The sequence below is a fragment of the Lynx canadensis genome, chromosome B2 (assembly GCF_007474595.2).
Source record: "Lynx canadensis isolate LIC74 chromosome B2, mLynCan4.pri.v2, whole genome shotgun sequence".
Taxonomy (NCBI): domain Eukaryota; kingdom Metazoa; phylum Chordata; class Mammalia; order Carnivora; family Felidae; genus Lynx; species Lynx canadensis.
Window position 1 is genome coordinate 69,044,315 of NC_044307.1, and position 144,179 is coordinate 69,188,493.

The 144,179-nt window shown below is 38.2% G+C and overlaps 1 protein-coding gene and 1 pseudogene across 1 annotated transcript; one reads left to right on the forward strand and one right to left on the reverse strand.

The window, feature by feature from the left end:
* Positions 1-8,098: 8,098 nt before the first annotated feature.
* LOC115513347 lies at positions 8,099-9,981 on the reverse strand (annotated as a pseudogene).
* Positions 9,982-32,079: 22,098 nt separating this feature from the next.
* On the forward strand, positions 32,080-80,626 carry LOC115514128. Its single transcript, XM_030315876.2, is given in 3 exon segments — positions 32,080-32,117; positions 76,275-76,370; positions 77,860-80,626. Coding segments are annotated over 3 exon segments (2,493 nt in total). The 3' UTR covers positions 80,219-80,626.
* The last annotated feature ends 63,553 nt before the right edge of the window (positions 80,627-144,179 follow it).

The window sequence follows — 144,179 nt, forward strand, 5'->3', positions numbered from 1 at the left end:
ACCCAGGCACCCTTGAGATTTCTATTTTGTACTATTCCAATTCTATTTTATCTCTTTTTAAAAAATAGTTTATACCTCTGTGCTAATAATGATGTCTTTCATCTCACTGAATATTGCAAAAATAGACTGATAATTCCAAATTCTGCAACTCTGGGGGTTGCTTCTGTCTTTTTCTGTTTTCCTTTCTTCTTTTTTTAATGTTTAATCATTTTTGAGACAGAGAGCATGAACAGGAGAGGGGCAGAGAAACAGCGGTGGGGCAGAGGATCTGAAGTGGGCTCTGTGCTGACAGTAGCAAGCTTGATGTGGGTTTGGTTTCATGAACCATGAGATTGTGACCTGAGCTGAAGTTAGACACTCAATTGACTGAACCACCCAGTAGCCATTCTCTGCTTTCTTAGTCATATTGCTTTACCTCCTCATCTAAGTTGTTATTTTTTCTTACTGTATGCCACACATTTTTATTTATTTATTTATTTTGAAAAGGCAATTCAGTGGATAAAGGATTATCTTTTCAACAAATGGTGCCATAAACAAAAAGCCAAACTAAACCAAACGAAACAAAAAACCCCTGAAACCCATGGAAAACAAGTAAACCGAAAATGGACCTAGACACAGACATTTCATCTTACCCAGAAATGAACTAAAAGCATCTTACACATTAATTTAAAATGCATGTAAATCTTCTAGAAGAAAATATAGGAGCAAATCACATGACCTTAGTCTTGATGAGATTTTAGATACAACACAAGAGCATGATCCACGAAAGAAAAAAAATCATAAGTTGGATTTTATTAAAATGAGAAATGTCTGTTCTGCTAAAGATACTGTAAAACAAAATTAAAAGATAAGCCACAAACTGGAGACAAAATATCTGCATAACACATTTCTGATAACGGACTTGCATCCAAAATGTGTAAAGAAAACCTAAAGCTCAACAACAAGAAAACCTAACAACTCAGTTAAAAATGAGCCAAAGATCGGAACAACACTTCACCAAAGAAGATATACAGATGGCAAGTAAGCATATAAAAAGATGCTCGACATCATTTCTCATTAGGAAAATGCAAATTGCAACATCAATGAGGTACCGCCACACCCCTATTAGAATGACTAGGAACCAAAAACAAAATCCTGACACTACCAGTTGCTGGTAAGGATACAGAGCAACAGCAACTCTCAGTCATTACTGGTGGTGGTGCACATTGGTACAGGCACTTTGGAAGATGGTTTGGCAGTTGTTTTGTTTTGTTTTGTTTTTACAAAGCTAAATATATTCTTACTATACAATTCAGCAAACTCCTAGGTATTTACCCAATTGATTTGAAAATGTATGTTCCACATAAAAGCGTACATTTGAGGGACACCTGGGTGGCTCACTTGGTTGAGCTCAATGTGACTTTTCATTTCAGAGTCATGATCCCAGGGTCATGGGATTAAGCCCTGCGTTGGGCTCCATGCTGAATGTGGAGTCTGCTTAAGATTCTCTCTCTTTCCCTCTGCCCCTCTACCCTGCTCGTGTGCATGCTCTCTCTCTCTCGCAAAGAAAAATGGGAACAAACAAACCCTGCATTTAAATGTTTACAGTAGCTTTATTAACAATTTCCAAAACTTAGAGCAACCAAGATGTTCTTTAGTAGGTGAATTAATAAACAAACTGTGTACATCTATACAGTGGAAGTCTATTAGCAATAAGAAGGTCTGAGCTATCAAGCCATTCAGAGACATGGATGAATTTTGAATGCATATTGCCAGGTAAAAGAAGCCAGTCTGAAAAGGTGACATGCTGCATTATTCCATTTATATGACATCCCCAAAAGACAAACAGGTAAAACAGATTAGTGGTTGAAGGAGTTTTAGAGTGCATATGTGCTTTGAATAGGTGAAGCATATGGTGTTAGGGCAGTGAAACTATTTTGTGTAATACTGTAATGTATACCACTACGTTTTTCAAAACCCATAAAACTTTAAAGCGCAAGAGTGAGTCTTAAGGCATGTAAATTTAAGAAATTGTTAGGTAGACTCTATGCTACGTGACAGTTCACATTGTGACAAAAGAACCTAACTACACTAAAAATGTATGAAACAATCTCATTGAAAGGGGTGGGGGAAATAGTTGACCTAAAAAACTTTAGAAATGAGTGGAGTCTGTAAGACTAGAGACAAAAGGAACTGAATAGAAGTAGTATACTCTGGTTGAAAAAAATTGTCTTCAACAAGCATATGAGTTAACGATTCTAAAACAACTATAACATGTATACTGGAATTGAACAGTTAAATAAATAGATGGTAGATAGTGGGAGACAGTTTTCTTACTACTGGAGTGGAAGTTTATAGGTAAGCAAGGGGAAGAAGAGGAAAGAATAATCCATATGGTAAAGGAGTACAGTTAGAGACATGAGTATAAACTCCTGTTTAGTTTAACATATATGGATATGCAATATAAATCGATACTTTATAAATAAGTATAAATATTCTGGTTAGGATATACATGTTTCCTTTCTCCATCAGCTGTGAGAGTCTAGAAGCAATGACACAGCAGTAGCAATGAGCACACTTAACACTCAGATCTTGACTTATAATGCCATTCTTCAGTAAAATCAACCAGGACTCCTTGGAGAAATGGCTGATTCTCAAACTGGAGCAGGACACATACAAGATGAACCCAGAATGTCTTGTAGTGCCAGAAAGTAAGGAAGTGCTCAAACTAAACCAAACCAAACTAAACAAAAAAACCCAAAAAACAAACAAAGCCCCCCATAAAACAGCAACTCCACAACGATGGCAGGATATGAAAAGGACACAGGAATCAGCCAAAAGGGCTCCCAATGTCCAAAGCTGGAGAAATTATAGGAATAAAATGAAGTAGTCTTAGATTATAACACAAAGTATAAAATAAATATCCATGAGTCTATAGTGATAAACTATTGAAAAACTCAATAAATGGGAGGGAATAGACAAATGTCCCATGCAGAAGAATTCCTAATAATTTATATAGATAATTTATGTCCTCAAGGAGCATAACTCCTATTCTTTAAGTATGACCCGTGTACAGTGATTTCCTTCTAAAGAGTACAATATGGAAAGGGGCATAAGGTTTAATTTTATACTAGAGAGTCCTGACGAACATAACTTGGATCAAGGTCAACATCAACAGTGAAGTCATTTTGATAGTATACTTCCTTCATATGGGATGATGAAAATGGCACTTAAGCTCTGTGGTCTTTCTCCAAAAAAACCTCATAGCCCAGTATAATCATGGGAAAAACATTAGGCCAATATCAATTGAGGGACATTCTACAAAATATCTGACTGGTATGCTTCAAAATTCTCAAGGTCATTATTAACAAGAAGAAGTCTGAGAAACTATCACTGCCAAGAGGAACCTATGGAGACATGATGACTAAATGTAATGTGGTGTCCTGGATGGTATCTTGGAACAGAAAAAGGGCATTTGGTTAAAAGAAAAAAAAAACAACTAAGAAAATCTGCTTCACGTGTGGGCTTCAGTTGATGATCTATCAATATTGGTTCATTAAATGCAACAAATGTACCACAATAATGAAAAATGTTAATACTAGGGAAAACTATGTGTGGGGCATATGGGAACTCTCTACTATCTTCACAATTTTTCTCAGTCTCAATCTATTCTAAAATAAAAAGTTTACCAAACATATAAAAAGTAAGTTTATAAAAAGAGTTTGAAGTTTGGGTATCTCCTTTTAGGTAGGATCTTCCTTGCTTCTTCCATCCACTGAGAATTAGTAGCAATCTGAGGTCAATTCAATAAAATTTCTGAGTTGGAGATTTTCTAGACTACACAGATAATTCAGAGTTGGGCTTTACACCTTTGGCTGAGGCACGGTTCCTTTGTGTTCACCTGTGTTCCTAGGACGCAGCCCTATGGGTTACTAGGGCTTTGCCATCTCCTAGACTCCCAACTTTTTCCCTTCCTGTGAAGAGATTTTAAAAAGCACTTCAGCCTCTGCCTTTCTTACAGATCTGCAAATGTTCTGGTGGGCAGAAGTAGCCCCCAAAGCTAGGTTCACTTGTCTTGATGCTGATCTATAGATCTTCATTCTGGTAATGCTTCATTATTTTGTTAGTTCTCTACTCCCTTCAATAAGATGATTTTAGATTTCACCCAGCTTGTCTACATTTCCTCAGCAGGAGAACTGGTTCAAATGACCTAATGGCTTTACCTGCTGCAGAAATTCTAAAATTTTATTACTGTTTTCTCCTTTCTCATTCTGTTTACTGTTATGGCTTCCTATTTAAAAAATAATCCTTTATTATTATTTCCCGGGGGTATCTGGCAGTAATGGGTTTTTAGCTTTCTTCTTTAACTACAGATTATTTTGGTGATATTAAAGAAAATTAGAATCATCAAATTGGTGTAGTGTCTTACTTAGAGTAGCATATATGAAAATGAGAAATGAGGTAGGTGAAAAATGACTTTTAAATAACCACATCTAATAAAAAGTATATGAGGACTTAGAATAGATACAGACATATATAAATACACATAAATATTTATATATATTATATATATATATATATATATATATATATATATATATATATATTCATATGGGCTGGAAAGCTGGTGGCTGCTAACAAAATATTTTCTCTCTGTTTGCTGTATCCTGTGCTGTATTTATGTTTCTAACTCTATTGTGAAACATAAGTACTTTTTCTTTAAGAGAGAAAGCAACAATTTTAGGTTGTAAAAACAATTTCCACTTCATAGTCTCCTTAATAAAACATGTTGTTTAAAGGAAAATGTGGTATAGATAACTTTGTGTTCTTAAAAATATCCTATGTCATTTACATGATTATAGAGATACTGGATTTATATTATGACAAATATTTAAAAGTTTCTCTTGACAGCAGTACCTTATTAATTTTTTCCATTTTTAATTAAAAAATCTGGGTAGCTAATGTTGATAACTGCCACTTAGGAAGCAAATAAAAATGATAAACACTCATTACTCCTGAAACAATTCTTTCTGGGACCATCAGGTCTTTTTCTAAGTACTGTTATATTTAATTATGGGTCACTGTTAATCAATCCAGAAGTGCTTCTTCAAGCTGGTGACTGTCAACAATCATTATATATTCTTAAAGAGGTAAGCATTCTCCTTTATTTTCTGTCAGAATTTCAGTGGTGCATTTAAAATGTACAAGGTAGGGTAGAGAGGGCAGTATGTTTTTGCAGATGTATTCTTTCATCTGAATTCAGTAAAAATGAGAAATGGTTACCAAAATGAATCAGTTAATATCATAAAGAAATTATTCCATTTGTAAATCAAAATAGATATAATTTTTTTGTATTCCTAGTAAATGCCAAGATCTCAATTAGGTACTTTATATGCATAGATGACATCTTCCTAGCACCTCTATGAGGTTAAGTACTATTTTTATTTTGCTTTACAGATGAGGAAATTGAGGCTAAGAGTTGGTAAGTATATTTCCCAAATATGCCACCAGTAAAGGGGAAGCAGGGTTTTCAACCTAGATCTTTCTGATTCCCAAAGCCTATGTTCTCCTTATTCTCCTCATTACATTCCTTTCACAGGGAAAACAGATGCTAAGAAAGTAACTGACACTCTTCAGACGAATTAACAACTAGTGGGTCCTGGTCACCAATTCCTGTGTGTGCGTGTGTGGGGGGGTGTCTCCTTCATACAAACAATTCTCAGCAACCAGCAGCTGAGTGCCCTGCAATTCAATTCAATTCTGACGCTGTCTCCCTGCATATAGCATCAAGTCCCACAGGTGGAGGGCTCAGTTCTACAAGACCATGCCCCTCCTCACTTCAGAGGCCAGCTGCAAGTCCAGGTTGTCACCTGGGCTTCTGACCGACTGGCTATAGATTGAAAGTTCCAATAACCCCTCTTTGTGTGCAATTAATTTGTTAGAATGGCTCACAGAACTCACAGAAGCATTTTACTTACTAGATTACCCATTTATTATGAAAGAATATAACTCAGGAACAGACATGCAAGAGATGCATAGGGCAAAGTATGGGGAAAGGGCACGGAATTCCACGCCTGTTCCACGTATGCTGCTCTCCTCAGATCTCCATGTGATCACCAACCTGGAAGCTCTCCAAGCCTTGTTTTTGGGTTTGAACAACCAAATGGAGGCTTCATTACATAGGCACAATTGATTAAATCATTAGTGATTGAACTCAATCGCTAGCCCATCTTCCCTACCTGGAGGTCAAGGGGGTAGGACTGAAATTTCCAACCCTCTAATCACATGGTTGGCTCCCCTGGCAACCAGCCCCCATTCAGAGGTGGGGGTCCTGAGACACTCATTAACATATCAAAAAGCACCTTTCTGGCTCTCCTCACTTAGGAGATTCCAAAGGGTATTAAGAGTTCTGTGTTGGAAATGGGCAACAAAGACCAAATATTTATTTCTTAATATAAATCACAGTATCACAACAACATTGAATAAAAAGAGAAGCTAATGAAAAGGCTCACATCCAAAGTTTAGCGTTTGCATTGGTCTTTTCCTTTACATTTCATCTACTGATTTGGACATCATGGGTAAAGTGGCTACATAGGAATCTGGTAAGTTTCCATCTCTGGAATCTTTTCTTTGGTAGATAGGCAACAGTCTGCTTAGCATTCTAGGGATTGTCCCCGCAGTTCAGATAGGCAAAGGGGAGTCTTGAGGTATTTCATCACCATCAAAATGTGTGACTCATGAAGAGTGGATGAACCACTTCTAGAAGAAATGAATCCTAGGAGGGGCAGGTAGGCAGTGCTACGAGTCTTAAAGCCTTGATCTGGGGAGAATTGGTTCTATTATCTCTGACAAAAACCCAGTGTCCTCTTCTGTACTTCTGGGTGTCTTTCTTGTTAATACAAGATTCACACCACATAGCTCTGAAAGTTTCCCCTATGTTATTGCCCATATCTTAGGAAGGAGGGATAAAACACACAGAAGGAAACACAAGGGTAACATCACTTACAGTTTCATTTAAGGTGGGCTCCTGGGGCGCCTGGGTGGCGCCGTCGGTTAAGCGTCCGACTTCAGCCAGGTCACGATCTCGCAGTCCGTGAGTTCGAGCCCCGCGTCAGGCTCTGGGCTGATGGCTCAGAGCCTGGAGCCTGTTTCCGATTCTGTGTCTCCCTCTCTCTCTGCCCCTCCCCCGTTCATGCTCTGTCTCTCTCTGTCTCAAAAATAAATAAACATTAAGGTGGGCTCCTGTCTTCTGCATTTACCCTCCTGATCATCTCATTTTGGCAGTCAGCTAAAGACCACAGGATTAAACGAAAATGGTTGCCTAGGCCACAATGAGGGGAGGAACAAAAGATGGAATCTGACAAAAGAGGCAAACATGGAGGCAGGCAATAGTAGGGACATGGGATGACAGTTTTAATGAGGGACAAAGGCCCTGCATCCTCATCCACCTTCATTATTTTCTCAGAGACTTTTTTGATGAATCCTGATGTGGGAGGACTTGAATGGTCTCTTCCTCTTCTAGAGACAAAGCAGGCCAGCCTTTCTCCCAAGACTCTTAGCACAGAGCTCTTTTCTCTCTCCTTCTTGCCCTACTCCAAATACTTGGTAATAAATATGGTAATGGATAATAAACTGAACTAGTCCCTCCTTGGGAAAAATAATTATAAGCTGGACACTATAAAAGCAAGTATTTTTTTTTTAATTTTAAAAGTGTTGATCTATATGCATTCTATTTATTTTTTCACAGTCTATGCAGCTTTTATTTCAATCAGAAAGTAATCATATATATATACACATATATGTGTATGTGTGTGTGTGTATATATATATATATAGTCTAAAGATAGTATAAAAGGTGAATAAAAAGGCCCACAAGTCTAGTTGGGGTGGGGACAGAAGGGTGGGCTCGTCCAGTATTCTGGCACCTCAGGAGGAGGAACAAGGACAGAATCAAACAGAGAAAGGCTTGAAGGGCATAGGGCAGGCAGGAAACTGCCTGGCAGGCTGAGCCTGCTCACCACAAGGCAGGAAGAGACCCTGAGACCACTCATATGGCCAGCCTGGTGTGGACAGGCCTAATGCAGGCCAAGAAGAAGCCAAGACCCAGCCTGGATTTTCTTTTAGCATGTTCAAACTTCCACAGTGCTGTCCACAACCCCTGAGAAGAGCTGGTCCTTGGCACATGGCCAGCCCTGTCACACTGCATTGATGATGCAGCAGGGTCTGCGTGCAGATCATGTCATTCATCTCAGACCCCAAGAGACCTGTCATAGGATGTGCTGGAGACTTTGGTCTGGTCTGGCATCAAGATGACTTTCAGGGCACACGTGGTGCCAATGAGGCTTGTTAGGATCGGCACCTGCTACCTAGACTTGATGTCTCATACGTGGATGAGGTTCTCTTAGATGCCACTGACAATGTGGCCATCCATTGTGCCAATACAGTAGATGCTGCTACCTACATCTACAGGATGTGGGTGCAGTTGAGGGTCCAGATGTCCCAGATCTTGATTATCTGGTTAGAAGCCACTGTGCATGTAGCTCTGGATGGTGACCAGGGCCTGCACCCAGGAGTTGAGGCCTATGAGCATCTACTTTAACTTCAGTTCAATGCCCATGATGTCCCACACCTAGATGTCCTTCAGGGAGCTGAAGAGGATGTTGTATGAGGATACCAGTGTGTATACCAATTGTCTGGGCTTGGATCATGTTCACCATCTGCAGGTTCTGGATGTCCCACATGATGTACAGTCTGCTGAGCTACCATAAAGCCTGCGCCTCTGGAGGCAGAGCATCAGCACAATGCTGTCATGGCCCTCCAGCATCCTCTGGCACTTGTAGGTGGCACAGGTGTCCCACAGGTCACCCATGGAGCAGATGTAGAGACACCAGACAGGGCCTTGTTGGCCCACGCAGGTTCTTTTGCACTTGAAGATCTATTGAGGGTCATAGGATCCTAGGATGCCCACGTTTAGCCAGATATTGATGTAGGATAGCTTGTCACGGACATATTCCTCCAGAACTCCATAAGGTCCTCTCCGAGTCTGGTCTTAATCCAGGACATCAAACTTGAGTTTACGCTCTTCTCTAGCTGGTCAATCTTCTGTGAAAGCTTGTCCAGCATGGAGTGCAGAAAATGATCTCCTGGCCCTTTTGGGTCAGCACCACATGTATCTTGTGGAAGCCATCAGCCTTTTGCTGCAGGAACTCCTTCAAGTCCATCTCATACATGTCCTGATTTCTCACGAACATGCATCTGTACTTAGAGTGGGGCTACTTGACATACCTGTATTCCTTGAGGGGTCCTCTAGGTTCATCTGGACAAGGGGCTGGCAGCTAGGGCCATTGGAGCACCACACAGACCTGCAGTCACAGTAGCTCTTGTGATCCTTCCAGGCACTGAGCTTGGTGGCAAAGAGGCCCCCACAGGAGGTCTACCTCAAAGAGGGTGGGCTTCCTGCCAGTCACCCCTGGAGAGCTATGTCTGCAGAGAATGAAGAGCTCCTGGATCTATGCTCCAGTGCAGTTTTGTTCACTACCGCCATCAGCTTGGTGTTGTCCACAGGACACTTCTCTGACTTAAGATGAATCTTCGATAAAACATGTGCCTCTATGTGCTGATCACAGGGTCCCTGAACACACCGCAGCAGAGCTGGCTACAGAGCTTCACTGAGGGCTGCTCAGCAAACACTAGCGGCTCCAGCTCCTCCTTATACTCTGGGAGCAAGAAGGTGGAGCACAGGGACAGGCTGGACTCAGAGCGCAGGCAGCTGGAAGAGATGGCAGCGCACGATTTGGATTCAGACTGCGGGGTGGTGATGGGGGCACGCTGTCTTCCTTATCCCGAGGGAAGCAGGTGTGGGTGCTGGAGGAAGAGGGCACCATGTGGTGCTGTCTGTGCACGCAGGTCTCATTGGCTTTTGCAATGGTAGTGACAGCTGAAAAGGTGGGTCCCAAAATCTTCTCCATTCTGGTCGTCCAGTGAGGTCTGAGGTGGAAGGGTTGGTAGGCTCCACAGAGAAGCAGGGACTTTTGCCTGACCTCATGCTCATGAGCAGTATCTCACTCACGTAATGTCTCACACCAGTGGCCACCAGGGAGGGACAATGCCACTGTCCAGCTTTATCAGGCCCCCTTGGCTTCCTCCCTAGAAAGGGATCTGTGTGCATTTTACAATACAGCATTTTCAAAATGTTTATTAGCCACATCTACTAAGAGAATCAACAAATTAAATTTGGTATCAGCAAGTTACATATATTCTCTTGTATATAATGTCATGATAAATGTTGCACATTGTAAGAGCACAGGCACTTTCATCAATGACTTGAATTTTACAGACACTACACTCAGTTTAAATGACGGTGTTGAAAGATCTTTGAGGTCTGAATTTCTCCAGTGCTCACTGCCAGACTACTGAGACGCACAGCAAGGGAGAGTGAATAGTCAGCAGGGTCAAGGGCTGCAAAAAGAATGAAGAAGATGAGCACGGAGGAAACGCAGTTGGATCTATAATAGGGAGGAATCCATGACCTTTGGGAGAGCATTTCAGTAGCATAGTGGAGAAGGAAGTCGGCTTGCAGTGCATTACAGAGTAATTGGGTAGTGGAAAAGAGTGCATGAGACTTCTCTTTATATAGTGTAACAGTGAAAGATGACACGGAATGAGTTTGACAAGCTAGCTGGGCCAAAATACATTTAAAAAAAATATTGTTAATAGGCAGAGCAGGAGGCATGGGTGAGATGTGCATCTGTGGCAGAGTTCGGGGGTGTGGAGAGAGAGAGAGAGAGAGAGAGAGAGAGAGAGAGAAAGAGAGAGAGAGCGAGGCACTAGCACAAAATTCCCACTAGCAGATGCTCTATCTAATAAGCACTTACCCTTAAAGGAAGTTTCCAAAATTGCCTCATTTTTGTAGGACTCAAAAGAGTTTTAGAGCATGAAACACAGACATTTGCCCTGGAGGGGCTTGTCATTTAAAAGCAATACAGTGTACACAGAGACAATGAAATGGAGTTATCAGTTAAGCACCTTTCAAAAGATGTTAGCCAATACAGTCTAACCATAATAAAAAACACTGAATGACTTTGTTCAATTTATTCACATATTATCCACGTTAGGTAGGTATTATTATCATTTTGCACATGAGGAAAATGAAGCTTAGGCAGGCTACAGGCTAAGGAAGTTCTTAATGTCTCACGGTTAACCAATGATTTAAGACTAGTCTCTCATTACAAGCTAGGATCCCAAGCTGGTAACGATCAATAGAAATACTGAGTGAAACTTGCAACTGGAAATATCAAATGAGAATTGAACAACATATCTTACGATGTCTGCATCTTATTTCAAAATACTTTGGGATAGGCGCACATGTCTGCACATGTATTCATGTGTGTGTCTCCCTGTGTGAGTCTGAGTTACGTGTTAGGTATCACCAGTTGCCTGGTTGCAATGCATACTCTAGGAGAAAGGAGGGGATAATCAACATTTACTAAAACAGGCTGTAATCCAGAGACAGCTGTTATAATCTTTAATAATCTAATTCCAAATAACACCAGATTTCAAGATATTAGCATAATGAAGGACAGAGATGGATACTCATTGGTGAAATTAGTGGCTTGTTAATTAGCTAATGGATGTTAGAAGCAGGCATCCATTAGTGAGATTAGTAACAGTTGAAGACTGTGAACTGACTGAAATACTCTAGAAATACTCCCTGCCTCGCCATGAGTCTAGCAAGTCACCCTTTATTGTTAGAAGTTGGAAGCTTGATCCTTGACAGTCCAGATCCAGCCAGATCCAGTCCAGATCCTTTTTGTCCAGCCATCTCTTTGGAGTGTTGTGGTTGACTGCTAATGCTCACAAGGCTAACTGAATTCTTCTAGAATTTTCTCCCATCTGTTGCAAAGAGATTTCACTGGGCTTACAGAAAAGGCTATATGATTTATTGGAAGGTCTGCTAACTAATAAATGTTAATTTAATTATGGTCTGTATGTATGAAAAATTTTTGTTGAATTCTTTTACTAAAACCTGGAAATAAGATTGTATGGAAATAGTAAACTGTCACCCACTTTCAACTCCTGGTGTCCACTATTATCTATTAAAATTAACTTCTTTGTTTTTAACCAAATTGGCTTAGGTCAGTTAGACATTTATTTCTGTGAATTTCCTTTATAAATTCCCTTTCCAACTTTTAGAAAAAGCATTCCTCATGTTCTTATTTTTTTTTTTAATTTTAATGTTTTTTTATTTTTGAAAAAGAGAGGGTAGGGGCAGAGAGAGAGGAAGACAGGATCTGAGCAGGCTCTGCACTGTCAGCACAGTCCAATGTGGCGCTTGAACTCATGAACTGTGAGATCGTGGCCTGAGCTGAAGTCGGATGCTTAACCAACTGAGCCACCCAGGTGCCTCCATCACGTTCTTAGTATCTCTACCCTGATGACCTTGTCCCCAGACTCTACCTGTCTGCCCTCCAGTTTTACTGAGAATACAGATGCAGTCAGATGGACAGTCCTTCTGTTCCCCTTATCTTCCATCATCAAATCCTCCAACCTGCCTGTATCTGCCTTTACCTTTCGTCTTTCTTCTTATAACAAGGGAGAGAGTGTAGCTTCGCTTGTGAAAGGTGAGCCTTTCCATTTAAACTTAGTATCCTGTCTTGCTTTGCTGCTTAAGGACTTCATTTCTGTGGTTTATTCACTCTCTTGTGAACCAATTTCTCCCTTTCTGTTAGATTACTCACACTAGCATACAAAATGCTCTAGCATCTTCTACCCTAGACAAAACAAAACAAAACAAAAAAAACTTATCTTGATCCTTTTAAGCAATCACTTTATTTTTATATCCCTATACAGTAAAAATACATCTTTACTGTTTTCACTTTTTATTCTTTTTAAATTATTAAATAATTCAAACAGAGAAAATTTAGGGAATAATATAATACATGCCTATGAATGTACACAACTTATGTCCATCTTCATAAAATTTTAATGGTTTTCTATATTTGCTTTACTTTTAAAGAAAAATGTTACATCAGGGTGTCAGGTGGTTCAGTTGGTTGAGTGACCGACTCTTGATTTCAGCTCAGGTCATAAGTTCACGGTTCATGAGATCAAGCCCTGCATTTGGCTCTGCTCTGACAGCACGGAGCCTGCTTGGGATTCTTTCTCCCCTTGTCTCTCTGCCCCTTTCTTGTGCACACACACATTACATCTCTCTCTCAAAATAAATATTTTTTAAAAAGGGAGAAATGTTATAGATATAATTGAAATCCTTCTCAAATGCATTTTCTCCCATTTGCAATGGTAAACATTAACCAGAATTTTGTGCTCATAATGCCTATACATGTTTTTGTATATTACTACTGCACAAATATATATCCACAACTGAGAGTTACACTTTATTCTCTACTGATGGATGTTATACCAATTTTCACCCCACCAACAGTAAATGAGAGATTTACTGTTTATTCTGTTATATACTGTTCATACTGTTATTACTTTATATTCATGACAACACTTGAATCAGCCTTTTTTTATTTTTTTTATTTTTATTTTTTTTTCAACGTTTATTTATTTTTGGGACAGAGAGAGACAGAGCATGAATGGGGGAGGGGCAGAGAGAGAGGGAGACACAGAATTGGAAACAGGCTCCAGGCTCCGAGCCATCAGCCCAGAGCCTGACGCGGGGCTGGAACTCCCGGACCGCGAGATCGTGACCTGGCTGAAGTCGGACACTTAACCGACTGCGCCACCCAGGCGCCCCTAATCAGCCTTTTTTTAAAATGTTCATTTATTTTTGAGAGATAGAGACAGAGTGTGACTGGGGGAGGGGCAGAGAAAGAGGGAGACACAGAATCCGAAGCAGGCTCCAGGCTTTGAGCTGTCAGCACAGAGCCTGACGTGGGGCTTGAACCCAGGAGCCGTGAGATCATGACCTCAGCCAAAGTCAGATGCTTAACTGACTGAGCCACCCAGAACCCCCTGAATCAGCCTTTTTAATTTTGTCAAACTGGTGAGTTTGAACTGTTATTTCACTATGATTTTAATTTGCATTTACCTGACATCTAGTAAATTAGGGCATCTTTTTATTTTTTTTTTTGGCCATTTTTTAATTGCCTATTCATCTTTTGCCTACTTGTCTTAACATCTTGAATGAATAGATGATCATTTCTCCCTGCTTTATAATGCCACCTCTATCATATACTATTTCTTGGATCTCTAAGTTGTTTCAGTGGTTCAGTGTTTTATTTGTAGAATTCCGCATCAAGAGCACAAGACCCTGGAGCACCTGGTGGCTCAGTTGGTTGAGCATCCGACTCTTGATTTTGGCTCAGGTCATGATCTCACAGTTGTGAGTTGGAGCCCCACATTGGGCTCTGTGCTGACAGCGCAGATCCTGCTTGGGATTCTCTCTCTCTCTCTCTCTCTCTCTCTCTCTCTCAAAATAAATAAATAAACTTAAAAAAAAAGAGCACAAGATCCTACTTTAGCTTCATAAGAACGCTTAATCTCTGGTAGAGCATCTCCTCCAGTACGTTCTTCAAAATATGTGAAGACATTTTTACTTCTTTGTGCTTTCATATGAATTTTAGGGATTTTATGTCAAGATTATGAAACCCTGGGAGATTTTCATTGGAATTTATTTGGCTGTAGAGACAAAATTGGGCAGAAGAGAAATATTTATCTTGAGTCTTATCCCTAAACATGGTATATATCTCACTTCTCTGTCCTTAAACATGGTATATATCTCACTTCTCTCTAGTGCAGTCTTATCAGGCTTCTTTCTCCACCACTCCATTGACTCTGGTTTGGTTTTCAAGATCATGAACAACTTGCAACTTGCCAAATCTAATGGTCACTTATTTGTCCTTTTCTTACTTGACTCTTTGGTGGCCTTCAGGCCTTTGTAGCAGCTTAGCTTTCCTTTAGTCCCAGTTTAGAGGTCACTTCCTCAGAAAGTTCTTTCCTCATTATTCAGTTTAAAAAGCCACACAGTGACATAATTCATATTGCTTTATTTTGATTCTCTGCAGAGTCCTTATCTCTATTTTATATTGGCCTTTACCAACCTCCTTGACTTACACCATTTCCCCTTGTTAATTATGCTTTCTTTGATTCCTTAAACACATCAAGCTATTTTTACACGGAGGCCTCATACTGCCTTTTCCCTTCTCTCTAGAGCTCTCTTAAAGATATTTGCTCGACTTTCTTTTCCTCATCATTTAAATCTCTATTCAACTGTCTATGAACTCCCATTCATCATCACACCAACCCAGTATATTATCTTAAATGTTTGGCTTCTGATTGACAATTATTTTATTAAAGTGTTTGCTTGTTTACAGTTAATATCTCTGTAGTCCCCTACCTCCATATGTGCTACACTAGAGCAGTAACCATGTTAATTTATACACATTAATACCAGAACACCACCTGGTACCAATTTGGTGAATAAAATAAGTCACTCTATAGCCTAAGATATAAAATTCACAATTGTGTATGAAATTAAAGCACCATACCTATGAACTGGCATTAAAAAAGGATATAGGTATTAGATCTAGCAAAATAAATTATTATAGTTGACATATGGCTTTGGTAAGTTAACAAATAATTCTTTAAAAATATCATTTGGGGGCACCTAGGTGACTCAGTCGGTTGAGCTTCCAATTCTTGAATTCAGCTCAAGACATGATCCCAGGGTCATGGGATTGAGCCCTGCATCCAGCTCCACACTGAGTATGGAGCCTGCTTGATTCTCTCTCACTCTGCCCCTCCCTTCCATTTCACATAGGCATGCACACTCTCTCTCTCTTAAAAAGATATTATTTGGATGGATTAAATACAAATTGTTATATACAGATGTTAAATAATTTCTAAATAAAATATAATGTGAAATATCATAAATATAATATTTATAATATAGATATTATATAATATATAAATATATAACATAATATATTATATAAACATAATATATTTATATTAAATATAAATATATTTATATATTACATAAATATAAACATATAAATATATAATAAATATTATATAATATTTATATTATAAATATTGTGAATATAATATATTATAAATATAATATTTATAAAACAATAAAATGTACACAAGTATTATATCTGCTATTTCTAAAAATAATCAAGGAGATTAGAGAAACAAAATTAAGGTAAGAGATTAACCTGCAATGAAATGATTATCTAAACTTCACATAAAATGGTTGAAAAACTTATTTCTAAACATTCTAACAGCCACTCTAAAGAAAAACTTTAATCAGTTACATGATTCATGCTGTCCACAAGATAAAACAGGACAGTACATTAGGGTGCCTGGATGGCTCAGTCAGTTAAGTGTTTGACTCTCGATTTCTGCTCAGGTCATGATCTCCAGTTAGTGAGTTCAAGCCCCGCATCTGGCTCCTCGCTGACAGTGCAGAGCCTGCTTAGGATTCTCTCTGCCCCTCCCCTGCTAGCTCTCAATCTCTCTCTCTCTCTCAAAATAAATAAACTTTTTTTCTTTTAAAGGACAGTACATTAGAAGAGGCCTGAATATTCTCGTAGCTAAGCCTGGAGAGACTTCTCCCATGAGTTGTTATAAAATATTCTTCATCAGTAATATTTGTACAGCTAATAAAATGAGGTGTGCCATTGAACTCTTCCTTATAATGTTCTTCAATATATGCTAAAGACATATAGGTGGTGGTAGAGAGCTTGCTAATTGTTTTCCTATTACTAATGCTGGAAGAAATACCAGCATTTTAAGCCATGCAGTCCAAAGTGTACACTGACGTTCATATTTGGCTCTAATGCAGGGCACAAGTCCCTACAGAGCAGTGTCTTTGCTTGCACCCAACAGGGTGTGAGAGTATCCTGCAGAGGCAAGTTGCAGAGTGTGGCAGAAGACACTGTCGAAAGTAGAAAGAATTAGCAAAAATAGTTATAACTTGAGCAATAACCATGTGGCAGACGCCGTTCTGTGTTTCTTGTGTCGTTTAATACCGCGTTCTTCAATGGGGGTGTTATCGCCCCCTGGGGGCATTGTGGAAATTCGCAGAATTGTTTTTGTAGTTAATAGTGATTTGTGACAGGGCCAGGGATGGTAGACTTCCTGCAAGGCAAGGGATTGTCCCACATAATAAAGAACTGACTTCACTCAATTTTCACAGAAGTGTCTCTAATGTCCCATGGCTATTTCTATTTTTATAATTTTATAAAATTTTAAGCCTAGACCCTACTATTGTTTTTGCATTTAAACAGAAAGTAATTTGAATTTAAGCAGTTCTAAGATACAGACATTTCCAAGACCGTATCTATCATATAAATTAGGAGAAGATCAGAAGATTGTACTTTGTTTTATTTGGAACCTTATCGACAGTCTTTTACTATTTTGGACATTATGTCTCTGCCTGCAGTATGTGGCTTATGGTTATTATAGCTGCTGCATTAATGGTAATTCTGTGTTTATGTGCAGGAATGGGGCAATTTATTATATCTTCTAGAATAATCACATGGGAGCATTTGCTTATTGACAGATGTTATTATATTGCAAATTACCTTTTTTAAAATTTCTTCTTTATATTACAATTAAGGCATTACATTAATTTAAAAAAGAATACCCTGGTAGATAGCATTATCTATGAAGTTCATTTCAGGATTTTTAAGAGGATGTTACTAAATATTTGTAATACAGTGTGCTGCATTGAAAACTACCGATTTATCCTCATGACAGCCCCATGAGGCAGGGGACTACAGTTTCCTCCATTTTCAAATAAAAAAAATAGGCACAGATTATTTAAATAACTAGCCTTGGTCACAGAGCTGGTAAGTCAGGGGCCAGAATTTGAACCCAACACTCCGGATCCCAGAGCTATACACTCTTAAGCACTATTTTTCTGTTTCTTATCACAGGAAGCTAATAGAAATATCAGGCAAAAGAGGGCAGAATTCTGGACAGGTCTTGAGAGGCAGGGAGTGTGTGCTTCTTAAAATGCAGATGAGTGCACAGTCTCCATGCAGAGTGAGGGGCTTGTAGCAGGCCTGGTAAAAGTTACTGAGAGACCTGCTGGCTAGTCTCAGGGGTTTCAAGAAAAGGCAAAATTGGCCTGCTGATGCCCATTCTAAGTGACAGGAGTAGAGCTGGGTGGATTATTGTGAATTCCAAGGTTCCTGCTATGGATGACCACGGATCCATGATCTCTGCATCCCACCAGGAAAAAAAAAAAAAAAAGGTGGACAATCCACTGATAGTTTTGAACTCATGACAGTGAACTCATGACATGTGCCTACTGGAATCAATATTATTCTCTGGCATATTCAATATTCAACTTTTAGCAAGCATGTAGTAAGCATGTAGCAAAGTAAGTCTTTGCTAGACTCCAGAAAAGTTAAAGAAAAACTTCATTCAAGTTCCCTTACACTTTCTTATGCACGTATTTAAAAATCAGACCAGCAAACAACCTTGATTTTTTTCTCAGTCTGAGTTTATCCACATATTTTTTTTTCCATACGCTAATACCAATGGGCTGAATTCCTTCTTGGTTGGTTGAGAATTTCTCTTTGATTTAAAATTGACAGGGGTGCCTGGGTGGCTCAGTGGTTAAGTGTCCGACTTCAGCTCAGGTCATGATCTCACGATCTGTGAGTTTGAGCCCCATGTTGGGCTCTGTACTGACAGCTCAGAGTCTGGAGCCTGCTTTGGATTCTGTGTCTCTCTCTCTCTCTCTACCCCTCCTCCACTTACTCTCTGTCTCTCTCAAAAATAAAGCATTAAAAACAAATTAAAATTGATTACTGAATCTTGGAAATCAAAGAAAGTTTTCATGTGTAAACACAATTCTTTTTTTTTTTTAAAGTGGGTCAAAAATGCTCGGTGTGGCCTTACTAGATCAGGAATGGTATGTCAGAATTCTGCCTGTCTGGATTTATTTCATGCAGGCCTCAACTGCCCTGCTTAAGTTTTCAGTTTTCCAGAAACTTCTTAAGATGGTGATGAGGAGGGTTCTAATGAGCTGAAACCTTCTTCCTCAGCTACAGTTTTGACAGGTTGTCTCTAGCTGGAAGAGACTCTTATTGAGGTTAAACAGAAGAGATGCAGCATGCAGAGAAATCTGTAGATTAGTGTATTAAAATGTATCTGCCTCTTCTATTTTCAAATAACTGTTCATGGCAGTTCTTGACCTATTTGTTGACAAATCACTCCAGACTAATTAGATAAGAAGCAGCTGTATGCACACTTTAATTGGCTGCTCTTGCCCCAAAAACTTGACCAAAACTTTTCCTTGACTCACTACTGTGAGCCTAATATTGCTATAAATCTCTTAATGTATTTGAACTTTGTGGGCCTTTTAAAAGCCATGAAATAGATATATATGCTAAGTGAAAACATCTTTATGTATCTGTAGGATAGGATTAAAAGAGGGAGAAATAGATAGCAGTAGATCTCAGATTGAGGTACTGTGCCAGTGCTAAGTTTATCTGAGGCATTTTTGCCTATGTAAAGAATACTAACAAGGCATTAAGATTACTTGTTTATAATATGTTCGGTCAGATGTTGTGCCCTGGCACCAGTACAGGGGCTGGCAAAGATTATTAACTTTTAGGAATGAGTGATAAACATTTATCTTACTTTAGAATGTGAAGAACTGAAACCCTTTTAAAAATCTGTTCCCAACTTAGAGATGGCTTGTACTTTCTTGGATAATTTTATTTATTTATTTACTTACTTACTTACTTATTTATTTATTTATTTATAATATTTATTTATTTAGAGAGACAGAGGGAGAGCGTGCAGGGGAGGGGCAGAGAAAGATTGGGAGAGAGAATCCCAAGCAGGCTCCATGCTGTCACTACAGAGCCTATTGTGAGGCTCGAACTCACAAACCTTGAGATCATGACCTGAGCTGCAACCAAGAGTCAGATGCTTAACCCACTGAGCCACCCAGTGTGCCTCTCTTTTGATAATTCTTAAATTAGCTATTTGGAACTTGGAAACCAGTTGTTTATAATACTGTGTGATTTTTTTAAAGTGTTTTTTGTTTTTTTGGTTTTCTTTGAGAGAGAGTGAACATGCATGCCTACACAGGAGTGAGGGAAGGGCAGAGAGGGAGGCAGAGAGAGAGAGAATCCCAAGCAGGTTTCACACTTTCAGCACAGAGAGCCCCATGAGGGGCTCAAACTCACGAATTGTGAGATCATGACTTGAGCCAAAATCGAGAGTCAGACGCTTAACTGACTGAAACACCCAGGCATCCCTGTGTGATTTCTCTTTCTTATAGTCTAACACCAGAGGTCCAGGAACTTTTTCTCTTAAGGGCCAGACAGTAAATAATTTAGGCTTCAGGGCATCACAGTGTCCCTATGATAATGACTCAGGTAGTAGTGCAAAAGCAGCCATAGACAGTACCTAATACATGGGCATGGCTGTGTTCCAAAACATATTCTTTAGGGACACTGAAATTGAAATTTCATATGATTTTCATGTTACAAAATACTATTTTTCTTTTAATTTTTCCATTTATTTATAATTGTAAAAGCCATTATTAGCTCACTAGTTGTACAACAACAGGTGGCAGGCCATGTCTGACCCCTGAGCAGCAGTTTGCAGACCCACGATAAGCACAGAAGCGGGCTGTACTTACAACACTAAACAACGTAACCAAATATATGTTAAAATACTTGAGACACTTGACGTTTGTACAGAAAAAAAAACATTTTAAGTCTAATCAGAAATGTCAAGGACACACCTGTTACAAAATGATCTAAATCAAGTTGGCTCTGCATTATCAATGGATATATTTTTACTGGTATATGGGACAGAGGTTATTATTTATTATTTGTTGTAGGTGAGGGAGGGCTATCCATCTCCCACTTCCATATCCAATAGGCAGGTTACAGGGAAAGCATATCTTACATCAGATTCTGCATATATATATAAACACCACTTAGTGGCACAAATTTAGTTATCACCCTGTCCTTGCAATCTCAATGCAATGCTATTCTCAGGCACCTAATACCCTTCATGAAATGTACACTGCAAAGAGAAATTCCTAAATTCCTAGATAACCATTAGAACAGAATTCTGTTAATGGCAAAATGCAGGACATAAGAGAACACTCGTCCAAGAATGTCACTTTAAGGGTGAGCTATGGAGTGATCATATTTATACCCTAGTGATTGCCGAGGTACACATGGTATTTCTAGGGAACCTATGTCTTGAATACCTCTCGTTTCACCATGGAAAAGTCATTTCTAATATCTCTTTTAATTAACAAACCCTCTAATGCTGATAGGAATAGTTAAAAATACTCGTAGTGGCTGCCTCTGTAATACGGGCTCGTGATTAGCACCACTCAAATACTAACCATCCACCCATGCAGTGAGCGTGAACAGGGGCCATTAAATACAAGTTAACATTCAGTTACAGATTAAAACTAACATACGTACACACCACAATTTCTATGCTCAAGTATTTAAATAGTGATTTTAATTAGTAAATTTAAATAGTAAATTACAGACAATACAATATTCTTTTAGGGGACTACCACGGCAAAATCAGTGATTCCTTTTCCCCTTAGCAGTCTATCCTCTGAAAACTGAGAATAGGGACTCTTTCCAAACATGGTCTGTATGGCTGTCCATTGGAAGGGGCAAGGAAAATTCTGGGTAGGAGCGAGGACAGAAGTTTTAAGGAACTGGAACTGCAAAATCTTTGAGCACGAGGACTTCTGGAAGCAGAAACCTACGCGACTTCCGGGTCAGACGGCCATACGAGAGGATCGTGCACTGCTCTCCTCTCAGGAACACCCCAGTGTACAGATACATACAGAACAACTTCCTCTGAAAAAACCCTAAAAACTGGCTGAGCAACTGCTATGCATTGGGTGAGAGACCGCCACAACAAAGCAGGTAGGAGAAGCTGGGACGCAATCTCGCTGTAAACCTCACCCCACCCCTGGAGGCCCCGAGTTGGGAATGTAAATCCTAGAGCTTTTCTCTGAGGAGCAAAGGGTCTGAACCCTACATTGTAAATCTCCAACTTTTAAAACCTGCACTTGAAAGAACCCCCCTCCCTCCCAAACATCTAGCTTTAAAAATCAGCGGGGCTCCCTCCGTCCAACAGACCCACAAACTAAGATGAACTGAGACAGGGCTCTTAAATGGCCTGCGCGCTCAGACTCACCCGCTCCTGGGCCCAGCGCGGAAGCCGATGGAAGGGTGCGGGCCTTGCGCGGCAGAGGCTTGTCGTGGGTGTCCCTGGCACCAGGCATCTGATTTGACACGTACTTGGGGACCTGCTGGGGTGCTCTCCAGGACGGAGACTAGTAGGTGCCGACTTCACGCTGGCCCCCATGCCCTGCTCCAGCAGGCAGATGCGTCTTTTTTGTTCTTTCCGGCTGGGTGCCATCCTCCTGCCCTCCCTCTGCTGTACTCAGCGCCAAGTATCTCCCAGAGGCGAGTGTTCCCCCGCGGCTGGTGTCCCGGTTTTACGTCTAGTGCTTCGGCTTTACGTTCGACCCCTTAGGTTTTTGCGGCTGCCGCCATGGGGTGCCTCTACGTGGCCTGACTGTGGTGACCAGCAGGGCTTACTCCTGGGTCTCCCACGACTGTAACCAATGGACAAAATATCAGGAGGACTAACCTTCTCTCTGTTCTCTCTGTAGGGGTTTTGCTTTCTGTCTCTCAAGGGAATAGAACACAGTTTTACACCTTTTTTTTCAGACCCTGAAACGCTAGCGAGGTTTGTAAAAAAAAAAAAAAAAAAAAAAAAAAAAAAAACCAAGACGAAAGCTTTGTAAAGTGGAAAAGAGACAGTGGATGAAAATAACAAACAAAAGTATTCTTGCTGAATCCTGTCACGGTACACTGGATTCTGATGGAATTGTGGGTGATTTTTTTTTTTTTAATTTCTTTCTCTATTTAAAGTTTTTTTCCCCTTGCAGTATTATGGCATTAGTTAGAATGTTACCAGATCATTATCCTTGTTAGTTTATTCTTTCTCTATAACCACATTCTTACAATTTTATTTTTTAAATTATGCAATGTGTGAAACATATCCAAAAATAGAGTTGACTTCATGGGCTAATCTTTCAGCCATGTCCTCACCTCATTGCCTCCCTCCTATATTATTTTGAAGAAAATTTCGTATGTTCTTTCATCTATACATATTAGTGTTTGTATCTCTAGAAGGTAAGGACTCATTTAAAAAATAACCGTAATTCCGGGCGGCTGGGCTGCTCAGTCGGTTTGTGCCTGGGACTTCCACTCAGGTCATGATCCTGCTATTGCTGATCATGCAGCGTTGGGCTCTGTGCTGACAGCTCAGAGCCTGGAACCTGCTTCAGATTCTGTGTGTCCTTCTCTCTCTGCCCCTCCCCTGCTCACACTCTGTTTCTCTCTCTAAAAAATAAATAGACATTAAAAAGTTTTAAAAAAATTTAAAAAATAACTGTAATTCCAATGTCACACCAAAAAAAATCTAACAGCAATTCTATAGCATCAAACATGCAGTGTTTATATTTCTAATTATGTGACAAGATCCAAAAATTGTAAGTGGTTGGTATGCATTTGAGTCTTTTCTAATCTAATCTATAACCTCTCTCCTTTCTTTTCTCTCTCTTCCTTGCAACTTACTATCTGAAGAAACTTTTGTAGTTTTCCCATACTCTGGGTTTTTCCTGATTATATTTGATTTTGAGAATTTGCCTTTGTTTTTAAATATTTTTATTATATTTTGTTATGTATCCATTGTATTTCATGTTGAAGTTTATGTATTTATTTATTTTTAAATATACAGAAGTATAGAAAGAAATATTTTAATTCCTCTTCCACTCTGAGGGTAGTTCTGCCACTAGATCCCTTTCAGTTTTTGAGATAGTGCTCTTGAGGTCTCTTCTTAGGAACGAAACTATTCCAACAAATATCTTCCCTCTTTCTTCCCCTCCGTCATTCATTAAACCAGTGGTTATTAGCACGATAGTTCTGTCCCCAAGGGCTGTTCTAGAAACTTATTGGGTTTTTTTCCAATTAGTTTCGTGGTCAAATGGTTGAGGGTGTGGGGGAAGTTAATGGACACGGCAGGCAGGGTCTGAGAGGTTAGATGTCTTGCAGTATGTGGCACCATCCTTCACAGTGAAGAATTGTCCCATGTATTGCACTGCTTTTGAATGTTAACCTCAAATTCATGTAGGTGAAAAGTTGTTTATAATTCTGTGATACTGGATCTCAGTTCTGTTTTACCTGTAACCACAAAGTAAATTTTTCCATGGTTTTTATTATACATTGAATTTCCTACAAATACAGTTACTGGGTAAATTGAGGGAAGGTGGCAATCTATTTTGTTTGAATTTTTCCACTTGAGAAAACTGCTAGTAACATTAACACTTGTGGGTTTTGAACGCCAACACAACATAGCTGTATTGTGTGTTTTTTGGCTTTTGCCTCCACCAGGATACCTCTAAGTACAAATATATAATTACTTCATTATGTCTTCTCATTCAAGGCATTGCCTCCCCAACTGCAATGTGAGGATGCTATTGTAGCCTGCCCAAGCAGCTATGCTGTGAACCAGTATGATTTTATTATAATTTTGTATCTCCTACTTATTATAGTTGGGGCTTTCTATGAATTATTTTGAAATAATATACATAGGTAGGTTATGTTATCTATGGAATTTATTTTAGCATGGTATGGTGGGACTACAAAATATTTGTTATAGGGGTGTCTGGGTGGCTCAGTCGGTTAAGCGTCCAACTTCGGCTCAGGTCATGATCTCAGTCTGTGGGTTTGAGCCCCGCATCGGGCTCTGTGCTGACAGCTCAGAGCCTGGAGCCTGCTTCGGATTGTGTGTCTCCCTCTCTCTCTGCCCCTCCCCTGCTCATGCTCTGTCTCTCTCTGTCTCAAAAATAAATAAAACATTAAAACAAAAATTTTTTTTAAAGCATTTGTTACTAAAGTGGGAATTGGGCCTGATGGGATTGAACTGCACAGATTTAGACTGGTGGGGAGAGTCAAGGCCACACTGACCAGTCAGGGATCACTGAATATGCAAAACATTTTTTAAAAATGTTTATTTTGATGGGGGGAGGGGCAGAGAAAGAAAGGGAGAGAGAGAGAGAGAGAGAGAGAAAGAGAGAAAGAATCCCAAGAGGCTTCACACCCAGCATGGATCCAGCCCGATGCTGGGCTCCATCAGAGATGATGATATCACCACCACAAGATCACAACCTGAGTCAATGTCAAGAGTCTGCAACCTACCGAGCCACCCAGGTGACCTGAATATGTGAAACATTTTAACAGTGGAGTTTGCATAATAAGATGGGACATTTTAGATAGTGCTTGCTTAATATGCTGGAAACCCTTCTTTATAAATGCTTTATCTAAATCAACTTCTTCAGTGTTCATTATGGCCCCTGGAAGTAAAGGGAATCATTACTCTTCCCTTCTCATAAATGAAAAAACAAGGGACCTAGAGGTGAAGTAATTCACCCAAGGTCACGTAACTAGTAAGTGCCAGAGCTGGGATTCAAACCCTGGCAACGAGGCTACAAAGTCTGTTTTCTTAACCACTGCATTTGATTGCTTTTCTTTTGAAGCACAAGTCACTGAGCACAGAGGAAGGAAAATCAACATATTGGCAGAAAATATACAGGTGGTAGATTTAAAGGGAAAATGGATATGCAATTTCACCTTTTAGAGACTAGTTGAGCTGAGTTGGTGGTAGGGTGGGAAGTAAACCATTAAAGTGCATACTAGTTCCCTGGAGGGGCTCAAAAAATATTTGTTGAGTGAATGAAGTACTTTATAGGATTGGCTGCAGTTACCTCAGAGAAGTGGAGAAAAAAATATGGAAGCGTCTTAAAGTTAACAAAGAAAGTAAGACAAAATTTAGGCATCTATTCTACACGGACTATACCAGGTGCCTTTTGTGAAGCACAGCACCCCAGATGTGTGTCTGGTTATCTTTACCATATGTATCTTCACTGCAAGCATTTTCATGGTATAACTAATTGGCATAAGGTCATTTTACTATAAAAGATAAAATCATGAAAAAATAAGAAAGGGACATTCATTCAAAATGACATCCTACATGAAAAATAAATAACAAAATTAAAAAGGCTTTATTGAGAAATTAAAAAAATGAATACATTTACAATCGTGTAGGTTCATGGCAATGCTGTGCAAATAACTGATTTTATTTTGTGGACTGTACCAAAGCACTTGTCTTCAAGGTTTTTTGTTCATAATATTACTTTTTTTTTTTTTTTTTGTCTCCTTGTTTGGCTTTCTTTCTTTCTTTCTTTCTTTCTTTCTTTCTTTCTTTCTTTCTGAAAATTTCTTCCTTCATTAAGAGTGGTATCATTTTCCAAATACTAGGATGCATATTTGTAACTGAGCCTTGTACTGTGTTGTGAAAGCCTTCTATGCTGTTATTTGTTCTTGGCATATTGTCACATGTCCTTTGATAGATGTTCCAAAATTCTGGGTGAAATGTGGGTTCAAAACTCTGCATCAGTGTATAGACCATTAGGGCTAAGATTTATATAGTATAAAAATGAGAGTATTGCTTCAACGGAAAAAGGAAACCAAACTGTCAACCAATTGTTGAAACCAACAAACTGTCAAACCAATCTTTCATCCAGTCATTTATTTATTTTCTTATGGCAAAATTGTCTTATATCCAATTAGTTATGCAGTGAAAATGTTTGCATGAAAATCTTTCAGTGAAAATGCTTTTGGCAAAGAAGCTTACTGCAAAAGTAGCTAGAACCAATAAGAATTCCAAGTGGGAGTTGCTTAATTTGCTTACTCAGGACCACAGAATTTTAACTACAAATGTTAATTGGGATACATCTGGTGCAAATATCCATCTTGGCAATATCTGACTGGGGCTAGAATAGAAGGGAGATGTTTTTTAGCATAGATTTTTAAATAAATTGACAGAATTCACATTATATAATGAACTATATACATCATATTAAAGAGTTAACTTAAATATAACAGATTTCCTCTAATCTCTCCTGAACAAAGAGTTGGTGGAGCTACTGTGTAGAAACAGCTCCAGGAACCATCTTTGTCCTGGTCTTATTGGGAGTCCTCTCTGATTTGCCCCTTGATCATCTGCAGTGTACTTCACAAGTTTGGGTCACATGTCAGCCCTGTCTGACTGACCGTTTCCCTTTGCTTGCTTGTGTCTACACCTGGCCAATGTTTCAAAGTTCAGAGTCTAATTATACATTTTTATCAGTGGTATTGCAATAGCTCTAGCTATTGCATAGATTGACATAAAGGGGGAACTTCAGGAGGTTTATCCCCTTCATTTTCCTTGTGTTTTCTTTGCAGTGCATTCGTAGGACAGCAGATCTGCTTAATACCTCGGTCATCTTTTGTTGCAGTATGAATACAGTACAAATAGAAGATTTTGACATTTGGCCATACCATTAGGTTTCCACTTTTAAGCCATGAATAAGAAAAGAATGCTGGAAATGATTATTCTCAATTCCTCTGAAGATGATATATTAACAAATAATGTTTTACATACAAAAAAGACATTAATTTATTACATACATTAAATGGCTTAGGAGGACATTGGAGTTTAATTATCTCATGGAATTTATTGAGAGCAGCTCTAAAAGTCTGCCCTTGGCCAACAATTTTCACTGAGCTGCTCACTAAACAGCCATATTAGATGTTGCTCCATAGTTATTATGGAATTAGTTTTAGAACTGTACCATTGGGTCCATTTGAACATCACTCCATCTCTCAGTCTTATGGCTGACATGCACTTGTTCCTTAGTACTTGATTTGCCAAGTCAACTACTTTGATGTCATTTTTAGTTAACTTCCTGCTTCTGACTATTGGCTTCATTTTTTATTGCCAGGAAAACTGTTTGCCATTTGAGGTTAATAATGAGTAGTGATCTTAGTCTTTGACATGTGTCTGAACCCTCTATGACTGTGTAGTAAAACTTGTGGGGAACTCATGCCAGGTGTGTCTCTGACTTAGGGTTGGTCTTATCTAGAAGAATCTTCTCAATGCAATCAAAGGCTATATGACTCTAAGTTATTTCCTATAAAAAAAGACTCCTTAGCTTACTTTTCGAAAATTTTTCCTTTCTGGTCTTTAGGAATCCCTTTTGTTAAATGTTCCCTTTACATGCATTGTGCCCTTCATTCTCACAAAATATTGTGAAGGAGAAAATAACAACTCCTTTTTAAAGAAGAGGAAACCAAATCTTCATGGCTAAGGAGCTTTAAGTCATTTTTTTTTGTAGACCTTCAAGCTTCCTATATAATTTGTCATCTTATCCTGTCAACTCTACCTTTACAGTGATTTTCAATTTTATCCCTTCGTTTCTATTCTCCCTGCAACTGCCCTAGAATAGCACCTCATTAACTTTCTCACCTGGAGGACTTAAACAGCTCCCTAACTGGCTTCCCAGCTCTATTTCCTGTCTTCCATTCTTTTTACAGTCTCTCACTAGAGATACTTTTTTCAAGTACAGAATTTATCATGCCCCTTTACTGCTCTGACTCTTCCTACCCACCCCTCCCCCAAATTGATACTAGAACAAAGTTTTTAAAACTTTTGTGTGTGACTCATGGTCTTCACCAATCTGTCCAAACCTACCTTTCTAGTCTTCCTTGCACATCATGTCTTCAGGCATTTTCTACCACAGTAGAAGCACACTCTTACTGTTTCTAGAACAAGTCCTCTGACTTGCAGGCTTTGTGTGTCCCCGCAGTTTCTCTTGCCCTCTAGGCCTTCCCTTCTCTTTCTTACATCTCTGCCTATGCAGACCATCCCAGTCTCTCAGTATCTAGCCAATACTTTGAAAACTTTGTGGACTCTAACTGAGCTGAGCAATCTATACTTTGCCTTCATACCCTTCAGAATTTATACTTTTCATGACATTTACTGCCTTTATTGACCCTTCATTGTAGTCCTTTGTGACCTTTCCTATCCCTTCAATCCCTTCATTAGGATGCTAATAGAATCCTAACCCCATAGTTAACAACAATGTCTTCTACCTTTAAATGTCCTCTAGCACTTAAGACAGTTCTTTGTATATATCAAGTACTCAGTAAACATTGGTTGAGTTTAAAAAGCGTCCTCTTTTAAAATGCACATATGCTTGGAAATATTTAGAGAAAACCACTTGAACATTCACACTGCTGTTTAGTGGTTCTCAACTGGGGGTTCCTAGGAATCTGCGAAGATGGCAAATGTGGCTCTGAGCTACTTTCAATATTTTAATAGGCCTAATGGGAATCATACCTTTATCTATAATGAGGCTGGGAGGCTAACTAAAATATCAAATTTCTTTATTTTTGTTTGTAATTTTTTTTTTAATTTTTTTTTTTAACATTTATTTATTTTTGAGACAGAGAGAGACAGAGCATGAACGGGGGAGGGGCAGAGAGAGAGGGAGACACAGAATCCGAAGCAGGCTCCAGGCTCTGAGCCGTCAGCCCAGAGCCCGACGCGGGGCTCGAACTCATGGACCGCGAGATCATGACCTGAGCTGAAGTCGGACGCTCAACCGACTGAGCCACCCAGGCGCCCCTGTTTGTAATTTTATTAACTATGTCAGAATAGTATTAATTTCTTAGGATAGGAATATTTGGTAGCAATAGAATATACTCAAATTAGTATAAGGAAAAGGGGAACTTTAATATGATATAGGGATATTTTGTACAAGCCCACAGTAGGCAGTACAGCTAGTTCTCATAAAGGGTTGAAACCAGAGAGAGAGAAATTACTGAAAATGAAGATAGCAGTCTTAAGAATTCTTCCCCAGGGACCTCAGGTATTCCCTTTGCTTCCTGTTGACATCAGTTTCATCTTCCTCTCTGCAGACTGGGTACTTAGGTTCTACTAACACACGGCAGTTATAATGTCTAAATCTATTTTAAAACACTTCAGTGAAGATAGTATGTGTGTGTATCTATCTATAGCTGTACTTACACACACGTATATGTAGTGTATATACAACTATATATGCAGAGTTGCTATTTGCCTGAGGGGCCATTAATTGAATTTTAAGTACTCAGTCAGGCACTGCTCCCAGAGACTTGGCAACATACCTTCGTCAGCATTTGAAGGAACTTAACCAGAAATCCACACTCCAAAGACAGCTCCTACAAGTTGCACACATATTTACCTCAGCTTAGCTCTAGATAGTTCTAAAATTAGCGCAAAGGGCATGAGCAATGACTTTGAATTAGTTAAATGTGTGATGTTTAAGATACAGGGATTGGCTAGAAATATTGTGTATGTAGCCCTTCTTTGTATGATCAGGTATATTTTGGGAGGGGCATTTCTTGTCTTAGGGCTCCATTTGGCTCTGTTCTTGGGTTCTGTCGTCCAGTTGTAGTAAGAAGTTTAGTTCAATCCAATGCTAAAATATTATTGCCTCTACCTTCAGTGAAAGAACCTAATAGTCAACTTATTTTAGGCCAGTTTGCAATGAGGGCGTATCACTGTAACTCCAAAATTGATCCTGTCAAAGCCTTGTACTGAAGGCTTCTATATCGTTTCCGTTTGCACATAAGGTTTCTATATGTACAGAAACATATAGGCCCTTAGATTCCAGATAACTGGAATATCTCAATTTTCTTTCCAGTTTCTCTGGAAAGAGAATTGATTGGCTCATTTTGGGTAAGGAGCCCTGGCCCAATCAGCAGTGACCAAGGAAGTCTATGGGTTGTGTAATAGTTCAACAGTGCTAAAGAAAGCCTCTCACCAGATGCTGTGGGTGTGCACTCTCTGAAAAGAAGGTCTGGGCTGGTTTGTGGATAAAGGGTAGATTTCATAGAAAGGTGTATTGACAACATAAGTTCTTTGAGATCTCATGTTGATCAAATTCAAAGCTCTATGTCTTTGATTCAGAAAAGGATATAAAATTCAGCAGACTTAAAAAAAAAGTTTTATTTATTTTGAGAGGGAGAAAGAGAGAGAGCACAAGCCAGGGAGAGGCAGAGGGAAAGAGAATCCCAAGAGGTTCCACGGTGTCAGCATGGAACTGGACGTGGAGCTCAAACTCACGAATGTGAGGTCATGGACTGAGTCGAAATCAAGAGTTGCGCTTAAGTGACTGAGCCACCCAGGCACCCCTCAGCAGACATTTTTTATTTAAGTCGAATTTTACAAACAGCAGGGTTGACTGGTAAAATAATAGAAGGATTCTTGATAGGTAATAGTTTTTCTTTTAATAGCTTTTAATAGCTGTTAATGGGTGAATTTTCCAGTGGGATGGAGATTGCTCCTTAGAAGAAGAAGGCACTTCCTTGGAAGGTAGGGAAATCAACCACTTGCTCATGGGATGAGGGGCCCAGGTGGATAGAAAGGATAATAAAAAGCAGGACCTAGCTGGCAGACTATTTTCATATTTATATGTAAGGCCAGCTCTGTCTGCTTACAAGGCAAACAGCAAATAATACCCAATTAAGTTTTTTTTTCTTTATGGGGAAGGACTCTGACATAGAGTGTGATTGTGACAAGGCCATTCAACAGAGCAAGTGTTTGTTGTGCAAAATCTGTTTTGATTAGACTAGCAAGGCTGTTTCTATGGGCCATCTGCTGGGACATATAGTTTTGTTAGTCAGAAGCCTTATTTAACTTGCATCTTTGAAAAAGGGGGTTGCTAGGTAAATTAATGGATTAAACAAGGGAAATGTTATGCTGATTGAGAGTGAAGGCCTTCGGCTGAAACATTTGCATTCAGACAATGGATGCACTAATTATAAATAAATTATCAGTTAAAGTGCTTTCACAGCTCCCCTTCCCATGACAGTGGTTTCATTGCTTTGTCCTGGAATGTTTTGAAATGCAGTTTCTTTAAGAAAAGTTTTCTTCCTCAAAATTTCCAGTAAGTTTAATGACCTTTTTTTTCTTCCAATTATAATGAACCACAGAGGTTTTACTGTATTCAAAACCTTGAATCCAAATAATAGCAGTTTCAGGGAACCATTATGGTATTTAAAGGGGAGGGAGAAGGCAGGCTAAGGCAGGAGCATGATAGGAGAAGATAGGATTAAGTAGGCAGAGAGGGAAAGATTAGGGCCTGAGGTCCCTGGGTGGGAAAAACACCTATTTTGGAACAATGCCGGAAGTATCTGACCACAGCAAGCCCCCTCAGATGTAAGATTCCTTTTAAGAATATAAGACACCACCTACTTCCCCTCAGGTTTCCTCTCTGGAATTTGACAAAAGACCTAAGTATGGCCATAGGCCACCCCTCACATAATGGGAACAAGCCAATCAGGAATGGACAATCCAGCAGCTAGAACTGTCAAGCCAATAAAGGTAGAACCTGAGAAGGAACAAAGGGGGAAGGGGGAGGGCTGACCAGAACCTTATAAAACAAGGACCCTTGCCTATAGTCCTCCGGCATTCACTTTTCAATGTCCCTTCTCTGTAAAGAGAAGTTTCCTTCTATTCTTACTTTCTAATCTTCTACTCTAATAAACGTTTGCCTGCTGCTCATTTGTGTACACCTCTTCATTCTTCAAAGCGGCCAGACAATGAACCCTGAGTATTGTGATAAGAAATCCTGCAACAGGAAGGGATGAAAAACATTGCAAAGGGAGCTCAAAGTGGGGAAGATAGAATGGTGGAGACGAGGGAAAGGAAAATTAGAAAAAAATATGAGCGTGTAATAGAGATTCAAGGAAGAAAGAACTGTGAGATATGAAGAAGAAGGGAGAGGAAGCAAGGGTAGACCTAGAAGAAAGGGTTTGTTGAAAATGATTGGCTCTTCATATTTTTTAGCCATATGGAAATGAAGTTGAAATAGAAGTAGCAGTGACCTCGGAAGAAATATCTTTCAAACGAGGATCTCTGTTACTATGGTAGGGAGCATCAGAATGGTATTGGAAGACAGGTAACTGCATAAGAGTCCCTTTGCTCTGTCCTTCCCAGCTAACTGACCATATCTACTAATTGACCATGTCTACTCAGACTGAAGGCCTCAGCACAGATCTCTGTTAATCAGGCTTCCTGGAGGCAGTGATGTGGGAAACAAAGGCACAAGGAAATGGCAGATAAAATTAAATTTCCTTATACCCTACAGCCCATTGGCAAATACTTGAGGCAGGCAGAGTCAAAGGTTTCTCCAGGAACTCCCTACTGTCTTAATGCTAATGGTTTGCTAGAAGGAAAAACACCCTTGGCTTGACAATAGCTGGGCCTCCAGTATCCTGGGAGTCTTATTTAACACACGAAAATCTCATTGGAAACTTCCCCTGGACTTTACCTCCCCCAACTCCCAAGCATATAACCAGTCTCTCCACAGAGTCCAGGAAAGCTCTTCCTGCCCACATGTCCTGTCCCCGTGCTTTAATAAAATCACCTTTTTGCACCAAAGACATCTTCAAGAAATCTTTCTTTGTCCTCAGCTCTGGACCCCATGAATCTCCCACCAGCACCCATAAACCTCATAGGCAAGGTGACTGGTCCTGGCTGATTTAGAATGTGAAGGAAATGATATGACCTTGGATAAAGATTACACCTTTGGGATCTGTCTCTCCTTACACCATTCCTTCATTCACTCTGCTGCTTTTCTTTCTGTCTCTGACTTTCTCTATCTCTCTCTCTGTCTTTCTGTCTCTTACACACACACACACACACACACACACACACACACACACACACGACCCAGAGAGTAGAAAGTTGCCTTAAGAGAGGGATGTGCTTAATGGGAGTATGACATTTTCATAGTTCTACAGTTGATACAACATTATGAAAAAATATCTAAGACTCAAACAGGGACATTGCATATTCTTTTGTCTCTTCCATATCTTTGCACTTCTTGCTGGTTGTAACATAAATACCAGACATTATCTTCCTCTTAAGGAACTGTGGTTTGAGAGTCCATGGCAGAATTGATGCTACTTTTTTTCATTTTCTAACCTGGGTCTGTTTGGGGCAATGCCTGCCATTAAATTGAGGACCAGTCCAAAGGTGACTTCTCTTAGGCTGTTGAGATTGATTTCCTGGTTCTAAGTTTTCCAGGGAAATTTCCACTCTTGAAGAGGTCATTTGGAAGCAAGAAATTAATGAAAACCTCTCTTATATTTCCTTGGCAACTCTGAGAGTCCAGACTTTTTGGTGGATTGGGGCTACATTAGTGGCTCCTTTAAAATCTACTGTACATTCTGCACTTATCAAGTAGTACCTGGACTCTGGGACCCATTATGCTAATGGATGCTTATTTTCTCGCCTCACTTCCCTGTCAAAGATTTTCCCTGAAGCTGGTTTCATTATAATTTTAAAAATACCATCTGTCTGTCTAAGAGTCTTTCCCCTCTCTTTTGGACAGATTTGTATCTGATTTCTTTCACACAGTTCTATTGAACTTCTCCAGGTGCAGAGAATAGCCACTATACAGCTTCTGTCCAAAGTCATCTTTTTTCATACTATTGCTGTGCAACTGTTGGGGGAGTTTGTCACTATTAACCTTGGGCTTTGGTAGCAGCGTTTAAGCTCCTTTATTGGTTTATCCAGCATGACACCAGCATAATTTACATCATATCCTTGTCTATGCACAGTTCATTGCTTTCACCCCTATATCTGTAAGCATAGCTTATGAGTTTTTTTTCCTCACAGTACCTTGGAGAGATGTCCTTGTGTCCTTTGTATTTTGCACCTGCATGTTTTTCTGCCTGTGGTATTCTTTACTCATGCATTACATGCACTTCAATGACCTATGTACTATTGTGTTGGTTCTAGCCAATAGCTCACAAAGGCCCAGATGTATTGTTTAATTGCCTTTTCAGCTATTAACATTTTTGGTAGTGACATCTTGGAAATGAAACATAAGAAAAATGTGGCCGTTTTCTGGGTAACCACTTTTACGTTGGTTTTCTTTGGTTATTTCCTAGGAAGATTTCCTCTTGCCTATAGTCTTTGAAAAATACACCTTACTTCCTTCTAATGATTTCAGTTATTCCCATATCCTTCATTCTCTAATATTTCCCAGAGTTTTTAATGTGCATATAAAGTGTGTTTTTATGGGGTGTTTTGTTTTATTTTTAAAGATAAAAATCTCATATATTAGCTTTTGTTTTATCCTCTTACTTTGCCCTTTCATTATTCTGCCTTTAGGACTTAGAATATTTATATCCCAATGACTAGACAAACCCATTTCTTTTCATGCTTTAAACAAGGCAAAGTCAATGCTACTAATATTCACGGGTGGACAACTGTCCAGAGGTCATAACATAGAGTGTGAATCACTGTCATTTACTTACCAAATTATTTTAGAGTACTTTTTATATCCTTACATTTGTTGTAGAGAATAAAAGTCACAAAGTTCCTAAATAAGGCTTCTCTGATTATATGCCTGCATTGCAGGAAAGAGAGGGCTCACTAACCAGTGGCTGGGGCCCATCATATCCAGTTCCTTAACATGAAAAAATGACAGACTTTTCTTTGGTACATTTGGTAGCCAGTACCACCTCCAAGATTTGCTTTATGGTTAGCAGGAGAGAGGTTGTCTTCATGACCCTTGGGTAGGGAAGATGGTATAACAAGATGCTCATCAAAGATGGGCAAAGTGGATCTTGTAGTTCTACCTTGTTTCAAAGTCTCTTTGAAAGCATTTGATGACAAGATTGGAAAAAGTTCATAGTATTTGTCTGGTAAAATATTTAGGATCTGTAGAAAGGGTAGTGCATGTGTCAAGGGAAGTAAGACATGAAATCTCCTTGGTTGAGATCTTTTGTTTTAGAAGATATGATAAGAGGTTCTGTTTCTAGCGGGGTCAGGGGCAGGGATTGATTTCTCATCACGTGGTAGTAGAAGCTGATGTATGAAGGTGAGCACAACTTATGCTCAGGAGCTTTATGTCATGGACAAAATGTAAAATTATAAAATAAAAGTAAATTGCTGTTGTACCTTTGAAAAGTGATAATACTAATCTTGGACAGCTTTTAAATTGCTTGCTGTCAAATCTAGTGGCCTGTACTTGGTTATCTTTATCTTATTGAATGTAGTAGAAATATTTGCTATCATAGAATGTTTTAGTTTTCCCCTCTCTTGTTTCTCTTGTTTTTCTCATCCTTCTTTTTATACTTGTTTCAATAATTTCCATGGGTGCTGAATGCAAACATTGCCCAGGGCTTTGCACTAGCGCCTCTTTCCTCTTTCTGTTTTATTCTGGATTCCCCGTTGATTATCACATTTCTGGAGACTATTATTTTTTTTCTTTAAACACATCTTATTTTCTTTCTTTAATTTCAGTGCTTATTGCCGTTGTTGTAGATGATGGCAGCATTGTCCCCTTTGGCCTGTTTTACTTCATGTTTTCCCACACCCGACCAAAAGGCAATAATTTGTCAAACAAGTCTTCATAGAAAACCACCCTTGTTACTTTACTGTCTTGCTCAAGATTATGGCTAGGTTGTCTGTTACCCAGCTATTGAAGTCCTGCTTTCAAGTTCCCCCTGAATCTGCCTCTTTTGTTCAGTCCCTGTGCAACCACATTCTTGCTGCTGTCCCATTTACACCCTGCACTGTACTTGATCTTAGTACATACTATACCAACTCTGTCTCTCTTGCTTGGAAAAACCTTCTTCATTCTCCACATACACATCGTCTGTATATAAATTCCATACTCACCCATGTAAACAAAGAGGATGTCAAGTCCTAACTCTTCCTTGACATCCTCCTGATTACTCTAGACCTGCTTTTATGGAAACTCTGAGAGTTTCCTTACCAAGAGATTAAAAGCATAAGGTAAGAACAGATTAAAGGATTTATAATAGAGAAAAATTCTGCCCTGTTTGTGAGACAGATCGGATGGTTGGTTTTTCTCTTTATTTTGAATCTCTTAGGATAATTCAGTGGCTGATATTGATTTATTTGTATCTTCTATGTGATTTTATTTGAGTTCTATTTGGAAGTTTCCTGCCAATTCTGCTGAATTGCGACTCCAGTGACTATGTGGACTATGTGATCATGATCCACTCAGGCAGTACTAGCTACTTAATTTGTGGGGCCCAGTGCAAAATAAAAATGCAGTGCCCGTTGTTCAAAAATTATTAAGAATTTGAAGACAGTGATAGAGCATTAAACCGATTATAAGGCCTTGTGACTACAAGGCCGCACACCCATGGAGTTGTCTCTCTCTCCTTAATATATTTGACTAGTATATTCCTTATCAGTAGAATTTATCTTCTCATGGTTAGAGGCTCCAAACCAATGCATTTATTAAATATATTTAATATATTGCCCATAACTTTGAGATGCTGAACTGCCTTGTGATATGAAAAGTTTAAATTCCATAGGTGGTTGTGAGAGATCATGAAGTCTTAGAAGGCAGAGGTCAAATTGACTACACCTTTAAAATTCCAGGATCAAGTTCAACATTTCACATAAGGCAAAATAAATCTTCGTGGAGGGGCAATAACCTTGAGCATCTTTCTGGACTTCACACCAGTGTGCTAGGAACTTTGAAAGGAAATTAGCTGTAGATATTGAGTAGCTATTAAAGCCTTTTGACTGAAAGAAGCCATCCCAACTGAGGAATAAGTTCTGGGGAGTCTAGAGTGACAATCAGATGCATACTCCAGATGCTGTCCAGTGGGCGGAGCAGTGGCAGTATTTGGACATTATGTTGGGGACAGGGGAGGGGCAAGGAGGAACACCCAAGGCCCAAGCTGGGTAAGCATCTGGGGTGACTGCTGAGAAGTGAAGGGATTCAGGAATGGAGACTGGTAACTCACGTGAGCTATCAGCTCAAGGATTGAATGCTCTTGGAAGAACAAGATGGTTGGTTCTATAACAAGATCACACTGCCATTAGTTTTATTTATGAATGGGGAGTGAGAAGTGCAAGTAAAAAGGGCTTAAATAGGATGAGGCCACTTGCCTCAAGGAATATATATTGGAGGGTGTTTTCATTCCTGTGAACCCATCCTAGAATGCCTTGCTGTCACTGGAGACTGATAATCTTGTTTTAATCTTTACAGGTATACTATAAGAAGTGTTTCTCCTGCACCAAGGTTCAATAGAGTCACAAAAGCAGCTCAAGCCTCACCAGATTACTGGAAGTCCAGTTCTCCATTAGTACTTTCTGTTCCCAAGATGGATCATGAAAGGATACACCCACACTCTCTGGAGGTGATGTGTCTCCTTTGTTTTGCCTGCACCTCTGCTGCTTGGGCCTGGGTGCTGCTGTTGATATTTCCCCTGTGTTCATTACTACAGCTTATGCTGCTTCCACTACATTTCTAATCTTATGGCTGCCACCATTGCCATCCACGTGGTCATCACCACTAAGTCTATGCCTAGGTTCTGGGTCTTTCACCAGCTTGCCTCTGTACTGTGGCAGTTGTGCTTGACATGCTACAGATTGTTTTGTGCTCTCACCTGGGCCTGGGCCGTGGGGATGATGGCTCACTCTGTCCTAACATAGCCAGGACTATTGTTTGCTCTGTTTCATCCTCTCGGGCAGTTGGAGTTGTTAGAATCTGCGAAGCACTAGGTGTATTCTACCCTGACTTGAAAAATCCATATTATTAGGATTCCTGGTACCTCACTGGCCAGGGAGTGAGGAGGATCCTCTTCTGCCTCCCCATCTCTGGCTCTGCAGCTGGAAGTTCCCCCTGAGCCTCTGTGCTCAGCCTGTTATTTCTCAGGGGCTACCTGTCCCAGAATCCCAACATAAAAGTGAGGATGATCACGTAGATAGCAGTGGTGGTGGCAATAAAAGTGGAAATTGCAGTGGCTTCTTTGACAGATATAGATACCCCTGTCTTTTGGCTTTTTTTTCCCCCACAGAAAATTTAGGAGAGCCACTGGCCAAATTAACTCTGCAGGTGATCTGCAAGACCAACCTCAAAGATGGTTCTGAATGAATTGGGACAATGCTGTTATCTTATTTCCAAGACAATTCAGAACCTCTGTGGGCAATTTGTGCTCCAAAATCCATGGTTGCTGACTGTGGCCAATTACACTGAGTGCCCTGTATCACAGACAAAGAAGGGAATAATTATGGAACTTTACCTAGGGAGGGATCTATAATTCAGTTTCCTAGGACTGGTGCTGGAGAACATCCAGGTAGTTCTGAACGTTCCTTCAACACTTTTTTAAGAAGGTCATAATCATTGGAACCTTTTATTATGTTGACCTACTTCCAGGATAAACTTGAGCAAATTGATTTTCTTCTCTTCAGAGCATAGATTCAAAAATTTCCTCATGTTTTTACATAGTCAGCTCTCTTGCAATTATATAACATTCATACCCATTTATTTTATTATTGTTTTATCTTTCCTGGCACAATGAAAGCTTAATGAAGGCATGGAGTATATTGGTCTTTTTCACCATTGCATCCTTGGCATTTACTAGAGTCTCTGGTAAGCAGGTGCTCAATAATATTTGTTGAATTTGTTGAATGAATAAATGAATGAATGATGGTAACCCAGCAGTGCCTTGGTTTCAGACATTCAGATATGTCCATAGGACTGTAGGGACAGGCCTACCTTATTCGCTATAGGGAAGGAAAAACCTCTTTGGAGGGAATTCAGTTGAAAGAAAGGGATCATCAAGACATAAACTATGCTCTGGGTGCCTGGGTGGCTCAGTCGGTTGAGTGTCTGACTTCAGCCCAGGTCATGATCTCTCAGTTCATGAGTTCCAGCCCCGCATTGGGCTCTGTGCTGACAGCTCAAAGCCTGGAGCCTGCTTCGGATTCTGTGTCTCTCTCTTTTTATGCCTCTCCCCCACTCAAGCTCTGTCTCTCTGTCTCTCTCTCTCTTAAAGATAAACATTAAAAAATTTTTTTAACAAAAGACATAAACTATGCTCAAAGGACAGTGGAGTAGTGTCATAACGGAGGAGAGATTTTGGTAATGGCAAATGTTGTCATTCAGGTTGTACCCTGATGTGGATTCCCGGGCTGAGCTTTAGGGTAAGAGAGCTCCAATTAAAGTGGAGTGAAAACTAAAGGAATTGTAAATCAGACATCAGTTGCATTGATGCCAGTAGTTTTTACAGTGCCAGCAGAGAGCATTAGAGTCTTGGCTCGGCTGGCAGATGGCACTCCTGTGACACTGCATGGTTGGCAGGTTCACACTGTCAGCACCTGGGGTGGACAGCATCTGTTTGGGTGTCAAGGGCACTGACAGTTGTGGCACTGCCTTGGTGAGCAGAGCAGCAGTGGTGCCTCCAATAAAATGATTCTGGGACTGGCGGGATGTCTTAGGAGAAGAGAACATGGAGGATGCATGGCCAACTGAGAGGCCCCATTCTCTGCCACGAAATACCTATTTGATACTGCTAGGGTTGCCCAGAAATGTTGGTGGAGAATTTGAGAGGGAGTGAGTACTTGCAGGTCGGCTTTAGGGGAGAGGGGAGGAATTGGAATTTTGGATGGTTATCTCCCTCCAGGTTATCTCCCTGCCTGTTGCTCTCCCACCCTCCCATTTTCCCCTGGATTGAAGTGTCCTGGAAAACTTGAGTTAATAAAGAGAATCTAACTGGTTATGGCTGGAGTTATCTCCACCTGGAGTTTCAGCACAGGGGGTTTTGTACCCTAGTTGTGGCATCCATATGCCTTGAGATCCGGGAACCTAATTCACTTCATTTCAGAAAAATGAAGCTTTTATTGAAAAAAGAAATCCTTAGCTTATCACAACAGTAAAAGAAGTCCTGTGGCAAACCTCCCTTGTTTACCTGGAGAAAAATTGCACAGCCTTTTGGGTTAGGCTTGAGATACCATAGAGCAAAGTATATATATGATGTTGGGGCTCCACATTTTAGCAGGAAATCATTTCTACTAATAACCAGCCTTAACTTCTCTTCTGCTTGAATTCATTTGTGCTGTTCATTGGGGTTCTGACATGTTGAGACCCCATTCCCCCTACAACTGAGAATCTCATTTAGTTGACTTCCCTCAAACCTGCCACACTAACCATTTTTTTAAATACCTGAATGTGTTCCCTATGTAAGTTTTCATTTAATATTCCCAGAGCCCAGTGGCTAGCCCCATGCACATCCAATTTCATTCTCATCAACTCTAGTGTGCTCTCAGCCTGCAGAGCTGGCTGACTTCTCCTGGAAACCCTTTTTCTTGGGCATGCTAACTGAAAAAAATCTATAAATTTGCCCACCCCAAGAAATTGGTCAGGTGTGCTGTATTCACCAGGCTTGTCAAACGCTGTCAGAGTTAGCAAATCAGAAACTGTAGACACATTTGACTTTTAAGTTATAAAAGGCAAACAGCTGCACACTCTCTGATCCTGTCATTTCTGAATATTTCCAGAAACAACAACAAAAAAGAATTTTATCTTGAAATTTGGCAGGGCAAAGAAGTAAACAGACTGGCTCTCACCTGAAATCCTTCCCTGCCTCTCTTCCCAGGGGAGTTAACATGCTCTGCCTACAAGTGACCTAAATTTTAAAGAATAAGTTGCCTTCTGTTCAAGGTGTTAGGTTTCTCCATAATTTTTTTTTCCATCAGAAAATGAAGCCAATGACTCAAGGGGATCAGTATTATTAATTATTTGTTATACTGGATCACTGGTTGAAAGTGATTGTTTCTTCTTTAATCCCAGTATATTCCCCCTGCCTCAGTATTACCCTCTTTGCATCTGCAGCATGCAGAATTAGAATGGTGTGATAGGGAGGTTCAGGAAGCTCAGAGAGAGAGAAAGAAAACCTTTTGTTCTTGTTAACCATCATTTTACACTCCAAGGAATAGTCTACAATTTGCTATGGCTGCTTTTTGTGTGATATGTCTTCATTTTTTACCTGCCTCCAAATTATGCACGCCCTCACATCAGAAGGGGGTGTGTGTGTGTGTGTGTGTGTGTGTGTGTGTGTGTGTGAGAGATCATCAGATTTGGCTCTTGCAATTTTATAATGTGGTTCCTGGTAGAAATTATAGGAGTTTCTAATGAAGTTGCTGGCAAGGTAACAGTGTATGTTAGGTAACTAGAAAGGTTCTTCTTCATAGTTAGAGCAGAATCACATGTGTGCTGAGGTGAGGCTGAGCCAAAATGTTAAAGTGACTCTGTCACTCTGATTAGACTATCAAGGATGAGCCGAAGTAAAAAGTATAAAATAAACTGAATTTGATAAAGTGTAGAGTTGTCTGTATCAGCTGAAGGCTCTGTGTCCCTGTCATCTAGGGGGAAATGTGTAACAACTCTTCCAGCAGCTTATGCTTTCTAGATGGCAGGGTTATGGGTAAATAGCCCAGGGTTGGACTTGCGAGGAGGGATGGGAAGCCTGTGGGTCAGACAGTTCCCAAGGCTGGACTCTGATTTTTCTTCCAGTGATATATTCCTCTAGCCATGTGTATGGGTAAGTAATGCTAGCTTCTTAACAAGAAATTTCCAAATACGTAAGCTCAGACATGTTAGATGTTTATGTCTCGCTCCAAAGTGGCTGACCCTGACTGGTAGGTTGTGGTCGCCTTAGCTGTGACTCAGGATGCAGGCACTTTCTAGACATGGGACCCAGGTAATTATAGCTTATGAAGCTCCACAGATGATTCTGGTTTTCAGCCCCAGATAGCTAACAAAACCAGCAACACAGCCAGAGAAGAGCATTTTATCGGACAGCTCTTGAAACTGTTTTCTTACTATGAGTTTGAATTTTTGCAATATCAGTTATTCGAATTCACTTCTCCAATACAATCTCCACAGGGAGAATACAAAGTATAGTCTCAGTCTCTCTTCAAAAATACTGATCACCCACCTCCAACATTACATGTACGTCTGCATTCTGGACAGCTTCTCAGTTCTTTGCAGCATTTTTTCCCGAGGATGGCATTGGTTTTTGTAATTTGTCTTCTTGTCAGAGAAACAGGCAGGATTTAGGCTTTAGTGTTCTGTAATTGATCATTGCTTTAGTGCTCTGCTTTAACTGAATAGGAGTAATTATATTTTATAACTTTTATTGACTTATTGATCTTTGATTACATATACAAACATTATTTATGGATTGAATTATATGATCTCTGTACATATCAAAGATTTTCCAGATTTTACAGAGAGTTTTGATTGTGAAAATAGTTCTGGAGTCAAATCAGGCAGGAATAATCTTATGCTAGAGAAAATTCTTATTTTAAATGTAGCAGAACAGGGTTGTATCTTACTTCATCTTTTTAAGCTTGTTCCTGAATAGTTTTAAAATATTTTTTAAAATTTATTTTGAGACAGAGAATGTGGAAGTGGGGTAGGGGCAAAGTGAGAGGGGAGAGAGAACCCTAAGCAGGCTCGGCACTGTCAATGCAGAGCCCGATGGGGCTCAAACCCACAAACCTTGAGATCATGACCTGAGTCAAAACCAAGAGTCTGACACTGAACCGACTGAGCCACCCAGGCACCCCCCTGAATAATTTTAGATGAAATAGACATGTGACTTCCTGCAGATAGGATTCCAGGTTTTTCCTGTGCTCATGACAGGGACTACCTTTCACAGTGGGGTGGCATTGTGAAGAATTAACTCAGCCTTATCAGGAAGAACATCTGAATATTAATTAGTTCAGAGCCTCAAATCAACATTTTAGATAAATGCTGGAACATAAAAGTGGATTGTATAATATATTATGCAACAAGTAATATTATTTGGCTAACTAAGGGCCTGTCTGTGATTAATATCTTGTTAGACATGAATTCGACACTGTTCCAAGTTGTTTTGTTTGGCAGGTCAAAGTTCCATGGTTGTCAAGGTGGCAATTGCAATTTTCAAAATCTCTGATTCCATTGCCATTTCATTTGTATTCATGGAGTGATGTTCAATTACATACACTTGGGACATTTGACCAGCATTGGAGCTTATCTCTGAAAAAAGGCTTGAATCCCATTTGTGGGTACTCCTGTGGCATCTCACATCTGCAGCTATTCAAGGCTTTAAATCAGACCTAGCAATGGCCCTAGGAAAGCAGCATCTTTCTTATATACACTCCACACTGCAGCTGTCCAAACCAAGAGATGTTCTTTCAATCCATAGTATAGAATACCTACTCTTCAAGAATTGTTCATTTGTATAGTTCTTATCATATCAATTCTTCTCAAAAACCTTGGTGGCATAATTGATCTCTGAGAGGGATAGTAAGGGAGAACTTAAGCAGTCATCCTGTAAGCTTCTTGCAAATTTATTTATGTATCAAGACAAATCATCTTTATTTGTCTACATACCTAGAGTGTTTCACCATGCCCTGTCCTTTGTTTGAATTTCTTTTAAAAACCAACAACTTTACCTTCCATCCTCAGCTTTTACAGAGGTCTAGTACAAGGAATAACCATATGTGGAAGTTTTTTGTAATAGTTTTTGTTGAATGGCTTTTGAGAACGTGTCCATAGTACTGCTCATTGTCTCTTACATAAATATCTTTGTGACAAAGCCTGCTTGAGAGCTGATGGACAGCTATTCATTTTTCAATGAAATTATATGTCTATTAAACTAATTTTTATAAAATCTTTGCTCTGGCTTTTAGGAAGTTTGGTTTTTAGCCAATTCTTGCACCTTTTCTTAGCCAAGCTTTTCATTGTTGATATTGTTTCTTTCGTTTTTCTCCATTTCTTTATTCACTGTTTTTTGTTTTTATGTTATTTCTTAATTAATTTGAATGTTGGATTTGGTATCATTTCTGTTTTTATGTTATGTATTACTCATGAATTCAACTTTTTTTTTTTTTTTTTTTTTTTTTTTGGCTATTTTGTGGTCCTGCTATGTTGCAGGTATAGCACTAGGCTTGTGGGGATAGGGTGGGGTTAAAGAAGACATTCCTTGCATCTTAAACACTTCAAGGGTTTTCAGTCCTTACTTTTATTGTGAACTGCCTCAAAATATTTTGGAACAATTTAAATGTAAATATGTACCCCATCTCTCCCTACTGATGTGACACCAGCTTTCCACTCTCCTGCAAAAAAATCTCTCTGTTTGGATCTCGAAGCCTGCAGACTATGTGTGATTGCTTCTGGGTGTGTGCCTCTTGTCTTCTGTCATTTTCCCTCCTCAGATCTCTGTTTCATGTTGCTCTTCTGAGCCTCTTGGAGGCATCCCTCTGCTGCTGCTGCTTCCTGCTCTTGGCTGCCCCCTCTCCAAACCATCCTGCACCAAAGCCACCTTGAACAAAAATGCGCTGTCAATGTGGGTAGAATCTCTTTCCCTCTCTTCCCCTCTCCTCTACCTCAATCTGTCATGATAAACCAAAAATGTTGCGTTGCTTGCCCAGTGTTGTATAGAGACTTCTATGAGAGAACTACATCTTAAAGATTTTCTTTGCAGCTCACTCTCTGGGACTCTGACTTTTGCCCTTCTGGCTATTCCAATCCCCCAGAGTTCCTAGTCTGTCCTAGCTTTGTATTTTTACAGACATGTTCATTATAATCAACTAAATGTGTTGAATGAGTATAAGCTGATATGGGATTTCAGAACTTTTCCTCTACTATTGTCAAAAAGTCTATTACCTTTATTCCCGTTGGTCAGCACTTCAAATAATTTGGATGATGACATTTTGTATCACAGTTACATAGAGGAAAATTACACCTAATGGTTTAGTGACTCACTGAAAAGAACCCATGACAATCTTTCCAAAGCCCTTATTCTTTTTTTTTTTTTTTTTGTGCAGATTAGGAAGGCAAGCCCTGATTTTTATTGAAAAGTTGGCTTTTCCTAAACCTATGTTATTTTCTTTGGTGATTATCATGACACCACAAGAAAAGGTAGTTAATACTCTCTGACTCTAATACACAGTCAATAGGACAATTAATAACCTGCAAGCAAGTTGAGAAGACTTGTGATGTTAGTATTATAGTAGGAGGAACTCAGCATTACACCAGGGAATGGAGAAAAATTCAATATAAGCAATAAGGGAAATAAACTTTTATTGAAAAAATTTTTTTAATGTTTATTTATTTTTGAGAGAGAGACAGAGTGTGAGCAGGGGAGGGGCAGAGAGAGAGGGAGACACAGAATACTAAGCAGGCTCCAGGCTCTGAGCTGTCAACACAGAGCCTGATGCGGGCTCATACCCGTGGACCTCTAGATCATGACCTGAGCCGAAGTGAGACACTCAACCAACGGACTGAACCACCCAGGTGCCCCAATTTTTTAATAGACAGATATAATAATAAACCAAATAATCTTTTGGTTATCTTTCTGGTTAGCCACTGATACTCCCAGACCTGCCTGAAGCCTTTTGCTGAATTATTTATTAATTTAATGTCAGAGATGTAACTATACTTTGAATTTTGTAGGCAGATCAAAGTACTGTACTATACTGATGACTGGGAGGGGAACAGGCCAAGAGGTGAATAGGTCTTAAACATGTAAGAAATCATCACGAGCCATGCCTAAGAAATGATTTAGTATAGCATGTAGCAGCTCTTCCCAGGATTTTGAAAGATAACTTGTTCTTGAAAATGCCAAAAGAACTCTATGTTACCTTTATCAGTCACAGTAGTAGGGACACTTTGAGTTTCTGAGAGAAGAGATTTCTTTAGCAGAAACTAGACTGTGCCCAGTTGTTGGAGGCCCTGGGAAGTAAAGATCTGCAAGAGAGGATTGAGGAGTCACTAACCAGTCTGCCTGATAGACCAAATGACTGAACAAATGAGCTTGCAGGGAAATCTGCAGAGCAAGCACATCCACCTGCCCAAGTGGGACTGAAAATGGGCAGTCAGGGAGCGATGCCTGGGAAGTAGCTGCTGTGTCTCATTGTAGCCAAACATTAGGTGGCTGGTGGAATCAATGACTGAGAAGACAGGCTGGATGTAGAGTGGAGGAGAGTTGAGGCCCACTGGGCACTTCTTCACCTGTCCGTAACAGTATCTTACCACAAAGATTTCTGAGAGCAGTTCCTCTGCTTCACCTCTGCTTTCCAGTCTTGTGCAGATTCTTCTTTTTGGCCAACTCTAACTCAGGAACATTCAGAGTAGGAAACAATGGGAAACACAATTCACAGCTTAATCGGGTCGACACAGCAAGATCCAGCAAACTTTTGCACCCATAAAAGATGCCTCAGCTTTGTCCAGAGGATGGAATGTAGTGGGAAAGAATTCCCATGTTCATTTCCACAACACTGTGATTCGCACGGGGCCAAGGCCAGGTGATACCTAGTTCATATACCTGGTTTATACCTTGTTCATTATACCTGGCTCATAATGGCAGCCCTGGCAGCTATCATAGTGCCTGGCTTAGAGGAGTTGCATAAATACACATTGGATAAAAATAACTGATTGTAAGTCAGAAGCTCTGAGTTCAATTCTGTTTCTGCCACTGTATCAGTTGTCTGAATCTTGGCTCTCAGCTTCCTACTTGTCCTTTTATAGTCTCCTCTGTATTACACATGGCTGGAAGTTGAAAACCCATATTTCCTGGAGACTCTTGACTTAGCCAATGGAACATTGCATCATAAAGTAGAAGAAAGAGAGAAGCTGTATTTTTTCTGCTTCTGGCTTTGACAACTGCAGGAGCAATGGTAAATGACTATGGAAACTAGCAGTGAAAGCAACCAGTCTGGAAGTTTCAGCAGAACTGTTGGCTTCTGGTTTCTTGTCCAGAGGCACATGGATTCACACAGTTCTGCTCAGTAGTGTCCATTGGCTGTGGATATTATCAGTTTATTTTCTTCCAGCTCTAGTGATGGTAGTGGTTTCCTGACACTACTGATCATCTCCATTTTTGTCCTCTAGCTTTTCCAACACTTTGGTAACCAATTCCTTATATTAAATCACTTTTGATAGAAATAATGAGTATGGTTGCTGTTTTTCTAGATAGATAACATGTGATGCTACCTTCTTCTAGCCTTGGAACCTTGAGCATTTGACTCTCAATTACCTCAACTTGAAAATGAGGTAAAAATCTAATGCAATACAGTTTGTAAAGGTTCCCTAAATATTATAAACTACTTTTAATATGTAAGTTGTTACTAGATAACATAGTTTTTCTGGAGGGAAAGTAATATAGTGTTTGAATGCATGGGCTATGCATGGGTTCATAGTCACTTCAGTTACTGACCGGCTGTGAGAGGTTGAGTGAATAGTAGTATACTTCTCCAAGTGTGTTTTCCTACATATAAATGAGGTGATAATAGCACTTATCTTACCAGGTAGGAGGTATTAAGTGAGGTACGACATGTAAAGTGACTCAGTGTCTGGCACATCATAAATGCCCAATATTGTTATTATTATTCTGTGTAATTAGTGACGGTAGTGTGTAGTGTATTATGGGAGAGAGTTGTAGGATGATCCAAGAGAGAACTAGCAATCAATCTGAACAAATGATCAAAAATAGGTTAATGTAAAAACCAATTTAGTTCTGTGAGTTAATAGACAAAACAGAGTAAATAAACTTTTATGGTTTTGAGAAAAGAATGATGAAAACAACTTCTCCAAATTCCTAAATATCAAAACACTGATCTGCGCTGATTTTGAAAATATTTACAATTTATTCATTCATTGAGACTGTAGTTGTTCATTGTAGATAAGTTTAAAAATACATAAGCATAAAAAGAAAAGGATAAAATATCCTAACTCTAGTACCTGGATACAACTATGTTAATATCTTGTTATAGGACCTTCTACTCTAGACCTTGCTTTAGTGATAGATACACACACAAGACAGGTATGTATATTTCAGCAGCTCTTGTTTTGGGTACTGTATGAAATGTTTGTTTCTTTTAAAATATTTAGATAACTCAAGAAAAATGGTCTAATTACCCACTGAGGACATGGCTCTGTGTCTAACCTACTATCCTGCCTTCAGATCAGGAATCAGGAAGTCATATTTTTAACTACTTTATTCAACTAGAATTAAAAAAAGTTAACATCAGTGTTAAAATTTGAACTCTTGATTGCTACATCTCTTCTGAGTCATGGTGGTTAACTTTTTTTTTTATTTTTTAATGTTTATTATTTTTGAGAGAGACAGATGGAACACAAGTGGGGGAGGGGCAGAGAGCGAGGGAGACACAGAATCTGAAGCAGAGTCCAAGCTCTGAACTGTCAGCACAGAACCCAATGCGGGGCTTGAACAAACCTTGAGATCATGACCTGAGCGGATGTCAAATGTTCAACTGACTGAGCCACCCAGGCACACCAGTTTTTTTTTTTTTTTTTTTAAGTTAGTTTGAGCTTTAATTTTTTTTTAGAGTTTATTTTATTTTTGAGAGAGAGAGTGCAAGCAGGGGAGGGGCAGAGAAAGAGGGGAACAGAGGATGTGAAGCAGGCTCTGCACTGACAACAGTGAGCTCAATGTGGAGCTCAAACTCACGAACCGTGAGATCATGATCTGAGCCAAAGTTGGATGCTTAACAGACTGAGTGAGCCACCTAGGTGTTCCCATGATGGTTAGCTTTTTAAACAAAGATTCCTGCTTCTGGTGTTAGCACCTGCTCAGGCTTGGACTACATTTCTCAATCCCTCTTTTATCTAAGGTAGAACTGACTATATGACTGGTTCTTACCAGCAGAAGATAAGTGGAAATGACACGTGTTGCTTTTGATCTAATGCAATTGAGAAGTGAGTTTGCTTTCTCTGAGTTTTCTGTCTGGATGCTGGGGGATGGTGGAACCATAGAAGGAAGTCATGTAGGCCCTGAATCATTACGTGGAGGAAAGCTTTTGGCATACCAGTAACACATTAGACTTATATTAGTGAGAAGTAAGTTTCTGTATGTTAGTGAGAAGTAAGTTTCTGCTGGATCAAGCCACTGAAATTAGCATTATCTTAATATACATCTCAAGCCCACATTGAATGTTCTTTCTTTATCCTCTTCCTTCTCCTCAATGTCTCTCTCATATTATTGATCTTTAAATTTTCCACAGTTCTTGTACATAGCAGACAATGAATGTTAATTACACTTAGTTAATGTTAATGTTAATGGTTCCTGGGCTAGTATAAATCCTTAAAATGAGCTTGAAACAGTTTTAAGGTAGTCTCGAGAAAAATGCAATATTCTTACAATGTAGTATAGACTAAGTACAAGAAAACTTTTATTATAACTAGAAAGAGACTCATATAAAAATAAGCTCAAGTGGAAGATTTATTCTCTATTTCTAGAGGCACTTAAAATAGAAGATTGGAAAAGGTGGCATTTTTTTTCTTTCTTTCTTTCTTTTTCTTTTGTGGCAGGGCAGGTCTTAAAACTGAGATTGCTTTCTCTTCTCTTTTCATTATCTTTCTTTACTGACCCCTTTCTTTCTTGCCTTTTTATGCCTTTTTAAATAGGAGAACACCAGAAAGCTCTCTTCAATTAACCCAAGTGCACTTGACAACCATCTTCCCAAGGGCCTGTTCCTGAATTTGATAGGTAAACGAGTGGTGAGTATTTCAGACCTGGGGGAAGGCACTGTCATGCCTGGCCTGTGTGGAGATTTTTCAGCTGACGGGCCTGCTGCCATCTCTCACATCACTCTGAGGAGGCATCTCCCCTCTGAATATGCAGATATTCTACTCCCAGACATAAAAGATCCCATCTAAATCAATCATGCTTCAAATCTCTGAGTGGAGCTTCTGTCAGAATTAATCATAATTTTGAACCTGACCCTCAACAAGAGGAGAAACTGTGTGTTCTAGTTTACTTTCTTTCAATAGCTGTTAGTTCTAATATTTTGTATTTAATTTATTAATGACTTCAAATAAAATGTATTTATTTTTTGTTATGTGAAAAAATCCAAAGAGTTGCTGGATCGGACTGGTGGCATGAAGAGCATTGTTAGAAAACACAGTCGACTTTTGTGATTTCATACAGTATTTCTTTGTACAATAATCATCTAAATGGCACTTTAAAAAATTTAGACCTAGGCTCATCTCAGAGCCTTTACCTGCCTAGTCAACTTCCACAGATTCAAAGAAGCTTGGAAATAATGATCACTAGTTGTGTATTCTGTAAGAACCACAATTTTGTGTATATTTGCCTAATAGTTTTGCTAAGGTGAAGAAAAGTTCAGTGTATTACTACCAGATGTACAGCTAAATGCCTAAGACAGAAAGACAAAGCCTGGCTCCTGTGGGCAGAGAGCTCTGAGCAATTGCATAGAACCAGAAAGACAATATTTCAAGTTTTTCTATGTTTATTTATTTATTTTTTGAAAGGTGGGGGTGGGAGAGAGAGAGAGAGAGAGAGAGAATATCCCAAGCAGGCTCTGCACCAGCAGTGTGGAGCCCCATGTGGGGCTCCAGCCCATGAATGGTGAGATCATGACCTTAGCGGAAACCGAGAGCTGGATGCTTAAACTGAGCCATCCAGGCTCCCCAGGAAGACAATATTTCAAATAAGGGGTCTAATAGCTGTATGATAATTGACTTTCTAGAGGCATGACCCCATGTGTATATTTATTTTTCAGCATGTGAATTATGCCTTCTTTAATTTTCTGTCTCCAGTGTTTAGTAGCAACACTGGAAAATAGTGAGGGATCTCTGTAAATGTCTGTTAAGTGAAGTACTTAGATTCAGAAATCCTGGATTTAGGTTTCTTTGTACTGCTTATCACTTGCGTGCATTCTTTCATTTATTCATCCTTTTATTTTTCTTTTCATTCTACCACCATTTATGGAGCACCTATCCCATGTCAGATGTTGTGCAAAATGCTGGGACTATAGAGATGAATGAGAGTCATTGGTGCTCTCTCCTTATCTAAATGGAGAGGTAGGGGGGCAGACCAAGCCTAATGTCATGTGATAAAATTTGTGAAGGAGTGAGCACACCCTATCTCTGGAGGAGGTAGGGAAGGAACAATCAAAGCTAGTTTCTCTTAGGAGAAGTGATGCTTGGACTGAGTCTTAATAAATGAGTTGGAGTCTGCCAGGTGGACAGGAGTTAAACTAGAGGGGAGGTGTCTTATGAAGAAGCCACCTATGCAAGGGAAGGGAGTTAGTGTATTGGAGGGAAGGGATGTGACTCGGTGAGGGGTATGTATGGGACCATCACAGGAGTTACCCTTGGAAATTAAGGGGTAAGATCATCACACACTTTTGATCCCATGCTAAAGATGAAAGATGAAATAATTTAAAGTGTGTGTGAGTGACATGGTTGAATTTATAAGTTACTTCACCTGGTAAGGCTTCTTTTTTTCAGCCATATAATGTAGAAAGACTAGTTATCTCTGAAGGTTGCTGTGAAGATTGGGTGAGATGATAAGCTTGAGAATATTCTAGAACATGTGAGAGAAATGTTAACCAGTGTTGTTATGAATGCTAACAGCTCATATTTATTAAGGACTTATTTCTCTAAGTATTCTATGTGGAGTAAGTCATTTATGTATTTATTTAAAAAAAAATTTTTTTTTAACGTTTGTTTATTTTTGAGACAGAGAGAGAGAGAGCATGAACAGGGGAGGGTCAGAGAGAGAGGAGACACAGAATCTGAAACAGGCTCCAGGCTCTGAGCTGTCAGCACAGAGCCTGACGCGGGGCTTGAACTCACAAACCGTGAGATCATGACCTGAGCCGAAGTCGGAAGCTTACCCGACTGAGCCACCTAGGCGCCCCTGGAGTAAGTCATTTAATTCCCACAACAATACAATGAACTCTTAATGTGTGAGTGGGATCCTTGCTTTGTATTGTCTTCCCAGTAGTAATGCTGGACTTGGTTTATTCTCATTTAAAAATTTTATTGCTCTTGACAATTGTTCTAGAAGGCCTTTAAAATGATCAGAGTAACTGAAGAAGGACAAAGTGGTTTATCTTACTTTCCTCCCAAATCACCCATAGGTAGCTATCAAAATGAGCTCTCTGACTACCATTTTATTTTATTTTATTTTTTTTAACAAAGGTGGACTAAAAACCAAATTATTGGTTGGAGAGGACAAAGAAATAAGTAGTATCAATCAATGTCTTTCTCTTCTCATCCTTTCCTGTCTCAAAATAAGATATCCTCACAGTTTAAGGCTGCTTTCTGGAGATGGATGTGGCTCCTCTGGAATCATGACTGAGTTGTGAGAGGTCTCTGCCCAGGCCCTGACCATCAGTGGTTTCCAGGGTTGGGTCAGGTCTCAGGCCATTATCTGAATAGACAGGATATGTCAAATAAGACCAATCTTATTTCTGGGATCTGTGATAGCGTTTTCTGCCTATTCATCAGAAACAGATCTCCTCCTCAATCTTTTCTCTCCCCTAAGATTGATTTATTAGAAGTAGTTGATTATTTATCATCGGTTTATTAATCTTTCACTAGTTCAGAGACATGAACTCTTTTTTTTTTTTTTTTTTTTTAGACAGAGGGCACAAGTGAGCAAGGGGCAGAAGAGAGAGAGAGAGAGAAGTGGGGCTCACCAGGAGCAGGGCTCATGCTCACCTGGAGTGGGGCTCCAGCTCACCCTATGTGGGACTCGATCTCATGAACCAGTGAGATCATGACCTGGGCTGAAATCAGATGCTTAACTGACTGAACCACCCAGGCACAACCAGAGAAGTGAAGTCTAAATATTATAGGCTTAACAGCTTTACTGTGTGAAGGGAGACAAAATTTAGTAGATTAGAATCTAAAAGTAAAACATTCAAATTCAGGATATTTATTAAGACTCTCATTTTCCCTTTTATCCCAAGCTGAGATAATTATAACAGTATTCCTAGAATTTTTAGAAATTCTGCAAAGAGCAATAGCATTTTCTAAGTAACTGCTTTTGTTAGGTACTTTGTGTGTCAGGGTGTTTACTCAGGGTGTATCTGTTAACTTAGGGTGATGCTTATTAACACTTATGGGAATCAAACTTTTAATGTTAGCTCCAATATATAGCACAAAACAAAAACAGTAACATGAAGGACTTCTAAATCTTCAGTTAATAAGTCAGTTAATTGGTTAAGAAAGAGAAAGAGTATTGAAGACAAATTCTGTTTTATCACAGAAAATCTGCTCAGAGTTCTGGGTCCTCAGATAATGAGGAACATACTACCTAACTTAAGTCTTAAAAAAAATTATGGTCAGTTAACTTGTGTTGCATTCTGAATGATGATGGTTATTTGTTGGCATCCATAGTCTGTATACAGTCTATGAAAGGACTTACAGATTTTAAAGCAGAGTCATAATTTCAGTTGCATTTGGCATACTTTGGGTCTTTGATGAAAATTTTTTAATGATAAAATTACATTTTTAATAAAAACGTATTGGTGGTAGTTTTCTATAAAGGAAAACAGGAAGTAGCATTTTGCTGCTATTTTTCTAGGTAGCTACTAAATTGCTCATGGTCACTTAAAAATTGCTGGACTTCATTGGTTCACTTGTAAATGCAGACATCTATCATGCTTTTACATTTCCAGCAGTATAAAGAGGTTTAATTACATTTCTTTCTCAATATCTTTTGAAATTTTTACAATGTCAAAGTAATAGGATTAATTTAACAATACCGTCTTTGCTACTTTTCTGCGGTCAAAAGCAGATACCCACTATGCATGCTTTGAAATTTCTCACCCAAGGTTTTGAAATAGAAGCTGCTTAATGGAGGTTATACATTTCCATATAACAGTATAAAATAAACTTTTGATGAAGAGAAATGGATGGCACATGAAAGTCTAGTAAAGGACTGGCTTCATTGCTTCATCTACAAAACCTCACTGAATAAGAGTATTCTTCAGTCCATGAATAATCATGTAGACCATTTATCTTAGCAATGCCACAGGGAAACAAAAAGTAAAGCAACAAAGCCTTTTGAAGTCTGGACAATCTGATAGGAGACACTAATCTGTTTATGACATATAGCTTCAGTGCAAATACATGTCCAACAGTTTCAACATTTTACTGCAGCTAATTTGCAACAAAAATACAAACTTGCTGACTGTATTAATAGGTGAGTTTTTTGAAGGTGAACAAGCAAAATGATACTTGGTATATACTTGCTATATGTAGTTATTTGAAGTTTTCCTTTTCACTCTGAGTATTATAGACAGTAAGGTCTCATCTGGGATTAACCTCTCCCCGAAAATGCAACACACTTTTCTGGAACTTCTCCTAACACTCTTTTTTAAGTTAATGCAAGCATATTTGAGTCCAAGTGAGGCAATTCAGAAAAGTCTTCAGAAGTGGGGTTACCTGGATGGCTTAGTCGGTTAAGTGTCTGACTTTGGCTCAGGTCATGATCTCACAGTTCATAGGTTCGAGCCCCATGTCAGGCTCTGTGCTGACAGCTCTGAGCCCGGAGCCTGCTTAGGATTCTGTGTCTCCTTCTCTCTCTGCCCCTCCCCCGCTCACACTCTGTCTCTCAAAAGTGAATAAATGTTAAAAAAAATTAAAAAAAAAACATCAACCGTATTGTGGTCATTCACACCTTTGCATTGCTTCATTGAAATAGATAATCAAAAGTTTACTATAATCATGGCTATCATTCTGAAACAAGGAAGATGGAATTGTATGTCATTGGCTAAGCCTAAGTGCATGTAAAATGATCCAGGGGATTTCAGAGGAAAAAAAAAAAACAACTACAAATTTCCCTACAGAGTGTTTAGGAGATTTTAGGAAAATTAAGTCCTACTTTATCAATTTCTTTAACTTTAATTAATTAATTTATTCATCCACCATTTTCTGAGTCTCTGCCATGTGGGGTTAGGTGCTATTTAATCTATGCAAAAAGAAAAATAATCTTTTATGCAAGAAACTTCCAGTTCATTATTAGTTTTAGAGGTTTAGATTGTATACCTTAGAAAGAGGTTTTGTTAAAGAAAAATGGTAATAAAAAACGGTATAAAATTGTTTTTGAGCTGGGCTGTTTTAGAAATATGAACTTAAATACTGAGGATGTAGTGATAAAATAAAAAAGAAATAAGCATTTTTATCAGTGAGACACAAAGAGCCTGATCAATACCAGATAAAACTTCTGTCTCTAGGTTACCATAAAAATAAAATATTGAAAAAGCAGCTAATTAATATTTTATTGTCATGAAGCTAAATCACCAGTTGTTCTGATTTTTCTTGTTGCATTTACTAATCATATGGAAATCTGTCTGACCCCCTCCTGACTAGGAAGCTCAGAATTACACAGTTGTAGACACAGAAACCACTGCAAAATAGGAAGATAAGAAAATAGTGTGATTTTTAAATAGGTTGAAAGTATAGAACACGGCTAAAAAAAATTCTTGTCTACAAAGAGGGTAGCAAAAGTAGTTTTTCTAATTTATATGAAAATCTAAGGTGTCTTATTGTCCTTATCTGTGAGAATTCAAATCGCTTCTGCAAGGTGATAACCCATTCATTTAAGTTATGATCAGAAGCATCATAAAGGCAGACTGATAATAATTTTTTTGCGAACTGCATAAAGTTCTAGAAAACTTCAAAAATTCACTTTTGGATGCATGGATGATTCAGAGTGGCATCTGAAAAGATGGTGATAAAACAGACGGCATGTTACTTATTTTTCTGACTTTCTGTGGTGGATGGCTTGAATCTTCTGAGCTGTGAAGGGTAGGTACGCAAATTTGCTTGTGTTTTAGTGCATGTGTAACTGGTGTAGCATACCTACGCAGAAATATGTCTGTATAGGCAGAGTTTCTATAATGGGCTCAGTGCCTGGTTTGCCTACTCTGATGGCTTATCTGGGTTTTGGCTGCAAAAGTCAGGAAGGATCTCTTCATTTAACTTCTCCATCTGTGCCTATATTTGGAGGCATGTTTGTAACTGGGAAGTTTATGGGGCCAATAGAAAAGCCTAGTGGAGAATGCTTGACTCTTCAGGATAGGATGAGAACAGAGCTTTTCCCCTGCCCTGTGAATCCAAGCCTCCTTTCCTAAGGGACTGTTAACACCCAACACCCCCAGCTTTTAGATAGTTTATTCAAGTCTGTTTCTGAATTTTTTTTTTTGCACTGCCATAATGTTCTGAAATTTTCCTGTGTTTCATGATGTTTTTGACACATATAATTCTTTTTTTAAACTTTTTTTTTTTTTAATTTTTTTTTTCAACGTTTATTTATTTTGGGGACAGAGAGAGACAGAGCATGAACGGGGGAGGGGCAGAGAGAGAGGGAGACACAGAATCGGAAACAGGCTCCAGGCTCTGAGCCATCAGCCCAGAGCCCGACGCGGGGCTCGAACTCACAGACCGCGAGATCGTGACCTGGCTGAAGTCGGACGCTTAACCGACTGCGCCACCCAGGCGCCCCTTTTTTTAAATTTTTTTAAAAAAATGTTTATTTATTTTTGAGACAGAGAGAGACAGAACATGAACGGGGGAGGGGCAGAGAGAGAGGGAGACACAGAATCTGAAGCAGGCTCCAGGCTCCGAGCTGTTAGCCCAGAGCCCTATGTGGGGCTCGAACTCAGGAACTGTGCGATCATGACCTGAGCTGATGCTTAACCACCTGAGCCACCGAGGCGCCCCGACACGTATAATTCTGATTCAAGTTGTCGCTTCCTTATATTACAGACCTTTTGTGGAAGTTGTGAAAAATGATGGGTTCCTGATATGTAATTGCTCACATGTTCTTCTCTCCCTCCCTCCCTCCCTTCCTTCCTTTCTTCCTTCTTTCTGCCTTTGTTCCTTCCCTTCTTTCTTTCTGTTTAAAATGTTTTAATTCATATTTCACAAAAAGTTTATAAGACTCAAGTAAATGTCAATAATATGATAACGTTGGATGGTAACAGATGGTAACTATACTTATCATGGTGAGCACCATAATGTATAGAATAGTCAAATTACTATGTTGTGTACCTGAAAGTAATGGAACACTATATGTCAACTATACTTCAATAATAGAAATTTTAAGAAAAGACTCAGGGAGATAGCTTTCAGTCACAAGTGAATGAGACAGTAGTAATTCAAACTCTACTGTGAGAGCATATTTAATACACACTCTGTTATGAGTTATTTATACAATGTTATATACAAATAATTTAAAATGTGCAGGCAAAGTTCATTTTTTTTAATTAGATCTGCATGTGGAAGACACTTGTGATCACATTGAAGATTAGTAAAGCCAATTTCAAGCTATTTGTATTTTGACTATAGATTCACCAGTACAAGTAGGTTAACTAACAAAATAGTAATCCTCAAAGATTCTCTCTTTGTCCCTTGCTCACACATTTGTAGTATGAGTCTATTAGATAATTTCCCTTCTTGTAGTTATTTTCCAAATTACAGCAGTTATGCATTGAGTTGCCTATGCATTTCCCCTATTTTCTTTATTTCAGCATTCCCATACCTTGCCATTCTCTTCTTTCTGGAAAAGAACAGTGCAATGATTTCTATTGCCACAACTGCAGGAACAGCAATAATGCTAACACTTAGACCTGGCAATGAAAACTCAGGTGCTTTTTCATTATCAGAGTAAATTAGAGTTTGACCAGGATCCAGATTTCTTACTGTTTACTTTAAATATCTCATCTGTATACATGATGTTTGTAAGGAAGCATTTTATAAAATTTTCTGTTGATTAGTAATGGCCTTTGTTCTTTCTTTGTTTGTTGGAATAGTATTTTTTAAACATTTTAAATTGTGATTCATACTAAGAAACATATTCTACATTGTGATCCATTACACAAATATATGTATGTATATTAATGAAACAGAAGTGAGTTCATGAGATAGTGTTTTCATAATTTGATATACAATGCACTCACTTATTTTTCTATTCTAGTCTTATCTATTTTACTAAACAACATGGTTTGGAACCACAAAATTGATTTTCTTACCTGCTACTAGATCAGAAACCTCAACTGATAAGCAATTGCTTAGAAACGCATCTTTGCCTTCTCTCTGACTGCTCTCTGCCTTTGAGCTCTCTGCTCCCTTACCTGTTTCTATGCCAACACCATGCTGTTTTGGGTTCATTCCTTTTGGCAGAAGGGTGACTTCCAGAGCTGGATTTGTGTTGAACATTTTACACTCATGGTTGGAACCACAGCCACCAAAACACCTGCTGTAACATTTGTCAAGTATCCCTCCTGGGAAATACTATAGTATTCTTAGCAGCTCAAAGTTCACTTTGAACCATTTCATCCCATTCATTGTTGTATGGGCTCTATGTGGACTGTGTGACATATTTTCCCATTCTCTGACAGTGGTCCTGCTATACTCATGTTGAGTCAGGGATGTACATGGGGCAAAGTGGGCTAATACACTTCACATTTCATTCTGACTTTGTAATCTATAAGCCATGATAGATGATGCCAGGGAAAATGCATTTTTTTCTCTTGGGCTTATTGAGATATTATTGACATACAATATATGTAAGTGATATGTTATACAATGATATAATTACTTTATATATATGTATATATGTATATATATTTAGTGAGATGATTACAACAGTAAGATTAACCACCAGCACCTCACATAATTACCTTTTTTTGTGGTGATAACATTTAAGATTTACTCTTTTAACAACTTTTATGTGTACATTGCAGTATTGTTAATTGTAGTTATCATGCTCTACTTTATTTTATTATTTTTTTCCAATATATGAAGTTTATTGTCAAATTGGTTTCCATACAACACCCAGTGCTCATCCCAAAAGGTGCCCTCCTCAATACCCCCCCCCCCCCCCCCCCCCCCGCCCCCCCCCCCCCCCCCCCCCCCCCCGTCAACCCTCAGTTTGTTTTCAGTTTTTAAGAGTCTCTTATGCTTTGGCTCTCTCCCAACTCTAACCTCCTTTTTATCATGCTCTACTTTAGATCCTAATAACTTACTGATCTTATAGCTGGAAGTTTGTACTCTTTGACCAACATCTCCCCATTTCCCCCACCTCCAGCCCCTCTACTCTCTATTTCCATGAGTTTGGCCTTTTTACATTCTATATGTAAGTGAAATCACATAGTATTTATTTTTGTCTGTCTGAGTAATGCTACAATGAACAAGGGGATGTAGATATTTCTTTGAGAAAGTGATTTCATTTCTTTCAGATATATACCAGGATGGGATTGCTAGATCATATGATAGTTTATATTTAATTTTTTTATGAACCTCCATATTGCTTTCTACACTGGCTATGCAAGTTTACACTCCCACCAAAATGCACAAGGGTTCCTTTTCATCCTTGACGACGCTTGTCATCTCTTGTCTATTGATAATAGCCATTATAACAGGTGTGAGTTGATACCTTGCTGTGGTTTTGATTTGCATTTCCCTGATAATGGGTGCTGTTGAGTAACTTTCCAAGTACCTATTGGCCATTTGTATATCTTCCTTGGAAAAATGTCTGTTCAAGTCCTTTACCCATTTTTAAATTGGATTGTTTTTTGCAGTTGAGTTGTATGAATGTCTTATATATTTTGAATATTAGCCCCTGCTCAGATATACTGTTCACAAACATTTTCTCCCATGCTATAGGTTGCCTTTTCATTTTGTTGATTATTTCTTTTTCTGTGCAGAGACTTTTTAGTTTAATAGTCACACTTAATAATTTTTGCTTTTGTTTCTTGTCCTTTTGATGCCATATACAAAAAAAAAAATCATTGTCAAGACTGATGTCAAGGAGCTTTTTCTTTCTATTTTTTTTTTAGTAGTTTCACAGTTTGGGGTCTTACATTGAAGTCTTTAATCCATTTTTTTTCCTCCTTTTCTTTTCTTTTTTTTTTTTTTTCTGGAAAGGTTTATTAATGCTTAAGGTGGGGTAACTGTCCCAAAATAAGACAATATTTAGATTTAATACAATAACTGTGACTAAGACAACTAAAGTGGCTGTTTAATCTATAATATAAAAGCTGAGCCTCATTTTGTCATGAAGATGGTTAACTTATCATTAAATTTATATTTAACAGACTAGAGTCAGACAGAAGAAGAAAAAAAAATTATTTGAACAAAGGTGAAGTCAGTTAGAGACGGGAGCAGCAATATGTTAATAAAAAGATGAGTCCAAGAATACATACATAGCTTTTCAAAAATTAAAGATTCACTTGATACTCTGATAGGCTAGGTGTGACTCTTCCTAAATGATGGTAAGATATCCAAATACTTTTTTTATCTGGTCTGTGGTATTGGTGTTTGTAATATGAATAGAATAAAAATCATATAAAACTAAGTATATAATACACACATGCATTTGCCAGGATGATTGATTACTGTTAAATGGTTTTTGAGATGGAGTTATCTGCTCGGATACTTATTCTCACTTTCAAAATAGGAAGAAAGAGATTTAATTTCCTTAGTGGAGTGAAGACTTTCCAGAATAAAATCACCCAAGTTTAATGACTGGCTGAACTGGTGGGTCTCTTTGTACTTTTCACTGCCCAAACTTTAGTGATTTTTTGTTTTTTATTAATGGAAATAATTGAGCGGAACAATTCATGACATATCTTTCTTGGCATTGAAGCCATTCTATCAAATATTATAAAAATTACATTTCACCTGATAGTGGACATTAACAAATAATTTTCTTGAGGAACAAAAGCTCAGAGCCCAATATTATCACATCTCTCTGCTTAGCTTATCACTCTACAAGAAATTGTATCTTTGAAAAATGCCAGCAGCTATTTTTAGAAAGAAAAACATATCCACTGTAGTCAAAAGAAAAATGAATACATGAAACTGCTATAGAGAATAAAACAGACCTCTTAAAATTTTATTTAATTAGTTTACTTCTGGTGTCCCATACTCATTTTCAATTCTGATGAAAAAAATTTTAGACTTTTTTCACATTTAACTTTGAAAACAGAATAGTGAGAACTTCTTTGATAACATTCATGCTAAAATTATTTTTTCTTGGTTTCTTTTTATCTATGTCTGAACTTTAAATGTATTTCTTGGCATAATGTCTACTTAGTAGTCAAAGTACAACCAAAGTTGGTGATACCAGGAAATTGCCTATGTCATACAGAGTACACTTTTTAATCTTTCACTGTTGAACTTAAATTTAATGGGGGGAGTAAGTCAACAGTGATTGTAACCCTAGAGAATAAGTGATCATTGCTAGGCTTATAAGCTTGCATGGGGTATGATGGAAGCAAAAGGAAAGAAAGCAAATCTAGACTGCCAGCTGTGTAGGTGGAAGATGGGTTAAGAAAACCATATTGGAGGAATTCTTGCCTAAGCCGAGGGTTGAAGGAAGTGTGGAGTCCAGACAGAATGCATAGGAGGTAGGAGGGAACTGTGTCAGTGCCCCACGATTGGCACAAAGAGCCCAGTGTGGAAGCTGAGAGGTGGCACTAAGGAAGAAGCAGCGGCTAGATTATGACAGACTGTCCATGCCACACACTAAGACATTAGAACTTTGCCTTGAAAGATTTGGGTGGATGGATGAAATGACTAAATTTTGTACTTTAGAAAGATGCATTTCTGTACTGCAGGAATCATGATGATCCTCATTATAACAGGGATTCTTTTAGTGAGTACTTGCTATGACCCAGACATTGTTATTTTATATAACTCTTAAGCAACATTACTCATTTTACAACCTAGAAAATAGGCTCTGAATGGTTAAACTACTCGCCTAGAGGTATATAAATTGGAAGTGGCCAAGCTTGGATGTAGACCCAGATATAGCCAACTGTAATTTAATCTCCCTATGCACTATGCAGCCTGCCTTCTACACATCCTAAATTTAAACAGATCCAAAAAAACATGAACTTTCATAAACTCTCAAACATATTGATTTTCAGAAGTTGTCTTATTTTCCATCATTTTGCATTAGACTTGGCCAATTACATGCATTTATTGTTTTTCTGAAAAAACAAAAAACAAAAAATCCAGAATGTCATGGAAAATCCAGTTTATTGACAAGCTTAAAGTAATTTATTTAAAAAAAATTAATGTTTACTTTTATTTTTGAGAGGGTGGGGAGAGAGAGAGAGAGAGAGAGAGAGATCAGGGGAGGGCAGAGAGAGAGAGAGTGGGAGATATAGAATCCAAAGTAGGCTCTAGGCTCTGAGCTGTCTGCACAAAACCTGATGCAGCATTCGAACCCATGAATCATGAGATCATGACCTGAGTGGAGGTCGGACTCTTAACCAAATGAGCCACCCAGGTGCTTCGGAAGCCAGTTAAAAAAAATGTTTATTTATTTAGAGAGAGAGATTGGGAGAGAGAGAGAGAGAGTGAGTGGGGGAGGGGTAGAGGGAGCAAGAGAGAATCCCAGGCAGGCTCTATGCTCAGGGTGTAGCCTGATGATGTGGGGCTTGATCCCACGACCTTAAGATTGTGACCTGAGCTGAAATCAAGAGTCAGATGCTTAACTGACTGAGCCACCCAGGCACCCCAAAGCCAGTTTGATGACACATTGTCAGCTTGCAGGAGGAAGAGAAGCCTAGTGCTTGGGGACAGAGAGACCTGTGGTGGACCCAAAACCAACTCAATTTTTGCATGAGAACTTGAGGGGTGGGAAGAACTTAAGCTTTTTGATCCTCCATTTTATGATTGGAGACATAGGAATAATATCAGCTACCTTCTAGGGTTGTTATATAGATTAAAAGAGGTAATGTATATAAAACCCCTAGTTTAGTGCTTGAATAGATAATTATTCCCTCTGATTCATGAATTTTAACTTGAAAATATGGGACACTTTGGAAGAAGTGCCTCAAGTATATTTGGGGAACATACAGCTGCTATAACAGTTGAGTCTATTTAACAACAATGATAATTTTGTTGAAAACTTCAGAAGGCATGATACTTACACATGAATGGTACAAAGGTCATTGACACTAGAATTATTTTTTTATTGTGGTAAGTCTATAAGGATTAAGATATTTATTTATCATTTTGAAGCATAGAAAAAAATCCCACAAGAGAGGTTACTTATTGAAGAGTAGAAGAATAAAATAAAAGGATGCCATATAAAGTAGTTATAATTATAAAGCTGGTAGAACCAAGAGGAAGAGAATAGCAAGCTGTGGAGTTATGAGAGTTTAAATATGGGTTAACAGTGTGATAGCAGAAATAATGGAAAAAGCTCAAGACAAGAACATGGCTGTAATAGTCTATGGTAGTGAATGTGAAGTTCCTGTATTGATGCAATACTTTAATTTTATTTTAAGGAATATTATTTAATGTGATGTGGGAACTCGGGCTAGAAAAGGGTTTTACAAGGCTTGCAATTTCTTTGGGTTGGTATTTCTTGTAGGGACATTTGGTCATATTGCTTTAACTAAAATCATAGATTAGATATTAGAATTGGTATATTTAGATCAATCAATGCTTTTTTGCAAGCACTAGGCTGTAATTGCTTTATGGGGAACCAAAGGAAGCCAGATGGAAAAAGGAAGTAGGCAGATGAATTATCACATGAACAGAATGTGAGCATGGCTGAAGGTCCTATGTGACCAAGAAGATGGGCTCTAGTTGAAGGCTCCCAACCCAGACTGCCTCTGGGGGGTAATCATTCAGTCTGGGAAAGAATGCTCATTACCTATGAGCACAAATATTAAACTGCAAACAGCTACTAGTCTTTTGGGGAGAAACTAGAAATTAGAATCATATTTGTAGGTTTTAAAGAAAACATTGAATATGATTTTTGGTTATCAAAATAACAAACAAATCAGTTTTCCTTTATATGCTAATTCTTATGAATGAATCACTTCATCCCTCTACTCTCATTCTCTGAACACAATTGTTATCTAATTCAACCACGTGGAAATTAATCATTTACTTCATTGTAATCCACCATGTATTATTTTTTAACTCATTTTTGGTTTAGATTAATATTCAAGAAACATTGATTGGTTGTAAAGTTTGCTTTCCTTGTTTTGCTAAATTTATCATAAGCTCTTCCAGACAAGTACTAGGTCTTATTGCACCTTGAGACTCCAAATTTCCTAGCCCTATGCCCTGCAGTGATTATTACTTTTGGATTAATTGAAAATTGTTTGTCCTGACAACTGCAACTCAAATACAAGCAAGCAAAAAATTTCAAATAAGTTGGGGTGCTTAGGTGGCTCAGTCAGTTAAACATCCGACCTTGGATAGTCAGTTAAGCATCTGACTTTTGATTTCAACTCAGGTCATGATCTCATGGTTGGTGGGATTGAGCCCCATGTCCAGCTGTGTACCAACAGCATGGAGCTTGCTTGGGATTCTCTTTCTCTCTCTCTCTCTCTCTCTCTCTCTCTCTCTCTCTGCCTCTACTCTGCCTTCTCTCTCTTTTCTTGTTCTCAAAATAAATAAATAAACTTAAATTTTTTTCAAATAAGCCAAATTCTAAATGATTAAAAACTTGATAAAATAGCATATACATTCTCAGAAGCATTTTTTTGAATGGATAATGATATTTTAATTGAATAGTAATTCCACTGAATAAACACAGTGCATAATAAAATAGAACAGAAACTGGACTTGTGTGTGTACTGTTTCTGTGTGGCTCTGGCTTATTAGGAAATCTTTCGAGTATTTTTTTTATAGCCTTTTTTCTTTAGGGCAGTTTAGGTTCACAGCAAAATTAATGTGAGGAACAGAGATTTTCCTTTATATCCCCTGTCCTCACACATACAGAGCATCCCCATTATTAGCAATCTCCACAAAAGTGGTACAATATTTAAAATTGATGAACATACATTGACATTATCATCAGAGTTACATTAGGGTTCATTCTTGGTGTTATATATTCTATGGGTTTGGACAAACTTACAATGACAAATATCCATCATTATAGTATTATATACTGTAGTTTCACTGCCCTGAAAATCCTGTGCTTTACCTATTCATCCCTTCCTTCTTCCAACCCCTGGCAACCACTGGTCTTTTTACTGTCTCCGTAGTGTTGCCTTTTCCAGAATGTCATATAGTTGGAATCATGCAGTATGTAACCTTTTTAGAGTGGCTTCTTCGCTTAGTAATATGTGTTTAAGTTTCCTTCATGTCTTTTCATGGCTCGATAGCCATTTCCCTTTTTCACTGAATTCCATTGTCTGTGTATACTACAGTTTATATTTATCCATTCACCTACTGAAGGACATTTTGATTGCTTCCAAGTTGGCAACTGTGAATAAAGCTGTTATAAACATCCATGTGCAGGTTTTGTGTGGACATAAGTTTTCAACTCATTTGGGCTCACCAAGGAGTGATGTTACTAGTCCATATGTTGAGTAGGTTTAGTTTTTGGAAGAAACTGCAAATCTGCCTTCCACGGTGGCTGTACCATTTTGCCTTCCCATCAGCAGTGAATGAAGAGTCCCTGTTGCTCCGTATTCTCACTAGCATTTAGTGTTGCCAGTGTTCTGGAGTTTGACCATTCTAATGAGGTGTGTAGAATGGTGTCTCATTATTGTTTTAATTTGCATTTCTCTGATGACATGTGATGGGGGGCATCTTTTCATATGCTTGTTTTCCACCTGTATATCTTCTTTGGTGAGGTGTCTGTTAAGGTTTTTGCTTCATCTTTTAATCTGGTTGTTTGTTTTCTCACTGTTGAGTTTGAAGAGTTCTTTGTATATTTTGGATAACAGTCCTTTATCTGGTTTGTCTTTTGCAATTTTTTCCCCCAGTTTGTGGCTTGTCTTCTAATTCTCTTTACATTGTCTTTCACGGAGCAGAAGTTTTTTAATATTAATGAAGTCTAATTTATTGATTATTTCTTTTATAGATTGTGTCTTCTGTATTGTATCCAAAAAGCCATCACCATACCTAAGGTCATCTATATTTTCTCTTATGTTATCTTCAGGAGTTTTATATTTTTGCATTTCATGTTTAGACATGTGATCCATTTTGAATTAATTTTTGTGAAGAGTAAGGTCCGGGTAGAGATTCATTTTTTTAACGTGGCTGTCCAGTTGTTCCAGCATCATTTGTTAAAAAGACTCTTTTCTCATTGTATTGCATTGTTCCTTTGTCAAAGGTCATTTGACTGTATTTATATGGGTCAGTTGCACTTCTTAAAGAGTGAGATATGAGAATTCTGAATTAGCTGTTACAGTTTATATTCATTTATCATTGTCTTAACCACAAATATTATGTGTAAGGCACTACAATGAGACTTCAAACTGTTCCAAAAACAGGATTCCTTTTCTCATGCAGTATAAGGCTGATTATGAAAATTCTTACTGGGTATCTCTTTTTCAGTCAGTCCTTATTGAATTGTCTCCAGTGATTAAATACCTTTTTGATCTTTTCAACGTTTATTTATTTTTGGGACAGAGAGAGACAGAGCATGAACGGGGGAGGGGCAGAGAGAGAGGGAGACACAGAATCGGAAACAGGCTCCAGGCTCTGAGCCATCAGCCCAGAGCCCGACGCGGGGCTCGAACTCACGGAGCGCGAGATCGTGACCTGGCTGAAGTCGGACGCTTAACCGACTGCGCCACCCAGGCGCCCCAATACCTTTTTGATCTTTTAATTGAAAGAATTTAGCTAAAACAACATCTTATGTGGTTCCATGTACTAGAGTGGTGTTCTAGGGAAGGAGGTATTAGAGATGGAGAGAGTAACATTTGCTTACCTTGAACTGTGGAAACTCAGTATCATAGAGTGACATCTTAAAGGTAATGTCAAATACTATCTCTAGGGGGAAATGAATTCCATAGGAGAAAAACATCTTGCCTTGCCTCTCTTTGTAACAAGAGTCCATTTCTGCATTTCTCTATGGCTCACAGTTTGGACTAGAGGAACATGAAACATCAGTAGCTTCTAACTATTGTTACTGATTGGAGGAGAGCAGTGACACATGATCAAAGTAGTATCTTGGTCCATCAACACTTCCTGGTCTTTTACAGCAGACTCTTAGTTGGTCTTCCTGCCTTTCTTCTGACAATGCTCAAATACATTTTCTACGTGTCAGCTAGAATACTCTTCCTAAGGAGACAAGCAATGCTTAATTGTTTTACTTTTCTGCCTACAACACGTAAGTAGCAGCCCCCTAGCACAACATCTGAAGCCCTGGCTATTTCCTTGGGCTCATCTCTTGCTATGCTCAATGCCCCTTTATGCTCCATGGATTCTAAACTACTTGCGGCAACCTGTTATATGCTACAGTGTTTTTGAATACTCTTCTCTCTTTGGATGCTATGCCATTTCCACATTCTTTTCCAGTTGAATTTATTTCAAGACAATTCTTTATATAGGTTAAATGTCAATAAAAATTTTATTTAAATAAAAACTGCTCAGGTGCTATTTCTTTTTAGAAACCTTCCTGAGCTCCACAGGGAGATGTAATCATTCCTGGATCTCTACCTCTGTTGTTGTTGTTGTTGAATATGCTGTACCCCTGCTTTTAAAAATCATTCACAATGTGATATTGTATTTCAATCATTTATTTATATGTTCTATTTCAGACTATGGGAAATCTGAGGGCAGAAATCACTTTAGCCTCTGGTAATGGTGGTGTTATCCCATTGGCCTCTGGTAGTGGTGGGGTTATCCCTTAGGACTCTATAGAAGCTAATTAGGCTGAATTGCATATCAAAGAATCATGAACTACTAGAATAGAACAGACTTGAATTGGAGCAATGAGAAAACTGGCCCCAGTCAGCTGAGGGCCAGCTACAAGTTTCCTTCTGGCACTAGATTATCTTCCTCATCATTTGTGATTCTTCTTAAATTTACCATGACTTTCCTAATGGCACTAAATAATGGTATAAGGAAATGACCCAAACACATGCCAGTATATATGACTGACTGACTGTTTGATAATTTGATCCAGCAAAAATGACTGAGTGGATAATCAAAGGTTCTTAATTAAAATATGACTATGGATCACTAAGAAAGATTTCCCTTAACATATATTTGTGCAATTCCTACTGGGTGCCAGTAGTAGGCATATTGGGAGATGCTGGGGACAAAAAAGACAAGTTTGACATCATCCCTGACTTCCCAAAGCCCATTGGCCAGGGGGGAGTCTAGACAGTAAACAAAAACTAGGCTACTAGGATATTTACTAGGAATACGATCAGTGTAGTAAATAGGATACACTGAGAAAGGAGCTGGGATACGGGAGGTGCAGGTTTTTATATTATGGAAACATGTATGGGGATGCCTAATACCCATGCAGAGTAGGCTTTTCTGAGGGAGTAAAGATAGTAAAGATGATCTCAAGCAAGACTTAAGGGTGTGGCATAGGAAGAGTGATGGGAGGACATTTATTGTTCATCACACTGCATCATACACATTTGTTTAAATTTCTAGCTGGTATATATTCTAATTATATTCTAATTTTTTTTTCAACGTTTATTTATTTTTGGGACAGAGAGAGACAGAGCGTGAACGGGGGAGGGGCAGAGAGAGAGGGAGACACAGAATCAGAAACAGGCTCCAGGCTCTGAGCCATCAGCCCAGAGCCTGACGCGGGGCTCGAACTCACGGACCGCGAGATCGTGACCTGGCTGAAGTCGGACGCTCAACCGACTGCGCCACCCAGGCGCCCCAATTCTAATTATATTCTAATGGAGGAATTATTTAAAAAAAGTTTTTAATGTTTATTTATTTTTGAGAGAGACAGAGACAGAATGTGAGTGGGTTAGGGGCAGAGAGAGAGGGAGACACAGAATCCGAAGCAGGCTCCAGGCTCCAAGCTGTCAGCACAGAGCCCGATGCGGGGCTCAAACTCACAGAGCTGTGAGATCATGACCTGAGCCGAAGTCAGACGCTCAACTGACTGAGCCACCCAGGTGCCCCTAATGGAGGAATTATTTTAAAGTTCACTATATATTTGGTGTTTTACTCTATGTAAATATCATTTGTAGTACATAGATGCACAGAAGGGTAGTAATAGACTTGTATCATTTGTATATTGGACATCTCATTGAAAATAATTTTCAAAGCATGATTTTCCTTCATGAATAGTTTAATAAATCATAAATCATGATTTAAGTGATAAAAATACTAATTAATTTTTTCCTTCCTCTGTCATAAGACATTAAAGATAGCCTAGAGGAAGAGGGTTAGTTGTTGTCATGGTCATTAACTATGTGAAATTGAAATTAGAAAGATTCATTGTAGAACACTCAGGATCAAGTTTTTGTCCCCTAGTTAGTTCCTGATCCCTTACAGATATGAAACTCATAGATTGACATTAATTTTATTTATTTATTTATTTATTTATTTATTTATTTATTTACTTTAAAGTTCATTTTATTTGTTTGAGAGAGATAGAGACGGCGTGAGTGGAAGAGGGACAGAGAGAGGGGGAGAGAGAGAGAATCCCAAGCAAGCTCCCTGCTAACAGTGCAGAGCCCAACGTGGGGCTTGAACTCATGAAACCATGAGATCATGACCTGAGCCACAACCAAGAGTTGGAAGCTTAACCGACTGAGCCGTCCAGCACCCCAACATTAATTTCAATATTATAGTCATGTTTCAGCTATAAAACATATATTATTTTATATTATTCTATTAATAAATGATTCCATTAAGATTTGTGAGAAAAAAAAAGTAAAGTTGGATAAAGAGTGGTTATGCCAGCTTCAGAATGGGCCTGGGGAGGCACAATCTGTACACATCTATCTTTCCGTAGGCAGCTCCTCTCCTGCTCCAGTTAGCTAAGCTTTCTCTTTACTCAGGCACAGTATTATAACAGAAAAGTTGTGTTTGGTCTATTTGGGCTATTGTAGTTAGATTATGTTTGTAGCTGCTAATTGCCAAATTTATGGTAATACAAATTACCTTTTTAAACTAACCTAGCCTTGGTGTGTGCTCTTATCTTAATGTTTATTTTTGAGAGAGAGAGAGATACAGTGCGAGCAGAGGACAGGCAGAGAGAGCGGAAGACATAGAATCCAAAGCAGGCTCCAAGCTCTGCACTGTCAGCACAGAGCCCAACGTGGGACTCGAACTCACGAACCATGAGATCTTGACTGAGCCAAAGTCAGTGCTTAACCGACTGGGCCACCCAGGCACCCCAGCTGTGTACTCTTATCTTCAAGGATTTAAAAGGATCTATTAACAGTTTTCCTTACAGCTACCTGTTGACATTCAAATACACCTTGCAACCTGATTTCTAGGTCTACTTTGCAATGAGGTTGCCATCCCAGGTCTCTAATTTAGGATGTAAAATGGCACCTTAAACTGTGTACGCATCCATGAAGGGAGAAAAAGAGAGGAGAGAGTCCTAGCTTGCTAATCAATCACATGGGCTTGTTTAGGACCTGTCATATTTTCTGCTTCTTCAGCACTTTGAAGTGTCATTACTCTGCAGGATTGGGGCCCTTTATGACAGGAACGTTTTAACCCTCTGAATTTTTTCTGTCCCAAAGATTGCTAGTATTTTAAAAAGTTATTTTATGAAGCATGACTCACCTGGGAAATTCGTTGATGGCAAGAATGTATCGCTATTTGGCTTTTCTACAAATGCCGGTTTCCTCAATCTTCTTTTCAGAAATTTAACAAAGAGCAAACATCACTTCCCTTAATATTTCTCTTGAAGCTCTTGTTGGTGGTATGAGTGTACTTGTAAATTGTTCCAGAGAATAATCTCTCAGTATGAGTGCTGAGGAACAGCAAAACATCTCACTGGATACCTTTAGGTAGTAAGTGAGGATTATCTCTTATTTCTCAAAACTATACCAATTACAGGGGGAAGAAAAATCAAGGGCCTAGAATAAAATGAAAGAGATATTTTTTTCCAGTAGTCACCTAATTCTCTCATAAAAATCTAATTTTGCCAGTTCCCTGGTGTCAGCTTTGACCTCTTTTTTGTAGGCGTGGTTCTGTGAGAATGGAGGGACTTCCTGTCCTGAGAATATAGATAATCCCTGTTACTCCTCCGGTTCTTCCTAACACCTGTGAGGCCCAGAGCAAGAGTGCAGATGGACAGTCACATATCATATGCCTAATCAAAATTATGTAAAATAAAGCTGGTTTTTAAATTAATTTTAAAAATCCATTAAATTTTACTTAGTATTTTATAAGACTGTTTGTAATTCTAATCAATGTTTAGTTAGTGGGCAATGGGAAAAATTAGTGTATCGTTTTATGAAGGCCAGACCAAGTAATCTCAGAAATGGCTATGCAGATTGATGACATCATGTCCATCATGGCAAAGGATGAACAAATACTAAAAAAAATATTTCATGCTAGGAAAGGTAAAGTAGTACTGTTGTATATGTTTATCAAATCTTGAAAGCTCATGTCTGACTGTAGGAAGTTAATCACATTATTGCAAAGTTTAGCTCAAAATGTCTTGACTCTAGTAACATCATTCTCTAATACTACAATTGTAATTATAGACCTTATGGAGATCACACGGAGCTTTTCATTCACACAAATCATCTCATGATTATAACTTAAATTTTAATTCAAACATAGTTATGACTATCAAAGAGGGGATTCGACTTTTCTGCATTTGACATGACAATGGAAAACGAAAATCAGGAAATATTGACATAAAGATCATATCTTCAGGTTGGACCCTGAAAAAAGAATTTGAATGTAGGTAGTTTTATTTGGGAGGTGATCCCAGGGAACATTGCCAGGAAAGAAAGCAAGCTAATAAATGCATTAATAAGCAGATCGCCACTGTGGGTAACTGGACCTCAATGCCAGTGTAGACCTTTTGGATACTGTGTAGAACATATCTGGGTGTCCTACCAGAAAGATAAGCAAACCTGGGTTATTTACCTACTAACTTCTGTCCATCACAGGTTAAGGCTGCTCCTGAAGGTATCAACTTTCCAGCATTTCTGGCCTTCCAATTGAAACATGCTTCTTCAATCTAAGATATTCCTCAGGTGGCATTACAGGTACTTGGAATAAAAACTCTTGGTCTGAATGAGAATGACAACAGCTGAAGAATATGGTGGATAACATGTCTAGTACAGAGGTAATCTTATGTATGAGGAGAATTTCCAGAATGCAAAGAGAATATGGGAAAAAAGATAATGAAAACTGGAAAAAAACCCAGAGGACTTTTTCAAATTTGACTAAAGATTTCTATCTTCTTGCTACTTAGATTAGTCCCACATAATGAGAGATCAAAATGTTGATATTTAAGATAGTGGGAAACTGATGAGAAAGAAAGACCACCTGATACCATGGATTTAGTGCTTCCACACTGGGTCTAACCCATTTAACATTATTATAATAAAATATATGAATCCATTTATAGGTCAATTTTTTATGAATTTCACTATATTCTAAATTTGTAATAAGTATGATGAGTTTAATGGAGGAACACGTTAGCTACAAAAGAGTTATAAACATTTAAATTGGGATAGATAATGCCATCCAAGAAAAGGGGATATTAACACCTTTTTCCTGAGCACTGGTATGGCATTGGCAATTTAATACATAAATAAGTTAATTTCATGAGGTAAAGAGAAACTAATAAGTGGCTTTAGAATGCCAAAGTGAGTTTTTTTTTTTCAGATTAGTTTACCTGGATTAACTATTGTGATGTTATAATTCACCATCAGACATTATCTGTTGTTCAACATAAACGATTGTAAAAAGAGAGGTAGGGGAGTGTACTTGTAGAAAGAGACAGAAAAGCATTTTGAAAAGTAATTGCTTTATTTTAAGGGGTTAATTTCATTAGTATTTATTTAAGTGTGGATTGTGTTTGATAGTCTGATTATTGATGATGTATTAAAATAGGTCAAATTGTCTATTTTGAATACTATATTCTTGGTTTTGGAAAAGTTATAGTGATGTTTCAATTTGAATGGTATTATTTTGGAGAAAGATTCTATTTCAATGACAATACAATTCCTGCTACTTAGGGCAAAGTTTTGGCATTTTTTTCAACAGTAGAATTCTGAGTATAGCTTAAGGAAAGGGCAAATCTGCATGATGAAATTTAGCAGTGCCATTAAAATGCTGCAAGTATGCTAAATAGTTTGTTCTTTTTCACTGTTAAGCCTTTCTAATAAAAGAGGTTCAAAGAAAATCATAAAGATGATTAAAAACTTAGAAAAAATGACCCATGAGGGAAAAGGTAAAAGAACCAGATATTATTTGGCCTCAAGATTGAAGGTCATTTTCATAATTGTCTTCAAGTACTTGTCTAACATTTACCTAACATGTGGTACTCTACACATATATCTTCACTAAGGAAAATCAAAGGGAAGGTGAGCTGAAATTGTAGTATAATGAATTTAATTAGATTGTAAGGAAAGATTTTGAGAGGAACAGTAAAGGAACTTAAAAGTTATAATGATCAACTGATGGAAGCTTTGGGTCTTCTGTTGAGGGCTTTAAAATATAGGAGATAACTTCGTTTGATACTGTTTTAGGAAAGAGGAATTAATGAAATGACTGCTTATAGCTCTATCCACTTTTGTAACTGTTAGCATTTATCTGGCCATTTTCAATTTGAACAGTCATTTCAGTATTCACATTGCATACTTTCTGGGCAGCTTTTCCTGTTTATTTCTAGTCATTTTGTTTTATCATGAAAAAGTAACTTTTGGGGTAGCTCAGTTGGTTAAGTGTCCAACTTAAGGCTCAGGTCATGATCTCATGGTTCATGAGACCCAGCCCCATATTGGGCTCTGTGCCGATATCACAAAGCCTGTTTGTGATTCTCTCTCTCCTTGTCTCTCTGCCCCTCCCCCACTCACACACACTCACAAAATAAACAAATAACATTTTTAAAAAGTAATTTTTATTTTTATTTTTTAGACTTTAGGTTATTTTAGACTAATTTTAGATTTCCAGAAAAGTTGCAAAGAGAGTACAGTGAGTTCCCATATATGCCACACCCAGTCTCCCCTATTGAAAAACATACTGGTATGTATATTACATTAATATGGCATATTTGTTTCAACTAATGAACCAATATTGATACCTTATCATTGACTAAAATCCATATTTAATGCAGCTTTTCTTCTTCTAATTTTTTTTTTTTTACTGACTGTCCTTTTTCTCTTCTAGGAACCTAAACAGTACACTGCATTACATTTAGACATTCTGTCTCCTTAGATGCCCCTTAGTTGTCACAGTTTATCAGACTTTCCTTGTTTTTGGTGACCTTACCAATTTTAAGAAGTACTGGTCAGGTATTTTGTAGAAGATGATTGAAAACATGACCCATCGGGGAAAAGGTAAAAAACCAGACATTATTTGGCCTCAAGACTTAAAAATCGTTTAGTTCTTTAGTCTCTCATTAGGGATTTGCCTGATAGTTTTCTTCTGATTAGGCTGTGGTTATGGGTTTTTTGAGAGGAAGACCACAGAGGGAAGTATCATTCTCATTACATCATACAAAGAGTACATGCTATCAAGATGACTTTATTGTCGATGGTGTAGTTTCTGTTGTGCTTTCCCATTGTGTAGTTACTCCTTTTCCCTCCTTCTTTTCATTCTGTACTCTTTGGAAGTAAGTCACAATGCACAGCCACACTTAAGGATTTGGGAGTTATGTTCTACTATGTTCTATTCCCTGAGGGTTGAGTATTACATAAATTACTCAATTTATGCACAGAATATTTGACTCTTGTAATCAATCAGTCAACTAATTAATTCAGTCATTTATTTGTGGAAGGTGAAAATTTGGTATTCATTTTACTGCATGGATTACTGTGGCCTTCTCCCCTTACTTGTCTGTAACCTCCCTCTCTGACAGTGAGAAATGTGACTCTACAATCCACCATCATTTACTTAAATATTAATTCAAGTTTAAATATTCCTTCCTTTTCAAAATTCAGCTCAGATCACTTTACAAGGGAGTTTGGATCAAATTTCCATGGCATAGTTGATCTCTATTTTATTTTATAGAAATTATTTCAGAAAATAGTAAAGATCAAAAGCTTCCCAGCTTCTATATGTTGTTAGCATAATCTTGATAGCAAAACCAGATATTAGCAATACAAGAAAAAAAATTAACTTATGAAGGTAGTTGCAAAAACTTAAATAAAATATTAGATAACCAAATCCAGTAGTCTATGAAAAAAAGTAGTGTAACAATATTATGTAAGGTTTATTCCATAAAAGCAAGGATTGCTCAACATACGTAATCTATTGAGAATTGAAAGGAACAATCCAAATGACAGCCCTGCCTTAGTTTAAAGCTAAAGTTCTCTTTTCTGCTTATTATGGATCTTTGATAAGAAATACAATTGCTGAGAAGTCTGTTTTGCTTGCTGTTTGCTACGAGCATTGTGAGGCCTTTCCTGAATGTAACCCGCTGTGTAGTAGAATGGGTTGTAAACCTTCCTAAATGTAGTCTGATATGTAATGGAATGAGTGATTATACATAAACTAACCGGCATTTCTCGCTTCTGTAAACCTGCTTGCTTAGCACATTCCCCACCTACCCTACCCCCTTCCCCCTTCCCCCTTTTTTCCTCCCGCCACAAGTAACGGACAAAGCCTTCCCGCCAAAGGACAGACAAGGGACGCCCAATCAGAGAACAACAAATGTCCTTACTTTAAAATCAACTAATCAGGCCCCTCATAATTTGAAACCTCCCCTGTGCTATTTGTCTCTGTCTATAAAAACGCTGTACCAACCCTGATCGTAGCCTCTTGCGTCACCGGCGACGAGTGCGCAGAGGACCAGGTTCGAACCTGCAATAAACGACCCTTGCCGCTTGGCTTTGACTTACGACTCTGGTGGACTTTTGTGGGAGGTTTCGGAACTTCGGGCATTACATTTGGAGGTCCCACCGAGATCCCCCCCGAGCCCACCAGACTTCTGGTCAACGGGTCGTATCTGATTCCGATCGGTAAGTAAGCCGGCTCTAAAGTTCTTCCTTTTCTCTCTGATCTGTGTTTCTTCTCTGGAGAACCGGTTCTGTCTGGAAGCTGGTGTGACCCTGGCGGACGCGCTATAGGGCACCCAGCCGGGGTCAGTTGGAGACGTCCACTGACATCTGGGGGCCTTCTTGGCCCATCTGGGGGCCTTCTTGGCCCATCTGGGGGCCTTCTTGGCCCGTCTGGGGCCTTCTTGGCCCATCTGGGGGCCTTCTTGGCCCGTCTGGGGGCCTTCTTGGCCCATCTGGGGGCCTTCTTGGCCCGTCTGGGGCCTTCTTGGCCCATCTGGGGGCCTTCTTGGCCCGTCTGGGGGCCTTCTTGGCCCATCTGGGGGCCTTCTTGGTCCGTCTGGGGCCTTCTTGGCCCATCTGGGGGCCTTCTTGGCCCGTCTGGGGCCTTCTTGGCCCGTCTGGGGGCCTTCTTGGCCCGTCTGGGGCCTACTTGGCCCATCTGGGGGCCTTCTTGGCCCATCTGGGGACCTTCTTGGTCCATCGGGGGACCTTTTTGGCCCATCAGGATTCTTTTCTGTGGGCTGCTTACGCCCAACGCGCCTGCGAACTAAATACTTTCATTTTCTCTATGAACTACCAGAGTGCTAAGAAATATCTCTACGCGTCTAAAAGAAAAACCATCTAGGCATGCCAATTGTTACCCGTATTTTGATGTGATGTGTGTCTGTGTGTCTGTCTGTTAAACTGACTGGAATGATTGTTGGGAGTCAGGGGCACGCACCTGACTTACCCTATGTGTAGTCCCACGGCATAAGCTACGGGATTCGAGTGGGCTCTAACCCGACTTCCGCGGTGATCCTCATACGGCTTAAGGCGGTCAAAATTTATTTTGATCCAAGCAGGGGGATTATACCTGCCCGCCCATGCTAAGAGGCACCTAAGTTCCCGAGAGGGACGCGGACGGGCGAGTACGCGAGTGCTTCTATGTCAGTCTAAATGTATCGTCACCCCTGGGCCCTTGTAATTACCGCCGTCCTAGCCACAACCCTCTCTGTTGGGCTGGCCGAGACGGCACCAGAAAGTTGGAACCGCTGCGAAAGATTCTTGTTAGTTCTTGTTTTTGTTTCATGGGTCGGATGTTTTACTGGAATTAAGTGTTTTATCGGCTGATCAGAATTAATTATTCCATCCTTTGTTCCTCTCTCCTCCTTCCTCAGCTCCCTGCGGCTTTCCCTCCCGCCCCCTGGCCAGCGGCGCCCCTTCCCCCACGTCCGTGTTGCCCGCGCCCCCTTCTCTTCTCCTCTTCCTCAGAATCATAACATGGGCCAAACGCAGAGCACCCCTCTCTCCCTCCTTCTCGCCAACTTCAGGGACGTAAAAGCTAGGGGACACAACTTAAGCCTAGACATTTGCAAAAGGAAGTTGATCACCTATTGCCGCTCTGAATGGCCCACCTTTGGGGTCAATTGGCCTACAGAGGGAACCTTCTGCCTCCCCGTGGTCCTTAAAGTAAAATCAATAATTTTCCTACCAGGGAAAGAAGGTCACTCGGATCAGATTCCCTATATTCTGGAGTGGCAAGATTTCATAGAAAACCCACTTCCCTGGATGGCCTCTTTTTTTTAACAACAGGGCCATGCAAAATTCTAGCGGCTAAACCTATCAACCCACCCAAGCCGCCAACTCCAACTGCACCCCCTGTTCTCCCCGACAGCCAAGATTTACTTTCCCTTGACCCTCCCCCTTACCAGGTTCCTCCTCTCATTCCGCAAGCTGCCCCTATCCCTGCTGCGCCGGCAGAGCCTCCCGTAGCCCAGCCCATAGGAGAACTAGAGAATAGGGAGGCTCAACCCGCGCCCATGCCTAGTGGGGGCGAAGTCCAAAGGCCGGCTGGACGCACCCGTAGGCGGGCCCCTCATGAGCCAGGACTCCGCCTTCCTGACTCCACCGTAGCTTTACCCTTACGGGAAATAGGGCCTCCCGATGGTACGGGGAACCCCCGACTTCAATACTGGCCCTTCTCTACCAGTGACCTATATAACTGGAAAACCCAGAATGCCCGATTTTCTGACAACCCTAAAGATTTAATAAGTCTCTTAGACAGTGTTATGTTTACCCACCAACCCACCTGGGATGATTGTCAGCAGCTCCTCCGAATCCTGTTCACCACCAAGGAGCGAGAAAGAATTCAATTGGAAGCAAGAAAGCTGGTTCCTGGAGATGACGGCCAACCCACTGCTAACCTTGATCTCATTAATGCAGCTTTTCCCTTGACCCGACCCCCACAGGATGGCTGGGACCACAACACGGCAGAAGGTAGGGGACGGCTGCGCATTTATCGCCAGACTCTAATGGCGGGTCTCCGGGCTGCTGCACGCAAGCCCACTAATTTGGCAAAAGTGTATTCAGTAATACAAGGTAAGACAGAGAGCCCTGCTGCTTATTTAGAAAGATTAATGGAAACCTTCAGACAGTATACCCCCATGAACCCTGAGGCCCCCGAAAATCAAGCTGCTGTTGTAATGGCCTTTGTAAATCAGGCAGCCACTGATATTAAAAAGAAACTCCAGAAACTAGAGGACCTGGAGGGAAAACAGATTCAGGACTTACTCCGCATTGCCCAGCGTGTCTATAATAATAGAGAGACTCCAGAGGACAGGCAACTTAAAGCCACCGAGGAAATGACCAAAGTCCTGGCCGCTGTTGTCCAAAAGCCCCTGGATAAACAAAAGCCCCTAGATAAGGACCAATGTGCCTATTGCAAAGAAAAAGGCCATTGGGCCCGAGAATGCCCTAAAAAGAAAAAGCCACGCCATGATCAAAAACCGTGGCAGCCAAAAACCACACCCGCCCTCTTCACTCAAGATGCAGAATAGGGGGGATGGGGTTCGGATCCCCTCCCCGAACCTAGGGTAACGCTACAAGTGGAGGGGAACCCAGTTCAATTCCTAGTCGACACAGGGGCAAAACATTCGGTCTTGATCAGACCCCATGGAAAAATTTCTGAAAAATCTTCCTGGATCCAAGGGGCTACCGGAATAAAAAAATATCCCTGGACCACCCAGAGGACTGTGGACCTAGGAAATGGAAAGGTCACCCATTCCTTCCTAGTCATCCCCGACAGCCCCTGCCCCTTATTAGGAAGAGACTTACTCACTAAAATGGGGGCCCAGATTCATTTTACGCCAGGGGGCCCCCAAGTGACTGGCCCTCACAACCAACCCATTACCATACTTACTCTAAGATTAGAAGATGAATATCGACTCCATCAGGGGCCACCCTCACAAAGTCAAAACATAGAGCCCTGGCTCCAGCAGTTTCCAGAAGCATGGGCTGAAACCGTGGGTATGGGGTTGGCTAAACATCGCCCAGCTCTATTCATAGAGCTGAAACCAGGGGCAGATCCAGTTCGGGTCCGACAATACCCGATGTCAATGGAGGCCAGAAATGGCATCACGCCACATATCCGTCGCCTCCTAGACTTAGGCATCTTTCGTCCCTGCCATTCAGCCTGGAACACCCCCCTGCTGCCTGTACGAAAACCTAACAGTGCGGACTACTGTCCGGTACAAGATCTGAGAGAAGTTAACTGCCGAGTCATGGACATACACCCAACAGTACCCAACCCCTATACCCTCCTAAGTGCCCTCAGCCCAGAAAGACAATGGTATACTGTCCTTGATTTAAAAGATGCTTTTTTCAGCCTGCCTCTGGCCCCCAAAAGCCAAGAGCTCTTCACCTTCGAGTAGTGGTCCGACCCTGAGAGAGGCATAAATGGGCAACTCACCTGGACCCGGCTCCCCCAAGGATTTAAAAACTCACCCACCTTGTTCGATGAGGCACTTCACGAGGATCTGGATCCGAGGTAACCTACTTGGGGTATCTGTTAAGAGAAGGCCAACGATGGCTCACTGATGCATGGAAGGAAACCGTCCTCCGCATCCCCCGACCCACAACGCGAAGGCAGGTAAGAGAATTCCTGGGATCGGCCGGGTTGTGCCGCTTGTAGATACCTCGGTTCGCCAAGATGGCTAAGCCTCTTTACCTGGTCACCCGAGAACAGGTGCCCTTTGAATGGACAGAGGAAACTGAGCAGGCTTTCCAGCAAATTAAACTCGCCCTGTTGTCGGCACCAGCCTTAGGGCTCCCCGATGTCTCCAAACCCTTTCATCTCTTCATAGATGAAAATAAAGGGGTAGCCAAAGCAGTGCTGATGCAACTCCTTGGCCCATGGTCCAGGCCCGTTGCCTATCTTTCAAAAAGACTGGACCCAGTAGCGGCTGGCTGGCCCCCTTGCCTCCGTATGATCGCTTCTACAGCTCTAATGGTAAAGGAGAGGTGGCCTTACAGGTGGACTGTGCTTTAATGACCACCCTACCAGACCCCGGTTCAGCTAGTTTACCAGAAAGTCCCACCTACACTAAAGAAGACCTAAACTGGATCCAAAAATTGCCTATGACTCAGTGCCTTAATGGATGGTGGAGAGCAGCAGACTGTAGCATAATCCTCCCAGAAGAAATGGGAAATAAAGTCTTATCCAAGATGCACCGAGCCACTCATATGGGCACAAGAAAAATGCAAGACTTAATAAGACATGCTAGGATCACCATTAAAGACTCTAGGACAAAAATTGAACAGATAGTTACTAGCTGTAAACCTTGCCAATTAACTAACGCCACCAACCACGGGAAAAACCCTGGCTCCAGAACCCGCGGAACCAGGCCGGGAGCCTATTGGGAAGTAGACTTCACTGAGGTAAAGCCTGGAAAATATGGATACAAATATTTGTTAGTGTTTATAGATACCTTTTCAGGATGGACAGAGGCCTTCCCCACCAAGCATGAGACTGCGCAGGTAGTAGCAAAGAAAATGTTGGAAGACATCATGCCCAGGTACGGATTCCCTACCCTAATAGGATCAGACAACGGACCAGCATTCGTTTCAAAGGTAATACAAGGGATAGCGCAGTTTATTGGGGCCGATTGGAAACTACATTGTGCATATAGACCCCAAAGCTCAGGACAGGTAGAAAGAATGAATAGAACCCTAAAAGAGACCCTAACCAAATTGACCATGGAGACTGGCGCTAACTGGGTAGTCTTACTCCTCTACGCTCTGTTCAGGGTGTGGAACTCCCCTTACAAACTGGGATTAACCCCCTTTGAAATCATGTATGGAGTGCCCCCCCCATAATTCCCAACCTACAGTCTAATGTGTTAACTGAATTTGATGATCATAAACTTCTTATTTCCCTGAGGGAACTCCAGCGCACCCACCAGAAAGTTTGGCCCAGACTGAGAGCCGTTTACGAGACCGGGCCCCCTCCTGAGCCGCATCACTACCGACCCGGAGACTGGGTATACGTGAGGAGACATGAGCGAAAAAAGAAAAAAACAGGAGGCAGGATGGTTTGAATCCTGGTTCAGTGCATCCCCATGGTTAACTACCCTGCTCTCTACTTTACTCGGGCCTCTAGCCATCCTACTTCTCGCTCTCACATTAGGCCCCTGCATCATAAACAAAATTATTAATTTTGTCCAAGACAGGTTCAATGCTGTACAATTAATGGTCTTACAAACTCAGTACCTACTGCTCGAGACATTACAAACAGAGGCTTAAAAGACCCAAGATTGGCTCTTTAGGCACAAGGAAAAGGGGGGAATGAAAGGAACAATCCAAATGACAGCCCTGCCTTAGTTTAAAGCTAAAGTTCTCTTTTCTGCTTATTATGGATCTTTGATAAGAAATACAATTGCTGAGAAGTCTGTTTTGCTTGCTGTTTGCTACGAGCATTGTGAGGCCTTTCCTGAATGTAACCCGCTGTGTAGTAGAATGGGTTGTAAACCTTCCTAAATGTAGTCTGATATGTAATGGAATGAGTGATTATACATAAACTAACCGGCATTTCTCGCTTCTGTAAACCTGCTTGCTTAGCACATTCCCCACCTACCCTACCCCCTTCCCCCTTCCCCCTTTTTTCCTCCCGCCACAAGTAACGGACAAAGCCTTCCCGCCAAAGGACAGACAAGGGACGCCCAATCAGAGAACAACAAATGTCCTTACTTTAAAATCAACTAATCAGGCCCCTCATAATTTGAAACCTCCCCTGTGCTATTTGTCTCTGTCTATAAAAACGCTGTACCAACCCTGATCGTAGCCTCTTGCGTCACCGGCGACGAGTGCGCAGAGGACCAGGTTCGAACCTGCAATAAACGACCCTTGCCGCTTGGCTTTGACTTACGACTCTGGTGGACTTTTGTGGGAGGTTTCGGAACTTCGGGCATTACAGAATAACTATTGATAACATATTGATAATAATTTATAATTATTAAACTAAGGAATAAAATAATAGGATTATCTTAATTAGTGCTAAAGAATCATTTGTTAAGGTTCAAAACCTATTTATTGTAAAAACTCTTAGCAGATGAGGACTAGAAAGGAACATTTTTACTTGGAAAAGATTTGATACTAAATATATTTAAGGGAGAAAGTTTACATTCATTTATTTTAGTACTAAAGTCTTGAATGTTATCTTAGAAAATAAAGGACACATAAGCATTGGAAAGGAAGATATAATATGCAGATTATATAATTATCTGCTTAGAAAAACAAAATCAACACACTCTTAGAATTAATAAAAGAGATCAGAAATGTTGCAGGAGAAAAAAATCAATCTACAAAAATCAGTGGCATTTTTCTTATCAGCAATAATCATTTTATTATTTTCCTTTTTAATTTTAGAGAGAGTGGGAGTGTGGGAGAAGGGCAGAAGGAGAGAGAGAATCTTAAGCAGGCTCCATGTTCAGCGTGATCAAGCCCGACCTGGGGCTTGATCCCATGACTCGGGGATCATGACCTGAGCTGAAATCAAGAGTTGGACACTCAACTAACTAAGCCAAATTGAAACCAGGCACCCCAACCATTTTCAATAACAGAAATTATTAAGTCTTGGGAATTAATCTAACCAAGATTTCCATGGAGAAACTATTAAAATGCTTGGATGTAGGGCAATGAAGGGGCCCTGAGTGTCAAGAAACAAACAAGGTAAACCCTAAAATTGCCTCAGCTTACTACCTTGAGAGACTTTTAACAGTGGAAATAAGTTAGAAATCAATAACTGAAAGATCTCTTGAAACTTTCCAGCATATTAGGAAGTGAAAATATGCACACCTAAATAATCTATGGGTCAAATAATAGAATTAATTTTTGGGGGCACCTGGGTGGCTCAGTTGGTTAAGGGTTCAACTTTGGCTCAGGTCATGATCTCACAGTCTGTGAGTTCAAGCCCCGCATCGGGCTCTGTGTGATGGCTCAGAGCCTGGAGCCTGCTTCAGATTCTGTGTCTCCCTCTCTCTCTGCTGGTCCCTGACTCATGCGCTGTCTCTCTCTTTCTCTCAAAAATAAACATTAAAATTTTTTTTAATAAAAAAAGAAAAACTAATTTTTTGGAGTATGTAAAAATGATCACACATAATCAAATTTTGTGATGCAGCTAATGCAGTATTGGGAAGAAAATTATCACTATCAACTGTATTGCTAGAGAAGAAAGGTCATAAATCAATGACCTCAGCTCCTACCCAAGAATCTAGAAAAAGAAGAGAAAATGAACCAAAACCTGAGAACAAGGAAGGAAATGATCGGGAAATAATGAAGTTTAGAATGGAAATCAATGAAATAGAAAACAAAATTAATAGATAAAATCAATACAGAAAATAAAAAACTAATTCTTTGTGAAGGTTAATAAAATTGATAAATCTCTAGCCAGAGTGATTGGGAAGAAAAGACAGAAGACAAAATTGCTAATGTCACGAATGAAGAAAAGGACTTTACTAAGGATTCTATAGCTATTACAAGGATAACAAGAAATATTATGAACAACTTTATTGAATTAAATGAACACATTTCTTGAAAAATGCAAACTGTCAAAGCTCACTTTAGAAAAAAATAGATGATCTTAAAAGCCCCTATGTCTATTAAAGAAATTGAATTTATAATTAAAATCTTTCACACACATACACACTACAGTCACAATAATGGCTCCACTGGTGAATTCTACCAAGTATTTCATAAAGAACATTAATTCTATAAGCTGCTTTTGGAAAGTTGAAAAGGAGGGAATAATTTCAGCTCATGTTTTTAGGCAGTATTACTCTGATACCCAAACTAGACTGAGACATTATAAGAACAGAAAACTATAGACCAATATGTCTCATGAACATAGACTATTTTTTATTTTTAGTAAATAGAATACAACGTTATATAAAAAAGGATACTACATCATGATCAAGCAGGGTTTATCCTGAAAATGCAAAATTAGTTCAATGTTTTAAGTTAGAGGTAATCCCCTTTTTAAAATTTATAATAAAAAAATAAAAATCATATAGTCATCTGTATATATAACAAGAAGGCATTTGATAAAACCCAACATTCATTCCTAATAAAAATTTTTAGCGAAGTTTAAATAGAAGAGAACTTACTCAACCTGATAAAGGGTATTAATGAAAAACCTACAACTAATATCACACTAAATGGTGACAGGCCAAAAACTTCCCCCCTATAGAGTAGGAATAAGGCAAGAATATCTGCTTTCACCACTTCCATTCAACAGTGCTGAAGGTTTTAGCTAGGGAAGTAAAATAAATAAACAAAAGGCATACATACTTGAAAGGAAGATGTAAAATTGTCTTCTTGCATAGACAACAGGATAACCTGAGTAGAAAACCCTAAGATATCTACAAACAAATCTATCAGAAATAATATGTGAATTTAGCAAGTTTGCAGAATACATGATCCACATGTAAAAATCAATTTTATTTGTAAATACTAACAATAAAACAATTGGAACTTGAAATGAAAAATGTAATCTACAATAATATAAAATATAACATACTTAGGAATAAATCTAAGGAATTTGTACAATATTTGTAGGCAGCAACTGCAGAAATTATTGAATGAAATTGAAGAACTAAATAAATAGATATACTGAGCAGAAGATTCAATATTTGGAAGATATCAAGTCTCTCTAAATTGCTCTCTAGATGCAATGCAATTCTTACAAAAATCTTGGCAGGGTTTCTTCTCTCCACCCTTGTGGCAATTGATAAATTGACTTTAAAATTCATGTGCAAATTAAAGACATCTAGAATTGATAAATCAACTTTCAAAGAGAGGAACAAAGTTGGATAAATTATGCTACCTGTTTTAGACTTATATAGCTATAACAATCAAGACACTGTGGTATTGGTATCAGGATAAATAAGTCAATGAAATAAAATGGAGAGCCTAGAAAGAGACCCCTACATAAACAGACAATTGATTTTTGACAAGAATTTAAAGCTAATTCAGTAGAGAAAGGATAGATAGTCTTTTGAACAAATGTTACTGGAATTATTATATATCTATATGCCAAAAAAGGACCTTGGCCCATGCGTCTCCTATAAAATCAATCCAAAATGGATGATAGGTCCAGTTGTAAAGCTTAGAACCATAACATTTCTAGAAGAAAACATAAGCGAAGAATCTTTGTGCCTTAGATTGAGCAAAAAATATTTTTAGATACACAACCAAAAACACAGTCTATGAAAGAAAAAATTGCTAAGTTGGACTGAATCAAAATTAAGACCTTTGCTCCTTCAGAGACATTGAGAGGATGAAAAGACAAGTCACAGACTAAGGGAAAATATTTGCAAATCACCTTTCTGATAAACACTTGTATCCTGTATATATTATGAACTTCCTAAACTCCATAATAAAAAAACAAACATCCGAATAAAAAACATAGAATGAACAGACACCTTATCAAAAAAGGTAAACATAACCAAAATCATTATTTTTTTCCTGGACCATTTGAGAACGAATTGAAGATATGATGCCCTATCATCCCCAAATTATTTGGTATGTTTTCCCTCCAAAGAGGGATATCCTTCTACATGGACTTCGGTGTAACCTTTCAAACCAAGAAATCACCATTGACATATGAGTAGCATCCAGTCCACAGGCCTCATTCAGATTTTGGCAGCCGTTCTAACAATGTCGTTTTTCCTTTCTGATCCAAGGTCCAAATAGGGTGCCTTCTCATACCTCCTTGGCCCCTTGGCTGATTCCCAAGGGAAGGAAAGAAAAGCCTTTTAAGAAATACTGAATGAGAAGTACATTTTTTTAATTAAAACATTTTTTAATGTTTATTTATTTTTGAAGGAGAGAGAGAGAGACAGTGTGAATGGGGGAGGGGCAAAGAGAAAGGGAGACACAGAATCCAAAGCAGGCTTCAGGCTCTGAGGTGTCAGCACAGAGCCGGACACAGGGCTCCAACTCACAAGCTGTGAGGTCATGACCTGAGCGGAAGTCGGATGTTTAACTGACTGAACCATACAGGCGCCCCTAAATAAAAAAAAAAATTAATTGTGGTTATATATAACGGAAATTTACCATTGTGTAACCATTTTTAAATGAAAAGGGCATTAGTGTTAAGTACATTCATATGCAATCAATCATCAGGATGTTTTTCATTTTGTAAAACTAAAATTATATCCACTAAACAATTCCCCATCCCCCCTCACTCCAACCACTGGAAACTACCCTGCCACTTTCTGTCCTAAATTCAACTACTCTAGGTATCTCATATACATGGAATCATAATGTATTGTCTTTTTGTGCTTATTTCACTTAGCATAACATCCTCAAGTTTCACCTATGTTGTAGCATGTGTCAGAATTTCCTTCCTTTTGAAAGCTGAGCAATATTCCACTGTATGTATATACCACATCTGCCCATCGATTGGTGGATATTTGAGTTGCTTCCATATAGATATTGCCAAATTTCTCTTGGGGGTAGAAACATTGCCACCAGTTGAGTACTACTGCTTTAGGGTAGTACTATTTCTTGGGGAAGCCCCCATAACTCCCCAATCCTCTTAGGCTAGTCAGATTTCCAGGAAAGAGCATCCTTCGAATCACTTGTCTGGAGGGTAAAGATGTGGCTTTCAGACTTCTGAGAGCCCAGTGGGAGAAGCCTATTGGGAATCTCTGCATTCGTATTGTATTCCTGCTCCATTATTTCCCTTTGTATAGATGTGATAACTAAGTCTTCAACTGTTCCATATCTCCCAAACCAGAGACCCTTTGTTCTCTCTCTCCAAAAATAAACTTTCTGTCAAGATTGCAGGGGTAGGGGAAAAGGTAGGAAATTTAGGAATAGAAACACCTTTTTTAAAATGGAATCTTCCTTATTTTAGCCCTCCACTTCTACAAGCCCCTCTACCAGAAGTGCTTGGTGCTACCTGTTCCTGAACCTTTTGGAAATGGTGTGCTATAAATTGGGTTGATTTTTAATTTTCCCTGTTACTGGCTTGGGATCTACCTTTCTTGATTCTAAAGCTTTTTAACTTCTAAAATTCTGTTGCTGTGCTCTTTAGTGTATTTATGGCTGTTGTCTTAGTTCAGGCTGCTATAACAAAGTACCACATAGACTAGGTGGCTTATAAACAACAGAAATTTATTTCTCACATTTTTGGAGGCTGGAAATCTGAGATCAGGTGTATTTATTTGTTAAAAAAGTGTCTTTTACTCTGGGTTTTAGCAGTGTTTCAGAAGGGAGGCAATTTAGAGATGTATTTTAATATTTTAACCCAAAAGATTCTATTTTGTTTTTAAAGATTTTTGAAATGTGTAAAACAGTTTGATCTATTTAAAAAATGTCTGACTTAGACTTACAAGAATAAAGTTCTCAGAAAATTTTATTTGTTTCATTTGTCAGTCTGCTTTTTTGTATATAACATATTTGAAAGAGTCAAGTATACTGGGTAGGTAATTGTGATTTGAATTGTCTGAGGGAATTTGATTAATTATATATGAAAGTGGTATTAAATGTTTTAAAAGGATTAATCTGTTAAACTTATTAGTTATTATACATTATTCAAAGAACAAGTGAAATTGAGGTTTCTATTTTTAGCCAAAATTTCAGAAATAAAATAAGATCTTTCCATTTTTCTTACTATGTTAAGTAAAGCTATTTTTAAAATGTATAAATTTAATAAATATTCATCAAAATCTAGAAAATAACAGAGAATTTCTTTCCATGCATGAAAGCCTGCCCCTCCATCTCCAGATGTTACTTACCTATCACTTCAAAATAAGAGAAGATAGCATAAACATTGAAAAGTGAAAAGCGAATCATACTGTTTGAGAACAATATGCCTATGTAGAAATATAAGGTAATACAAAGAAAAGCTAGACGACCAGAGACCATATAATTAGGATACAATATTTAGGGCAAGGCAGACTAGTTCTGAGGTTTTGCAGAAGAATGTGAGATGAGTTTGGAATGGACTGGAATGTGGGCAGAAGTGGATGGAGAAATGTTTTTGAGAACAGTCAGCCCTTGGTTACAGGCAAGATATGGAACATAGGGAAAAGGAACTTTCATGGATGGCTCCATGAGTTCTGGCATAAGCAAATTTGGGGATGGGGTTTACTGAGATGAGGAAGAGTGGACTATGAGTGGGATCTGGCCATTAAGAGTTCAGCTGTAAAAATATTTTTTGAGATACCTGTTGGGTATTTCAATGAAAATATTGACTAGGATGATAACAGATACAAAGCTTGGAAAAATGATCTGGGCTGGCAATAGATGTTATTTCAAATCTTATGGGGAGGGGAGTTTGTTAGCTCACTCAGGAAGAAAGAAAAGTATAGTGAGAAGAAAGGGAAGCCTATTTATAGTTTGTGACACATAGTGGTAAATTAGTAGGCTGCAAAACCTATAAAAGTGTTACATCTTATATGATGGATTTAAACTGCATTCTGAACTTAATTTATTAGACAACACAGATTATTTTGATGTGTAAGAAACATTTTTCTTTATTTAGAGAGTATTTATTAAGCTACTTATGAGAATGGCAGTATGCTATTAATGTGCTGTATAAATTAATTTAAACAAGCACAGTCTGTACCTTCTGTCAGGTTTAAAATACTCTCCCTCCTCCGCTTCACACATGGAATTACAAAGCCAGAAGGGACCTCAAGTCCATATAGTCTGAGCCCTAGTCTCTTATCTGGATCTCTTGTGTAGTATTTTGACAAGTGGTGGTTGACCTTTTGCTTGAACACCTGCAGTGATAAGGAATACTCACATTCATTCAACTTTATATTCTTTTAATTATTTCCTATAATTGTTTCTTAAAAATTTCCTCACACTGAACTGAAACATTCTTCTCTGCATCTTCCAATCCTGATTCTTATTTTGCTTTAAGGGGCCATCTAGAATATAAATCTTGCAAATATTTAATGATTATTAGTGAGTTTTCTCATATATTGTCACAACTTCAACATGCGACATGGCAGATTTCTGAGTTCTGTCTAGTTCTCTGATCCCTTTCTGCTATCATTTCTCTAAAATGTGACTCTCTGAGTGAACCCCAGTACTGTGGATGTGAACTGACCAGTGCAAATTTGGTCCTACTATGGTCCATCTTGTTTGGACACTGAATTTTTTTTTTTTTTTTTTTTTTTTAATTTTTTTTTTTTTTCAACGTTTATTTATTTTTGGGACAGAGAGAGACAGAGCATGAACGGGGGAGGGGCAGAGAGAGAGGGAGACACAGAATGGGAAACAGGCTCCAGGCTCTGAGCCATCAGCCCAGAGCCTGACGCGGGGCTCGAACTCACAGACCGTGAGATCGTGACCTGGCTGAAGTCGGACGCTTAACCGACTGCGCCACCCAGGCGCCCCTGGACACTGAATTTCTAATAATGTAGCCCAAGATAACTTTGTATTTTTTTTTTTTTTTTGAGCACAACTACATTACAGTGTTATCTCATACTGGAGCTTGAAATCTATTAAAATCCTTTTATGTACCAGCTGCTAACCATACCTGCTCCCTCTAGAACTGGTACATTTGATTTTTTTAAACTTAATTATAGGGCCTGGCTGTTATCCTGTGAAATTTCATCTTTTTAATTAGGCCAACCCTTTCAGCCTGTCAAGAATTTTTTACAGCCCGGTTTTGTCTTTTAGTACATTTGTTGGTATTAACCTGAAATTTTGTAAGCAAAGCGGACATTTTTGTTCAAGTAATTTTCGTATACGTTCTTTATCTTGTGCTTACAACACCAGGTGCAGTTTTTATGAAAGATCTTTCCAGTCCCTGGAGGCAGGGTAGCACCTGATAGAGAGGAAAGTGGGATGTGAGTTCCAGTTCAACCACACTAGCTGTGCAGTTTGGGCAAGTTCTGTCACTCTCTTTGCCTTTTTTTCCTTATCTATAAAACAGGAAGAGTAATACGTGCCTTGTGGATTTTGTTCTGAGAGGAAAGAATAATTCCCATAAACCACTTAGCACAGCTCATGAATAAGATGGGTCTTGAGTATTAGGTTTTGGTTTTAGTAATTCCTTTCCAGTTGGGGGTCTGAGGTCTGGCAGGTTTAACTCACTTGTCCAAGGTGACAAGCCAGTCAGAGAATGAATCAGGACTTAGTCTGCAGGTGCTAAAGCCAGAAATCATTGGATTCTAACTTTGCCATTTGCTAATTACGGAACTTTGGATTAGTTACTTAAATCTGCTTACCTTCAGTTTTCTCATGCACAAAGTGGAGAATTTAGTATATCAATCTTATCATTAGAAGAATTCAATGTATAACATGAATAAAACCCATAATGTCTTACTACACAAAAGATAATCCCCTTTCCTATCTTTCTTAATGTATTTCTAACTCAAACCCATGGGAGTTAAATTGGATAAGATATGAAAAGCATTTAGGGTATGGTATGGCACATAGAATGCATTCAACAAATAAGAGCTAATTTGACAACGTGTTATATCTATGGGATTTGAGGAAATAAGAGACTATTTCTGGGTGATTCTCCTATTGTTTAATTAACATAAAATATAGTTTCATAGTGATTTAATTTTTATTTATTTTAAAACTTAAGTGTTTTAAATTAAAAAATATACCATTTGAGGTAAAAGAATCAAGTGATATTTACATTGTTGAGGTCCTGTAGAAGTTGAGAAGAGTGAAATGGCAAAGTTGACTGTTGAACTCAGAAAAGATTTACGACAGAAGGTCCACTTAGGATGGGCTGTCTTTTACAAATGGATAGTGTTTGAAATATTTTATCAAAGGAAGTACCCACTGGGGCACCAGTGTGGCTCGGTTGGTAAAGCATCAGACTCTTGATTTTGGCTCAGGTTATGATCTCACGTTTCATGTGTTCGGGCCCCCCATTGGACTCTGCACTGAAAACACGGAGCCTGCTTGGGATTCTCTATTTCCCTCTCTGTCTCCCTCTCCCCAGCTTGTGTGCACACATGTGCTCTCTCTCTCTCTCTCTCTCTCTCTCTCTCTCTCTCTCTCTGTCTCTCTCTCTCTCATAATAAAAATCATTTATTTAAAAAGTACCCATAAAGATTTAAAGAGAACTACTTTGCCTTTAACATGTAGAGGCAATTGCCAAATTATCAATGGGTTGGTGGGGAGGAACAGACCTGAAAGAGAATTTAAACTTTTATTAATTAAATAGGTACCTGGTAAACATTGATTTAAATGGATTTTAACAAAAAATGAAGTTACATTTCTGTACACATGGACTTACATATGAACTTTACTAGGGTAAAGATGTTCAAGCAAATATCTCCGGTTTCTTTCTCAGGCATTAAGCTCATGTGGAGACAGGTATGGAATTAGTAGTAGCATCTATACTGTATTTAATGAGTGTTTACTATGTACCAAGCACCATCCTTTATGTACATTTAATTTTTTTTAATGTTTCTTTAATTTTGAGAGAGAGACGGAGCACGAGGTGGGGAGGGGAAGAGAGAGGGAGACACAGAATCCGAAGCAGGCTATAGGCTCTGAGCTGTCAGCAGAGAGCCCAATGCCGGTCTCAAACTCACAAACCACGAGATCGTGACCTGAGCCAAAGTTGGATGCTTAACCGACTGAGCTACCCAGGTGCCCCTATCCTTTATGTACATTTAATCCTCACAAGAAACCTGTGGGAAGATACAGTTATTATTTTCATTTCACATGGGAGGAAATGAGGCTCAGAAAGATTAAATACTGTCTTGGAGGCCACATAATGAGTCAGTGATGGAGCTGACATTGACTGAGAGAGTCAGATTTAAGAAATTGCTCTTAGTCATGTGAATACGGGAAAGACTCCTACTCAGCCAGAGAGGAGAGGTCATGGAGAGAAGACAGGTTTGAGAGACTGCTGGATTGACCAAAGGTCAGTCTTTGACCAAGTCTGAATTTTGGTCTGATGTGATGGTATATAATTCTTTCAACATAAATACTGAGCAGCCTTAGGGAGTTTGGGCAACTATCATCTACTTCCTGTGTCTGTTTCTGTACATGAGTTCAGGCAGGAGAGAGAACAAGACATTTACAGGTTATAGTTGTGCTGCATTTTTGTGCATGATTCTCAAAGCTCTTCTGTTTGTGGCTTAATTCCCTCTAAAATGTAATTCAATCCTCCTTTTTTTTTTTTTTTTTGGCATTTCTTGTGATTTTTTGTTTCTGTGTAAATGTCCTTGCCTTCTCTTCCTGCCCTGCTGAGTCTCAGGCAGCATGGCAAGCATCTGAGTTAACACTGCACTAGTCAACCAGATTGCTCATGGACAACCTGTCATTAGGGTGTCTTGAAAAACAGCCCCTTAGGGTTGAGTCTATTTGGGTATACATTGTGTTGCCTGGTACATATCTGCCATCAGAGTTTAGGAAAAAATAGTTAAAGGAAAGACAAAATTTTTTCCTTGAACCAGTTTCACTGCTTAATAAACACCACACAGCACCCATCTTCAGGTGAAGGCAGTGGGAGTACAGACTGGCTTCAACTTTATTCCATGAGATATAAAGTGAAAATCAACTAAAGCACAAAACACACACACACACACACACACCAAAAAACAAAAGCATGGAAAGAAACAGAAACCTGTTTCTTCTGCATACTGTACTGAAGAGACACTGTGAACACAGGTAACATTTTTACCTACAAATTGGACAAAGTTGGCATATTATGAATTTTATTGGCCCATGGAAATCTGGAACAATTAATGAGTTCAGAGTGAATTTACTCATTTACAACAGCTTAAATTTTTTACAAAGAGCTGGATTATTAATGATCATATAGTAAGATAAATAGTATTGGTTTCTTCCTGATGCTGAATTACTTTAAAAAAGTATTAGTTTTACAAACTAGTGTCACTGATAAGTAAGGTAACGACAAAAGCTGTGAAGAAATGTTTATATACTTTTCTTAGCTGAGATGCTCATTATCTGCTGGGGCAAGATTTTGATGAAATAGCTGGTATTTAAGCTATAATTCGCCTGAAAAATAATCTATCTACGTTTGATAAAAAGGTCTTACATATAATTCTTATAAAAATTCATAGTTTTTGCATAGTCAGAATATAAAGAACAGATATAGCATGTAAATAGTATACATATTAATAACATGCAGTGACGGTAAAATGTATATATGACAATATTGTATAATAATTGAAGAAATTTTGAAAAAAAAAGCAAGAGGGGCACCTGCATGGCTCAGATGGTTGAGCATCTGACTTCGGCTCAGGTCATGAGCTTACGGTTCATGGGTTCAAGTCCTAGGTTGGGTTTTGTGCTGACAGCTCAGAGACTGGAGCCTGTTTCAGATTCTGTGTTTCCTCTTTCTGCCCCTCCCCTGCTTACGCTGTCTCTCTCGGTCTCTCAAAAATAAATAATAAAAAGTATTTAAAAAAAGGCAAAAAAAAGCAAGAGAGTCTAAGGAAAATAAAAATCACCAATAATCCTACCACTCAGAAATAAACTTTTTTGGTGACTTGTAAATAATCTTTTCATAGTATCTTTTTTAATTGTTAAATTTTTCACTTTTATTTTTTCTCTAGCTGTATGAAATATAATTGACAAAAATGGTATATATTTAAAATGTCAGTGTGATGATTTCATGTACATATACATTGTGAAATGATTACCACAATCAAGGTACTTTCATACATCTTTCACCTCACATAGTTACCATTGTTTTATGTGTGTGATGAAAGCAGTTAAGATCTATTCTCTTAACAAATTTCAAGCATATAGTAAACTATTATTAACTGTAGTCACCTGGGTGTACAGTAGATCTCCAGAACTTATTCATCTAATAAGTTAAAGTTAGTACAGTTTGATCAACATCTGCCTGTTTCTCCCACCATCCAGCCCTGGCAACACCTTTCTACTCTGTTTCCATGAGTCTGACTTTTTCTTAAATTCCACGTGTAAGTGAAATTATACAGTTTTGTTTTTCTCTGAATGACTTATTTCACTTAGCATAATGCCCTCATGTTTCATCAATGTTGTCACAAATGGCAGGATTTCTTATTTTTTTATGGCTGAATAATATTGCATTGTGGATATATACCACATTTTGTATATCTATTCAAATTTTGATGGGCACTTAGGTTCTTCCCATATTTTGGCTATTATAAATAATGCTGCAGTGAACATGGGAGTACAGATATCTATTTGAAATTCTAATTTCATTTCCTTTGGATATATGTCAGAAGTGAAATTGTTGGATCATGTGGTAGTTCTATTTTTAATTTTTGGGAAACCTCCAGAATATTTTCCATATGACTATGCCAGTTCACATTCCCATGAATAGTGTACAATGGTTCCTTTTCTCTAGACCCTCACCAACATTTGTTATTTCTTGTCTTTTTGTTAATAGCCATTCTAACAGGTATGAGGTGATGTCTAATTACGGTTTTGATTTGCATTTCCCTGATGACTAGTGATGTTGAGCACGTTTTCAATAACCTGTTGGCCATTTGTATTTCTTTGGGAAAATCTCTATTCTAGTACTTTGCCCATTATTCAATTGGATTATTTGTTGTTGTTTTTTTTGTTTTGTTTGTTGTTTGTTTTTGGCTATTGAGGTGGATAAGTGCCTTATATATTTTGAAAATTAACTCCATATCAGATATATGATTTGCAAATATTTTCTCTCATTGCATAGTCTACCTGGTCCCTCTATTGTTTCCTTTGCTGTGCAGAGCTTTTTAGTTTGATGTAGTCCCAGTTGTTGTTTGATGTGGTCTCTTTGTGCTTTCATTGTCTATGCTTTGGATGTCAAATCCAAAAATCATTGCCAAGACCATTATCAGGAAGACTTTCCCCTATGTTTTCTTCTAGGAATTTTATGGTTTCAGGTCTTGCATTCAAGTCTTTAATCCATTTAACTATAAGGGAACTTTGAGGAACGAGATTTATCATTTACGAGTCCTGGAGGGCATAGGACACACGTGAGGACTGCACAGGGATGTGCTGGGGAAAGAGAACCTGGGGTTCTGCCTTTATTAGGGTCTGAACTTGTGGTGTCGAGAGCTACATGGCTTCATTTTATATTGGGTAATTTAAAGCATAAGAATGGGAATTATGGTACAGGAAAGGAGAAATGGAGTCACTCAAGTAGCTTGATGAGGGACCTTCTTCTAGTTCTTTATCTGGTTGTCTTGCTAGTAGCTGCGTCATATAGCTGGCGATATAGTTATTCAAGATGGATGTCTTTTGAAAAGGGTGCTTTGACAATCAAAAGCTTAATGTCAGGCACTTACACTACTGTGTAGCAGTTCTCTTTTACTCTCATGTTGTATACTGTAGTATGAAAATACCACACAATTTTAATTTTAATCATTCTACTGTTGATGGACATTTGCATTGTTTTTAGCTTATGGTTATTAGGAATAGAACTGCTATGAACATTCTTCTATGTGTCTTTTGGCTAATATATGAATTTACTACCCTAGAGAATATTCCTAGAAGGAGAATTGTTGTTTCATAGAGTAGGTAGGTCTGTGTTTAGCTGTTTAGTAAATACTGCCAAACAGTTTCCAAAGTGACTGTACAAATTTACACTTGCACCAACAGTATTGAAAATTCCAGTTGTTCCTTATTCTCTTCAACCCCTGGAATTACCAGTCTTTTAATTTAAACCATTCTGATGAGGTTTTGGTCTCAATTTTCTTTTTGCTGATGAATAATGATTTTGAGAATTTTTAAATTAGCTTATTGGCAATTTGGATGTACTTTTTCTGAAGTGCCTGTTAAGACCTTCACTCTTTTTTTATTATTTAAATGCAAGTTAGATAACATACAGTGTAGTCTTGGCTTCAGGAGTAGAACCCAGTGATTTATCTCTTACATATGACACCCAGTGCTCATCCCAAAAAGTGCCCTCCTTAATGCCCCTCATGCCTTTCACTCATTTAAAAACTGGATTGTCTCTTTGTAGAACTTCTTACATTTTGGATATCACTTTTTTGGCAGCTATATTTATTATGAATATCTCCCAGTCTGTGGCTGGCCTTTTCACTCTCTTAATGATATCTTTTGAGAATGTTATGGTTCTTTAATGACTAGATAGTAGCCCAATATAAAAATACTGCATAGTTTTTAAAGTAAAGTAACTGCCACTATTTGTATATGGGCTATGATTCTATAAAGTAAAACAATACAACATTTTTTTTTTCTGGGACTTGTTACTATTTTCAAGTTAGGAGTCTTTGAAAGTCTCTCTGAGAGCATTGTTGTTTCTAGACAGAATTGTTAAATAACGAGTTTTAGTTTTTGCATATTTCCTACTCTTTTTTGAAACCTCCAACACATCTGTCTTTTAAGTCCTTTCTTCATTTACTTAGGTCTTAACTCTGAGGTAATATGTTCACGGATAAGCACTGAGTACTCCAAGAGTGATTCTAGAGGCAAATCTACTGCATCAGCAAATAGAAAAAACTGCTTTCAGAAAGTTTTAAATTGCTAATTAGTAACTGATTTCTTTGAATTGGTATTGAGTTATAGTGGATTTTATCTCTGCAATGAGGCTGTAAGCCCCTATGTCATATGCTTCTTTGGAATCAGACAGAGCTGAACCCTGTGCAGTCCCCCCTCATCTCCCACAATAAAGCTAGTTACTTCTTTCAAACTTTTTTTAACGTTTTATTTATTTTTGAGACAGGGAGAGACAGAGCATGAACAGGGGAGGGTCAGAGAGAGGGAGACACAGAATCGGAAACAGGCTCCAGGCTCTGAGCTGTCAGCACAGAGCCCAACGCGGGGCTCGAACTCACGGACCGCGAGATCATGACCTGAGCCGAAGTCGGCCGCTTAACCAACTGAGCCACCCAGGCGCCCCAAAAAGCTAGTTACTTCTTTCGAACTGTCAATGTACTTTGTGTTCAACTTTATTCAACTAATTTCATAATATTATAATGATTTATTTACATGTCTGTCTCCTCCTTTCTCTTCTTTCCAATCCATGCCCTGCCCCCAACCACCTCAATAAGATTCTATGAAAGGAAAGACTTGATTTATTCTTGTTTGAATCTTCAGTCCCTGCCTGGCAGTGTCTAGCACAGTCTACCAGTGTTTGGGGAATAAACAAAAAATAATTTTTCAGTAAATATTTGTTGAATTGTTAACATAATTTTTTGATCGCTGAATATCTGAAAATGAAAGCTTATCGAACCTTTTTACTGAACATAGATTTCTTGGCTTTTAACACAGAAGAAAAGTCTTTCATTTTATTGTAAATCTCTTACTCCGCAGTGGAGTTGTTTTTGGGAGAGGGAGGAGTAGCTAGAGCTATATGCCTTTGCAGCCTGCCTGTGGCTAGCCATATGCTTTTACTTTCATAGTATCCTTTTTGACAAAAGTATGCAAAAAGTACACAAAAAGATGCTTTTAAAAAGCAAGTTTATTTTAAATATATGATTGTATTTGCATTTGTACATCTTCTTTCCCTTTGTTTATTAGAAAACAGGAAGGTGTTTAAAACTAGTCTCTGAGAAAAGGAGTTTATACTTCTAGTTTCATTTTTTAATTCAGTATAATTAGTAGCGTTATATTAATTCAGGTGTAAAATATAGCGATTCAACAATTCTGTACATTACTCCGTGCTCATCCTGCTAAGTGTACTTATTCCTCTTCACCTATTTCACACATCCCTCCACCCACTTCCCCTTTGGTAACCACCAGTTTGTTAAGAATATGTTTTTGTTTGTCTCTTTTTTTTTTTTTGGTTCATTTTGTTTTGTTTCTTAAATTCCACATATAAATGAAATCATATGATATTTGTCTTTCTCTGAGTTCCATCTGTATTGATATAAATGGCAAAATTTCATTATTTTTTATGGCTGAGTAATATCCCGTTGTGTGTGTGTGTGTGTGTGTGTGTGTGTGTATGTGTGTGTGTACCACACCTTCTTTATCCATTCATCTATCGATGGATACTTGGGTTGCTTCCATATCTTGGCTATTGTAAATAATGCTGCAATAAACGAGGGGATGCATGTATCTTTTCAAATTAGTGTTTTGATTTTCTTTGGGTAAGTATCCAGTAGTGGAATTAGTGGATCATATGGTAATCCTATTTTTCATTTTTTGACGAACTTCCATACTGTTTTCCACAATGGCTGCACCAGTTTCCATTCCTACCAATAATGCACAAGAGTTCTTACTCTCCACATCCTTGCCAAAAGTTGTTTCTTATGTTTTTGATTTTAGCTGTTCTGACTAGTGTGAAGTGATATCTCATTGTAGTTTGATTTGCATTTCTCTGATGATGAGTGATGTTGAGCATCTTTTCATGTATCTGTTGGCCATCTGTATGTCTTCTTTGGAGAAATGTCTGTTCATGACTTCAGCACATTTTTAAACTGGATTATTTGTTTTCTGGTGTTGGGTTGTATAAAATCTTTATATATGTTGAATATTAATCCCTTATCAGATTTGTTATTTGCAAATATCTTCTCCCATTCAGTGGATTGTCATTTAGTTTGCTGACTAGGTTATTTGCAGAAAGAATGCTTTTTATTGTGAAGTTTTCATTGTGATGTAGTCTTAATAGTTTAATTTTGCTTTTGTTTACCTTGCCAAAGGAGACATATCTAGAAAAATATTTCTTTTTTTTATTAAAAAAAATTTTTTTAATGTTTTTATTTTTGAGACAGAGAGAGACAGAGCATGAGCAGGGGAGGGGCAGAGAGAGAGGGAGACACAGAATCCGAAGCAGGCTCCAGTCTCCGAGCTGTCAGCACAGAGCCCAGCGTGGGGCTCAAACTCACGGACTGTGAGATCATGACCTGAGCTGAAGTTGGACGCTTAACCAACTGAGCCACCCCAGTGCCCCCAGAAAAATATTTCTTACAGCTGATGTCAGAGATTATTGCCTATATTTTCTTTTAGGAATTTTATTGTTTCAGGTCTCACAATTAGGTCTTTCATACATTTTGAATTTATCTTTGTATATGGTGTAAGGAAGTGGTCCAGTTTCATTCTTTTGCATGTAGCCATCCAGTTTTCCCAGCACCGTTTGTTGAAGAGACTTTGTCACATTGCATATTCTTGCCTACTGTGTTGTAAGTGTTGTAAATTAATTAACCATATAATCATGGGTTTATTTCTTGGATCTCTATTCTGTTCCATTAACCTATGTGTCAGTTTTTATGCCAGTACCATGCTGTTTTGATTACTGCAGATTTGTAGTATATCTTGAAATCTGGGATTGTGATACCTCCAGTTTTGTTCTTTTTCAGGTTGCTTTGGCTATTTAGGGTTTTTACAGTTCCATACAAATTTTAGGATTATTTGTTCTAGTTCTATGAAAAAATGCTATTGGTAGTTTGATAGGATTGCATTAAATCTGTATATTGCTTTGGGTAGTATGGACATTTAAAAAATATTGGTTCTCTCAGTCCATGAGCTTGGACTATCTTTCTGTTTGTTTGTGTCATCTTCAATTTATTTCATCAATGTTTTATAGTTTTCAAAGTACTAGTCTTTTACCTTCTCAGTTAAGTTTATTGCTAGGGTATTTTATTCTTTTGGTGCAATTGTAAATGAGGTTGTTTTCTTAATTTGTCTTTCTGCTACTTCATTATTAGTGTATACAAATCCAACAGATTTCTGTATATTGATTTTGTACCCTGTGGCTTTACTGAATTAATTTATCAGTTGTAGCAGTTTTCTGGTGAAGTCTTTTGGGTTTTCTATCTATAGTGTCATGTCATTGTGGAAATTTTACTTCTTCCTTACCAACCTGGATGCCTTTTATTCCTTTTTGTTGTCTGATTGCTGTGGCTAAGACTTCCAGTACTATGTTGGATAATAGTGGTAAGAGTGTCCATCCTTGTCTTGTTCCTAATCTTAGAGGAAAAGCTCTCAGTTTTTCACCTTTGAGTATGATGTTAGCTGTGGGCTTTTCATATATGACCTTTATTATGTTCAGGCACGTTCCCTCCAAACCTATTCAGTTGAGAGTTTGTGTCATGAATGGATGTTGTACTTAGTCAAAAGCCTTTTTATGTCTGTTGAAATAATCACATTGTTCTTATCCTTTCTCATATTGATGTGATGTATCACATTGATTGATTTGCAGATAGTGAAATACCCTTGCATCCTAAGAATAAATTCCACTTGATTATGGAGAATCATTTTTTTCAGTTTGCTAATATTTTGTGGAGGATTTTAAGTTTATGCTCATCAGAGATATTGACCCATAATTTCCCTTTTTTTTTTGGTAGTGTCTTTATCTGGTTTTGGTATCAGGGTAATATGGACTTCATAGAATGAATTTGGAAGCTTTCCTTCCTCTTATTTTTTTGGAATAGTTTGAGAAGAATAGGTATTAACTCTTCTTTAAATCTTTGATAGAATTTATTAGTGAAGCCATCTTGGTATGGACTTTTTTTGTTAGGTATTTTTTGATTACTGTTTCAATTTCATGCCTAGTAATGAAATTTCATGCCTAGTAATGGTCTGTTCAAATTTTCTATTTCTTCCTGATTTAGTTTTATGATTTCATATGTTTCTAGAAATTTATCCATTTATTCTCTAGGTTGTCCACTTTCTTGGCATGTAATTTTTCATAAGATTTTCTTATAATCTTTTATATTTCTGTGGTATTGGTTGTTATTTCTTTTCTTTTCCTTTTGATTTTATTTAGTTGAGTTCTCTCTCTCTCTCTCTCTCTCTCTTTGATGAGTTTAGCTAAAAGTTTATAAATTTTATTGTCCTTTCAAAGAATGAGCTCCTAGTCTCATTGATCTATTCTATTGTTTGTTTTTGTCTCTATTTCATTTATGTCTGCTCTAATCTTATTTCCTTCTTTCTCATTTTAAGCTTTGTTCTTTTTCTAGCTTCTTTAGGTGTAAAGTTAGGTTGTTTATTTGAGATTTTTTCTTACTTCTTGATGCAGGCCTGTATTGCTGTAATCTTCTCTCTTAGAACAGCTTTTGTTGCATCACAAAGATTTTGGACTATTGTGTTTTCATTTTCACTTGTCTAAAAAAGGAGTTTATACTTTTTGAGAAGAGATTAAATTGTTCCTTGTGAAATTATTATTGATTGTCTTTAGAAGGAAAGGAGTGGTCCAAATGGCAGATAAATATTCCTCTGTTTAATTTAAGCCACAAACTTCTCTTATAGTGGACAATCACCATGTATTAATAAGCATTTTGGGGGGTTAGCTTTTTGGGGTATAACCTTAGAGCTATAACTGGGGCTCTGAAGAGGACACAAAGGAGAAAAGACAAAGCCTCTAGCTCTAAGACTCCCTTAGAAGTAAGTTGTACTGTCTTGCTTTTTGAGGTTTGATATAATTCTAAGGGTGTGTAATGTAACATGAACTGTTCTCAAAGAACAAGTTATTTTGGAAAGTGAATTGTATGGTGAGTTTCTTTTCTTAATTATTTTATCTTATCTATTGGTAGCACTTCTGGTGTTTTCTAGGGCTACTTGTATATGTCCATACTTTACATGTTTTCTAAGAGTCAGAAGAGTATTAGTAGCATTGATCAGACCATTTCCCCCAAATATGGACAAATGTGGACCAAGCATACATATGTTCTTAAGAGTAGAAGGATATATTGAATGGTTCCATGACAACAGTTATGTGAAAAGTGCACATGATAAAGCATAATGTTGGAGAATAAGACTATTTGATATCAAGACTTATTATAAAGCTACAGTAATACAGACCATATTGAGTTGATATTATGAAAAATATCAATAGATCACTGGAACAGAAAAGCCCAGAAATAGACCCATACTTATGTTGTGTTTACACCATCCATTCTACTTCTAGAAAACTAATTTTCTACAAAGGTGCAAAAGCAGTGTAGTGAAGAAAGAATAATGTTTTCAACAAATGGTATTGGAACAAGTGGATAGCCATGTGCAAAAAAGGGGGTGTTGAATTCATATTTGAACAATGTACATAAATTAATGCAAAATGAATAATAAAAGTAAATGTGAAACCTCAGACTATGAAACTTCTAGAAGAAAACATAGGTTAAAACTTTTGTGACCTCGAGCTAGGCAAACATGTCCTAGATGCAGTATTGAAAACATGAGTTATAAAAGTACTGATTGATAAGTCGGACTTTATCAAAATTAAAAACTTTTGCTCTTTAAAAGACATTGTAAATAGAATCCCACAAGCCACATGCTGGGATAAGTATTTGCACCTCTTATATTTGATAAAGAATTTGTATCCAGAATATATAATGAACTGTCAAAACTCAATAATAAGAAACAAGAAACTTAATTAAAAAAAGGAAACAGATTTAAAAAGGTACTTCTCCAAAGAAGATAACAACTAGGAAAAGAAGCACACAAAAAGATTCTCAAGATCATTATTTATTAGGGAAATACAAATTAAAGCCATAATGAGATATCATCTATACCTATTAGAAGAGGTATAATTAAAAAGGTTAATCATACCAAGTGTTGGGAAGAATTACTACTGCTGGTGGAAAGGTAAAATGGTACAACTACTTTCAAAAGCTGGCAGTTTCTTAAAAAGTTAAACATATACACACCATATGATCCATCCATTCGTCTCTTATGTATTTAGCCAAGAGAAATGGAAAGACATGTCCATACGAAGACTTCTACATGAATGTTTGTAGAACTTTAGTTATGACAGCCAAACTCTGGAAACAATTCAAATGTTCATCAAGAAATGAATGGTACGGAAACTGTTATACTACTGAGTAATAAAAAGGAACAGATTTTGAAACATACTACACAATAAAAGAATCTAAAAATAATTATACAAAATAAAGGAAGCTGGACAAAAAAGAGCACATACTGTATCATTGCATTTATATATAATTCTAGAAAATGCACACTAATCTAAGGTAGATGGCAGATAAGTGGTTGCTTGGAGATGGGGTTGGAGACAGAGTAGGAAGGTACAGGAGGAAGGAATTACAAAGAAAATTTGGGTGGGGGGATAAAAGATATGTTTATTATTTTTATTGTGGTGATGGTTTCTTAGATGTATAAATATGTTAAAGCTTTTCAAATTGTACACTTCAAACGTGCAGTTTATTATAAGCCAATTTAAAATGATTAAAAGAAAAATTGAAAATTAAAATAATTTACTTAGATAAAAGTGCATAAGGTAAAAAAAGATCTAGTAGTGGTGTTTTAAAATACTTAAAACACTATTATGTGATATATTCATTAGAGGTAGAAAATTTAACTAGATCCCTCTGGAAGTTTAAATGTATTGATACAGGGGCATCTGGGTGGCTCAGTCAGTTAAGCATTTGACTTTGGCTCAGGTCATGATCTCACGGGTCGTGCGTTCAAGTCTCGCATCAGGCTCCGTGCTGACAGCTCAGAGCCTGCAGCCCGCTTTCTATTTTGTGTTTCCCTGTGTTTCTACCCCTCTCTTGCTCACACTATCTCTCAAAAATAAAATAAAACATTAAAAAAATAAATATATTGATACAAATAGCACAAAGCTATTAATGGCAGCTGTGGCCAGAGAATCCAAAGAGTTAGCTTTGGGAGGAAGTCAGGAGAATTAAGGTAGTTTTTAAAATTAATTTTGGACACAGGCAATGAACACTTTGGCACTATTTTTGAAACATAGTGTTTCTCATAAATCCCTTGTTAGATCACTTTAAAGAATTCATTAAAAGTTCAGAGACTTTTTTTTTTTTTAATTTTTTTTTCAACGTTTTTTATTTTTGGGACAGAGAGAGACAGAGCATGAACGGGGGAGGGGCAGAGAGAGAGGGAGACACAGAATCGGAAACAGGCTCCAGGCTCTGAGCCATCAGCCCAGAGCCCGACGCGGGGCTCGAACTCACGGACCGCGAGATCGTGACCTGGCTGAAGTCGGACGCTTAGCCGACTGCGCCACCCAGGCGCCCCCAGAGACTTTTTTTAAAACCAAGCAGAGAATGTAATGAATATGCTTTATATGCTTTATAGGAGATCTGTACCTCCTATATTGGAAGCAGTGAAATATGGAATAAGGGCAATATTCATTGAGGCCCCCCAAGTCAGAACTCAGAGCATAATTAAATTCTGTTTTGTTGCTAAAATTAAAAACTGAAAAAAATTAGTGTTGGGTCACCTATTTAAAATAAATACCTCTCACTTAACAATCTAAGTCTGTTTATTTGGCTCTAAATATAATGCAGAATCATCATTACCAGTGAAAGAAGGGGGCCAGTGGCAATGGGGATAGCCAAAGGGGAAAATCTTTTTTTTTTTTTTTTACAGGAGTGACATAATTTCAGCTGATACTAGTTGAGTGTAGTTTACATATCTTAACTGAAATATTAGTGTCTGGATGACAAATGGAAAGTCATTGGTCATTTGGCTGTGTTATTCATAATGACAGATTTAGAGGGGCAAGGAAAAACTTGTGTTAGCATAGTTTGCAACTTCCAGTAAGGTAATCTTACATATTGGGAAACTTAATTTCCATATGTGGAAAAAATAGTTAAGACCTGTATTGCATTTACAAATTGAAAAAAAGAATGGATGATAATCTGTAAAATGCTCTTGCTTTCCTGCACCTCCCTGGAATTTATCCTCATATATATAATTTGTAATACAATATTGTCTAAGACTGAAGGGCTTTGCTTAGTGCTAAGTGGAATAAGACTATAGTAAATCCTTCCTGAGACAATTAAAAAATACTTGAGGAAGTTTAATTACATTAATAAATAATTTAAGTGTAGATTTTTTAAAACCTTATACCTTTGACCAGAAGCATAAATAAGTAAGCCATGAGATAAGTGGGTCTTGTATAGTAGATGTGAATACTGAAAGTTAAAGAACATAAAAACTCTAGAAAGCAGCACCGTCTCCCACTCCTTCTATTCTCCTTTTATTGCTAAATGTGGTCTGGATGTAATTAAAACAAAAATTATGGGGCTGAGGTTTCATAGTGTAAACTCAAGACAAGAATAAATTTAATCTTTTCCAGAACCCATTTTAACTTGCCTTTTGCCAAATTAGAGTCAGAAAACAAATTCTTTTGAATAAAATTTCAGGAAAAGTAAGAGGAAATTATATTACATATACACTACATATATATATATATATGTATATATGTATATACATACACACACACACGTACACTACATATGCACTATACATATATATATACTACATATGCTTACATATGATACTAACGTTAAACTGTGGTACAAAAGAACTTTACCTATGGTCTTCATGTTTTTGCGTAAGGTATCTAAAAGGTATTGCATTACTTCTAATTACCAGTTATAGGATTGCAGGGTGCTTTTTGTCAGTAAAGAGTTAGCTATATTTGCAAAAATGGACAAACTCACTTAGTCCCATTAGCTGAAAAGAGACTTAGTCTGATTATTCTAGTCTTTCATAAAATAAATTCCAACATGCAGTTTCTTTAGACAGGAAAGGGGTTATGCCTTGGAACATGGCAAAATCAAATAAGAAATTGAAATCAGGGATATACACACATAGAGAATTAGAACTAAAAAGTGGCATTGTTGTATGAAGATCAAATAGAATCTTTTCCAAGTTCAATCTCTTCCTATTCCTTAAGTGAAATTGCTGATATATCTATATGTGGCTGCTCATTATCATGCTTTGACTTACCTCTTCCTAGAGTAATCCAAACCATGTCTCCAGCATTCCTTCCCACCTGCCTCTTATCCTCTCTTTAGTCTAAATCTCTTACCTCACCCAGATGGCTACCTTACTGTCCTTCAGAGAACAACTTCTGCCGGGGCTTACTGTCTCCCCAAGTGCCCTTCCCTTCCCCTTAGGTCAAAGACACATCTCTTTTGAAAAGCTATCCAGCGATTTCTTAATTCTCTGCACTCTATAACACATTATTTGTACCATACTCTTGGTACTTGATTTATTTATATTTTAAAAAAAATTTTTTTTTCAACGTTTTTTATTTATTTTTGGGACAGAGAGAGACAGAGCATGAACGGGGGAGGGGCAGAGAGAGAGGGAGACACAGAATCGGAAACAGGCTCCAGGCTCTGAGCCATCAGCCCAGAGCCCGACGCGGGGCTCGAACTCACAGACCGCGAGATCGTGACCTGGCTGAAGTCGGACGCTTAACCGACTGCGCCACCCAGGCGCCCCATTGGTACTTGATTTAATATAACATAAATAATTTTTAGTTAGTAGGCTCCTAGTATACAAGCATCAGGACATAGTATTGTGTATATAGTATCATTTTAACTATGGATAGAAAAATGTATAAAGGGGGGATTTGAAGAAATGACTATGATTTAATTTTTTGTATATATGTGTGTGTTTGTGTATAGATGCATATATGTGTGTATACATAGTTTTCTACAATAAGCATATATATATTCACAGGAGAAAAGGGAAAACAAGTTGAAAAAATATAAATGATAAAAGAGTCTCTCAGACACCATCTCATCACTAAGTTATACTATTATATAAAATAGGGGTAGGTAGTGTATTATTTTAAGAACTTAAAATAATGCAAAAGTGAAATTTTTTTAATGAACTTTCAAGAAAGCAGGTTGGATGTTTTCATTACTATTGCTTCATATGAGTGAAATTAAAAAGTATAGGGACGCCTGGGTGGCTTAGTTGGTTAAACATTGGACTTAGCTCAGGTCGTGATTTCTCCACGTTGGGCTCTGTGCTGACAGCTTGGAGCCTGGAGCCTGCTTCTGATTCTGTCTCCCTCTCTCTCTGCCCCTCCCCCACTCACACTCTGTTTCTGTCTCTCTCAAAAATAAGGAAACATGAAAAAAATTTTTTAAAAGTATAATTCCACACAGATTATTCTAGCTAAAGAGAAATGTTTCTTCTACAACTCTGAGTAGTTGGGTAGAAAGCAGGTTACTTTAATCCTGAACTGACTCTTTGCAGAGACTCAAGGGGAAGGGAAGCTTGACATCCCAGTCTCTGCAAGCTCTTCTCTGCTGTGATGGGTGAGGCATGAGGATCTTTGTCAGAGCATATTAATGAAATTTTGGGAAGGGCAGCTGTGGGTAAGAGTAGGAGGTGAAGTGTTCTGCACAATGAAGTGAGAAAGTGGAGCTTCTGGAAGGAAATCCAGAAAACAAGCTGGAAAATGTGAGGAGACTCTGGAGGCTCATTGCTTTAATTGAAAAATATTTATGGAGTGCCTAACATAGGCAGGTATTGGAGATTCAGTAGTACACAAAAGTGATAAAAATTTCTGCCCTAGGAGAGTTTATATTGTAGTGGGCAGGAGGCTGAAGCCTGAGCAGATTTGGGGGGCGGGGAGCAGGGTGGAATGGGGGAGCTAGAATACTTTTAAGAAAAGGGATGTTCAATGTTTTACGCATTGCCGCCACATTGCCCCTAAATTTCTAGCAAAGGCACAGTGTTTCCAAATGCCGTGTCAAAGAGATTTTGGGTTATACTGGGGTTGAGACAAAGCAGGGAAAAGAGATGAGGCTAGAGAGCTGGCAGCTCAACTAGACACTGCCATGGAGCCTTCTGGTCCTTGTGCTCATTATTGTCAGTACCTCTGACCATGCCTCACACTTCCCTGTTGTTGTGATGTGCTGAGTACTCCAGGAGCCAAGCCTACTATACACACTACCTGTATCACAAAGCAGGCATCTCCTCCTTTTCTGTTTTACTCTGTTGGAGAGTTATCCAAGTCACCTTGCCTATGCAGTAATATTTTGCAAGGTTTATCAAACCCAGTTGTTTCAACTTTAGTTTGTGGTCTCTGCCTCTTTATTTTCTCTGCTTAAAACTTTTCAATGGCTTCCCACGACCCTCAGGAAACAAGATATAAGAGACATGCAATCCACTGTCCACTGACTCCTGCTTTGGCCCTACTGGTTAAATTATAATTTAATTGTCTCCCCTCCAGAGAAGTTTTCTTTGACTTTCCTAGGTTAGATCTCCCTGTTATACCCCTACAGTGCCCTGTAGTTCCTCACCCACTGATTTCACCCATACTAGCTTGCTGTGTAGTGCCTAGCTTCTTTGCTAGATTTTACATTTCAGTTGTTCACCGACCAGCTTCATCTTGCCTACCTCTGTATCCTCAGAGCTCAGCACAGTGCAGAGTAGGAGCTTCATGGTACAGACAGCAGTCCCCATTGGCCTGGAGGTTAGTTAAAGTGACAGGCTCTAAGCTGTCTTTGGAATTGGCTTCCTTTCCCATGATCAAGGAGCTTTGTGCCTGGGCAGGGTTTTCACCGCTAGGCTGGATACACTCTCAGGAGACTCATGGAGTGCTTCATGGTTATATATTCTGTTTGGCTTGTTTAGGCCCAGAATGGGACCTTGGGTGCAATTCATTTGTAAATGTTCAGCACACACACACAAAAAACCACAGGATGCCCACAGAGAATTAAAAGTTAGTTAACCGCAGAGAACCAACAGCTCTGCAAGAGCAACCATTAGTGAGTGTCCAGTCACTAACTGACTTGTTCCTACTCTCAGGGTAAGGAACGCAAACGCTTGCCTGTGATAACTGAGTTTTGCCTTTAGGACTTTGGGATTGTTAGTGTGTGTGCAAAATGACTTGTATTCTGGTAAGGCCCCGAGTTGTATAATCTATGCAGTTTCCTTCACCCAGTGCATCTTCCCGAATTACAGTACTCAGTTTGACATGCAGTGTTCTGTTCACTCTTTACAGGACTGACTTCAGGGGTGTCAGATGTTTCTGCTTCTTCTCACAATTCATAATGTTCTTTCCTTTGATTTCTACACCCTGTCTCCTCTCACCCATCATCTGCTTCTTTGCCAGGGTTCAGTGACACACCTCTGGCTTTTTATATTTATTCATTTTTTTCTCAGCCAACATTCCTACAGAGAGGTTGTTATCATGTTTATGTAGACTCTGCCCTTGATGCATCTATTTTCCTATCAGAGGCTCCAGAACCCTTGGGGATCTGAGAGGAAGTGTGGGGAAAAACCACCTGTGTGAGAAGCTACTTAAGCTGCACCAGCAAAAAGCCATTGTCTGTGTGCCTAGTGAGCTCTCCACATCAATCTTTTCAGTTCTACCTACACATGCTGGCAGCCATGCTGTGCTCTAATTTTGAGGGCAATTTATGTGCTGACGGAGAAACACATCTACATCAAATCCTTTCCTTATCACCCCATAAATTTTAACAAACTGGGTGCAGCTAGGTCCTGATTACCAGAGGGTAATTTGGGGTGGTCTGTTTTTATTAACGCAAATATCAGGCGTTATATCAGTTCTCTTTCATGTGCACCATCAGGCCACATGACGTATGCCAATTAAGCTTACAAAAATTGAATTTGACATGAATTATTTTATCTTGTACAGAGATATTTTCCTAAAGCCATTAACCTATAAGAGAGAGAAAAAATTGGAAAAGTTACACATTTCTTTTTTTTTTGAAATGGATCGCGAAATCTAATTTGAATAACAACTTTAAGAAATTACATGCTGTTTCTACTTGATGTTACACAAAAGCTTTGCCTCCTCTCCTTGTTGGACACCTCCGTTGTCATGGCAACAATTGCGATTTCACAGATGCAACAGTGCATTTGCTGAGCAGGAAGACAGGACCATTGTTTATAACAATAATTATTAAAGAATAGGTGTCATTAACATAAGACTCATTATCAAACGCATTAGAGAAAGGACAAAATGGAATGTTGATACCACATGAGATCAGGAAAATACTGGGAAGATAATAGCATAAATATATAAGACACTTGAGCATTTGAGCTTTTTTGTGTGGACTAATTCAGTATGAATATAAAAATGTATGGAATATAAATAAGGTCATTAAAATTTAGTCCTCCAAACTTAACCTCAGAAATAATCTAGTATAAACTCTTAACTTGTTCTAATGCAAAAAAAAAAAAAAGTACTATTCCTCAGCAAGCTGCATGTATAATTTCTTGTGGAAAATCAGTGAACTCTAGAAATTTATATTGGTATCAGGAGAAATGCAGAGCTAATCATAAGGTTTCAAAATTTTCACCTCCTTATTAATGAAATAAATATATTTTCTCATAATATCTGAGAAGATTCTGACTAGAGTACATGTTTTTATGGTAATGAGCCATTACATCTAGGGAAGTAATCTCAATTGAGCAAAGTAATTGAGTTTTTAATACAATTTTTTCTTGCATATGTGAGATAACTAATTATTTCTCACTGAAAAGGAAGGTGAAGTTGAGCCAAATTGTATTATTCTTGAAGGTATAAAGAATAACTCTGAGCTAAAGAGCAGTTGCTAGTAGCCCTCTAAACTCTCTTATTCATCCTTAAAAATCATCTAATAATATTCTCCTTTGGAATTACTTGAAAATAAATGGGCTGGGTAAGAGTCTTTCAATTTCAAGAGAACTCAGGATTTAGGTGAAGTGCTAATGAATAGTTCGTGAACCAATAGTAAGTCTGCCAACAGCTTTAATAAAGTCCCTGAAATGCTGGGGCATCTCTCTTGTTACAGTGTGATTATTATAAGGTTGTACTTTCAGTGACTTCTTCAAGGTTTAAGCTTTTCCTTCTCTAGCATTTATAAGACATCTTCACATACCAGGCGTTACTAGATTTGCCGGTTTCGGAAAGTAAATGACATATTCCTGTCAATTGCTGTTGTGAAATTCCATCAGCTGTGTCTTCACATTGTTTCTAAGCACATTGTTGTTGTTGTTTTTTTTCATTTTAAATGTGTAGATTTTCCTTTTACTGATAAAAGATGATAAATTGATATATGGATTGTAAGATCAGGTTCATTATTCCACATTGAATAATAGGATTTGATTTTTAGAAATGGAAACCAACAGGAAAATGTGGATTTAGGGACTTTTTATATTGCTTTACATCAAAAGTAACACTTAATTTAAAAGAGATTTTTTTCAGTATGTGGAGCCACTGACACTAATTAATGTTTCACTGCACAGAGTGGAGAAGGCATGAGAGGCAGGGAAGATTATGGGACCATGGTATAACCAAATAATGAAGGAGTTTGCAAATTTTATACCAAATATTTAATCAATGGGTGAATTAGAACCAACAACTCAATTTACCATAAACTCTCAAAAGGCCATCAATCTAAACAACCGGTGGCTCCACATCTGTGGTGAGCATGTCAATAATTGCAATGATTAGCGTGGCACACAGTTGTGAAGGTTACGCTAGTGAAAGGAAGAACATTTGCGTGTGTTTGAGTATATGGGAACCATGTATGCGCAAGAGGAAATTAAATATAGTGGTTAAAGGAATGTTCTTTGGAGTCAGAGGGAGGGTTCTAATCCAGGCTTGGACTCTTACATGTTCTGAAACTTTAGGTAAATTAAATCCCTATGCCTCTCAGCTTAATGCTGCAAAATGGGAATAATAATTTCTAATTCATAGGGTTGAGTATCAATGTGTTAAAAAACAGTACCTTGCATATAATAGGTACTAATAGTTTTTGATAGGCTTAGTGAATTTTTGTATGGTGGAAGGAAAATATCATTACTCCTTTTCATTTTAATAAAAATGCTTTTGTTCTAGGAAGTAAATGCAGAAGAACTATAAGATAATAAACTTTTTAAAATAGGTTTTTGGATTACTATACAGAGGCTTACTGTAACTCATATATACACTATTCTTTACTGTCTAATGAACTTTAACGTTGTCAGTTGTAAACTTACCTGGACAATGGGCAATAAAAAATTTTGAGCTTTCTGCTAGGGAGCTAATAAATATGTGAATATTGCATGTTACTATTTTTATTATAAATCAAACACTCAAGAAAGATGGCCCAACTATGGTTTGGTGCCACTTCTTTGAAGTAATTGCTGTCCTCGCTCCTGGATTAGAATGCTCACGTCTGGATTGCTGCCTTACTTCATGCAGTGGTGCACTGGTAAACGTTTGCTCTCCCAACAACAACCATAACAAAATGACCGTAGCAACCACAAAAGCCCAAACTTGTAGCATTTGCCAATTTTCACAGGGTAAATACTTCCACCATGGCTGATTTCAGCTGTAATTACTAAATATTTAACAATTAGCTCTCCAGTAGGAGCCAGCTCCTGCACATTCTGTGCCATAAAGTGTCTCAGTTTGAGAAGCAAATTTGATCTCATCTCCAAATGTAAAGTCAGTGGAAGGAGTGGGGTGCCTGGGTGGCTCAGTTGGTTAAGCGTTGACTTCGGCTCAGGTCATGATCTCACAGTCCGTGAGTTTGAGCCCCACGTTGGGCTCTGTGCTGACAGCTCGGAGACTGGAGCCTGCTTCAGATTCTGTGTCTCCCTCTTTCTGCCCCTACCCTGCTCATGCCCTCTCTCTCTCTGTCTCTCTCAAAAATAAGTAAATGTTAAAAAAGATTAAAAAAATAAAGTCAATGGAAGGAGCTAATATTTTCCTTATTGGAATGTCAAAGTGAGTACAAATGCTTGGGCACAGATTGATGGAAACATATGAGAGAAAAAGTCAGCTAATTACTTTTTTGGGCTTTTCATGCACATGGAAGTTCAAAAGGCAAAGACATCATGATATTTATAAGAGCTTTCTGTTGGTATTTATGATTCTGAGTAGGGAGCAGTTTATCTTTATACAAAGACATTATATATGCCACCACCCCACACACACTCTGTGTGTATAATTGGATTTTCCTTGATAATAATTGGATTAGCTATTAAGGCAAAAATTCACTAATCATGTGTGTATATATATATGTTATATATATCCTATATATAATTCTTACATTTATAAATACCATTAAATAATTTGTGAATGTATTTTATCATTTTTTTTGGTTAAGTATTATAATCGATGCTATTTTGGGGAGTAAATTAGCACTAAATTACAGATGTCTGATGTAAAAGAATGTTCATTTTGAAAAGAGATGTAATTGAAATAATTGAACCTTTCATTATGGTTGAATTTTCCTCTTGTCTTTTTCTTTTTAGCAGTAATGATAGATTACAGAATTAATTTCTTTTACATTTTGTGGTTTGATTAAATCCCCTTAAATATACTAGAGAGAGAATTAAGAAAAAAACCCAAAACCAAGTTTATTTAAAGTCTTGGAATTGACTTTCTGATAGAGCTTTCTTCCTAGGTTGGCTTTAGTAGAAAAGATAGGGGTGTGGATTTGAATTGCTGCTAGAGAAAAAAGTTTGGTCTGTACTCTTTTTGCAGGCACAGAATCAGGAATTATTTTAATCATATTCACAAACCTGTATTAAACACCTACATTATGCAGAGCACTGGGCTGGGAATGCAGGAGTGGGTGTTATTAGCAGTGTTTGGGGCTTTATTCCCCCTTGAGAAGTCTTGAGCTACACATAAGAGATGCACACACAGATTTGTGGCTGTTACATTACAATCCCCCAATTGCTGGAGAATTTCACCATATGTCAGAACTTCCTTACTCTGCTAGTTTTAGCTATGCCAAGTTATTTTAAGAAATTGATGGGTGATCAATAGCAGAACTTTTTGGAGAGTCTTTAGGGAGGAAAACAAACCATGTCCAGGCATTTGTCCCAGGTACACATATATAACATAAAGGAAATCCATTACTGAGCCCATATGCCCAGACATCTCAGTGTCTCACCTACGTTATATGCTTCCTGTTTCAACTTCCCTATCTCCGTGATAATGCAAAGTATCGTCAGCATTAAGGAAGAGGAGTTAGAAATGTACAGCATCAAACAGCCAGAATACAGTCAGGATTTCAAGATGAATTCAGGTCAAACTCCCCTGGGAAGAGCAGTTCCCATAACTTTGGTGCAGGTCTCAGTGTGAGTTGAAGAAATGAGACATTGAAAAAGAAGGAGAGAGAGAGAGAGAATCATTGATTTTGCAGGGCTGTTGATAGCCATGGCAAATGAGCTCTGTCATAGGAAAGAAAGGGAGCATCTCTGAAAATAGAGATGAGAGCGATTCAAAAATAAAGAGAAGAAAGCAAAGATTTTAGGGCATTTTAAATTTGATTTTTGGGAATTTGGATATATGTAATTCTTGCATATATGGCTGTAGGTAAATAGCAGAGAAATAAAATAGAGAAAGACACTGGAAGTCTATTATTACACCCTGTTCAAATATTAAGTTATTTTTTTTCCTACAGCATAATTTTTTTTGGTCTATAGATTTCCATCCTTTTTTACCACTAAATTCAAGAGCAAAGCTATATGTGGATGATAATGCAATATCCTGGCCCTGAATTTCAAACTATAGATGAATTTTAAAGTGAGATGAGTTATTTTAGCTGATACATCCCAGATTTAAACTCAGATGTTGTAGTTCACAAGGGAAAAATATTCATAATGTCCAAGAATCTATGCAAGGCAGAAGGAGTCAGCACAGGCTCACCTAGGTCATTTATTGAGATGTTTTCAAGGCCATTGATCCAGTCTAGGGAATGGAGCTAACATTTATGTGTACTTACTAGATGCTAGATACTGTGGTAAGTACTAATATTTGTATATATCTACTCTACAGAATTAGATTGTGAAATCATAGCTATAGGAAGGAGGAATTCAGTGCTTGGAGAAGTGAAGCAGTATGTGACAGATTGTACAGGTAATGCTGGCAGATCCATATGGGCTTTACTGTGAGTGTCAGTGCTGCCCACTGGAGAATTCAGGTGTACAGGTGTAAGTTAATGGGGTTGGTAAAGCTCTTTTACACACCTTAGTTCATTAGATTCTGGGAGGCAGATATTGTTATTTATTTAGTTAGTTCAAGTATAGTTGACACATAATGCTACATTCGTTTCAGGTGTACAACATAGTGATTCAACAACTCTATAGGTTATGCTATGCTCACCACAAGTGTAGTTACCATCTGTCTCCATACAATGCTATTACCATACCGTCTTTCAGCAGCCAACATGTAAAAATGCCTCTTCAAGCTAGACATAATAACGTCAGTATGGTTCAGGCTTGGCTTCTTCCCTCATGGAGGACTCAGGACTGCTCTTTCCTGGTCAAGCAAAGCTTGAATTCCTTCACAAAGACAGGTATAAAGACCTAAATCCAAGGACCAGGGAATGGGAAGAGCAGTGGTTAGTTTCACAGTGTGGTTAGAGGACTCCGAGTCCCTGAGATCCTCTCGGGAGGTCCCTAAGAGTCTTCCTTTTCCAACTACATATCTCTGGAGGCTGAATCTTCTTCATCTACTTCAATGAAGATAATATATCACTACAGGTTGAGTATAGAAAGCCAACATGAGAGTTCAGCTGCCTTCTGTTAAGCCAGATGTTAAAGATTCTTGAAAAAAAAATACAACAATATCATTCTTCTCACATTTATTTTTGTTTTGGATAGTATAGCTATTTTTATATTTATTGTTATATAAAATAAGTAAACATTTAGTAATTTATTTTATATGTTAAATAACAGTTAATAATAGTTAAATATTGAAAAATTTTTAAATTTTACTTTTTTACATAGTAAATCCCAGTAGATAAAATCCACACAAACAAAATCTCTTTGGGTTCTCCAATTTTTAAAGTTTATAAGAGTCTGAATATCAAATATTTGAGAACCTATGATGTAGAGCGTTGTTTCTCTATACTAGAACACACTTGATAAGATAAAATGGGTTTTCCTATGACTATTACATTTTGAAAATCCATCAATAATTTAAAACCCAATTTCATTTTCAGCAGTGGCCTATGTGGTCAAATTTTTGTCTCATTTATTAGTTTTCCGAATCCTCAAAAGACAAAAATAACCAGTCAAGAATATCAGAAATCTCAAATTCCCCAATTAATCAGATCAAATCAAATCTACCATTAAAAGTAGTCAGGGAAAATATGCCAGACCTTCATTTTAACAGTTTAATTGGACAATTTCGTTAAGTCCATGTAATCTTCATAATATTACTTAGGTCTTTACAAATTAGATCACAAATCTCAGTTAAAATCAAATCTAGCATCTATTTCATGGCATAGTTTGATTTAATTGATATGTCTTCTTTCTTGCTAAATAAAGTATACCAGGCTGCTATTTCAGTTATTAACCAATACCTTTACAAGCCAGTCCAGTAATTCTTGACAAAATCCCAGAATATTTTATCAATAAATAAAGTAGATCCATGTATTAAATTTAGAGTAGCACAGCTTTACTCTTTATAAACTCCACTGCAGACTAGGTGCTATGTCCCTAACCTGCATGGATTAAAAAGCCATGTTGGTGTCACTAACTTGACATCGTGGGGTGGTGTATACCCAGAGGACCAAATAATGATAGAGAAAGGGGGTCTTAAAATTCTAAAATAATAAATGAATTGACCAATTGTAGCTGGCACATGACTACTCAGGAAGAGATAATATGAGTTAGCCTGCCTTGCAGTTATGAATGGTGAGTGACTAAGTTATCACCAATGACATGTGAATTAAAGGGATATTAGAATCTGTAAGGATAGAGGGGTCACTCCACTGGTTTGAGCTCCTGAATAATTGTGCAGCACAGTCTATCTATCTGCTCTTGATTATCACATGAAGAAGAAATAAACTTCTATCTTGGTGGAGCCATTGTATTTTTGTCTTTGTTACAGCAGCTTAGCCTTCAGTGAAACTAATGCATATTCAAAATAAAAATATAGAATTTCGATATAACACCTCTAAGAATTTAACATTTAAAATTATATAAAAGTTCCAATCGGCAGACTTGATTACATTAATTTTATAATTTTAAATGTTTATTCTTGGGGTGCCTGGGTAGCTCAGTCAGTTAAGCATCTGACTTTCTGTTCCTGGAAATACTCAAGGGCAAGAGGGTAGAGTATGTGACAGGGAGATCAAGATGTCAGTTGTAGTTGGGACAAAGGTGTACAACATTTTAACCCATAGGATGTACTTGATATTCTCATGTCTGATACTCCCGTGGACTCACTTACCAGTGCCATGCCCAACTGACTAGTCATAACTTCATCTCTCTTTCCTTCTCATGAAAGCATACCAGAATGCCAGTGAGTGAGAAGAAAATAGACCAGTAATATTGCATGTGTTCTAATTTATTGCAAAATTCAAATATCTAAACTTTAATACTTTTAGTTATTATTTGCTCCAAATTATTTTTTATATTTCCCAATAATTGAAGTTGTCATCATGTTGTAAAATTCTTGATTTAAGAGTTTTAGACTAGGTATATTTTGAGGTTTAAAAAACAGAGTTAAGGAATTCCCAATGAATTCCCTCTCAATATTAGCATAATCATGGTTGCAGTTTTTAGGTTCTAAAACTCCTTATAAACAAAAGCATAATACAATGCTTGCCATAATATATAATATACAAAAGAAACCTATGTTGTTTACACATAAAATGGTCTTTGTTTTCCATTTCCATTTCTAAACAATGATTGGTGGGATATAAAATGTGACATATATATGAAATATATATATATATATATATATATATATATATATATATATATATAATAAAAATAGAATCTGAAGCTTCAGGAAACAATGCTAACGAGGGAATGCAAATGTTGACCAAGGGGCTTTGTTTGTTGAATGTTCAAATCCTGATAATCTATAATTTCTACAAATTACTTTAGTTCTCTATACTATCTGATTTTGAAATGTCATCCTTTAAAAATGGCATTATACTTTTAACCTCAAATAAAAAATGAATTCTATCTTCCTTCTATGACATTCACTTACTAGGGTAAGTCTATTCAAGATTAGACTTTTTATTTTGGGCTCCCCATAGCATCTGATACTCTGTGTTTTCTAACTTATCACAGTCATCATAACTTCTTTAAAGTCCCCCTCTCACCTCTGCTGCACCGGAGACCCATGGGGGCAGTGACTGTTCTAGTCTAGCTCACTCCTCTATTCCCAGCACTTAGCACAATGGCTGCCACACAGTTAATTCCCAGTAAACACTTAAAAAAATTTTTTTTAACGTTTATTTATTTTTGAGACAGAGAGAGACAGAGCATGAACAGGGGAGGGGCAGAGAGAGAGGGAGACACAGAATCTGAAACAGGCTCCAGGCTCTGAGGTGTCAGCACAGAGCCCAACGCGGGGCTCGAACTCACGGACAGTGAGATCATGACCTGAGCCGAAGTCGGACGCTTAACCGACCGAGCCACCCAGGCGCCCCAAATTCCCAGTAAACACTTAAATGGAACAAATTGAATTGATCAGAATTAAGTCCTCAGTAAACACCTCTCAAATGATTAAAGCTCAGTTATTTGGGAAAGAGCTCATAATTGAATAAAAGCAACATAAAACTCAGATTCAAAACAATAATTTCAATTATGTTCTAATTGAAAGTGTAGCTGTATTCTTTCCTTAACCTTTTTCATGGACCGAGTACTCAGGCTCTTATGTTCTGTTTCCTATTCCTTGTAGACTGGTGCTAGTTGGGGGAAAAAAAATCTAAATTTTTCTTTCTGTGACTGATAAACTGGATATTTAGAATCATATAATTTAGTTACATTAATCATCAAGTTTTTCTACGTCTCAGTTTTCCTTCTCTAAAATTAGGGAATTGTGTTGCATCTGTGCATCATTTATGGAAGGGAAATTGTTGTTTGGCAGTGAGCTTTAACTGCCTAGTCTCTGTGATGATCCAGCTATTAGGGAAAGGTGCTAAATATAGAATTCCTCTGAGTTCTAGTCTCTCTCTTTTCAAAGGTAGTTAGTTTAAAACTCATAGTTATATCTCAGATATTCAGACATATAACTTTATTTCTCCACAAGTGTTCTTAACCTGTCTCTGAGCCCTGTTTTGTGTGGTGTAGGTGTTTAATCTTGCTCTTTATAGATAATGGTCTTTCTGGTTTCTGTCCAGATTCTGTTAGCCTCTTTTTGAGTAAACAGGGTTTTTCTTCCCTTCCTTTTCCTTTTCTTCTTCTACTGGATCTGGCAGCAAGGGTGCCCTTGCTCAACAGCATCACATTTTTATTTAACGTTAGTCTTAGGGGAGAAGCCTCTGGTCCATTTGCTGTCCTCAGACCCCACTGCTGAGGGGCTCATCTTCTTGGCATGCATCTGTCCACCTCTGCTCTTGCTGTATCTGCTGTCACAGTATGGCTGCTGCAACCTAAGGTTTGTTTTCTCTGCACTGCCAGTATACAGTGGTTCCTTTCCACTGCCTTTCTCTTACAGATTTGCTTGAAAACTTGCTGCAAATCCTGTTCAGTCCCCAATCAGGGAAACTTATGCTCCTTGCCATGGGGCCACTTACCCTGTGGTGACAATCCCAGTGAGTTAGTTTACCAGCTGGGCAGGTCATCCTTTGAATTCCCTCCTGGAGACTGAGAGAAACTCCAGGTATGTTTGTAGTATCTCAGAAGTCTCCCTGCCTACACCTGCCCCACCACCATTTCTACTCTACTGTGGCCATCTCTTGTCAGTTCGGGGCTTATGGGAAGAGGGGTTCAGATTGAAAAAAAAAGTTATAAATTGAATGGAAGGCAGTGAGGTAGTGACAATGAGTGTAGACGACAGGATAAAATTGTTTTTAAGGGAGGGTAGAAAAAGAAGGCATTCTGTATAGGGAGATTTGGTCCAGAGAGTTTGGCTTGCTAGTGGGATACAGAGTGAATACACTGCCTTCAACATCTCTCATGCGTCGTCTTTCTTGTTTTTTGTTACCTGTGGAACCTTCTTCCGTGACTAAGTTTACATTTCATTTGTTTATTCAGCAAATATTTATTTTAACCCTACCATGCACCAGGTCCAAATCACCCACATTTGTACATTTTTGTCATATTTAATATGTTTTACTGTGAAATTTCAAAATAATGTAAAATTGATGATATAGCAAATGACCCCCCTCCAATATATGTGTTGGTTTGTACTTTAATCTGATAACAGGAATTGGATTTTTCTTTTTTCTTTTTTTTTTTTACTCCTACTGACATTGTGTGGCTGCTGCAACCTGAGGTTCATTCTGTCAGCATGGTCAGTGCCCAGTGGTTTCTTCCCATTAGTCATCGAACTAGGACCTAACTGGAATAAAACTGCTCTACTACCAGAAACTGTGTGGAAAGAGATGGATCCAAATTATGTCCAGGTATAAAGGGAATGAAGAAAGAACTATCTTAATATTTGTGGGGCAAGTTTCTGGTAGGATTCGGTAGCAATCACACAAGACAGAATAGGTGATTAAAGTTTGTCAGCATAAACATCCATTCATATACATTTACTCTTGGCCTAGAAATTTCCCTTCCAAGTAGATTTAGTGTCTAAAGGGGAATATGGCCTTTCCCAACCATTTTCTAGATACATGTGCATCCAAACTCAAGGTATGGTGTGTACTGTCCTGAGAGTTGAGTGGAGGTGGAGATCTTTAACTAACTAACTTTAACTGAAAACAGTGTTCTTATGATAAAAAACAATTTTGGCAATAAATTAAAAAAAAGCAACTTCTGGACTTTGTGTTTCAGAAAAGAAAAAGGTAGGGTTATTTTTGCGATTACTAGAAAATCCTGCTTAAGTCATAGCAAGGAAAGGCAAGGGGAACTCTAAAGCCTTTATGCAATAGCAGAGCTATTAAAACATTCTAAAATAGTTTTATTCACCAGGTAGTTAATAACCAAATATAAAAATATGAGCAGCAAGAAGCATAAAGTAATTTGTTTTGGTAAATCATCGGAATTCTAAAAGTAAACTTCAACATTTGGATATAGCAAATATATAGACGTTTGAATTAAACACATGAACATATGGAAAGGTTTTACAACCTGAAGCTACTCTAAACACTAAAAACTACCTCAAATGAGTGCAGCACAGGTATAGGGAGAGAATATATGCCTTCATCTCTTTTTCCATCCCACTACTTCAGGTGGAAGCTTTCTTTCCTCTGCTATCTCAAGCATTGTCTTTGTCTTTAGATGACAGGGCAACAACAAAAGCTTTACAGGAGAAATAAGGTAGGAAAAAAGAGGATTCTATCATTCTTATAAAATCTATTGAGAACAAGGAGAGGAGGCTAACTTTAAAGCAGAGAGAGGCCCATATTCTTTCCTTTTCTTAAAATTTGCTACTTCTAAGAAAACAGAAACTTTGGTATCTTTTCTCAGGCTCTTAAGTCTTGAGTCTTTGGAGCTCACTCAGTATTAACAATAGTTTTCAGAAATGTGATCTTAGGTAATGGCAGTTTAGATGACAGGAGATTAATTTTCAAGTGGTATAGATTCTATATCACGTATTGAACTGCAGATAGATCAATTACTCACATGCAAATGAAGGGAAAATTCAAAGAGTTTAGATGAAGACACTGCTTTGGTGTTAATTCTTTTAAGCCCTGAGATATCACTTATGCAAAACACTGTTGCTCCTTAGGAATAATTTTAGGAAGGTTTAAGCAAGTTCATTATTACTGTAGACCATGACAATTTATTTATGCTTCTCTAATATTCACTATGTATGCCTACCTAATTTCTAATCAGGAGACTTTGATAATGGGACCTTCATAAAGAAGCCAAAAACCATTTTATTTAAGTACTGGAAATCATATTGCACTGTTATTTAAGATTATTTAAGATTTAAGCATTAGAAAGGATTTGAACCAGCTTATGAGATTAATCATAGTGCTAAATATTATTATTTATTCTGTTACATGTCTACAAAGATACTTTTATTGCCGGGTTTTATTCTACCATGCAGTCAACTGGTTCACTTTTGCAAATGTCTATGCAGGAGGAATGCTTGTGGCTAAAGAATTCACACACACACAATCCCTTCACTCCTGGATTTATGAAATATAATTGACATATAACATTGTATAATTTAAGATATAAGCAAAGTGATGATTTGATATATGTATATATTGGGAAATAATTACTAAAATAAGATTAGTGAACACATCAGTTCATATAGTTACCTGGTTTTTGTTTGTTTTTTTTGTTTATTTTGTGGTGGTAACTTTTAAGATTTACTCTCTTAACAACTTTCCAATATGCAATATAGTATTGTTAACTATAGTCAGCTAAGTATACATCTATAGAACTTATTCATCTATAACTGGAAGTTTGTACCCCATGAACCCATTCCTTCATTCCCCCCAACCCCTACCCCTGGCCATCATTAATCTACTCTCCCTTTCTATAAACTTGGTTTTTAGTGATACCACATAGTATTTGTCTTTTCTGTCTGGCTTATTTCATTTAGCATAATGTCCTCCAGGTTCATCTATGTTTTTACAAATGACAGGATTTCCTTTGTTTTTATAACTGAATAATATTCCATCTACATACACACACACACACACACACACACACACACACACACGTGTGCACGCCCCACATTTTTTTTACTCATTCATCCATTGATGGACATTTATTTTCCTGTTTTGCCTATTGTAAACAATGCTACAATGAACATGGCTGTAGAGATAGTTCCTTAAGATACTGAGTTTCCTTTGGATATATACCCAGAACTGGGATTACTACTTCTTATTGTAGTTCTATTTGTAATTTTTTGAGGAACCTCCATACCGTTTCCACAGTGGCTGCTTCAGTTTACATTCCCACCAACAGTGTACAAGGGTTTTCTTTTCTCGACATCCTTGCTAGCTTTTGTTATCTCTTTTTATAATGAAGTTCCTACCAGGTTGTGAGGTGATATCTCATTGTGATTTTGATTTATATTATCTTGATAATTAATATTATTGGGCACTTTTTCATGTACCTGTTAGCTATCTGTAGGTCTTCTTAGGAAAAATTTCTGTTAAGATCCTCTGTCCATTAAAATTTTTTTTAGGGGCGCCTGGGTGGCGCAGTCGGTTAAGCGTCCGACTTCAGCCAGGTCACGATCTCGCGGTCCGTGAGTTCGAGCCCCGCGTCGGGCTCTGGGCTGATGGCTCAGAGCCTGGAGCCTGTTTCCTGTTCTGTGTCTCCCTCTCTCTCTGCCCCTCCCCCATTCATGCTCTGTCTCTCTCTGTCCAAAAATAAATAAACGTTGAAAAAAAAATTCAAAAAAAAAATTTTTTTTAATATAATTTATTGTCAGATTGGTTTCCATACAGCACCCAGTGCTCATCCCAACAAGTGCCCTCCTCAATGCCCATCACCCACTTTCCCCTCTCCCTCACCCCCCATCAACCCTCACTTTATTCTCAGTTTTTTAGAGTCTCTTATGGTTTGGCTCTCTCCCTCTCTACCTTTTTTTTTTTTTTCTCCTTCCCCTCCCCTATGGTCTTCTGTTAAGTTTCTCAGGATCCACATATAAGTGAAAACATATGGTATCTGTCTTTCTCTGTATGGCTTATTTCAGTTAGCATAATACCCTCCAGTTCCATCCATGTTGCTGCAAATGGCCAGATTTCATTCTTTCCTGATTGCCAAGTAGTATTCCATTGTATATATAAACCACATCTTCTTTATCCGTTTGTCAGTTGATGGACATTTAGGCTTTTTCCATAATTTGGCTATTGTTGAAAGTGCTACTATAAACATTGGGGTACGTGTGTCCCTATGCATCAGCACTCCTGTACCCTTTGGGTAGACTCTCAACAATGCTGTTGCTGGGTCATAAGGTAGTTCTATTTTTAATTTTTTGAGGAACCTCTACACTATTTTCCAGAGCAGCTGCACCAGTTTGCATTCCCACCAACAGTGCAAGAGCGTTCCCGTTTCTCCACATCCTCTCCAGCATCTATAGTCTCCTGATTTTTTCATTTTAGCCACTCTGACTGGCGTGAGGTGGTATCTCAGTGTGGTTTTGATTTGTATTTCCCTGATGAGTAGTGACGTTGAGCATCATTTCATGTGTCTGTGGGCCATCTGGATGTGTTCTTTGGAAAAGTGTCTATTCATGTCTTCTGCCCATTTCTTCACTGGATTGTTTTTCGGTTATGGAGTTTGTTGAGTTCTTTATAGATTTTGAATACTAGCCCTTTATCCGATATGTCATTTGCAAATCTCTTTTCCCATTCCATCAGTTGCCTTTTAGTTTTGTTGACTGTTCCCTTTGCAGTGAAGAAGATTTTTATCTTGTTAAGGTCCCAATAGTTCATTTTTCCTTTTAATTCCCTTGCCTTTGGAGATGTGTCAAGAAAGAAATTGCTGTGGCTGAGTTCAAAGAGGTTTTTTCCTGCTTTCTCCTCTAGGGTTTTGATGGTTTCCTGTCTCACATGCAGGTCCTTTATCCATTTTGAGTTTATTTTTGTGTATGGTGTAATAAAGTTTTCTAGTTTCATCCTTATGCATGTTGCTGTTGAGTTCTCCCAGCACCATTTGTTAAAGAGACTGTCTTTTTTTCATTGGATACTCTTTCCTGCTTTGTCAAAGATTAGTTGGCCATACATTTGTGGGTACAATTCTGGGTTCTCTATTCTATTCCATTGGTCTATGTGTCTGTTTTTGTGCCAATACCATACTGTCTTGATGATGACAGCTTTGTAGTAGAGGCTAAAGTCTGGAATTGTGATGCCTCCCGCTTTGTTTTTCTTCTTCAATATTACTTTGGCTATTCGGGGTCTTTTGTGGTTCCATACAAATTTTAGGATTGTTTGTTCTAGCTTTGAGAAGAATGCTGGTGAAATTTTGATTTGGATTGCATTCAATGTATAGATTGCTTTGGGTAGTATTGACATTTTAACAATATTTATTCTTCCAATCCATGAGCATGGAATGTTTTTCCATTTCTTTATATCTTCTTCAATTTCCTTCATAAACTTTCTATTGTTTTCAGCATACAGATCTTTTACATCTTTAGTTAGGTTTATTCCTAGGTATTTTATAGTTCTTGGTGCAATTATGAATGGGATCAGTTTCTTTATTTCTGTTGCTTCATTATTGGTGTATAAAAATGCAACCGATTTCTGTACATTGATTTTGTACCCTGTGACTTTGCTGAATTCATGGATCAGTTCTAGTAGACTTTTGGTGGAGTCTGTTGGGTTTTCCATGTAGAATATCACGTCATCTGTGAAAAGTGAAAGATTGACTTCATCTTTGCTAATTTTGATGCCTTTTATTTCATTTTGTTGTCAGATTGCTGATGCTAGGGTTTCTAACACTATGTTAAACAACAGTGGTAAGAGTGGACATCCCTGTTGTGCTCCTGATATCAGGGGGAGAAACCTCTCAGTTTTTCCCCATTGAGGATGATGTTAGCTGTGGGCTTTTCAGAAATGGCTTTTATCGTGTTTAAGTATGTTCCTTCTATCCTGACTTTCTCAAGGGTTTTTATTAAGTAAGGATGCTGTATTTTGTCAAATGCCTTTTTTTTTTTGCATTTATTGACAGGATCATATGGTTCTTATCTTTTTTTTAATTAATGTGATGTATCACATTGACTGATTTGCAAATATTGAACCAGCCCTGCAGCCCAGGATGAATCCCCCTTGATCATGGTGAATAATTCTTTTTATATGCTGTTGAATTCAACTTGCTAGTATCTTGTTGAGAATTTTTGCATCCATATTCATCAGGGATATTGGCCTGTAGTTCTCTTTTTTTGCTGGGTCTCTGTCTGGTTTGGGAATCAAAGTAATGGTGGCTTCATAGAAGGAGTCCAGAAGTTTTCCTTCTATTGCTAATTTTTGGAACAGCTTGAGAAGGATAGGTATTAACTCTGCTTTAAATATCTGGTAGAATTCCCCAGGGAAGCCATCTGGTCCAGGACTCTTATTTGTTGGGAGATTTTTGATAACTTATTCAATTTCTTCACTAGTTATGGGTCTGTTCAAATTTTCTATTTCTTCCCCTTTGGGTTTTGGTAGTGTGTGGGTGTTTAGGAATTTGTCCATTTCTTCTATGTTGTCCAGTATGTTGGCATATAATTTTTCATAGTATTCCCTGATAATTGCTTGTATTATTGAGGGACTGGTTGTAATAAATCCATTTTCATTGGTGATTTTATCTATTTGGGTCCTCTCTCTTTTCTTTTTGAGAAGCCTGGCTAGGGGTTTATTAATTTTGTTTATTTTTTCAAGAAACCAACTCTTGGTTTCATTGATCTGTTCTACTGTTTTGTTTTGTTTTTTGGATTCTATATTGTTTATTTCTGCTCTGACCTTTATTATTTCTCTTCTTCTGCTGGGTTTGGGGTGTCTTTGCTGTTCTGCTTCTAGTTCCTTTATGTGTGCCGTTAGATTTTGTATTTAGGATTTTTCTTGTTTCTTGAGATAGGCCTGGATTGCAATGTATTTTCCTTTTAGTACTGCCTTTGCTGCATCCCAAAGGGTTTGGATTGTTGTATTTTTATTTTCATTTGTTTCCATATATATTTAAATTTCTTTTCTAATTGCCTGGTTGACCCATTTGTTCTTTAGTATGATGTTCTTTAACTTCCATGCTTTTGGAGGTTTTCCAGACTTTTTTCTGTGGTTGATTTCAAGTTTCATAGCATTGTGATCTGAAAGTGTGCATGGTATGATCTCAATTCTTTTACATTTATTGAGGGCTGTGTTGTGACCCAGTATGTGATCTATCTTGGAGAATGTTCCATGTGTACTTGAAAAGAAAGTATATTCTGCTGCTTTGGGCTGTAGAGTTCTAAATATATCTCTCAATTCCATCTGGTCCCATGTATTGTTCAGGGCCATTGTTTCTTTATTGATTCTCTGTCTAGATGATCTGTTCATTGTTGTAAGTGGAGTATTAAAGTCCCCTGCAATTACCACATTCTTATCAATGAGATTGCTTATGTTTGGGATTAATTGTTTTATATATTTGGGTGTTCCTAATTCGGTGCATAGACATTTATAATTGTTAGCTCTTCCTGATGGGTAGACCCTGTAATTATTATATAATGCCCCTCTTCATCTCATGTTACACTTTTTAATTTAAAGTCTAGTTTGTCTGATATAAGTATGGCTACTCCAGCTTTCTTTTGAGTTCCAGTAGCATGATACATAGTTCTCCATCCCCTCACTTTCAATCTGAAGGTGTCCTCAGGTTTAAAATGAGTCTCTTGTAGACAGCAAATAGATGGGTCTTGTTTCTTTATCCATTCTAATAACCAGTCTACTCTGTTTGGAGCATTTAGTCCATTTACACTCAGTATAATTATTGAAAGATATGGGTTTAGAGTCATTGTGTTATCTGTAGGTTTCATGCTTATAGTGAGGTGTCTGGTACTTTGTGGTCTTTGCAACATTTCACTCACAGAGTCCCCTTTAGGATCTCTTGCAGGGCTGGTTTAGTGGTGATGAATTCCTTTGGCTTTTATTTGTTTGGGAAAACCTTTATCTCTCCTTTCATTGTGAATGACAGGCTTGCTGGCTAAAGGATTCTTGGCTACATATTTTTCCTGTTCATCACATTGAAGATTTTCTGCCATTCCTTTCTGGCCTGCCACATTTCAGTATAGGTCTGCTACAACTCTTATGTGTCTACCTTTGTATGTTAAGGCCCGTTTATCCCTAGCTGCTTTCAGAATTCTCTCTTTATCCTTGTATTTTGCCAGTTTCACTATGATATGTTGGGCAGAAGATTGATTCAAGTTATGTCTGAAAGGAGTTCTCTATGCCTTTTGGATTTCAATGCCTATTTCCTTCCCCAGATCAGGGAATTTCTCAGCTATGATTTGTTCAAGTACACCATCAGCCCCTTTCTCTCTCTCTTCTTCTTCTGGAATTCCTATGATCCAGATATTGTTCCATTTGATTGAATCACTCATTTCTCTAATTCTCCCCTCGTGATCCTGGATTTTTTGATCTCCCTTTTCTCAGTTTCCTCTTCTTCCATAATTTTACCTTCTAATTTACCTGTTCTCCCCTCTGCCTCTTTAGTCCGCGTTGTGGCCACTTCCATTTTATTTTGCACCTCATTTATAGCATTTTTTAATTCATCATGCTATTTTTAAGTCCCTTGATCTCTGTAGCAATAGATTCTCTGATGTCTTCTATGTTTTTTTTAAGACCAGCAATTAATTTTATGACTATTATTCTAAATTCTTGTTCAGTTATGTTGCTTAAATCTGTTTTGATCAATTCTTTAGCTGTCACTTCTTCCTGGAATTTCTTTTGAAGAGAATTCTTCCGTTTTGTCATTTTGGCTAGTTTTCTGTCCCTTTTAAAAGCTTGTTATGTGCTCTGTACATGAGAGCACTGCTATATTAAAGGGGGGGTCATGCACTGTGCAGGCTTGGCCCTTCAGGAGGTGTTTTTGGAGAGTGTTATTTGCTTTCTTTTGTTGCGACTTTGGTTATTTTATTTCCCTACTTGTAGTGATGTTTTGGACCCTCCACCAGGTATGCTTTGATTTGTTCTTTGAAGTATCCCTGGAAAGGAAAACACACAGACAGACAAACAGGAAACAAAAACATGCAAACACACAAACAAAACAAACGAACAAACAAAAACAAAAAACAAAAACTAAAAACAATCCAAAAGCAAAAAAACCAGAAATACCAGCTACAAGTAAAGAACATGGTGGAGGTGGGGCTGATGGACGAGCACATAGAAGGAGAAAAGTGACAGGGGTGGGGATAAAGAGAAAATAAACATTGACCAGGCAGAGAGACTAAAAGACTTCATCAAGAGAGAGAGAAAGGAAATTAAGGAAGGCAGGGAAAAAGCAAAAAACAAAAAAAAAAACAAAGATAAAGCTACCCGGACAGAGAAACTATATGGCTTGATTATTCCAGAGTGAGAGAAAGGAGTGTAAAGAAGGAGGTGTACAACATGTATAAGAGAATGGATTACATATGTCTGTTTAAACAAACCAATAACCAGAGTAACCAGCATAGAGGAGGGAAGAGCTAAGAAGGAGAAAAGGAAGGGAGAATATATCTGTATATCCAGAATTGTCCCAGAATTAATCCAGGAAGTGTAGCAGCGTTAGTCTGGAGGCATGCCCCTCTAGTTTCACGTCGTCTATTCCGCTCCATTAGACATGCAGTTCCCCGGCATGGAGGGGCGTGGTTTGGTGTAGGCTGGTCCCGCCTCCACTGTGGGCCCCGAGATGGGATCTCTGAGGCCCAGCCTTTGTGGTGGTGGGAAGAAAGGTGGCGACACCCCCACTCTTTTCTCCATGACCTGGTGTCCCAAATCACTCCTTTGGAGCCGTCTTCACTCTGCTGCAGGCCCAGAGGAGACTGTCTTGCGACTCCTTTGTCCTGGGGGTTTGGCTGGAATTTAAACTCCTACTACGTGCACCCTGATACTAGGGAAGCACCTCCTGATATGAGGTCTTGGCTGGTTTTGTCGTGTGCCGCCAACCTTCAGGGGAGGAGACTGGTTTCTCCTGCTGTGCACTGTACCCCTGATCTACCACTGAAGCCAAAGTTGGCTCCTTTCCTCCCCAGATGTGTGAACAAGGAAGCTGGCCCCAGTCTGAAGATGGGATCTGCAGTTAGAGATCCTCTAACCTGCAGTTATAGATGGGATCCCTCTTTGTCTCAGTCCAAGGTTTTTTCTGTTTTTCCAGATACAGTCTTACATTTCCCAAGTTGCCCTTTCTCTTCCCTTTGTCTCTCAGCAGAAAGGGATCCCTCCCCTCTGTGCCTACACTGCCCGTTTTATCTCCCCCAGTTCGCAATCACCCACCTATGGTCTCTCAGGTTGTCCCAGTTTCTCCCTGGTAGACTCAGTCTCTTTTCCTCCCAGACTCTTGGGGCTCAAAGTCCTTTGGTTTCAGCCCTTCTTTGTTTGGGAGAGGCAAGAAGTACGGATCCCCCTACTTCTCCAGCATGTTGGCTCCCTCTCTAAAAAAAATTTTTTTTAAGTTTATTTTTGAGAGAGAGAGACAGTGCGCGTGTAGGGGAGGGGCAGAGAGAGAAAGGGAGACACAATCTGAAACAGGCTCCAGGCTCTGAGCTGTTGGCACAGAGCTCCAACACAGGACTTGAACTCCCAAATGGGAGATCATGACCTAGGCAGAAGTTGGAAACCTAACTGACTTAGCCACCAGGTGTCCCTCCCTGTCCATTTTTAATTAGGTTATTTGTTTTTTGTTTTTGTTGTTTGCTATTAAGTCATATGGGCTCCTTATATATTTTGGATATTAACCTCATATCATATGTGTGGTTTGCAAGTATTTTGTCCCATTACATAGGTTGTCTCTTTACTCTGTTGGTTCTTTGCTGTTCAGAAGCTACTTAGTTTGATGTAGTCACATTAGTTTAATTTTGCTCTTGTGGCTTCTACTTTAGGAGTAATATCCAAAAAATCATTGCCAAGAATGTAAATGAGGTTTTCCCATGTTTTATTTTGGGAGTTTTAGGGTTTCACTTCTTAGATTTAAGTCTTTAATATATTTTAAGTTAATTTTTGTGACTGGTATAAGATAGAGGTTCAGTCTCATTCTTTTGCATCTGAATATCCAGTTTTACCAACACCATTTATTGAAAAGACTATTTTATTTGCATTGAGTACTCTTGATTCTCTTGTCAAATATTAGTTGACCATATATACCTGGATTTATTTCTCGGCTCTCAATTCTGTTCCATTGGTGTATGTGTCTATTTTAAGCCATTACCATATTGTATTGATTACTATAGCTTCACAGTGTAGTTTGAAATCAGAAAGTGTGATGCCTCCAACTTTGTTCTAGTTTCTCAAGAATGCTTTGGTTATTAAGGGCTTTGTGGTTCTATAACAATTTTAGAACTGGTTTTTCTAGTTCTATGAAAGATGCCATTGGAATTTTGATAAGGGTTGCATTCAATCTGTAGACTGCTATGGGTAGTATAAGCATTTTAATAATATTGATTCTCCCAATTCATGAACATGGGATATCTTTCCATTCATTTGTATCTTCTTCAGTTTCTTTCATCAGTGTCTTATAGCTTTTATAGACACACACACACTTTTTAAAATTGAAGTATAGCTGATACATAATGTTACATTCATTTCAGGTGTAGTACACTTTTCATGTATGTGAAACTAGCTGAAATAGACAGGGATTAAGCTCATTTCTGGAGGTACCGTGTGGAAGGAGATGGGTTCAAATTATGTCCAGGTTTAAAAGAAATGAAGAAAGTGTTGTTAATTCTTATGGGCTTATATAATATTTTTAAAAACACCTCACTTATAAGACAGAACCTAGATTGATTAGGTGAGATGTAATAAAGCTGATAATCTTTCTAAGGATGAATAAATAGTAGTAATAAGTTGAAAAATAAGTTGAAGATTCAACAGAAGATCTTCAAGAGTTAGAATAGTTTTCTTGGGGTTGCCTAGGTGGTTCAGTCAGCTAAGTGTCCCAACTCTTGATTTCAGCTCATATCAGGATCTCACAGTTTGTGGGATGGAGTCCCATGTCCAGCTCTGTGCTGACAGCACAGAGCCTGCTTGTGATACTCTCTCTCCCTCTCTTTCTGTCCCTTCCTTGCATGTGCATGTTCACTCTGCTCTCTCTCTGTCTCTCTCCAAAAATAAATAATTTTAAAAAAAGGAAGAGTTTTCATGAAACATATGTTTATTTTGATTCTTGCTTGGATTTGGATTTGGATTTCAGAGTCTAGCTTTTGTTGGCTACAAGTTGCTGGAAAGATAGTGTTGACATTGATACTGTCTATAAATGGCCCACTTAAGGAGTTATAAAGTTCCCAATTACCCTAAAATATCCCCTGTTGCATCTTGTGCCCTAAAAATTCTTTTGTGCCTAAAAATTTACATAATTAATCTATATGTAGTTTAAAACAATGCAGACTGCTGTTGAGCTCATTTGGTCTAACATCACAGCAATAATCTCTGAGTGATTGAATTGACTCTCTTCTACATAAAACATCTGATTTAATTCTATTATCTTTAGCTACCTAGCAAAGTTTTGAGGGCATGTGTTGCATCACAGTGTTTGTGGGGATGAGATATGGGTGGTGAGAGTGGGGTTCCTTTTGATGTATAGGGGAAAACATGAAGGAACAAAGACACTGAGTGAAAGCAAGAGGCCAGGAAAGTTTGGTAGTATTACAAAGGTTTATTTGAAATAAACCTTTTGCTGAAAGGTTTATTTGCATGAAATAACTCTTTTGCTGAAGTTTAAAGAATGCATAGGATTTAATAGGATCATGGGATGGAGGAATTTCATGGCCAAGGGAAGAGAGTTATAAAAAATGAGGAGCTGTAAATCTGCTTATGTATGTAATATCTGAAGTGTTGAATTGATAAGAGTGGAGACCAATTTACTTTTAACAACTGGAAGACTCAAAAGTAAAATTTCTTCTGATTACATTTTATATAATATTAGATGATGGTGTATTCTGTTATCTCTCAAAATTCTATTATGGGATTCACTATACTGCAAATAGCTGGGTAAAAGGAGGAGTGAAAAGGTAAAGGTGTATTCAAGTCATGCAATACAAATTAGCTATGATTCTGGCGAGAAAATAAAACAAGGAAAATTGCCACTTACAAAAAGTGTTATAAGATAAAACTGGATTGCTAAAGGAAGATATATGGGTCCTACTCATAAGGACAAGTCAGATAAGTTGGGGGCAGTCTTGGAGGGAACACATGACCAAGAGAGATGTCTTAGGACTGGATTGAATCAAGAATGTGTGTTCTTAAGGACATTATGTTATATCCTTAAAATTTGGGGACATTTTGCCATTGGTAAGAATTCAAAACCCTTTAAAACTCATCGTCTGGCACTACACAGTGCAAGGGTTTCTTCCTTTTACAAGGCATGCTAGTACATAATTCTTTTATAATGCTTTTTCATGAGGATGAAAAAGGATGAAGGGGTGCCTGGGTGGCTCAGTTGGTTAAGCATCTGACTCTTTGTTTCGGCTCAGGTCATGATCTCGTGGTTCATGGTTTCAAGCCCCACATCGGGCTCTGTGCTGATGGCACGGAGCCTGCTTGGGATTCTGTCTCTCTCTCTCTCTCTCTGCCCATCCCCTGCTTGCTCCCTATCTGTCTCTCTCTCAAAAATAAATAAATAAACATTAAAAAAAGTTTAAAAAAAAAAGAAAAAGGAGGAGGATGATCCTCTTTTTCATGAGGATCAAGCTGGGCTATTGCCATTATGTGAGGCAGGTAGTACAGTATGTCTTCTTTGAGATGGTCATGCTGAAATGAGAGGAGCTGAACACAGGTCACATAAAGGTCACCAAAGCAGAGTTGGAGAAGCTCAACAGTAAAGACAGGCTATTCGCTGAATCTACAAATCTGAATAAACGTGAAGGTGAGAATATGAGGCTAAGAGGCAATTTACATCAGATGAAGGAGGGAGCCAGGTGAGGGGTGCTTGTATACATATATATATTCATCTCAGATGAAGTTGAAGTATCAGGGTGATGCAATCTCACTTGAAGGCCCTCAGAGGACCTTCCTAGGGGAATAATAATTATCAATCCAAGTAAATTCAAGCCTACCATCACAATTTCTAAAAAAACTCAACTTAATGACAAATAGATAACTTTCACCTAGAAATATTCCACCCACATTAGCTTTTGCACAGGTTTCCTTTGGTTTCTCCATCTGTATATTTTTGCTAAATTCTCTAATTTGTGATTTTGTACTTGAATTTTCTACTCTTCTCTCAATGTTCCTTTTTAATCTGTCTACTTGGCCTCAAAACCTGGTGTATCACAGCTGTTCATACAAACTTTTATCTTTATTTCCCAGAATTCCAGAGTTTGGCCTTCTTGGCATTCTCTTTGATACTCCTCATTCTTCCAGTTTCCCTTTAATCTGCTGTGTAAGATACAAACTAAAATATGTTAAATTGTGGGAAAATGTAAAATGTATGAGATAAAATGCCTTAGCTAAGTGATAGACATGGACCCAGAGTATTTATATCTTGAGTTTTAAGTCTATTTCATTTAACTTAAAAAGACTTATCATTGAGAAACATGATCAATCTATGCACATATTTATTTTTCTTGTACGTCAAAGGTCTGGATTTGACAGTGGTATATTCACAGCCCTCTAAAATCTGATGAGCACTAGGATGTAAAGTGCTTGGGAGGAAGGGTTAAAATTTGGTGAAATTTTCTACTTATTTGCTTCATTTCTCCTTGACTTTCAAAAGACAAAGATTTCAAGCGGAAGAAATGAATGACAAATAGCTAAAGATGTTCAGAAATATTATCAACACCTACACTTGGTATAAATTAAACTGTAATTGCCTCAGATCTTTTTTTTTAATCTTTAATGATATCTGTGTATATGCCTTGGCAACAGTCTTAATGGGAACAATTGGTCTTTCTGTTCTGACACTTGCTGCATTTTCAGGAAAGTATGACTGAATTATACACAAACATAGCATTAGAAGATAAAAACTCAAACTCACTGTAAAATGTGTCCTTCATAGTAGATAGAACAAAATCATCATCCCCTCGAATAAAACAATACTATAGAAATTTTGGGGGTCTGTGAAGATGGCAGTATTAACTCTTATGTTCACCCTCATTTTTGTAGGTTGTGCTATTAATTGTTTTTTTTCTGCAGTGCTTCTGAAGGTTGTCCCTATTTTCCAGTTCATCCCTCTCTCAGGAGCTTATAATTTATAGGTGGAAACTAGACACATACTCATGAAACAATCAGTAGCAAAAGGCAAAAATGAGGGAGGGATGCAAACAAGTACTTCAAATGTTGGTAAATGAAATTGGTTTGAAATAACTAGAGAGGTCTTTGACAAAGACAGAGATCTTTACGGTAGCCTTTAGTGTTGGGTAGAATTTGAATAGGTAGAGAGAAAGAATTGCATGTGAAGCTGGGGAGGGAATGGGCATGAGTATTTAACCACACTTGCGTTGGGGCATTAAGAGGTGATGTGAGAATGGACAGGTGAAGCCATTTTGAGCAGAACCTTGTAGGCTGCTTAAGCCACTGGACTTCATCTTAAGGTTAGTAACAAGACAGTGGAGATTTTGGAGAGCAGAATGATAAGGCGAAAGCAATATTTTAGGGAGATAAATTTTGAGCTTATAATAATTGTCTTCACTTTTCTATTCTGTATGCTTATAAAATGCATAAAGCTGTGGAGAGAGAGTGGGTTGCAAGGAGATTGAATCTTATTTAAAGAGATTCTTCTTTATGGGGAGGAAGGTGAGTCTGAGGTCAGCTACTTAGGGAATTCAAGGACTGGGACATATGACTAAAGTTTAGAGTTACAGGGAGGGTGAGTTCGCTGGGTAAGACCCTAAGCCAGCCGTATGAACTCTACCTAAGCACTCCTTCTTTACTAGGTTTGGTTCAGTTAGGTCTTCAACTCCCTGCAGGCTTCCCACTGTCCTTAAAAACTGTGCCTTAAAACTTGTAAGATCTTAAACCATTACTTAACAAACCCTGTCATTACTAAGGCCTTTATGCCTCATGTCTGTAGTTTGGCACTTCTACCAGCTAGTCGAAAAATTTAAGCTACTCTCAAAGTGTTTATTTCTGGAAGTTAATAATAAAGGTGGAAGTTTCTGTTTTCCTGAAAAGCCAAAAATAATTATAATGTTATTTACCTAAATAGTAATAATGAAGCAGTGCAGTGTTTTAAAATATATTATTTCATTTGGTTCTCAGCATTGCCCTGTATAGCAGGCAGGGAAAATACTCGAGTGGGTAGGAGAAAATGGAAATCCAGAGTGGTTGTTTTGTTAAGTAACTATAGAGAGAAGTGGAACAGAACTCATGATTCCTAATTTCATGTACATCAGATACTTCCACAAGCAATCTATCAGGTACAGGCTGTGTGTGGCTCTGTCAGTTTAGTTATACATATGCTTTACTTCATCGTAAAACTGAAGCTCTACTTCCTTGATTTCAAGGGTTGCATAAAACATAAATACTGTATGATTGACTTAAATGTAATTATTTTCTATAGCTAGATCTAAATACTCTAGATATTTTCCCAATTATGTAATCTTTGAAAGAGAACCCCAATGTAGTTTCTTGAAGCAGACAGCTTATGTTTTTTTCAAAACATTAAAAGAAATGATTTTTCTGGCAAACTAGTCATAGAGGCAATATATCAGAGAGAGACTTCAGAATATAAAGTGCTACAGTCATGAATGATCTGAGTATTCAAAATCAATTTTAGAAATCATTTTCATCTCATATTAAAGAAAGATACAAGTTTGCACTATAAGAAGCATTTTACAAAGGTCTTGTCCATTGTTTGATGTTTTACATTATTCAGGGAGAAAACAGTTGTTTCTTACCATGGCTGACCTTACTCACATATAATAGACAAGGAGGCTGCCTAAGTAGTGTGATTTAAAGAGTATCCTCCTCCAAATAGGAACATGTATACATATAACATGCACAGAAATATATGCACTTGTCTTCTGACTGCTTGCCTGACTAGCTGTCTGTGTCTATTATCGATCTATCTATCTACCTATCATCTATCCACCTATTATCACCTTTTTATCATTACATATCTCTTTTGCACTTAGACTATCACAATCCATAAAAGCCACAACCAGAGAGTTGGCATTTTAGATATAAGTCATTTGAGTATTTATATATAAGTGTGCATGTCCATATATTTAAATGTCAATATTCACAATAATAATGGAGGTAACTCTGTTTTATATTTGTGTGAGAATTGTTAATCAGAAGACAGGTAAGTGGTACTAAAGGAGCTGTGTTTGAAAGGAGGTGGACAAAGATTTTTATGGCATTTAGCAAGGATCATGAAGGGTCTTGGTAGGGTGTGTGTGTGGGTGTGATGATTATCTGGGCAACAAAAGAATAGCATGAGAGTGCTGTGGGGGAAGGATGTCAGGGAAGTGGAAGGGCTGAAAGGAAAATTTCATTTCATTTTTGCCTTAATACTATCCCTGTTTCTAATGTCTTCTGTAATCATAGTCCACCAGTGAGTCCTTTCTTTTAAGTGTTAAGATTTTGGCCATTATTGGTAAACCAGTGCTTTCAGAATATTCAGTGACTAGATAATGGTTAACTTCAACTAGTCTTATATGATATATTATATATAATAATTATGTGATATATAATAATTATATAACATAATTATAATTATATAATATATGATATATATGGTATATAATTATATGATATATATATCATGTAATTGTTATATCTATATTTATTCCTTTGTATTTGTAATGGATATGCAAATATAAACAAGGTCTTTCTAGCCTGCAAACTTAGCCACCATCACTATAAGTAGATGTGGTTTGAGTAAGAAGAACGTAGAGAGAAGTATATTGATTATTGGAACATAGGGAATATACCATTAGCTTTCTATTCTTGGATGGCCATAAGAGGAGGAAAGATGTTGCCATATGAGAGAAGAGATGATTTGGAGAGAAAGAAATTAAAGTTTTCTTCTTCCTTTCCAGGAAGATTACCATTGGTCCTCAAGTGATCCATAGGTTTTAGAATGTGACTGGTTGACACCAATAAATGCAACCTCTGTAGGGATTTTGAAAGAAATACATATTTTTATTTCATATTTTTAGCTTCTTAAGCTGAAACCTAGCAGAACTTCTTGCCTCTAATATCACTCGGTTTCAGTTTAATATTACCTAAATCCTATTTTAGCTCAGTTTCTTCAAAGTTATACAGCCATTAGTCAATCAAAATGCACTTGCTTTTCAGTTTCATACAGAGACACATGGAGCTAGGTTTCTTTCAACCTGAGAAATATCAGTTTTCTAGAGAGATGTGAATGTGACCTGAGGAGTCTGTTTTTGCTAAGGAGAGATTTTCTGAGGGCTCATAAAAAAAATGCCTTATTTTTTGTATTGCTTTAGTTTTCACAGTGTATTATCTCACTTTTTACTCACATCAATCAAAACTATCACCTAAGAGAATTGTTACCTCTGTTTTACTCCTGAGGAAACTGAAGGTCGAAGAGAATATGTGACATGCTGAGTCACTGAGCTGAAAGGCAGGAGTACTGGGATTCACACGGAGTCTTCTGACCCAGGTGGGTCTACACACCTTTCCTGGATGACCCACCAGTGCTTGTCAAAGAATGTTCTGGTAAAATGTTTCTTTTCAGGTCAACATGATACATGTGATGTGTAAGTTTTACACATATTAGGAAGTAGCAAAAAATTACTAAAGTGTGGTCAAAGGAAGACTTCTTTTATTTGTTTGTTTGTTTGTTTGTTTGTTTCTGTTATATAAGCAAAACACATTTCTTCTATGCCCAACTGGGTCATATTGGGAACCAGCCATATTAAGAAAGGAGCTCTGTACCCACTACTAGTAGGCTCATGCCTACAGACAGGAATGTGAGGACCAAGACTTGGCTGGTGGAGCTGAAAGTACCTTGGAGCGCCTGAAAGAATTCACATGTGAAGTCTGAGAAAATGGGCTGTGGGAATGATCAATCAGTTTGCTAACTTTTCTCAGTTTTAGTGTACTATCAGGCAGAAAAGGAGAATACTTTGGTTTGAGTGGTATGTTTTCTTGTCTAATTTGCTGGAGCTTCACATTCTTTAAAATGTGTTTAAATTTGAGTATGGTATCAGATATTGACATGGATGGTATTAGCCAATATTCTGTAGAATTATAATTTACATAATTTCATGAATTTCTAGCTCATGAAATTATTGATGACTTTAATTATCAATGACTTTACTTCTAAATTCATAGATTAAGTCATAAAGTATTACTGATCAAATGAACAATATTTTGTTAGTAGGTAATTGTATTTGTGAACACAAAAGTATGTCTAATGGCACATTCCCACATATTGTTTAACATTTTATTTTCATTACAAAACCAAGAAAACGATGTGTTTCAGATTGGCTACGTGGTTAGATTATTACCATTCTAACTAGACAAAGCCACAGAGTACAACTTTGCATTTGACTGAATGATGAAAAGCCAGTCCTCTTGCAGATAAAGAGTAATTAAACGTGCTGATGGAAATCTTTCACCAAAAGCCATTTCTTATTCTTCAGAAAAATGAGACTTGGGGGTCATTTGTTTGGATTGTTAGTATTTGAACTGAATTCAGCTGAGATTGACAAAGATTCCTTAACCAAACTCTACTCAGTTCAAAGAGAATTCTTCTCATGTAAGACCTCATTTTTAAAAAATTTTTTATCCCAGTGTAGTTAGTGTTATATTAGATATAGGTGTACAATATAGTGATTCAGCAATTCCATATATTACTCAGTACTCATCAAGATAACTGTACTCTTAATCCCCTTCACCTATTTTGTCCATCCCCCAACCACCTCCCCTCTGGTAACCATTTGTTTGTTCTGTATAGTTAACAGTCTCTTTTTTGGTTTGTTTCTTTTTTTCCTTTGTTTTGTTTCTTAAATTCCACATATGAATGAAATAATATATTTGTCTTTCTCTGACTGATTTATTTCTCTCCACCTTGTACTTTCTAGTTCCATCCATGTTATTGCAAATGGCAAGATTTCATCCTTTTTTTATGTCTGAATAATATTCCATTGTGTGTGTGTATATATATATATGTATCACATCTTCTTTATTAATTTATCTATTCATGGACACTTGGGCTGCTTCCATAATTTGGCCATTGTAAATAATGCTGCAATAAACATCGGGATGCATATATATCCTTTTGAATTAGTGCTTTTGTATTCTTTGGGTAAATACTTAGTAGTGTGAATACTAGATCATAGGGTATTTCTATTTTTAAATTTTTGAGGGACCTCCATAGTGTCTTCTACAGTGGCTGCACCAGTTTGCATTCCCACAAACAGTGCATGAGGTTTCCTTTTCTTCCACATCCTTGCTAAAATTTGTTGTTTCCTGTGTTTTTGATTTTAGCCATTCTGACAGATATGACAATGCTATCTCATTATGGTTATATTCCTCGATGGTAGATGATGTTGAGCACGTTTTCACATGTCTGTTGGCCATCTGTGTGTCTTCTTTGGAGTAGAACCTGACTTTTGGTCTTCAGTGTTTGTGACTTTATTATTCAGTTGTATTTACTTACTTATTTTTATTTTTATTTTTAATTTTTTAATGTTTATTTATTTTTGAGAGACAGAGAGTGAACAGGAGAGGGGCAGAGAGAGAGGAAGACAAAGAATCTGAAGCAGGCTCCAGGCTCTGAACTGTCAGTGCAGACCCTGACATGGGGCTCAAACTCATGAATAGCAAGATCATGACCTGAGCTGAAGTCAACTGCTTAACTTACTGAGCCACCCAAGTGCCCCTTATTTTATTTTTTATTTTTAAGTGCTTATTTATTTATTTTGAGAGAGAGAGAGAGAGGGCACAGGGGAGGGTCAGAGAGAGGGAGACAGAGAATCCCAAGCAGGCTCCACACTGTGAATGCAGAACCTGATGTAGGGCTCGAACCCATGAACTGCGAGATCATGATCTGAGCTGAAATCAAGAGTTGGATGCTTAAGTGACTCAGCCACCCAGGTGCCCTATATTTATTTTTTAAAATATTTTTTTTATGGGCGCCTGGGTGGCTCAGTCGGTTGAGCGTCCGACTTCAGCTCAGGTCATGATCTCGCGGTCCACAAGTTCGAGCCCCGCATCGGGCTCTGGGCTGATGGCTCAGAGCCTGGAGCCTGCTTTCGATTCTGTGTTTCCCTCTCTCTCTGCCCCTTCCCCGTTCATACTGTGTCTCTCTCCATCTCAAAAATAAATAAACGTTTAAAAAAAATTAAAAAAAATATTTTTTTAAAGGTTTATTTATTTTGAGAGAGACAGAGACAGTGTGAGTGGGGGAAGGGCAGAAAGAGAGGGAGACAGAGAATCCCAAGCAGCCTCCTCACTGTTAGAATGGAGCCCAATGCAGGGTTCGGTTTCATGAACTGTGAAATCATGACCTGAGAGGAAACCAAGAGTCGGATGCTTAACCGACTGAGCCACCTAGGTGCCCCTTCATTATCCAGTTTTAGAAAGAATCCTGCTAAGTCAGTTTAGCTAGAATCCCCACACTTAATATCTGATTTTTTTCCATCCTCCAGACTGGGTTCCTCATCTTCTACCATCCCCTAGATGATGTCTGTTCACCCTGGCCTGTCTTCACCAAGAATCCTATTGAGTTATTTTAGCTAGAATCCCCCTTTACTCCTTATGTGTCCTCTTAGTAATTGTGCATCAACTGACTCCCACCCTGCTCCTTGGCTATTAATTCTCACTTTTCCTTGTTGTGTTCAGAATTGAGTGCAAAATCTCTCCCTTAACAGCAAAACTCCATTGTAGTTGTCCTGTACCTATTGTGATAGCCTCCCTTGCTTCTATAAAAAGTGTTGTGAATAGTTTTCTTTCTTTAACAGATAAAAATGTGATTAATCAGAGGCCAAACAACTATTTTCGCCATTTCAGATATTGGTATTGAGCCTTAAATTATTGAGTTCATTCAAAAGCAGAAACTGAATCAAGATGGCTGGAGTATTTTTGTGAGGTTGGTAAGCAGTGTGACACCTAAGTCCAGACCACTTAATGGAGAGAGTAATATGTCAAAATAAGGAGTTTGGACTTTGTCTTGTAAGTCCTCTTAGAAATGTTTTAGAAGGTTCTGGCACTGTGTATAAAAGAACATGGAAGGAAAAAAAGGAGGGAGATTTGGAGACTCTGCCAGTGTTGCAGATTAAAAATCACAAAGGCCTAAAGTAAGATAGTGGTGGTGAGGATAAAGAAGTAATGAATGTTACAGGTGTTTTGAACGATGAAAGACTATTGACTACATGTTGGCAGTCAAAGAAAAGTGAAGTGCTAACAGTTTGCAAATGTTTTCAGCCTAGGGTTTCCAGAGGATGGTGTCCCATGATGGAGGAGATATATTGAGTTCAGTAAAAAATGTGGGGTTATAGTTTAAAAATGTGGGGCTGAGCTTGAGAGATAAATAAGAGTTATAAACAGATAAGGAGAAATCATCAGCATCCAGGTGGTATTTGAAATCACGAGCCTGGGTGAAACTGGCAAGGGACAAAACATGAAAGAAGAGAAGAAATCAATGGTTCAATCCTTGGGAGATACCTATATTTAGTTGGGTGCCATGAGACAGAGTAGCCCCGGACAGAGAAGAGAGATGGGAGATGGGAACAGGAGAGCCTATAATAAAACCTAGAAGTAAGGATTTGATACAAGAAGTTTTTTTGACACAACTGAGTGCTGCAGAGAAAGATTAAAGTGAGAAAAAGCAATGGATTTGATGGCTAGGAGGTCACGAGGCCTTAGGAGAGAGGTTTCAATAGGGCAGATAAGAATGGATAATGGATTTCAGTAAATGGAAGGGAAAACATAGGAAGTTGCTAGTATATTTTCTTTGTAAAGTTTGGCAGAGAAAGAATGAAAGCAGATAAATTGTAGCTGGTGATGGAAAAGCTAAGGAAAGGTTGTTTAAGAAGAGGGTGTGAATATGTTTATGAGTTGGGGGGAACAATCCTATGAGAACATGTAATTAGAGAAGTGAGAAATGAGGAGATCATTCTTGAGCACATTCTCAGAGAAAGTGGGGCCAGGTGGCTTCAAGGGCACAGTTGGAGGGATTGTTCTTTTTTTCTCTGAAATAAAAGGTAATCGAGAAGATTTGAGTCAGGTAGAGAAATGCTTTTGTTTTTGCCTGATGATCTCAAACTTCACAATGATGTGGGATAAATGTAAAATGGATTTTATGTATTCTAATTTTATTCTCTTTTTATAATAACTTTTTAAGTTTATTTACGTTGAGAAAGGGAGAGAGCAGGGGAGGGGCAGAGAGAGAGGAAGAGAGAGAATCCCAAGCAGGTTCTGAGTTGTCAGTGCAGAACCCAACGTGGGGTTTCATCCCACGAACTCTGAAATCATGACCTGAGCTGAAATCAGGAGTTGTGCACTTAACCAACTGAGCCATGTGGGTGCCCCTCTAATTTTATTCTTTACAGATATTTCTTAATCCATTAAGTGTTGTTACTAGAAAGAATTAACATTAGTACCATTTAATTATATAGTTACTAGTTGTGGAGTGGGAGATTTTCCTAAATTTTAATAAGTATATATATAATTCAAAGTTCATACATCAGAAATAACAAGATTAGTGGTACAAAATGAAATGAAAGTAGATCAACTTTAATCTCATTGTTATTTTTTGGTTTTTTTTTGAGATTTCAGGATAATAAATTTGAATCACAAGCTGTCATTACCATAGAAGCACACTTAAATTAGGATGTTATGTTGGTTCCCTTGACCTGTCCTCATTTCCTAGAACTTACCGTCTCTCTGACATTTCCCCTAAATATCTGAAAGCCTTTCAAAGTTATCCTGTCTTTTGCTGAACTCACAATTTGTCCCCTGTGCTGGCCAGCCTCCAAGCTGGCCCCAATGATCCCTACTTTCTGGTATATACCCAGTTGTGTGGTCCTCTCTCACATTGTACCAGGGTTGATGTGTATGAACCAATACCATATGGCAGAAGTGATGGCATGTCACTTTTGGATATTAAGTTAGAAAATTCTGCAGCTTCTATCTCGAAAGCTTTCTCTTGCTTACACTTTCTCTCTTTTGGATGTCTCACTGAAGGGATGGGCAGTGAGTGCAAGCAAGCTGTTAGCTTGTGAGTAGTCCTATGGAGAGGCTTATGTTACAAGGAACTGAAACCTCCAGATGCCAACTAAGGAGGAACTAAGCCCTGCTATAACAACCACATGAGCAAACTCATAAGTGGATTCTTTAGTCACAGTAGACCCCTAAGATGATTGCTTGATTGCAATAGATAGATTGCACAGGTTCTAGCCTGTGCCAGAACCACCTAGCTAATTTGTTTACATGTCTCTGTAACTCTGTGCTTGCTGTGTTAAGTTGCTGTCTTTTGGGGTAATTTTCTAAACAA